Consider the following 138,060-nt stretch of genomic DNA (forward strand, 5'->3'; position numbering starts at 1 on the left):
AAGGATATTGGTCCCATTCAAGTAACTTTAACTCATTGGGAAGATATTTAAGTTCTTTAGAAACGAGTACATTACGAACGATAAGAAATTTGAGATTTTCCACCTTTTTGAAAGCTTTAGCTTGTAATTGCACTGTTATTGGATTAGGCGAATGCCACAATATACCTTGAATTTTGTCTGACCCCTGATTGGATAAAGAATTAAGTGAAACATATAATACAATCGAATTTGACAAAACTATAATAATCTTGAAATTTTAAGCAAAAATAATACTATTAAACTTATATTTTCTATAATGTTAAAAAGAAAAAAAATCAAAACAAGAAAACTTATAACTTTTATCAGATGAAAAAAGAAGTCAAAATCTAAAGAAAAAGAAGTTATACCTTACTTCCGGATAGTACTTTAAGAACATCCTCATAACACCATAACCTGCTACGTTTGTTGAGGATTTTTGGTGATTCTTGCCGAACAATTTCCCTACCCATTTGTTGTACCAAGTCATGCATCCCCAATATGCCATTATGACCAATAGTTACGAGACATTTATTAACAAGGTTTGGAATACCAACTGTTGAATATAAATCGCAAGCATCTAATAGATTTACAACATTATCCTTGTTCCATCCCTTGAAGAAACATGCAATATCGAGGAAAATATCCTTTTCCGTATCTTCCAATCCACCATAACTTACTTTAAGTATATTATGAATATCTCCTTTAGGAATTTTTCCATATTGCTATATTGCACTTTTCCATTCAGATGTTGTTTTTCCATACAAATCAGAACCTATTATTGTTAAAGCTAATGGCAGGCCTTTGGCATATTGGAGGACTTGGTTTGCAAGTTCAAAATAATCTTCCTCAAGTTTATTTCCTTGAAAGGCATATCGAGTAAAAAGTTCAAGAGCTTCTTGTTTGTCCAATTCCTTCACCTCATAAATTGTACAATCTTTTCCAAGAGTAGATAGGACGTGTGCATCTCTTGTTGTTATAAGGACTCTACTTCTTGAAACAAAACAATCAAAATTTCCAAACAAATTTTCAATTTGATTTGATTTATCCACATCATCAAGAATTAAAAGAACCCTTTTACTTTGAAGCCTTTCCCTTATCATATTGGTTCCATGGGCTACACTCTCCACCTCCAAATGTTTGCCCCTTGAGATACTAGAAAGGAGTTTCTTTTGTAGTTTGATTATGCCATCATTTGTTCCAGACTGTTCTCTAACACTCTCTAGAAAACAACTTCCTTCAAAATGCTCAGCAATTCCGTTATAAACAGCTTTTGCAATAGTTGTCTTACCTATTCCCCCAAGACCAAGAATCCCTACCATCCGAACATCATTTACCTTAATATCTAAAAGCGATTCTATGGCCATGGCTCGGGAATTTACTCCAACAGGGTATTTAGCAACAAATAACTGTTTGCCACTTAATTTGGTATACATATGTCCCATAATATGTTCGATGAATTTATGTTCAGGGTTGCTGCCAATCACAAAACATATGAGACATTAAATGAGTTGGACTAGTTGAAATTATGAATAAGAAAATATAAGAATCAAGATGTCTAGTTTTATGCATTAAAACCTACACTTGACACATTATCAATTAAATTAAAGGATATAATTCAAGGATTTGAGAAGCATCATTAATATTAGTTATTTTGGGGGAAAAAGATTGTGGATTACCATACTTGACCAAAATAATCAAAAGAAATTGGAATTATAAAAATAAATAAAAAATAAAAAATTAGCGGGAGAAACTATAACATTTATAAGTCTTTGAAACGTACATATATTGTGTGTTTCTTTGCCAAACTAAAACGACATTCTTTATTTTATTCAAAACTATGATTTTGATTCATTCTTTTTTTTTTTTCAAGTAAGAAATTCTTTTAGGCTTTTGGCAAGCAGCTACACGGAAATTTCACCTAAGGTGAGGTAACAATCCTATTGAAAACTCATTTATAATACTTTGAACGAAATGATTAAGAAAATTAGATAAATGTTTTTGAAAGGATTGTGTCAATGAGCCTTGATTCAAACAACACTTCCTCTTCTCACAAGTATGGGTGAGAGATGAGGTCACGAGATTAAAGCTCATCGAATGCATTTGCAACTTACCAAGAGGGGGAGAAAAATTCTCAAATATGTTCGCCTAACTGCCTTAGTAATTGAAGAGATAATCATAATAGATTTTTTCTTTTCATATTTGGCATTTGTAGTTATTTAAGAAAACCATTGGAGGTCTAAAAGTCAGAAAAGCACGTAACATTAGTTATTAGATACATACCCATTCTCATAATGCCATCCAGATAAACTAGCCGCTTCATTTAGAGCTGCCCTCCACCTTTGCACCTTCTCTATGTTATTCTTGAATTTGTTTTCTTGTTCAGCTAGTGCAGCTTCAAAATTACCTTCTTGCTTTCGTACTTCAGATGGATTCACTTTGTAAAAAATAGGTAGAACCAATTGTCCATTTTGCTTGCAGTTTAGAATCTCGACAAGTTCATCTAAGCACCAAGACGAAAATGCGTAGTTTTGAGAGAATATAATAATTGAAATCCTTGACGATTTAATAGCTTTGAGAAGTTCCTCTGAAATTTGTTCTCCTCTTTGGAGGTTATCATCAATGAAGGTCTTGAAACCGTTGTCACACAAAGCACTATATAAATAGCCAGTAAAACCATTGCGAGTATCTTCACCTCTAAAGCTCAAGAAGACATCGTGGTCCGATCGGTGAGTGGAAGAAGAAAAGGAGCCTCCTTGATGGATTGGGAGAGCCATTAGAGTCGACAAGTAGAAGATTGCGAAGATGAAAGATGTGACGAAATGAGAATTACAAGAGATGAGGAGTATAAAGCTCCAAGTTTTTGGACAGAGCGAAACTTGATTGGAAATGAAGATAAAAGAAACAAACAACAAACCCAGCAAACCAGATCAAAGAAACAAATAACAAACCCGAAATATAAAACCAAACAGACTAGATCCAAGCCAAGAGATTGGTAGCACTGGAGTGTGAACTAGGTAAGGGATGAGTGAAGAGAGAAAGGGGACAGAGTGGCTGAGAAGAGAAGAGAGTGTCTGCAAAGAGGAGAGAGGAAAAACGTTTGTGGGGATAGCGGTAGAACAAGAAAGAGATGCTATGGTTTATAGATGTTTAAATTTAAACACAAAACGCGTAGTTTTGATAAAGGAGCTTTAAAAACAAATGATAAAAAGCTGATAAAAAGATCTGAACATGGGACAGGAATTTGGAAAACACGCGCGTTACCCACTAAGGCAACAATAATAATATATATCCGTCGGTTTCAGTTGGAAAATTCTAGTGCCACAATTTTGTGCACAATTCTACCACGTGGCGAGTTGTGGTAGGTGGAGGAGTGATGGTGGGTCACCCCTTCATCAACTACAACTCACCACGTGGCAGAGTTGTGCACAAAGTTATGAACAGAATTATGACACCAGAAGTACTCGTTTCAGTTGATTCAGTATTATTTTCACTAAAATTGAGGCCGAACTGATCAATTTCAGTTTTTTTAAAAATTTAAACTAAACCCAAAAAAAAAAACTAAAAATTTGAACTCGGTTCGGGCAGTTTTGATCAGCCAATTCAGTTTATCGGTTTTCTTTACAGCCCTAGACTTGGGAAGTCCCACTTCCCCGAAAATTCCCTGGTACAAACAAACTCTTTCACTTTTTTAAAAGTGAATACAATAAAAAAAAAATAAAGTATGTGTTTGATAAAATTTATTTTTACCAATTTATTTTATTATTTAATTTATTTTTATTATTATTTATGGACTTCACAATATTTTTTTATATTATTTATTTATAATAATTTTAACAAAATAAACGATTTTTTTTTTTGCAACGCGCATTTGACTAGGTTCCGTTTGGATACAGCTGAAAACTGAAAACTAAAAACTGAAAAACACTGTAGCGAAATAATTTTTAAATGTGTGAATAGTATCGTGTGACCCATTTTTAATGAAAAAGTTGCTGAAAAGTGAAATTTGTGGGTCCGTGAACAGTACACGATGTGCTGTGATTGGTAAAAAAATTGAAAAACACTGTTCATGTATACGATGTACATGTACACGATGTACATGAACAGTAGCCGTAACACCCAAAACGCCCCAAAACGCGTGAAAAAAAAAAAAAAAAAAAAAAAAACGCAAATGCAGGATTGGGTAGAAAACGCCCAATCCAAACGCACTCTTAGGGTCCGTTTGGATACAGCTGAAAACTGAAAACTGAAAAACACTGTAGCGAAATAATTTTTAAATGTGTGAATAGTATCGTGAGACCCATTTTAATGAAAAAGTTGTTGAAAAGTGAAATTTGTGGGTCCGTGAACAGTACACGATGTGCTGTGATTGGTCCAAAAAATTTTGAAAAGTCAAAGTTTGCGGCTACTGTTCATTGAACAGTAGCCGCAACACCCAAAACGCAAAAAAAAAAAAAAAAAAAAAAAAAAAAAAGCAAAATGGAAAAACGCAAACGCATGATTGGGCAGAAAACGCCCAATCCAAACGCACTCTAAGTCTTCACTCGTAAGCTCGCTTGTCTTTACTAACACATGCATTCGCTCCAACCAGCAAATTAGAAAGGAAAAGTAAAAAACAGTAGAAATGAAACTTGTTGGAAGGTGCTTTACTTACAAATACCATCCCATGCATATTTATTTACAAAAGTGCCATTTAATTTTTCCTTGTATCGCCTATCGGTCTAGCGTGGACCGTGGAGTACAGTATATAAGGACATATGCATGATGTGTGCAATTAACCTTAACCAATTCTTCTTTAAAAAAAAAAAATTTTGACCCCAACCACCAACCAATTCACTTCATCAGATTTTTTGTTTATTCTATTATCAATTTAAATTTTAGCTCAATAGTAATAAGTAATACTTTTTTTATTATATATATATATATATATATATTGTGTTTCTTTGCCAAACTGAAATGCATTCTATATTTCACTCACAACTTTAATTTTGATTCATTCTCTTTTTTTTCTTTTTCTTTTTCCTAGTAAGAAATTGTTTTAGGCTTTTGGCAAGTAGTTGCATGGAAACTTCACCTTAGGTGGGGGTAACAAGCCTATTGAAAACCCATTTATAATACTTTGAACAAAATGATTATAAAAAAATAAATAAATAAATAAATAACTACTTTTGAAAAGATCATGTCAATAAGCCTTGATTTAAACAGCACTTCCTCTTCTCACAAGTGTGGGTGAAAGGTGAGATCATAGGATTAAAGCTCATCGGATGTGTTTGCAACTTACTAATAGAGAGAGAAAAACTAAAAAAATATATTAGACAAACTCTTAGTTGGCGTGATTAAATTCTTCTATTTCTACTAACCTAATTGCCTTAGTAATTGAAGAGATGATCATAATAAATTTTTTATATTTTCATATTTGGCATGTTATGATCGTAATAACAAAACCATTAGAAGTCTAAAAGTAGTAAAAGCGCATAACATTAGTTATTAGATACTCGTCTTTGCAATGTCATCTAGACAAAAGAATCACTATTAGTATAATCAATGGCAGAGTCAAGATTTCAATTTAGGGGGGGCAAGATTAAAAAAAAAAGCCTAAAATAATTAATCGATATTAATAATAAAATTATAAACAAAAATAATTTTCATACAAAATATTTTAAACTTTAAATAATTTTAAAATAAATAATCAATTGTAAAATATTCTTGACAATCAATCATCAAAGTAAGAGATTAATCAAAAGACATCAAGTTTAGGCATTTAATTTGATTCCTCAAAATAAATTGAGAAAATAAATTTCAACTTTTCTTTCTATATTCTTCTAATTATTTAAAATTTGGATTGTTGATAAAACTCTATGAAAATGCAAGAAATGAGGGATAAATAAATAATGGATGCTTTATTGCTTTAGTACCATACATGATATTATTATTATTATTATTATTATTATTATTATTATTATTATTATTTTGTGTAAAGTTTGAGTTCCATATGGTTAAACTGAAATGGAAGGTAAGAAATTTGGATAAGTAAAAAGAAAAAAAAGAAAAAGGAAGAGTTTGGTGGCATTTATATTGTGACAAGCTCATTGTCCGATGGCATTTGTATTGCGTAAACAAGTTTGGTGGCATTTATATTGTGTCGAGCTCATTGTTTGGTGGCATCTATGTTGTACAGACAAGTTTAGTGGCATTTATATTGTGTCAGACTCAAATTATTGAATACTTCATTAATATCATAAATGTGTGTTCTCTCACACATGAATTATAGATCTCATCATAAATTTAATTAGTGAGACTCATACTTATTTGAGAGGAGAGAGTATGTATTTATGGTACTTCAGGTATATTCAATAATTATCTCATTGTTTAAAGTGGAAAGAGTTATTTGAGTAATACTACAAAATTTCATAATATTTTTAGGAAAATGTTAACGAGTGTCGTACGACATTGGTTAAAAATCTAATTAAGTAAAATTTTTATGGAAAAAGAATAAAAATCAATTAATATTTTGACAGTTTTTTTTATTTCTCATAAAAATGATGTCAAAACTTTTCTAAAATGAATTTTTAACCAATGTCGTACGGCACTCGTTAACATAACCCATATTTTTATAATAAATTAAAATATCAGTACATCATTAGTCAAAATAAAAATAAGATATATCTATTTTGAGAACCATCCTAAATAAAAATATGAATGTTGTAAAAATATTGTGAAAATTTGTTGTGTTTTTAAACTTTCTCAAATAGAATTGTTTATTTTATTTATTTCATGTTAGGGGTATGGTTTGCTTGGTAAAAAAATATGAAGGACTTTTTTGAGAGAAGTCAGGGGCAGGTGCCCCCGTCGCCCTACCACCTTGTGAATCAAATGTGAACCATTGAATTGATTTCAATGTGGTCAATGCAAAATTGCGCGTTATTGGTGATCCAACACTTTGAATGGAACAAACCTAACAAACACAACTTAATAGAACAAACCCAACAACCACATATCATTCTACATATTGACATGAGAGTTCCGTGAGATTGGCCTTGGTCTGTCATGGAACAATGATAGGGCCTAGATTATAGTGCAATATTACTTAAAATACTTTTTAACCTTTTAAATTATTGTGTTGATCATCATTAGAATTATTGGACGCTAAATCAAATATGCAACTGTAGTTTAGTTCTAGTGTACTCATATTTTGCTTCAGGATTCATTTCAACCAGCGGGGACCTATAATTTCAAGTTAGGGACCAAAGTATAAGAAAAAAAAGACCAAATAGGTACCATATAATATTAACAAACTATCAACCAAAATAAATACATAAAATTATTGTTTCTTAATATATTAAGATGCAATTATCTACCAATAATGACAAAAAAATACAAAATAGTATTATTCATTAACTATTGCAAAAAAAAAAATATTTTCACAAACCAAAAATCATTTTTGCTACTTTAATATGACATTTGAAGTGTCTCATTCAATAGTATTTTTAGTACTTCTTGTTATAAATACTAAATATTTAACATTTAAAACACTAATGCAATGCTAGTACTTTAATACTGAGAGCCTCCTGATTTCAACGGAAAAATATACCTATAATCAGGGACGGACCTACACTAGGGCAGAAGGGGGCCATTGCCCCTCCCCCACCATTAAAATTAAAAAAAAAAAGTAGTATAAAAAAAATCAAGAATTTCCCTTAAATATATATATATATATATTATATATATATATATAAATATATATTTGTCTCTCCTCCTCTAAAATGTTTAGATATTGACTTACAAGAAAATAAATAAATAAATAAAAATTTATGCCCCTTTAACTACAAAAATAAAATAAAAAAATAAATATGGACTAAATAAAAATCGTGCACAAAATAAGAAATTTATTTTGTATGTTATACTTTGTTGATATATTTTATAATATGAAATGTTTAAGAAATACTTATTTTATATGTAATATTTTGTTGAATATGAAATAGATGTTGATTTTTATTTTTATAAAAAAAAAAAATTTTGGTTTTAAACTTCCCTGATTCCGTCCCAACCTGTAATGGATATATCCTTAGTGAGACCCACCGACAGTGAGACACAGATAACATATACTCGTTGCAGGATTTTAACTTCTTGATCTCAACATTGGAAAAGAAGGCCTTGAAAGTAGGGAAGTCCCACTTCCACTAAAGATTCCATGGTGCAAACTTTCGAACAGGCAGGCTCTTTCATTTTTCAAAAAGTGAATGACAAAGCAATGAATAATCTGACTTTTCTGACAACACGCAATTGACTAAATCTACAGTCTTCACTTGTAAACTTATTGCCTTTTCTCACATATGCATTCGCTCCAATCAACAAATCTATAAAAAAAAACCATACACTCTGGGAAAGGAAAAGTAAAAAGTAGAAATGAAACTTAAGATTCCATGGTGCAAACTTTCGAACAGACAGGCTCTTTCATTTTTCAAAAAGTGAATGACAAAGCAATGAATAATCTTACTTTTCTGACAACGCGCAATTGACTAAATCTTCAGTCTTCACTTGTAAACTTATTGCCTTTTCTCACATATGCATTCGCTCCAATCAACAAATCTATAAAAAAAAAAACCATACACTCTCGGAAAGGAAAAGTAAAAAGTAGAAATGAAACTTGTTGGAAGAAGCTTTACTTTCAGTTTAGCAAAAAAAAAAAAAGAGGCTTTACTTTCAAATACCATCCCATGCATATTTATTTACAAAAGTGCCATTTAATTTTTCTTTGTATCATCAATCGGTGTAGAATGTGGACTGTGGAGTGCAATATGTAAGGACAATGCATGATGTGTGCAATTAACCTTAACCAATTCTTCTTAAAAAAAAAAAAAATTAACCATAACCACCAATCAATTCACTTCATTAGATTCTCATAAAAACAAAAATTCACTTCATTAGATTTTTTGTTTATTCTATTATCAATTTAAATTTTAGCTCAAGAACTACTTTTATCATATATATTTATATAAATGTATATTGCGATAACCCTGAAACGATAAACCGGTATCTACTGGTACAAAAATTTTCTATTTTTGTGACCAAAACTAATAGCAACAAGCAACGAACACACTTTTTGTCACAATATCATGGTACAAATAGATTTTTTTTTTAAAATTAATTAAATGAGAATTTCCTACCTTGTAATTTAATTCGGATTCGAATGAGTCTGCTCGATCACAAATTCTATCACCCAAGATAAAACTTATGTAACTAACATTTTGAATGAATCATCACGATTTCTAGTTTTGTCACACATGTATGATTTCAAAAATGTAAGTTCTAGAAGAAAAGAAAAAAAATGTAATCCAACCCAAAAATAACTAATCTACAAAGCAAGCATCATAGATTCTACGTTTATCATCATCATCATCATGAGAAATCATAGCAATCCAAAAGATTATACAAGAAATCATTTGCATATTGAGTGCTATTTCACAAAGATTGTTTGGAAGAAGGTGTTCAAAAAAGTATGTTGGCTTTGGTAGTGATGTTTGAAGCTATGATGATAAGCGTAATTGGAAAATTAACAAACTACAGGTAGGGATTTTAAAACTACATTGTTGAGATTGTTTGGGTAGCTACCAACCCACCACATTTAGTTACTTAAAATTCCAAAACTTCACAATGGGAAATTTAATAGTGAAATTGATTTTTCATAGGCAATGATGATATATACACACACACACTTTCATAGCTTGGAGAGAGAATTGAATATCAAGAAGAGTTAATTGAACTAAAACATATGTGGGTGCTACAAGTATTGATCTCACATACTGTGAATTGTGAAAGGAATGTCTCATGAGATCGTATCAGCAAATACCCTCCCCTGGGTAAATGAGTCTATATATTAATTGTTGTATATGTGTTTAATGTATTTAGTCATTAATGATACATCTATATGACCTAATTTTTTGTATTCTTAAAAATTTATTAAGGGTTTTTTTTTTTTTTTTTTTTTTTTTTTTTTAAATCAAGCTAAAATAAGGAATATCTTTTGTAAGGACTAAAATTGGATTGGACCCAATATAGGATTGGGTTTTAGCCCAACGAGCCCAAACAATGAATTTGTAGAGCGTGGGTGAAAGAACTAGTTCTATTCAATAAGGGAGGCAATAACAGTTGTTGATTTATGGGAATCAAACACAAGTAAAGTGAGAAAATTTGTCCTCGGCACAGTCCGAGAAGCAATGTTATAATATCAAGTTGATGATCAAGATTACAAGAGTTCAAATGATTATTACAAAGATTTCTTTATTTTTCGATCCCTTTTCTTTAGGCCACTTTTCCATGTTATATACTATAATTTTGGTATCATCCCTACCATACATGTGTAGGTTAAGTTCTAGAAACTCCTTCTTGTTCAACACCTCCCAAAACCTTCAACTAGTAGCTGTAAGGCTGCTTCACCACTATTCAGGTATCACCTCCACATTAATACGGCCGGAGAGTTAGCTGGGGTGCATTTAATGTGGAGGTAGCAGTTTTATAGATATTTGTGGCCTCCCTCTATTCCTCCCTTATCCAATATTTGACTTCTAACTATGATACAACTTTAAAGGATGTTCAGGATGATATGACATTCCTATTGACCTCGGATCTCCGTTTCCGAAATGACTTTTCTCCTCGGACATATTTTGGACTATCATAGACAATCCTTATTTCTTCTTCTTATACCATTCTCATAATAACCTTATTCGGCCATCCTTGGATTAGTTAATATCCTCGGATTGGGCCATAGGCCCAATTCGTATATCCTCGATCCCCACATCTTTGTATGAGCTTATATTCATGTGGCAATTGGTTTGGAAAATATTTGTAGTTTTTGACAATCCTCACATATATTTCAATATTGTCATATTTGGTTATTGAATATATGATTGCTTCCTATCTTATGTCTATGCTTGATGTCCATTTGCAAATGTGTCAGTTATAAAATACTTACTTTGAAATCTGTTGGTGTGTCAATACCATTAGTTATACTTTCTGTTTAATTTTCACTTTACTGATTGTATTAATATTATCAAAATATGTACAAGACATGTGCTGAATGTTGCCATGTTTCCAAGATGCTAGTAATTTGCAATAGTAAGGGATGTAATTGAACTTGAATTGTACTCATCAAATCTTTGTAAGATGGGTGCCTTTGTAAGATTTTATATATATATATATATATATATATAATGCACAGATGGATGCCTTTGTAAGATTTTATATATATAATGCAAAGATTTTATACTATATATAGCCTGGATACCAAGGCTACAGAGAGGCCGTGTATTGGTAGAATCTGAGCATCTAGCAGCCACACTAAATCAAGCAGAGCACAAGGGACAATGCAACTACCCTGGAAAACATAAGGATCCAGACGGCCATGCTCCACCATGTATACTTTAGAGTTTAGAGTGGCTCCTCGACCAACAAATCAAGGAAGTCCAAAGCTGGCGAGAGAGGGGACCCAAATCTACCCTCGCATCGTATGGCCCTAATTCCATCTCTTTGCTAAGTACCAAAAAGAAAAAAAAAAAAATATATATATATATATATATATATCTCACATTATTCCTCGCATTTATATCTTTCTTACAAATAATTAAAGATAAATAATTTGATACATAAATCAAGTTAAATTTTCTAAAATAATTGTTAAATATTTTTGAAGTATGTTCGAGAATTTACATTTGGTGAACTAAAAAATTTAACATTTAACACTCCAAAATATTACTTTATCCACTTTAATACACCATTTAACATTTAACAATACACCTTACATCCTCTATTTTAGCATACCACACCACCATCAGGAGCATAGAAATAATCTAATGGGTTTTTTTCTACATAAGCGTATCATCCATGGGCCTCTCGTACGACATCCATGAGAACCACATGTCAACCCTGCATACACATCCATGGGAACCCCGCACATCCGTGTCCATGGATACCTTGCGCCACACCATTTTGATACCACTTGTTGAGGAAATAAACACTTTATCGAGTTTCTTTGAATAATTAATATAATATATAGAGACATACTTTGACCCCAAAAGGTCTAAGTCCAATGGATATGTGTTCAATTATGTTATATTAATCACTTATTTTTCTCATTATTATTTAATATGAGATTTCTCTTATATGTGTACACCCAACATACTTTATTCACAACTTTGGTTTTGATTAATTCTCTTCTTTTTTTTTCTTTTTTCTTTTTCAGTAAGAAATTGTTTTAGACTTTAAGCAAGTAGTTGCATGGAAACTTCACCTTAGGTAAGGTAACAAGTCTATTGAAAACCCATTTATAATACTTTGAACGAAATGATTAAGAAAATTAGAAAAATGTTTTTGAAAGGTGAGATGTGAGGTCATGGGATAAAAGCTCATCAGAAGTGTTATTGTGTTTGCAGCTTAAATGTAGGGAAGTGAAGTCCCACTTCCACGAAGATTCCATGGTACAAACCTTCAAACAGACCAGCTCTTTCATTTTTTTTATTTTATTATTATTATTATTATTATTTTATGAAGTGGGAATGACAAAACAATGAATATTCTTACTTTTTTGACAACGCGCAATTGACTACTTCAGTCTTCGCTCCAATCAACATGAAGATAAAGATGAAGTTTCAAAGAATTCGGAAAGGAATGGTAGAAAGTGGAAACAGAGACAAGGAGTCAAGTCGGAGGGTTGGCTTTTCAATTTTTAAGCTGAAATGAAACTTCTTGGAAGGTGTCTTACTTACAAATACCATTGCATGCATATTTATTCACAGAAGTGCCATTTTTTTTTTTATTGAATACAATATATGAGGACAAATAATGCATGATGTGTGTAATTAACCATAACCAATTCTTCTAAAAAAATTAACTTCATTAGAATTCTTGTTTATTCCATTATCAATTTAAATTTTAACTCAATAATAATATGTAATAATATATTTTTATTATATATATTTATATAAATGTATATTGTAGTAATCCTAAAATGGTATATCAGTATTGAAATATTCCATTGTAGTGACCAAAACTAACATTAACAAGCAGTGAACAAACTTTTTGTCACACTATCATGGTATGAATATAATTTTTTTTTTAATAATAATTTGGATTTGAATGAATTTGCACAATCACAAGTTTTGTCACACACAACAAAACTTATGTTATTAATGGTTTGAATGAGTCAACACAATCACTAGTTTTGTCATACACATACGATTTCAAAAATTCTAGTTTTAGAAAAAAAAACAATTATGTAATTCAACCCAAAAATGACTTAGAGTATGATGAAGGATATTGGATTTAGATTGCCAAAAGCCTTAAAATTCAGTTAGAGCATGTAGTATATAAACTAACGAATATAGATGAAGTGACACGAAGTAAAATTGTTTTAAAAAGTTAAGAGAGGAAAAAATAAACATTTTAAAGTTTAGTAAAATTGAACTTTTTAGTAAACTTTAGAGATGAAAACAATTTTTTAGTAATTTTTTATTCTGAATATCTAAAAGAAACAAATCATTTATGTAACTAATATTCAAAGCAAGCATTAGATTCTAAGTTTATCATCATCATGATAAGAAATCATAGCAATCCAAAATATTATACAAGCAATCATTTGTATATTGAGTGCTATTTCACAAAGAGAGTTTGGGAGAAGGTGTTCAAAAAAAAATATGTTGGCTTAGTAAAGATGTTTGAAGGTGCGATGATAAACTTTCCTGGGCAATTAACAAACTACAAGTAGGGATTTTAAAAGGCCAAAATGGCCAAATGGCCATAAAATCCTAAACATATAGTTAGTAGTTCTAGTTACCAAACTATATTATTTATTAGCATCTCGAGTCTAAGAGACTCGATTTTGGTCTATAAATCGAGTCTCAAAGACTCGATTTCCATGGTTTGATGTGGCATTTTTTTCCTACTTGGAAATCGAGTCTCTAAGACTCGATTTATAAACCAAAAAAATTTAAAAAAATTTCAACTCTCAAGTCTCTCGTACAAGCCAAAATACACAAATTTTTTTTTAAGAAATCCAGAAACACAACAATCAGATCAAAAGAGAAAGAATCAGATCAGATGAGAGAGGCGAACTGCCTAGAACATATCAGAGAAGAATCCAGAGAAAAAAAAAAAAAAAAACCAAAAACAGAAAGAGAGAAGAACCCAGAACATAAGAACTTGGATCGGTCGGCCTGGGTCGCGCGCGCCGTGCGCGGCCTGGCCTGGGTTGTGCACGGCGCGCTCGGCCTGGCCTAGGTCGCACACGGCTCGCACGCCTAGCCGTGCGTGACCCAGGCCAGGCAGCGCGGTCCGTCGTACGGCCTGGGTTCTTCTCCATCTGTTTCTGGTTTTTTTTTTTTTTTTTCTTCTTCTTTGGGTTCTTCTGGGTTTGGGTTGTTCTGGGTGCTGCTTTGACTTTTATAAGGTTTACAAATCGAGTCTTAAAGACTCGATTTTCATGTGACCACGTGGAAAAATATGCCACGTTGGAAATGATTAGTCCATGAAAATCGAGTCCCTGAGACTCGATTTATAGGCCAAAATCGAGTCTTTTAGACTCGAGATGCTAGTAAATAATATAGATTGGTAACTAGAACTATTAACTATATACTTAGGAGTTTATGGCCATTTGGCCATTTTGGCCAATTTTAAAACTACACTGTTGAGATTCTTTGGGTAGCTACTAACCTACCACATTTAGTTACATGAAATAAAATATAAAAAATAGTGAAGAATGCATTCATGGTCTGCCATTTCGTAAATTTACAACAAAAAATAATACTGTCATAACTTTACCTTTTTTTTATCTATACTTTTATATTGGAGGGACTCTCCTTTTTAGTGTTACCTTTGAGCCAAAGATAAAGGTAATTGAGGCACTTATGAAAAATAAAAATAAAATAAAGGAAATTGAGGCATCACCTTTAGATGGCATTAAACCCATATTTTTATACTTTTCCTCACTCATCTTAACCACAATGTTCTAATTTAATTGGCCATCTAATTGGAAGTAGTTAATTTTTACTTTATTGATTTTTTTTTTTTTTTGAGAGAGAGAGTTTCAACCTATGGCGTCCGCTTTTGATGATAACTTTGTATTATTAGACCAAGACACCAATTAGTTTTTGGTGTAGGTGGGGATTGAATCCCAAATCTCTTATACAAGAGTCCGAGATTTTACCAATTAAGATAACTGGAACCCACTACTTTATTGATTGATTGTATTAATATTATCAAAATATGTACAAGATATATGTGCTTCTCGTATGTCCAGGCATCTCTTGAAGTCACTTGTAGAAACATTAGTTACTAAATATTAGAATCCAAAGATGGATGCCTTTGCAAGATTATATATACTATTTTTTTTTTTAGATTATATATACTATTACGTAGTGGGAACTAATTACTTTTGGAACTTCCATAGAATTCTTATTAAAATTTTCTGATTGTTATATTTAATTAGTCGCAGACCCACATAATACTTGGAAATAAATAATTATTTTATAATTGTAATACAATGTATAATTTTTTTCTCTAAAATTTGTTGAAGATAATTTTTTCTCCCTAAAAATTAAACAATTTATATTCGGTTCAATTAGGCCTACTTCGGTCCCATTTGATCCAATTTGGTCCACTCGTTCAATTTTGGTCCTCTTCAGTCAATTTTGGACTAATTGGGCCTCAATTTATTCTTTTCATATGTTGCATTTTTAAGTTTAGCTCAAAAATTCATTTTTTTTCTTCTTAATTTTTGGGTAGAAAAGTATGAAATTTTATTATATTTGGGCTAAACTCTTTAATTTTGAGTGAAACAATACAAATAAAATAGACATTAGAAATTAAAATATGAGCCCTAAAAATGTAATAAAAATAATAAATATTCAAAAGTCCTATTTGGTCCATTCTGTCCTCTTCGATCCACTTTGGTTATATTTAGTCCGTTTGGGTCCAATTTGGTCCATTCCATCCACATTGGTCATATTTTGTCCACTTTAGTCCTATTTAGTCCACATTGGTCCTATTCAGTCCATTCTATACACTTCGGTATTATTCAATCGGCATTGGTCCTATTCGGCCCAACTTGGTCCTATTTATTCCTATTCGGTCCATTATGTCGACTTTGGTCCTAATCTGTCTATTCATTCTTATTCAGTCCACTTTGGTCCCCTTAAATCCTTTTCGGTCCACATTGGTACACTCAGTCCTATTAGGTCTACTTTGGTTTTATCTAGTCCATTCTGGTCCACCTTATTCTCATTCGATCTGATTTTGTTCTATTTGGTCCAATTGGGTCCATTTGCATCCACTTTAGTCCAATCAGATCACTTCGGTCCATTTTAGTCTACTTTGATCTATTTTTGTGCGCTTAAATATACGGAAAAGACATATTTAAGTTGAGATCACGTATTCCAAATCATTAACTACCATTGAGGTTTGAACTAATGCCAAGCAGCTACACAACTTCTCAAAAGTCAAAACTAACCGTCCCTAAACACAACTGAGTCCCTAAACGGCGTTAGTAAAGGTAGTTTTTCACTTATTCTGTCACTGTTTCTTCTATCTGGTCTCTCTTTCCCTCTATCTCAGACACCTTCTTCTCTCTCAAACCAACACCGTGACCAAAACTCAGACGGCAAGACCCACAACATCGCAGGTCCACAACCATAGATGCTCTGATTCACAACATAACTCATAGTTCAAACTCCAATCGCACCCAAAAAAATCCACCACAACCCATAAATCCACTTGTGAAGACCACAACCACCGCCTCACCACTATCGTTACAAAGCCCACCACCACAAAACCAAATCCATAAATAGGAACACAACCACCGCAGTCCCACGGTCACAGCCACCCAAATCAAACCAATCCAAAACCCATGGCCAAACCAAACCAATTCCAACCACCCAAACAACTAAACCCATGCACCATCACCGATGAACCCAAATCCGTCATCATTGACTCCATGAGATGGCCCCACCACAAGATCGGTGTCATCGTCCCTTAAAGAATGCTTGCCCAAATCAGAGAAGTATCCAAAAAACAAAAAAGAGAGATCGGGTTTGAATTCATACCCACAAACAACGATTCACATACACAAAAATATACAACACCCAAACAGCTCAAGGATCACAAATCCTACCCCAAAAACATCAGAAAATTCAACAAAACCCACCTCTTCTCAAACCCAAACTCAAACCCATCATTAGAGAGACTCACAAACAGAAAACCACCACCACAAATTCAAAAAAAAAAAAAAAAACCCACACAGAAAATACCAAATTTACCAAATCTACCCCAAGCCAAACCTCAAATACAGTAGCGGGAAACTCAGATTAACCGTTGATCGGTGGCTGTAGGTCTCGATGATGATGTTTCGGTGGTCATAGTGGTGATTTGAGAGAGAAGAGAGGTTTGAGATAAGAGTGAGAAGAGAGAAGTGAGGTTTAAGTCAGAGAGGAGAAAAGAGACGGGAGAGTTAAAAAAAAAAAAAAAGTAAGAGCATCCACATCCACTAAAAATCATGCAATATAGAAAAAGACACTGCATTTACTCATTTTGCCTCAAAAATGCTCTACATCAATACTTTTAAAAATGTGTAAAAATGTGTATATCTCTCTACATGAGCTATAGTAATCGTGTAAATATACACGGTTACTATAGCTCGTCCATTTATTATTTTATTAATTTCCCGTTTGCTCCTTTTTTTTCTCTTTCTTCTCCGTGCTCAACAAACTCAGTAACTTCTCCTCTCCTCATCTTCTTCTTTTTCCTCAGATGCACACAAACACACCCACACACAAACACATCCACACAGAAAAATCAACACAGAGATACACTTGCTAAAAAAAAAAAAAAACACAAATACATAAACACACCCATACATAAACAAACCCACATGGACAAACAACAAAGAGACAGATCGATGCTTGACTGGAACGACTAGAGCTCGTGGGTCTTGCTTGATTGGAGCTTGTGGGTATGGGTCTTGCTTGATCGGTGCTTGTGGATCGGAGTTAGGGAGATTGATGCTTGATTGGGTCTTGCTTGATCGGAGCTGTGGATCGGTGTTTGTGACCGAGATAGTGTGGATTAGACCGAGAGGGAGAGTTGATATGTGTTCAGAAATGGGTATAGAGATGGGTAGAGATATGGGTATAGAAAGAGAACAACAAATCAGAAAAAATGGGTAGAGAGAGAGAGAGAGAGAGAGCGCACGTTTGTAAATGGGTAGTTGAGAGAAATAATAAAAAAAATTGAGAAAATTGATTATTTAAATAAAAGAGGTGATAGAATAGATAAATTTATGTAGGTGTTTTGTAAAAATGAATGTGTAAAATAGAAAAAGTAGGTTTTTAGTGTAAAAATGGATGTGTAAAATGCACTAACTGATGCGGTTGCTCTAACGTCCATTACTTTGTTTAGGGACTAAATTGTGTTTGAGGACCATATTGGTTATTTTTAGAAAGTGTTGGACCTGCTTAGTATTACTCTAAACCTCAAGGGTAATTTTTGAAATTTACCCTTATATATATATATATATATAATCTTAAACTTGTAATATCTAAAATCTTTAAGCATATCATTTATTGTTACTACACTTTTGTTGAGTTACATTAACATAGCATTTTAATTAATTTCGGTTCAGTTAAATTTAATTGAAAGTTTTTCTAAACATGAAGGTTATGAATATATAAATTTAATTTTTAGGACAGTTACTCACTTGTTTTAAAGTCCTATTTTAAATGAATTGCATGAAATTGATTATACCTTCAAGCAATATATATATATATATATATGTGTGTGTGTATGATTTTTATTTAAATAAATTATTCAAAATTTTCATTCTTTTAATAGAGATATTATTATGATAATCAAAATTTTATTCTCTAATTATATGATGTTTTGGTTATCAAATTGAATATGTATAGCTTATTCTTTAAATTTTATTGTAGATAATAATTTCCATCACTCTATTTTTATAAATATATAATTTTATCATTGTTGATTGATAGGTCAAGAATGTATTGACCCCTTGTGATGAATTAACAAATTAATTAGCCAAGTGAATTAATTAAGTTAATTAACATGCAATATGCGTGGTAGCACAAACAAATCACCAACTAAGTTAATATGCAGCAGAAAATAAAGTTGGCATAGTGATTTGTTTACGAATGAGGAAAACCTCTAAGGCAAAAACCCCACCGGGTGATTTTAAGGTCACCACTCCTGAGATCCACTATTATCACAACAAGCGGTTACAAGTAAAGGAATCTCAGTACTTTATACCAATCTACAATTGAACCCTTACCCCACTATCCAATTGGATTTGTTCTGTAGTGATAATATCTCATTTTCAATGCACGACTCCCAGTACGTGACTAACCAATCGATGCATGAATTCAAGTACGTGACTAACCACCAACTTGAGAAAGATATTGGCTGCAAAGTTTTTCAGTTCATCAGTTCATCAACAGGATGAAAATCACGAAGCTCATTGGTTACAAAACCTTATAGCGTACAAACGCAGCAACTTGTTGAAGAGAAATATGAACTAAGGCAAATATTCCCCGATCACAATATGCTTGTGAAAAACCTTTGCATCAAGTTGCATTTACTTGCATCAACTGTGACGGCCCTTAAAATTATCCTTATATATGTTTAGGGTTGTGAGAAAAGAAAGCCTAAACATGTATACACGGATTGGAGTGAAATCAGATCTAAAAAATTGATTTTCTTAAATCTCGATAGATAGGTATCTATCAAGCAGCTGTCGAGCATCGGGCAAAAGCTGTCTTTTAAACCTCGATAGATGCTATCTGTCGAGCTAGTTGTCAAGTTTTAAAATATAGCACTTCTTTACTTGTTTCTTGGACAGACTTGCATGACTTTAACACTTGAACTTAAACTCTTGTTCTTAGAAGCATTAAACACATCCTAGATCTACCCAATTACAAGTAGAGTGCATTTTGTCAAAGGATTAGCCAATTCTACATTGACATATGTTCCTAACATGATTCACATATGTCCTAACATTGATGTTTTGATTTTTTTTTTTATTTAATCTTCCAACTATTGTTATTATGCATTATATTTTCCTAGTTTCTTTTGGTACAATTAAAATTTTTAACTTTCAAAATTATTATTCAAATTCTCATTCTCTTAAGGAGATTATTATGATAACCAAACTTATCATATAATTACTGATAGGCCACAAACTGAACAACCCTTTGTGATAGAAATTAATTAATTAATTAGCCAAGTTATTAATTAATTAATTTATCATGCAAACGTGTGGTAGCACAAACAAATCACCAATAAACTAATTATGCAGTGGAAAATAAATAACACGGTGATTTGTTTACGAATGGGGAAAATCTAACGGCAAAAACCCCATCGGGTGATTTTCAGGTCACCACTCCCGAAACTCCACTATTATCACAACAAGCGGTTACAAGTAAAGGAATCCCAAGTACCTTACCAACCTACAATTGAACCTTTACTCCAATACCCAATTGGACTTGTTCTGTAATGACAGTTTCCCTTTCGATGCACGACTCCCAAGTACGTGACTAACCAATTGAGCAGATTCCAGTACGCGACTTCAATCACCAACTAAGAAGGTTGTTGGTTGCAAAGTTCTTCAGTTCATCCACACGATGAAGATCAAGAAGATGCTTGGTCACAAAACCCTACGGTGCACATACACAACAACTTCTTCAATTGAAAGAGATGAACTAGGGCAAGAACTTCGTCTCCGGTCACAATTTGCTTGAATAGAGTTTGCTCAAAGTTTGTGCAACTTGTGAACTGTTTGATGGTCCTTAAACTAAACATTTTTTTATGTCTAGGGTTAGGAGAAAAGAAAAACCAAAGACAAATTCACGGATCCCAAGAAAATCATATTGGAATTATGAGAATCTTAAACCTCGACAAATAAAAGGTGTTGAGAAGGTGTCAAGCACACCGAATGTAGAACAGCTTCCTTAAACTCGATAGATGCAGCTGTCGAGTTTTAATGATTTTGCACAATAAACTTGTTTTCTTGGACAGACTTGAAGGTTTCAATACTTGATCTTGAAACATGGTTTCTTGAAGTATTTAAACACATCCTAAATCTATCTAAATACAAGTAAAAAGCGTTTTGTCAAAGGATAAGCCAATTACATAAAATCATGACATATGTTCTTAATGTGAAACACATATGTCCTAACAATTACAATTGATATAACTCAAATAATTGGTACTACTCTCAACTTAATATTGTTTTTTCTCATTCTTAGGTAGGTACACTGAATTGGACCGAAGTTATCCGAAATAGACCAAATGGACCGAATAGACCGTATTGACTGAATTGGACGGAATGGACCAAATTGGATTGAATTGTACGTAATGGACCAAATTGGCTTGAAGAGGACTGACTTGATCGAAGTAGAGCGAAATGAACAAAATAGACCGATGTAAACCAACTGGACCAAATTGGACTGAATTGACAGAAGTAGATCAAATAGGCCTAATTGAATTGAAGCGGATTGAAATAGACTAAAATGGACCGAATTTTGATTTGTAATTAATATAGCCAAGATTGTGTTTTGATATAAACTCAAATTCTTACTTTCAAAATAATTAAGTATTAAATCAAACAAAAATAAAACTGAAACTGAGAGAGAGAGAGAGAGAGAGTAACCACTTTTTAAAGAGAGAATAGTAAGAAATTTATAGAAAATTATATGAGAAGAAAAAAGTAAAAATATAGTTATACACACCAAATTATCTAAGTCATGTTATATTATGTAATAATAACAATATATTATTATATACTATTTTTATAATGCAATAGTATAATATCTATGAAATCAAAGAGAAGAAAAAATATAACAACTTAAAAACATAACTTAATTATATCAACCCAAAGTAGAGTTTCAAATAATGCAAAAAAATCATCAACTAAAGAAGAGATGCAAGAAAAATAAAATATTCCACCAAAAAATGAAAAACAAAATTTTGAGAGAGAGAAAGAGAAAGAAAACAACCTTTTGTGTGTGGGAAAATATGTATAAAATGAGAGAGAGAATTGTAAATTTATAGTAAGAGGAGAGAATAAGAAAAGCAAAAAATAAAGGAAGATAAAAAGATAGAGGAAAAATGATAATAAGGTATATAGTAGTGGGAAGATGAAAAAATAAAAGTGAGGGGAAAAGTTAAGTTGAAAAATTAATAAGGAAAAAAGTTAAAAATAAGAGAGAGAATGTTGGACATGGGTGGATGATGTGGCTCTATAGGAGGCTAGTAACAATAAATGTTATGTTTCAACTTTTAAATATCTATGTATATAATAATAGGTGAAACTGAGAGATACTCAAATTAGAATTCCAAATTAGAGTTCCAATTTTGTGCCATGTGTCATAAATTATTTACTCTTAAAGAGTTTTATTTCTTAATTTTAGAATCAAATGTGGGGCCACATAATAAATATTTATTCAAGTGAGTTATTAAGTACAAAAAACCAAAAAGTCTAGAATAAATAAATCGTAACAAAAAAAAGTGCTTCACAATAATAAATAAATAAATAAACATGGACAATTTACATTTTATACCTAATAATGTCCTTACAAATTTTTTTAAAGTGTTAACAAAATATAAAAATGACTATTAATAGTATTTAAATTATATATATATATATGTATATATAAGAATTATGTTATGCATCTTATTGTATATTTTTAAGTGTATCCATGCTTATGCAAGGGGTTACAAGCTAGTGTATATAGATAAAAACTACTTAGTAGGCTATTCGGGATCCAAATAGCTGGGAAGAGCGGAAGTTGGATCTCCTAGAGACTGCTCACATTTTATTTGGTGAGTTATGTATCTTTTTATACTAATTGTATACTAAGCATGCTACAATGACAGCTCTGAGAATATTTTCTAGGGGGTCATTCAAAATCATGTTGAAGTGGTTGATAATGACCTCTAATAATATTTCTCATTTCATCTTGATTGTTAAGATGATAAAATGAGGTATTTTCTCGTAACTCATGATTCGTAGGAAGATTTTTCAAGTCAACACGAGTCCTCTTAAAAGATGAATTTTAGATAGGAGATGAATCTTGTGCTCTATAGGGGTGACAAAATTGGACACGACCCACAAACCCAACTTGACACTAAATTTACATGTTATGGGTTTAGGCTTAATGAGTTCGTGTCATATTTGGGTTGACATGACAGATCCATTTGATAAATAGGTTGGGTTAGTGTTTAACCTATGAAACATGTTTGACCCATTTAATTAAATGAAATTTTACCAATATACCCTTCAAACCCTAGGTATATAAACTTATTTGTTGTTGTGGTTTATTTTCTTTTACATATTGTGATTAATTTTTTGTGATATTGAGATATGCTTTAGTTTTGAATGATTATTTGAGATGCAGTTACTCATTAGTTTTGAAATTTATATTTAAAATATTTATTTGTTTGTTTTTCATAATTTTTTCTTCTTCATTTTGATAAAATCTGATAAACAGGTTGACACGACTGCCCCGTTTAATAAATAGGTCGTGTTAGGGTTGAGGAATCTTAACCAGTTTAATAAACATGTCGGGTTAGTGTTGACTCATATAGTCAAATACACATGAGTTGACACGACACGAATCCGACACACGAACACGAATTGCCATCCCTAGTGCTCAATATGGTTGGCTGGGCGCCATAAATTCAGTGGAAGGGAAGATGTTGTTCATCCCCATTTTTGTTTGTTTGTTTGTTTTTTTTTTGTTTTTTTTTTTTTTAATTTTTATTATTTTTTTTTCCTATTAAATTATCCTCTAAACACCATTGTAAACTTTGATAAAGTTGATATCTTCAACTAGAACTTGGATGGGTTGGCTATCTTTCCAGAAAACATAAAGCTAAGTTTGTCATTTTTTAGTCTTTGTCTATGATTGGTGTTAACTATAGAGCAATGTGCCATACCCTAGACTATTTGGAAGAACACACAAAATTACATTTGTGGAAACACTTCCATACCTCCATCAAGCCCTTCATACGGTTTTAGTCCGAACGAACTCCAAGGGCAAAAACTCTTTAAGGAACTAGGACCCAACCCCAACAAGAGTACTCTATACTACAACATTACTTTCATTTAGGGAATACATATTACATGGTAAATCCTAATATACTTGTTGGAAGTAGTCGTCTAAGACTTCTTACCTATTAAACAAAGATGTAGTAGTCTAAGATGAACAATCTAGGATGGCTGCCTTCATAATGAAAAATCGTGCAGGCCAATTGATCACAAAGGGATGCTTCGATCTCCTAGTACGTTTAGAGGAAGGACACTTCACCCCTCCTCTCTACTGACAAGAAGAGAAATATTGTACATAGCCTGGAGACAGGGCTACAGAGAAGCCTTGTATTGGTAGAATATGAGCATTTAGCAGCCACATTAAACTCAATCAAACAGAGCACAAGGGATCATGCAACTACCCTGGAAGAGATAAGGATCCAGATGGCCATGCTCCACCATGTATACTTTAGAGTGGCTCCTTGACCAACAATCAAGGAAGTCCAAAGCTGGCGAGAGAGGGGACCCAAATCTACACTCACATCATATGGCCCTAATTCTATCTCTTTGCTAAGTACCAAAAAGAAAAAGAAAAAGAAAAATTATATATATATATATATATATAGAGAGAGAGAGAGAGAGAGAGAGAGAGAGAGAGAGAGAGAGAGAGAGAGAGAGAGAGGTTCAAGTTACACCTGGTGTAACTCTTTAGAGTTACACATTTTTTAAACCATTGGATTTAAGTAGATCCAACGGTTAAAAAAAGACTCTAATTATTACCCACATTTATTACCTTATAAACCTATCTCTAAACCCAAAAAAAGTTTGACTTCTGACCCTCTCTCTCATTTACATTTCTCTCTCTCTTTCTCCTCCACCACCTCCAACAACCCATCATATTTCTCTCCAGATTTTTGCAAGAGCCGTTGACATTTTAAGGTCGGAAGTAGGATCTATATATAGATAAGCCATTTTCCCCAAATATTAAGTTTACATGTTTCATATTATAAGCACCCGAGAAGGAAAGTTAGGGGGCCGAATCCAATACTTTTCATCCTGTGTTGTATTGCACACCTGGCAAACTTCGACATTAGAAATAAAAACAAAAACAAGGAAATCTATTGATTTAAGATAGCGTCTGTGTTGTCCTCATGAATTAATTTATCAACAAACAATGCACGGGGGCTTCAATTTTAATTCACCCAGTTGAATCCTACAGAGGTATTTTTTATACTTTGATGAGTCCACATGCACTGTTAATAAGTGGGAAAATACAGGTCGCTATTTGATACAACTTTAGAAACGAAAGTGGATCAAATTTGGAGAGAAATATGATGGGCTATTGGAGAGAGAGAGAGAGAGAGAGAGAGAGAGAGATGTAAATGAGAGAGAGAGTCATAAGTCAAACTCTTTTTAGGTTTAGGGATAGATTTAGATGGTAATAAATTAGATTCTAATCAAAATATTTGTAATAATTATAGTCATTTTTTAACCGTTGGATCTACTTAAATCCAATGGTTTAAAAAAGGTGTAACTCTAAAGAGTTACACCAGGTGTAACTTGAACCTCTCATATATATATATATATATATATATCTTGCATTATTCCTCACATTTATGTCTTTCTTACATATAATTAAAGATAAATGATTTGATACATAAATCAAATTAAATTTTCTAAAATAATTGTTAAATATTTTTGAATTATGTTTAAGAATTCACATCTGGTGAAATAAAAAATTTAACATTTAATACTTTAAAAAGTTACTTTATCTACTTTAATACATCACGTAAAAATACACCTTACTTCTCATTCTCTATTTTAGCATATAAAGCATTAAAATAATAGAAATAAACAAAATTTTAAAACCAACCACAACAACCATTGCCATTGCCACCACCACCACCACCCACACCCACATCCCCCAACCACCACAATCTATACAAAGTCACAACCTACCACATCCAAAACATAATGGCCATCCAAAACCACTACCACCACCACCACATCCACCATCACCATGACTGCCACCCAAAATCAAATCACAAACCTCTCAAACCCACATTACAACCACTAATCCAACCTAGCTACAACTACCAACCACCATGCAACCTAGCAAAACATAGAGGTCTCACTCACACAAACTTATATTGGTGGCAATAGCAAAAAGGAAAAATCTCCTAAACAAACATCAACCCAACGAGTGACGATCAACACCACACCCAAAATCACAATAACCAACATCAACCCAAATTGAATCAAACTTAAGGTAGGAGAGGAATCTAATCTAAAGGAGAAATCTAAGATGACCTTGGTGGTTCACAGTGGAGAGAAGGTGGTGAGAGGAGGAATGAAGAGAAAGGGGTGAGATAGAGAGATGGAGTATATAGGAGAGAGAAGAGACTGGGAGAGAGAAATAGAGAAGCACAATAGAGAGAAAGAAAGGAATTAAATAATAGCAACACATATCATTGTAGCATGTTGCTTGTTTTCTTTAGCTTTAGCACCTTTGATGTAGCATAATTTTTGGTGTCTAGGGTACCAAAATAATTATTTCAAACTTTTATTTTTAATAGCTTATTAGGACATCATACCTTGAAAATCAAAATAATTTATTTCCTTCAAATATTTAAGTGATTCCTATCAAGGGATATAAATAGAAAGCTCTCATTATAGTTGTTCCAAAAGTGTGAATTTAAATTGACATCATTAAAACCAATTAAAGAGTTTAATTTGTCATTGTGAGAGTTGCCTAAAGTTTAACTAGGGTTGTAAACGAGCCAAACTTTGTTGAGTAGTGAATGTTCAAACTCAGTTCGACAACAAAATTAGAATGTTCAAGCTTGGCTTGATCATGAATGAAGCTTACAAATAAAGTTCAAAAGATTATTGAACATTAAAAATCAAGCCTACAAATAATTTTCATGAGATTTGCATATGGGTTTAATAAACAAACCTAAAACGTTGGTTCTAGTTAGCTCAACTGGTAAAATCGTTGATGGTTGAATAAGAGATTTAGGGTTTAATTCTCGCCTATATCAAAAACCGATTGGTGTCTTGGTCTGATGATAAAGACCTAACATCAAGAGTATACGCTATAGACTAAAACTTTCTTAAAAAAAAAAAAATTAAACAAACCTAAAACTAAAACTTAAGCTTGACTTATTTATAAATAAGTAAATATGAATGAACTTTTTATCAAACTAAGTTTAAAATGTTCATAAATAATTTGATTCATTTACTACCCTATATTCAACTCATTGGTTTCACCCATTGATTTGGTCAAAAGCAAGTTGTCATTTATAGATGCATTGCCTATATCCTCCTCCTCCTCTTCAGAGTCAACCTAACTATTTGGTTGACATTATTGTGGTCGTGGGTTTTCACGCAGCATGTCAATTCAAACACCGCTCCTTACCTAAATTAAGGGTTTTTATTTATTTATTTATTTTATTTTAATTTTTAATTTTTTTTTTATATTATTTTTTAAAAATTGCATTTGGCAACGGTACACAACCAAGAAATTTCTAGAACTCTATAAAAAAAAAAAAGAAATTTTTTTTAAGAACTACATGGAGAGGACGTAGAGTATAGGCCCTTACTGTAAATACATATTTTTAATTTTTAAATAATATTAAAATTATTTTTACAACTTTCAAAAAAAAAAAAAAATTATTTTTACACACTTTTTTACTTAAATTAATTTTCCAAAAAATTAAAAACGATTGTTTAAACTTTAAACACACGCAGCGGAGGCTAGAATTCCAACACTCCCAACAAGTCTTCTTCATCTCCACCGCAGCTTTCTCGTTAAGTTCCGGATCACACGCATCCCATTACGTCATTGAGTCGGCATACTACGTCTTCTATATAAATCACCTCTACTTCCCTTATTCCCTCACACAAATTTCTTTCTCCTTTTCTTTTACTCATATCCATCCAAAGATGCAGATCTTCGTGAAAACCCTAACTGGAAAAACCATCACCCTGGAGGTGGAGAGCTCCGACACCATAGACAACGTTAAGGCCAAGATCCAGGACAAGGAAGGCATTCCCCCGGACCAGCAGCGGCTCATCTTCGCCGGTAAACAATTGGAGGACGGTCGTACCCTCGCCGATTACAACATCCAGAAAGAGTCAACGCTCCACCTCGTGTTGAGGCTCCGTGGAGGCATGCAGATCTTCGTCAAAACCCTAACGGGAAAGACGATCACCTTGGAGGTAGAGAGCTCCGATACCATCGATAATGTCAAGGCCAAGATCCAAGACAAGGAAGGGATCCCTCCGGACCAGCAGAGGCTCATCTTCGCCGGAAAACAGTTAGAGGACGGCCGCACCCTCGCCGATTATAATATTCAGAAGGAATCGACTCTGCATCTGGTGTTGAGGCTCCGTGGAGGTATGCAGATATTCGTCAAGACTCTGACTGGGAAGACGATTACTCTGGAGGTGGAGAGTTCTGATACGATCGATAATGTGAAGGCGAAGATTCAGGATAAGGAGGGAATCCCTCCGGATCAGCAGAGGCTGATCTTTGCTGGTAAGCAATTGGAGGATGGGAGGACTCTCGCTGATTATAACATTCAAAAGGAATCCACTCTTCATCTTGTTCTTCGTCTTCGCGGTGGCCAGTAAAAGATTTTCTCTGAAAGAAAGAAGGTTTTATGTGTTTGTGGTGTGGTTTCCTTAATAAATGTAGTTGTTTAAAGTTTTTTTTAAGAACTCTGTTGTGGTTTAATCAATGTATTTATATATATCTAATTTGAATAATAGTACCTTGGTTAGTTTAAATTTCTGTGTTTTTATCACTACTCGATGCCTTAAGTCGATATGATTCATTGGTATGTTCGAGGAATGGACCTTGAAATTTTGGTCCTCAAATAGCTAGATTTAATGCCTCCTATGAAAGGCTATACCGGGAGGCATATTGAGATTTTGATTTGGATGTTTAGAGGTATTTACTGCCATGAGTGTTGTTGAAAAGATTAGCAGCCTCTCATCACAATTCACCACTTTGTTATTTGTTGCTAGTGTTGTATATGGTCTTTCTCATTTATGGTTGTTCCAGTAATGCATTTATAAGCAAAGCATTTTAGTTAGATATTCTAGTTCTGTGCCATGGGTATGTTTATATATTGTGTTTTATTTGCCGTGATATCTATCTATCTATATATATTGGTTTTTGAGATAATTCAGTAGTTGGGGGAGGGGGGGTTTTAACCTAGACGTCTTGGAATTGCTTGTTGAGCTACAAGCCTTAGCTCTTGACCGTTTGTGGTGGTGCTTGATATCATGTACTCCATATGATTCCTGTTCTAATCCTGTGCTTCCCTAGCTTTGTATGGGGTGTGATTGTTGTTACTTTTGTTAGTTAGCAAAGCCATTTTTATATAGTTATATTTAGTTTTTTCTAGATTCTGTTGGGTTGAATATGAATTGGCTGCCGAATGGGCGGTACATATAATAATAGCATGCTACATGGTACTGATCAATTTTTCACTAGCGTTAAAAATTGTTGTTGAGGGAAATTGTGAGTGCTGCAATTAAGTGACAGACTCTGTGAATCGCTTTCATCCCTAATACCTTGTGCTGTGTTAGTTAAAACTGAGGTTTTTGTGAAATAAATTCAAAATAGCTTCCTGTTAGTAGCTACAGCCTAGAGCTGAAATGTTGCTGGTATTTTTAGCATTGTTCTGGATTTAGAGCTCTGAAATAACTGTATTGAAATTCAAGCTATTCTGTTGCTTTTCTGTCAACTTTCTGCCTTGTGGAAACCTGAGGTTGCTGATTATGAATTATGATTGCCAGTTATGTAGTGTTGGCTCTGTTCAAATTCAATTGTCAGAATGGATAAAACTAGTAGTTCAGGTTAGGTTATTTGGGTCCTAGTAGAAGTTGTTTTTAAGTATGCTTCCGTTAGCTCTTTCATGAATCTACTCTGTTTTAACTAGTTATTCTGTTTCTGAGTAGAAGCATGTTTAAATATCTTTATGTTTGGTTCAAGATCTTTTATTTGATAAAATTTGTACTGGTGCTTTTAATGTCAAGAATACAATTATATGATATTTCTTTTCTATCAAGCATTTTGTCTTTCTTCCCCTTTTAAAGGGTTAAGCCACTTAAATTGCAATCTCTATGAGCTATTGCTCTCCTGACAGCCACATACTACTTGTGAGACTGTTGGTGAGAGTGATTGATTGGTTTAGAATGTGTTGATTTAGTCTGTACATACGTATTTGGACTCTTATTCTCATTGGGGATGAGTATGTCTTATGATACAAGAGATGCGTTTGGATAAGCTATTGCAAAACAGTGTTTTGGGATTAAAATTAGCATTTGTAAAAAAGTTATGAGTTGCTGTTGCAAAACGGAGTTTTGGGTTTCAAAAACACCATTTTAAGCCCTCAAAATGCCAAACAAAACGGACCTAAGATGGTTGTATTAAACAGAGACTTTGTTGATGAATAGCAAGTACCCATAATTAAGTATTGAAATTGAAAATGTTTCTAATCTTCCAAATCCAGTAGCTTTCTTCTAGAGATTGTTGAATTAATTTGGTCATTGTACATGTTTAGGTGGCTTGAAACTTCTACTGGTTAGGGAAAAATAATTGCTTTGGTAGTAGAGTGGTGCTTGATGCTTACATTGTTAATTAAGTGACTTCCTAGTGCTAGAGGAGAATGTCCTGATCTTTATGATTCTCATTGGCTGTCCATTGTTATTCCTATAGTGACTTATAAAATGTCCTTTTTTTTTTTTCTTTTTTTCTTTAGTATGTAATGAATTTGGCTTGTCCTAATTCCAAAATTTCCTTTGTTATATTCATTTGGGACCTTGGATTTATGGCACTTCCTATTAGTATATCTTTTTTCTTCTAGCTGTTGGAAGTCTACATTCAGCGACAGCTACTTTTATGTATGCACGCCCTTATGTGTAGTGTGTACCCTCCTTTGGATAAAGTTTAGTTCCAAACTAGTTTGAAGCTATCACAACTTTTATATATATACACCCTTTTGTGTAGGGTGTACCCCTCCATTAGATAAAGTTTAGCCCCAAACTGGTTTGGAGCTATCTCCTCCCACCTAGGTAGCGTCGATGACAAATTATAAGACAATCTATAAACAAGTCACATGACTCATTAAAAAAGTCATGTGATTAAAACTATATATGGGTGCTCTACAAGGATGGCTGGACCCCATGAATTGAGTGTAAGGGATGAAAATGGTCATCCTTTTTTTTTTTCCTCTACTGAAACTATAAATACCATTGTGAACTTTGATGATGCTGATATCTTCAACTAGAAATCTTTCCAAAAAACATAAAGTTGAGATTGTCATTTTTCAGTCTATGATTGGTGTACATAAATGAACAAAGTTACAAAGATACAGAGTGGCGCCACACCTACAGAATGGCTGCTAGGCAGGCTGGTGACTGTCTTCTGGCTCCTCTTTATTTTTTTTCACTTATCTGTAATCTTTTAATCTAGCTATTGTCAAATGAGAATTCTATTGAGTGAACGTCAAATTCGTGCTGAACACGGAATAAATGACGAGATGCAGGAGAATGTGTGGAGCTTGGCACATGAGCACCGCGCTCTTCATGTCCATGGTTTCTCTGGTTCTTAGGCAATGATGCTTGATCATGGTCGTGCGAGGATGAATGGGGGCCGTTCATATCCCTACCTTCATTATTGAAATTGGACATCCTCTGCGTTTTATGAATGCTGTCTATTTCACCTTGATAGTGATGAAGGAGATGGACAGGAGACATGGAATGCATTGGGGTTTCTGGCGTACTGGTTGAATGTTGATTCTGTTTTATGTTTTTCTTTGCTTTGTGGTGCCACTTTCTTAGTGCATTTGCCACTCTTTCGTTGAGGATTGTTGGTTTCATGGTCGAACCCATCTGCCATGGATCATTTAGATTTCTTTATGCCAATGAATAAATAGATTGACAATCAACATGGAATAATACTTGGTAGATTAATTATTGAATTTTATTTCCTCTGCATATTTAGGGCAACAAGTCTTACCTGTGTCCCCAAAGCATATAGAGGAAGTCACATAGCTGCATAGTATCTGTATGAGGTCCCTGCTCAAATGGCAAATATCACTGGCATCATTAAATTCAAATTTCATTTGTTAAGGGAAATGTCAGTATGAAACTCACCCCATAGATATCCGGATGATCACATCTTCCAACTTCTCATGAAAGCAAGATTTTAACCCAAATTGATGCTGATTGCATAGGAAATAATAAAAATCAATTTTGGAATTTTGTTAGGAAAACCAGTCAATTTTTTAAAACTAGATTTAGTAGTTGGATGGTTTACCCAAGTCCACACAAAGAAGGCCAGTTGAAAGGCATTCTGCAAGAACAAAAGAATGATCAGGAATGGATGAAAATATAAAGTGGATAAATGGCGTAAAATACAATATATGATAGTAGTGCCAGTACCTCTCTCTTGAATTCTCAAACCCATCTTGGTTATAATGACTTGTAGCTTTGTCCCAACCAGTAAAATTATCTACAGAAGCACCATATCAGCAATTAGATGCGTTTGCGGGACTGTCTAACAAAGTAAATATGTGAAATGGACTAAGATGATGCTTACAATCAGTGGAAGGAAGGGCAGCCACAGATAAGAAAACCAACCTGTAAATTTTAATAAATAAATAAAGGAACAAGAAGAAGAAGATGACCAATGAAAACTCAAACCCAAGTCACACAACCTTTGAACCTATTCAATTCTAGTTGAGTTTCACTAATTCAATAGAGTTGCCTAATACCTACACTCACTATTCTACCCAATCGAGTGCAACCAAGATCAAGGTCTTTGCCATTGAGCCTCTCTTGCAATCCCACTTGCGTCCAATTGTAAGGCTATTTTCCATCTATGCCTTCTTGTCTAAGAACTGAATCAAGATAATGATAAACCAATGTCATTTCACAAAGGCCTTGATATAATAGCTAGATTCTAAAAGGTGAAGAAAATCAATCCAGACATAGATTTAAGAAATTCACAACACTCAAGCCAATCTACTTTAACTCAAATTACACTTTTTTCTCCCACAAGATGGGCTGAGGACCCACTATGTGCATGTATAACTTACTAAGAAAAATAAATTATATCATTTAAATATAATAAAGGAAATGTTTGAATGTCACATGGATTCATAACCATATAGTGTTTTACAATGCACACACAAAGCAAGAACCAAATCACTTATGAATGAAAAGAGAAAAAAGCTCATCAATTAGAAACATAAATTGGTGCTATTGCTTTAAAAAAATTTGAAGAGATGCACACAAGACCCTCCTAGTTCATTGAAATTCCAATTTGGCGATTTCTGAAAATTATACCAACCCGCACTTCAGTTTCCATATATTTGAAAAATCAATCAATTGATCCATATTTTCTAGTGACATATACATGAAAACCCGAAAACTGACTGACCTCATACTACAAGTGATCCAAACATCTTTTGCTCCAAATACCCATTAAATCACTGGGTACCACCAATCATCACTTTAGTTGCTGCAAGATGAATTCGCCATAATGTAGCTCCAAATTAAGACTTTCAAGATTACCTCCACATAATATTTCTGGAACTCTTGGCGGTTAATTGGGTTATACATAGATTTTCGTGCAAAGGATCAACACTAGATAAATGACCCATATTAATTGCATTTGAAAAGACAAGCTAGTAAATATAAAGCTCTCATTATTGTTGTTCCAAAAGTGCAAAATTTAAATTGGCATCATTAAAATTAATTAAGGAGTTTAATTTGTCACTGTTAAAGTTGCCCAAAAGTTTAATTAGGGTTATAAACGAGCCGAACTTTGTCGAGTAGTGAATGTTCAAGTTCAGCTCAACAACAAAATTAGAATATTCAAGCTGGGCTTGAGCTTGAATCAAGCCTACAAATAATGTTCAAGTCTGAGCTCATTATAAAGTATAAAACCTTAAACTTGGCTTGGCTTGGCTTGGCTTGATTCATTAGTTAAGCCAAACTTGAGCTCAATATTATGCTTTTGAGCTTGAGATCCAATACAAATATATTATCAAGCACATAACAAGCTTATTGTCCAACCTATTTGGTTTGGATTAGTGGTCTCAACTCTTAATTTCCAATTAATTAAATTCTTAGAAAGATATGAGTTTATTTGTCAAAACTTGTATCAATCTTATTACCAAACTCATAAATAAGTTTAGACTCAACTTATTTTGTATCGAACCCTAATGTTTATGAGCATGTTCATGAATAATTTTTTTTTACTTAAGTTTGACTTGTTCCTTAAACAAACCTAAAACTAAAACTTAAGTTGGATTTGTTTATAAATAAATAAATAATTATGAACGAGATTTTTATCAAATCAAATTCGAGTTATTTATGAATAGTTTAGTACATTTACAGCCTTAAGATCAACCCACCGGGCAACTTGGTGAAATTTCAATCATTTTCACCCATTGATTTGGTCAAAAGCAAGTTGTCATCAATATATCGCATTAGCCTATGTGGCACGTCTTCCGTTAGAAATTGCATTTGGCAACGGCACACAACCAAGAAATTTCTAGAACTTTATAAAAAAAAAAAAAAAAAAAATTCCAGAACTTGAACTACTTGGAGATAATTTCCCAGAAAGGCTAGAATACCCTCCCAACAACTTCGCCGGACCCTCCAGACCAGCAGAGACTCATCTTCGCCGGAAAGCAGTTAGAGGACGGCCGCACCCTTGCCGATTACAACATTCAGAAGGAGTCTACCCGCCACCTGGTGCTGAGGCTCCGTGGAGGAAGACTCTGACAGGGAAGACTATTAAAAAACGCTATTGTGGTTTCATCAATGTATTTTATATATCTAATTTAAATAATATTTCCTTGGTTTGTTCAAATTTCTGTGTTTTTTCTGTTGTCATGTGATATACTTTGATGCCTTAGTTCAATATGGTTCATTGGTATGTTCGATGAATGGACCTTGAAGTTGGTCCTCAGACAGCTAGATTTAATGCCTCCTATGAAAGATTATACCGGGAGGCATATTAGGATTTTGATTTGGATGTTTAGAGCTATTTACTGCCATGAGTGTTGTTGAAAAGATTAGCAGCCTCTCGTCACAATTCACCACTGATTAATGTTTATGGTTGTTCCTGTAATGCTGTTATGCCAACATGTTTATAAGCAAAGCATTTTAGTTAGATGTTCTACTTCTGTGCTGATGTGGTATTGGGTATGGTTATATACTGTGTTTTATTTGCTGCGGTATCTATATCTAGATGTCTTTCTTGGAAACATCAGGAATTGCAAGTTGAGCTACAAGCCTTAGCTCTTGGCCGTTTGTGGTGGCGTTTTGATATCATGTTCTCCATATGATTCCTGTTCTAATCCTGTGCTATGGAGGCCTGATAAATCAAAGGATATGATGGCAACTTTCCTAGCTTCATATATGGGGTGTGATTGTTGTTACTTTCATTAGTTAGCAAAGCCATTTTTATATAGTTATATTTAGTTTTTCTACATTCTGTTGGGTTGAATATGAATGGGCTGCCGGATGGGCAGTACATATAATAATATGCTACATGGTACTGATCAAATTTTCATTAGTGTTAAAAATTGTTGTTGAAGGAAATTGTGAGTGCTACAATTAAGTTACAGACTCTATGTGAATCACTTTCATCCCTATTACCATTCGCTGTGTGTTAGTTAAAACTGAGGTTTTTGTGAAATAAATTCAAAATAGCTTCCTGTTAGTAGCTTCGGATGAAATGTTGCTGGTATTTTTTGCATTTTTATGGATAAATAAGCTTTGATTCAAGGCTCTGAAATAACTGTATTGAAATTCAAGCTATTCTGTTGCTTTTCTGTCAGCTTTCTGCCTTGTGGAAACCTGAGGTTGCTGATTATGAATTATGATTGCCAGTCATGTAGTGTTGGCCCTGTTCAAATTCAATTGTCAGAATGGATAAAACTAGTAGTTCGGGTTAGGTTATTTGGGTCCTAGTAGAAGTTGTTTTTAAGTATGCTTCCGTTAGCTCTTTCATGAATCTACTCTGCTTTAACTAGTTATTCTGTTTCTGAGTAGAAGCATGTTTAAATATCTTTATGTTTGGTTCAAGATCTTTTATCTGATAAAATTTGTACTTGGTGCTTTTAATGTTAAGAATACAATTATATGACATTTCTTTTCTATCTAGCATTTTGTCTTCCTTTCCCATTCAAAGTGTTAAGCTGCTTAAATTGCAATTTCTTTGAGCTATTTCTCTCCTGACAGCCACATACAATTTGTGAGACTGTTGGGGAGTGTGATTGATTGGTTTGCAGCGTGTTGATTTAGTATGTACATATGTATTTGGACACTTTATTCTCATTAGGGATGAGTGTCTTGTGAAACAAGATGGTCCTGTAAATTGAAAATGAATAGCAAGTCCGTTGAAATCAAAAATGTTTTACAATCTTCCAAATTCAGTAGCTTTCGATATATATTGTTCTAGAGAATTATTGAATTAATTTGGTCAATGTACATGGTTGGGTGGCTGGAAACTTAGTAATGGTCTAGGAAGAATAATTGTTTTGGTAGTAGAGTGGTGCTTGATGCTTACATTGTTAAATAAGTGACTTCCTAGTGCTAGAGGAGAATGTCCTGATCTTTATGATTCTCATTGACTGTCTATTATTATTCCTACAGTGACTTATAAAATGTCCTCATTTTTTTTTTTTTTTTTTTTTTTTTTTTTTTTTTTTTTTTTTTTTTTTTTTTTGTATGTAATGAATTTGGTTTATCCTAATTCCAAAATTTCCTCTGCTATATTCATTGGTACCTTGGATTTTAGGCACTTCTTATGTAGCGTTGGCTCTGTTCAAATTCAATTGTCAGAATGGATAAAACTAGTAGTTCGGGTTAGGTTATTTGGGTCCTAGTAGAAGTTGTTTTTAAGTATGCTTCCGTTAGCTCTTTCATGAATCTACTCTGCTTTAACTAGTTATTCTGTTTCTGAGTAGAAGCATGTTTAAATGTCTTTATGTTTGGTTCAAGATCTTTTATTTGATAAAATTTGTACTAGGTGCTTTTAATTTCAAGAATACAATTATATGATATTTCTTTTCTATCAAGCATTTTGTCTTTCTTCCCTTTTCAAAGTGTTAAGCCACTTAAATTGCAATCTCTATGAGCTATTGCTCTCCTGACAGCCACATACTACTTGTGAGACTGTTGGTGAGAGTGATTGATTGGTTTAGAGTGTGTTGACTTTGTATGTACATATGTATTTGGACTCTTATTCTCATTAGGGATGAGTATGTCTTATGAAACAAGAGGTGCGTATGGATAAGCTATTGCAAAACAGTGTTTTGGGTTTAAAATGAACATTTGTAAAAAAGTTATGAGGAGTTGCTGACTTGCTGCTGCAAAATGGAGTTTTAGGTTTTAAAAACACCATTTTAAGCCCTCAAAATGCCAAACAAAATGGACCTAAGATGGTTGTATTAAACAGAGACTTTATTGATGAATAGTGAGTACCCATAATTAAGTGTTGAAATTGAAAATTTTTCTAATCTTCCAAATCCAGTAGCTTTCTTCTAGAGATTGTTGAATTAATTTGGTCATTGTACATGTTTGGGTGGCTTGAAACTTGTACTGGTTAGGGAAAAATAATTGCTTTGGTAGTAGAGTGGTGCTTGATGCTTACATTGTTAAATAAGTGACTTCCTAGTGCTAGAGGAGAATGACCTGATCTTTATGATTCTCATTGACTGTCTATTGTTATTCCTATAGTGACTTATAAAATGTCCTCTTTTTTTTCTTTTGTATGTAATGAATTTGGCTTGTCCTAATTCCAAAATTTGCTTTGTTATATTCCACACCAGCTACTTTTATGTATGCACGCCCTTATGTGTAGTGTGTACTGTCCATTGGATAAAGTTTAGCTCCAAGCTAGTTTGGAGCTATTACTGCTTTTATGTATATACACCCTTATGTGTAGTGTGTACCCCTCCATTGGATAAAATTTAGCTCCAAACTAGTTTGGAGTTATCTTCTCCCAACTACGTAGCGTCGATGGAAAATTATAATACCATCTATAAACAAGTCATGTGACTCATTAAAAAAGTCATGTGATTAAAACTACATATGGGTGCTCTACAAGGATGGCTGGGCCCCATGAATTGAGTGGAAGGGATGAAGATGGTCATCCTTTTTTTTACCTCTACTGAAACTATAAATACCATTGTGAACTTTGATGATGCTGATATCTTCAACTAGAAATCTTTCCAGAAAACATAAAGTTGAGATTGTCATTTTTCAGTCCATGATTGGTGTACATAAATGAACAAAGTTACAAAGATACAGAGTGGCGCCACACCAACAGAATGGCTGCTAGGCAGGCTGGTGACTGTCTCCTCATTCCAAAGTCTCATCGGACCTCTCTCTCTACATTATCCTTTTCCTCTTTATTTTTATAGGATTTTTTTTTCACTTATCGGTAATCTTTTAATCTAGCCATTGTCAAATGAGAATTCTATTGAGTGAACACGAAATGAATGACGAGATGCAGGAGAATGTGTGGAGCACGGCACATGAGCACTGCTCTCTTCTTGTCCATGGTTTCTCTGGTTCTTAGGCAATGATGCTTGATCATGGTGGTGAGAGGATGAATGGGCGCCATTCATATCCCTACCTTCATTATTGAAATTGGACATCCTTTGCGTTTTATGAATGCTGTCTATTTCACCTTGATAGTGATGAAGGAGATGGACAGGAGACATGGAATGCATTGGGGTTTCTGGCGTACTGGTTGAATGTTGATTCTGTTTTATGTTTTTCTTTGCTTTGTGGTGCCACTTTCGTAGTGCATTTGCCACTCTTTCGTTGAAGATTGTTGGCTTCATGGTCGAACCCATCTGCCATGGATCATTTAGATTTCTTTATGCCAATGAATAAAAAGATTGACAATCAACATGGAATAATACTTGGTAGATTAATTATTGAATTTTATTTCCTCTGCATATTTAGGGCAACAAGTCTTACCTGTGTCACCAAAGCATATAGAGGAAGTCACATAGCTGCATAGTATCTGTATGAGGACCCTGCTCAAATGGCAAATATCACTGGCATCATTAAATTCAAATTTCATTCGTTAAGGGAAATGTCAGTATGAAACTCACCCCATAGATATCCGGATGGTCACATCTTCCAACTTCTCACGAAAGCAAGATTTTAACCCAAATTGATGCTGATTGCATAGGAAATAATAAAAATCAATTTTGGAATTTTGTTAGGAAAACCAGTCAATTTTTTAAAACTAGATTTAGTAGTTGGATGGTTTACCCAAGTCCACACAAAGAAGGCCAGTTGAAAGGCATTCTGCAAGAACAAAAGAATGATCAGGAATGGATGAAAATATAAAGTGGATTAATGGCGTAAAACACAATATATGATAGTAGTGCCAGTACCTCTCTCTTGAATTCTCAAACCCATCTTGGTTATAATGACTTGTGGCTTTGTCCCAACCAGTAAAATTGTCTACAGAAGCACCATATCAGCAATTAGATGCGTTTGCGGGACTGTCTAACAAAGTAAATATGTGAAATGGACTAAGATGATGCTTACAATCAGTGGAAGGAAGGGCAGCCACAGATAAGAAAACCAACCTGTAAATTTTAATAAATAAATAAAGGAACAAGAAGAAGAAGATGACCAATGAAAACTCAAACCCAAGTCACACAACCTTTGAACCTATTCAATTCTAGTTGAGTTTAACTAATTCAATAGAGTTGCTTACTACCTACGCTACACTCACTATTCTACCCAATCGAGTGCAACCAAGATCAAGGTCTTTGCCATTGAGCCTCTCTTGCAATCCCACTTGCGTCCAATTGTAAGGCTATTTTCCATCCACGCCTTCTTGTCTGAAAACTGAATCAAGATAATGATAAACCAATGTCATTTCACAAAGGCCTTGATATTATAGCTAGATTCTAAAAGGTGAAGAAAATCAATCCAGATATAGATTTAAGAAATTCACAACACTCAAGCCAATCTACTTTAACTCAAATTACACTTTTTCCTCCCACAAGATGGGCTGAGGATCCACTATGTGCATGTATAACTTACTAAGAAAAATAAATTATATCATTTAAATATAATAAAGGAAATGTTTGAATGTCACATGGATTCATAACCATATAGTGTTTTACAATGCACACACAAAGCAAGAACCAAATCACTTATGAATGAAAAGAGAAAAAGCTCATCAATTAGAAACATAAATTGGTGCTATTTCTTTAAAAAAATTTGAAGAGATGCACACAAGACCTCCTAGTTCATTGAAATTCCAGTTTGGCGATTTCTGCAAATTATACCAACCCACACTTCAGTTTCCATATATTTGAAAAATCAATCAATTGATCCATATTTTCTAGTGACATGTACATGAAAACCGAAAACTTACTCACCTCATACTACAAGTGATCCAAACATCTTTTGCTCCAAATACCCATTAAATCACTAGATACCACCAATCATCACTTTAGTTGCTGCAAGATAAATTCGCCATAATGCAGCTCCAAATTAAGACTTTCAAGATTACCTCCACATAATATTTCTGGAACTTCTGGCAGTTAATTGGGTTATACATAGATTTACATGCAAAGGATCAACACTAGATAAATGACCCATATTAATAGCATTTGAAAAGACAAGCTAGTAAAGATAATATGGAAGATGATGAAAACATGGGTAATTAGTAAGGTTCAGTTACACCATCCACATCATCTAAAGAAACTTTACAAAAAATTTGAGAGCTATCTAGATGCAATGAATTACACAATAACCCGAAATCTCAATTATAAAGCACGTGTTGCTAACAACTTCTATTGCACAATCAAATGCAAATTTCTAGGGTGTGCTTTTGGTTTTCTTTTAAAGCGATCACAAATGCATATGTACTAGGTAGCCTTAAGCACCATATCTCAACTGTAAGAACATCTGATTTAAACAATGCCTAGGAATTTGGCAACCCCTCATCTGGGGATTCATTGAGCATTCTATACAGCCAAAAGAATACTAGAGTGTACAAAGCTTTTCACTGCAGCCCCACCCCCCATCCCCCCTAAATAGTAATTAGAACAAGATTATTCAAGAAAATATATATTTTTTCTCAAAACCAGACAAATAGTTTTAAACATGTCTTTTAATGAATTGGTTTAGAAGCATACTTACTAATTTTTTTTTAAAGAAGACACATATAAGGATCAATTAAGCAAGATATGTAATAGATATTTCACTCATCCAATAATATCACTCAATTGATGAAAGACTTTGGATATATTTTAATTCTACAAAAGACCAGGTATACCTTTGTTAATCTCTGGACTAATTTTCACAGCCATCTCAAAACTATCATTGTTCCTTGGCAGCTAGACTTGTTCGAGCTTTTCCAGAACCGTGCAATAAATAATCTAAAGACCAAAGTTGCATTAAAAAGAGAAATGTAGAGTGTTGATAATAAAAAGAAGATATTGTTAGCGTGTGTCAAATAGATAAACTTTGACATAGCACAGGGTTTTACTAATTGTACTTCCATTTTTTATTTTCAATTTTCTCTTAGATCTTTCTATCTTTTAGATTACTTTGACATAATATAAACTTTTTTTCATAAAAAATTATATATAAACAACTACACGGTTCATGACATCACATTGAATGATGGGGGCAAATACAGACCCATTCAACCAATGCACTTAGATAATCTCAAGAAACTGCCCTCTTTTCCCCTAAATACTAACGCAAGAAACTGCCCCCGTCACATGAGTTTCCAATTATCAAATATCTAATGGAGCTGAACCATTATCTTTTCATCTTCATACATGCCTTATATAATACATAGAATTGTATGAAGCATACAACAATTATTTCATTAATCAAATTCTCCATAGGTTTTATAGCATCATATAGACATATCATGAAAAGAGAGAGAGATCCACACCTCTAATAAATGATCATGTGCCATACTTCCCAGAAAACAGCTGAAAAGTACATTAGGTGGTTTAAATGTAGTGTCCACTTCCCATGTGTTTGCTGCATCCCTACAAATAGAAGAGAGGTAAGCACTATGACTTGGGACTTTAGAAGCTAGCATTAATAGTTATTCCTTCATGCACTACTTTGTTTATGTGTATTAAAAAAGCCCAAAGAGTGTTGGCAAAGATGACAGTGAAGTGATTGCACTGGTCTTGTCACTGATACACTCTTTCCAGCCAAGATGAAACTCAATTTGACTTGACTTTGGCTCTAGGACCTAAGTTCTAATGGTGAGTGGTGACGTGAACTACATTGCACGAGCTAAGTCATAGGCAATATCATCTTCCATAGGGCAGCCCACATCTGAGAACTATATCACTGAATTGTGCTTCTTCCATCTAAGTATTCATTATGGAGAAGCCAATAGGCTCTCTTGATCATAAAGAGACATGACTGATCATGGGGCCAAATCAGTTTCCCCGTACTTCCGAATCAGTTATAATTATGTATTCCAATGGCAACATGACTTAGAACTACTTTGAGAATTTTTTTTGAGCTTTAGAGAATGGTTTATCAGATGTGAACAAAGGAACCTAAAAGATAGAAAGATCATTTTTATGCAGGAAAATGAACTTAAGGGATGAAGAAATTTTATCAACAAGTACAGTTATGATCCCAACAATGATGAATTAGTGGTCTGTCCATCCTCATTAATTCAAACATTCCTAACTAACAAAAAAGTAACAAGTAAATAAAAACATGTGATTTTATATTATGTTTCTAAAAATAACTCCTTAACCAATCCTATATAAATAATATTTTTCCACAAATCCCAACCAAAGGTTTTTGATAGCATATATTAAATGATCAATCACGAAGCTGAGGGGTGAAGGAATACTCTAGTAGTTCCAACACCTCTTAAGATGTCTAGTACTGGGGTTCCAATCCCCTCCCCAATTTACCTAGGAAAAAAAACCTTAAATATTGTGATCAAGAAACATGTTCTAATGCAAATTAAAGCAAATAAAATAAACTAAATAAATGAATAAGTCAATCTAAGACTCCTTATCCTAATTAAACACTCCTTATTGGTTTTGTTGCCTGAGTAGTCTTATGAACAAACTCCGTAATCCCAATTCTTCTCAACTGCAAATACCTTCCTTTGGCAGGCGGCAGCCCATTCCAAATTTGTAGATTTTAGAACCTTTAACATTATTGTTTAGCTGTTTGTATAGTCTTAGGACAACTTTATGCCAAACTCTTTTCAAGTGCAAATCACTTAGTATTAAACAAATCCAAAATCTCAACACACACCTGTTTGTTTTTTTATCAACAAAACTAACCAAAAATCGTCATTTTGATTAACAATCAACTAATTATCTTAATATGTGATCCAAAATTTTGTTTAATTTTTAGAATATTAAAAGCAAGGTGCACTTTCAAAAATGCCTTTCCAAAAATATTTAAATGAATTACCTACCCTTTTAACTGTAGAGAGTACCTCTTGATTACCTTGACATAGGATCTAGTCCTTTAATGACTGCTCCATATTCGTAGACAAAAAGACCCAAATAAAGATTTGAAACAATTAATTTGTATAAAAACTATTTAAATCACTAAATCATAAGTGAAAGCAAAAAAAAAAAAAAAACTACATGCCATAGTAGAGGAGTCTACTCTTTACCTCCCACCTGAGCTCTTGAACCTAAATCTCTGCATAAAAAAAAAAAAAAAAAAAAAAAAAAAAAAAAAAAAAAAAAAAAAGAAAAAGAAAAAGAAAAAGATTATGTATTTTTTAAAGCAATTGAATGAAAGGGGAAATTGATTTAAAATATTTTCAAAGAAGACAAGAGAGTTCAATACCACTGAACTATTATGGAAAGGTTGCAGTTTAAATCGTTGACCTTGTACCATCCTCCCATCCAAGAATCTTCACCAAAACATCGATCTCTAAAATAGGAGATCCACAAAACAAAATTTCCATGGTCTTACCTCAGAGGTTTTGAATTCTTGCAAACACTTCAAACCTAAAAAGTAAAAATAAACAACAGAGATTAACCTTTAGACTAATAGGACCTTTCAACATTTTACCACACTAACCATTACATGATTTAGCTTGGCTGGATAGATCTAAAGTATTTTCATATCTGAGGGTTGAACCTGAAAAACCTATTTCTGTTTTACCTTAAATTTAATATCTTTACAATAAGCAAAAGAAAATATACAAATTGACCCCCAATTTGGGGAAAAAAATGATAGGATTGCATAGCGCATATATTGCATATTCTTACGTTTTCCATCCAAATCTAGATGTCCTCAATAGTTAAACCACATTAAAGAAAAAAAATAGTTTCGTTGGAACATTAATTTTTGGCTGCAGTTCAGGATTGAATTCACACTTTCTTTATAGTTTGTTCTTTGTTTGGCCATGTAGAAAATAAGCGAAAATGGTCAAGGTTCTCAAGTAATTATTATTATTTTTTTATGAACAAATGAATTTATTAAAGAAACAAACCATACAAACAGGAAACACCAGTCTCTAAAATCTGTAACACCTAACCACAAAAACAGAGCAAGCAAGAAACTAAATAAAAGCTGTAACTAAACTTTAAGAAAGAAAGAAAAAAAAGAATCAAACTAAAACCCTCAATTATGGTAAACTCAATCAAGGCCTTGATGGCTTAATACCTCCTCAGTCTTGACATTGCAGCAAGAATACATAAACATTTCTTTCAAGCCAAACATAATAAACCACTGCAGACCTAGCAATTTTTCTTATGGTATTTTTAGAACTTTGGGCCTTCAACTTATTTTTAACCCCAAAGAACTACTCGGTACCAACTATATGCCTAGGGTTATATTAGACACTATGACTTAATAGCAACCATAGCCTCTTTGAGAAAGGAAGGATACTCAAGGATCCTGAGTCCATAGTTTAGTGCAAAGTTGATTTTTATTTCTCTTGGTAATATGTATGCATTCTTGTACAGTTGTCACTTTACCTCTGAATAAAATAATGAAAAATCTAAGTAATACTATATAGTGAATCAACAAAAGAAAAGAAACATCTATGAAAATTAACAATATCAAAATTTAAAACCCACAAGAAAAGCAAAAGTAATTAAACAAAATTATTTTTTAGAAATTAACAATTGGCTTGATGAATTGCATAGGTCAGAAACATCTAAGCAAATAGGTTCAATATCTTGAAAAGGCATTTCATCGAACAGCTTGTGTGCTTGGCTTAAATTTCAATTTCAAATAATTAGAAAGCATACTCATTATTTAATTAAATTGAAGTTCAGAAAATCTTGTAAGAAGAAATTATGTACTAGAAGCAGACAAATTAAACGAATAAAAGAAAAATATTATAATAAATGAAAATTAAATTGCAAGGTGGAAATGAATCTTGAACCTACCAATTACTTTAACAGCAACTACAATTGCATAACACCGCACATTTTTGTTGTGATGGTCACTCCACAGGCATAAAATTCTTGTGGGCTGTGAGAGTGCAAGGGCTGGGTTTAAATCTTCAGGAGTGAGTTTCACACACACATACACACATATATATATATATATATATATCTTGTATTAAAAAAAAACTGCATTAAAATAAAATAAATTAAATACTTATTTTATAACTAATAAATACAAAGCCTAGTAGCTTGATTTTCCTATAAATACTTGAGCAAAAATCCTATGAAAGATACAGGCAGCCAAAGATGTGAATGCAATAATGCAACTATAGCAGGCATACCTTGGCATCGAGGTTGCTTTCAGGTGGAAGCATAATTCTTTGAAGTTTGATCAAGATGTTCTTGTCTTCTTTGATGGTGGAAATAGATTGAAGTCAGAATCATTGTTGTCAAAGGCATGGGCCACTGAAGAGGAACCTAGATCAAACCCATCACTGAATCCCAAATCTTGCCGACCCAAGCCTAATTCAGACCTATTTGTGGTATTCACTGGAAGCACTGGCAAAGAATGGTGGATGGTGGTGTCTTCAAAAACCGAAGGAGCCAATGTTGAATTATATCCAATGCTTGCAAATGGATTGACAAATGATGATGAATCCGAAGTGTGCAAATCATTATATTCAATGCTTGCAAATGGATTGACAAATGATGATGAATCCAAATCGAGCACATCACCTGGAAATGTTGATTCAAAGTTTGGTTCGATCAAATGCCCCGAAACCCCTCCATTGTTGAAAACCCCATGGTCTAAATTTGAACCATAAGAAGTGGAGAAAAAAGCTGACAGAGGTGGTAGCTCAGTGTTATCACAAATCCGGGCAATTGAAGAAGAACCCAAATCATCCAACCCAGAAGTAAATCCCAAACTAAAGCTACTAGGAAGTATTTGAAGTTTTTTCCAATCGTTGAGATAGCACCTTTCAAGCTTATGAAGAGATCCAAAGGCCTTATGAACCTCAATTAAATTTTCACAACCACGAATGTCCAATTTCTCTAAGTTTGGGGCACCCAAGTCAGGTAATTTTTCAAGACTTACACAACCGTATGGATTAATTTCTTCAAGAGATTCCAACCTAAAGCTGCTAGGAAGTATTTGAAGTTTTTTGCAATTGCAGAGATACCACCTTTCGAGCTTATGAAGGGATCCAAAGGCCTCATGAACCTCAATTAAATTTTCACAACCACGAATGTCCAATTTCTCCAAGTTTGGGGCACCCAAGTCAGGTAATTTTTCAAGACTTACACAACCGTATAGATTAATTTCTTCAAGAGAGTTCAAGCTAAAGCTGCTAGGAAGTATTTGAAGTTTTTTACAATTGCAGAGATACCACCTTTCGAGCTTATGAAGAGATCCAAAGGCCTCATGAACCTCAATTAAATTTTCACAACCACGAATGTCCAATTTCTCTAAGTTTGGGGCACCCAAGTCAGGTAATTTTTCAAGACTTACACAGCCATATAGATTAATTTCTTCAAGAGATTTCAACCTAAAGCTGCTAGGAAGTATTTGAAGTTTTTTGCAGTTGCAGAGATACCACCTTTCGAGCTTATGAAGAGATCCAAAGGCCTCATGAACCTCAATTAAATTTTCACAACCACGAATGTCCAATATCTCTAAGTTTGGGGCACCCAAGTCAGGTAATTTTTCAAGACTTACACAGCCGTATAGATTAATTTCTTCAAGAGATTTCAACCTAAAGTTGCTAGGAAGTATTTGAAGTTTTTTGCAATTGCAGAGATACCACCTTTCGAGCTTATGAAGAGATCCAAAGGCCTCATGAACCTCAATTAAATTTTCACAACCACGAATGTCCAATATCTCTAAGTTTGGGGCACCCAAGTCAGGTAATTTTTCAAGACTTACACAGCCGTATAGATTAATTTCTTCAAGAGATTCCAACCTAAAGCTGCTAGGAAGTATTTGAAGTTTTTTGCAATTGCAGAGATACCATCTTTCGAGCTTATGAAGAGATCCAAAGGCCTCATGAACCTCAATTAAATTTTCACAACCACGAATGTCCAATATCTCTAAGTTTGGGGCACATAAGTCAGGTAATTTTTCAAGACTTACACAACCGTTTAGATTAATTTCTTTAAGAGATTTCAACCTAAAGTTGCTAGGAAGTATTTGAAGTTTTTTGCAATTGTAGAGATACCACCTTTCGAGCTTATGTAGAGATCCAAAGGCCTCATGAACCTCAATTAAATTTTCACAACCACGAATGTCCAATATCTCTAAGTTTGGGGCACCCAAGTCAGGTAATATTCTAATGGATAAACACTTTTCCAAATCAATACTTTTCAAATTTTTGAAAAGGAACCCCTACAAGGGAAAAAAAAAATTGTTCTTCAAAAAAATTTTAGAAATAACATTTAAAGAAATCAAAATTCATCAATACTAATACTCATACCTGCTTGAAAAGCTTCTCCAATCTAATGCAACTATGCGGCATCTTGAGTACAACAAGTTCTTGAGGACAAAAATTGGATGGCAAGGAAAAATGATATTGGTCCCATTCAAGTAACTTTAATCCATTGGGGAGATATTTAAGTTCTTTGAAAATGAGTACATTACTAACCATAAGAAATTTGAGATTTTCCATCTTTCTGAAAGCTTTAGTATGTAGTTGCATTGTTATTGGATTAGGCGAATGCAACTTTATACCTCGAATTTCGTCTGAACCCTAATTGGATAAAAAATTAAATGAAACATATAATACTATAGAATTTTCCAAAACTATAATAATCTTGAAATTTTTAGAAAAAATGATATTGTTAAATTCATATTTTCTATAATGTTAAAAGGAAAAAATATTAAAGGAAAAAAAAATTTATTACTTCTGTATGATGAAAACCTAAGAAAAAGAAGTTATACCTTACTTTTGGTTAGTACTTCAAGAGCATCCTCATATTGCCATAACCTGCTCCTCTTTTTAAGGATTTTTGGTGATTCTTGTCGAACAATTTCCCTACCCATTTGTTGTACCAAGTCATGCATCCACAATATGTGACCGAAATCAATAGTTATGAGACATTTATTAACAAGGTTTGGAATACCAGATTTTGGATATAAATTGCAAGCATCTAATATATTTACAACATTATCCTTATTCCTTCCTTTGAAGAAACATGCAATATCGAGGAAAATATCCTTTTCCGTTGGTCTCAATCCATCATAACTTACTTTAAGTATTTCATGAATATCTCTTTCAGGAATTTTTCTATATTGATCAATTGCATTTTCCCATTCAGATTTTGTTCTTCCACACAAATCAGAACCTATTATTGTAAGAGCTAATGGTAGGCCATCGGCATATTGTATGACTTGGTTTGCAAGTTCAAAATAATCTTCCTCAAGTTTAAATCTTCGGAAGGCATGTTGATTAAAGAGTTCAAGAGCTTCATGTTCGTCCAATTTCTTCACCTTGTAAGTTGTATAAACTTTAAGAGTAGCTAGCAAGTGTGCATCTCTTGTTGTTATAAGGACTCTACTTCCTGAAAAAATCCAATCAAATTTTCCAAACAAATTTTCAATTTGTTTTGATTTATCCACGTCATCAAGAATTAGAAGAACCCTTTTACTTTGAAGCCTTTCCCTTATCATATTGGCTCCATGGGCTACACTCTCCACCTTCAAATGTTTGCCCCTTAAAATATTAAAAAGGAGACTCTCTTGTAGTTGCATTATGCCATTATTTGTTCCAGAATTCTCTCTAACATTCTCTAGAAAGCAACTTCCTTCAAAATACTCAGCAATTTTATTATAAACATCTTTTGCAATAGTTGTCTTACCTATTCCCCCAAGACCAAGAATCCCTACCAACCGAACATCATTTATTTTAATATCCAAAAGTGATTCTATGGCCTTGGTATGAGAGTTTACTCCAACAGGGTATTTAGCCACAAATAGTTGTCTTCCACTTAATTTGGTATACGATATATATTCAATAATTTGTTCGATGAATTTATATTCAGGGTTGCTGCCAATCACAAATCGTATGAGACATTAAATGAGTTGGACTAGTTGATATTCTAAATATGAAAATATAAGAATTAAGATGTCTAGTTTTGTGCATTAAAACCAACACTTGACACATTATCAATTAAATTAAAGGATATATGATAATAGCTTAATTTTACATATTTATATCATTATTAGAAAGCATTATCATACTTATTTTAAGTTAATTCATGTATTTTATAGTTGGTTTTGGAATAATGCTAAATAATCAATTTTGTGCTTAATTGAATTTTAATGCGTGAATTTGTCTTTTGTAGGATAATGAAATTAAATAAGTGGATTTGTGCAAAGAAGAAAGCTAATGGACTTTACTTTTATAAGGGCCATGATGAAGTCAAAGAAGGCCAACCCTATTAAATTCAAGTCCAATTGGAGCAAGGAATCAAAGAAAATTTGCACCAAATCCAAGTCCAATTCGGATTAGGATTCCAGCCTGCGCACCAGTTAGTATTTGGAGCATAACTATCGGCTCAGATGTCCAATCAAGATGATTCAAGTTGGGATGGAAACCAAACTTAAATTACTACAACTTTTTAGTTTACCAAAAGTCCGAATTCGGAAGTTAAATGGGCCAAAAACATCGGTTAAGTGAAGCATAAAAACCTGGGATTTTCTCCAAACGGGAATTCAACTTGTAATATGATTCCTTGACCTATTTAAAGGCTCTTTAGGGCAAAATTCAGAGGAGAGCTGCCGTAGAACATAATTTAGGTTTTCTTAAAGTTTCTTTAGAGTTTTTAGTGTTTTATTTGTATTATGGCTTGCTAGAAGCCTTGCTAAGGCAAGGGGTGAAACCCAACCGTTTATTGGTATGTTCTTAACAATTATTTATTGGTTTTAATGCTTATATTTTTGATTGATTTACTCATCTAGAAAAGTGTTTAGTTCTGTATAATGCTTTAATTTATCGTAGACTCCAGGCACGTTAAATGCTTAGCATTCCCTACGAACTAATTCACTAGTTTTGTTTTGCCTAAAATCAATCAATTTCATGAAACTACCTTAGAAAATTAATTCTTGAGTTCTTATTGTTAAATCATCCAACCAAGATCAACCTTCGTATGAATTTTAGTTGAGTTGTAAAATAAATATTGTTAAGACTATCAATAAATGTGTTGTGTGTGGATCCTTAAACCCTAGTGCCTTAATATATTGTTATTTTTTCTCAATTTAAATTACCTTTACTAAACCATCAAAAATCTCTTCAATTAAAATTTATTATTTTAGTTTTATTCTCTTGTGGTTTGCTAATCAATTCCCTTTTCCTTGTGGATTCGACCTCGGACTTATCGAGTTATTACTTCACAACAATCCTGCACTTGGGAGCATTATTTAAGTTGTAACAATATAATTCAAGGATTTGAGAAGCATCATTAATATTAGTTTTTTTGGGGAAGGAAAGACTATGGATTACCATACTTGACCAAAATAATCAAAAGAATTTGGAATTATAAAAAAAAATTGGCGGGAGAAACTATAAGATTAACAACTGTAGAGAACTTAAAGATAGTCCCCGAGGAGGGGTTCTCAGATCTCTTCACCAACAACTCCACACAATAAAGATATAATTAAATAGGGGGAACAAACACTCTACAATGGGAAACACAAACAGTGGATCTCTTTGACCATTAAAATACTCTCTTTCCTATTACAAATGCTCATATGACCTTGGGAAGTTTTTTCTTTTGTTCCTGTGGTATTACACTGAATGTTCCTCTCTTTCTCTTTTTCTAAGATAGGTCTTTCTTTCTTTTTTCTGGATCCCCCTCTCCTTTTGGCCTCTTTCCTTTATATAGCTTCAATCCTTGTTCTCATCCTTACAGCTATTCTGCTTCTACCAAGAGTAGCAGGGATATTTTTCCCCTACTTTATCGGGTTCCTCACCTTCTTATCTTGGGGTTCTGACGGCCTGGGGGTTACATGTACTGTTCAAGTTGTCTTATGCGCCATTAATGCGGCAGAAGTTAGGTAAGAACCCCTTCATTAATGCGGAGGTAAAGATCTTCCTCCTTCTTGCACCTTCTACGAGTTTCTCGTGGTTACTAGTAGTATCTTCCAAAGGTCACACATTGATCATCCATGCTTCAAGACTCGGCTAATGCTAATAATTTCCCTTTCCCGCGGTAATAGGCTAACCGTGGTACTCCACCTTATCCTACAAACTTATGGTGTTCCAACTTTCACCCCTTTCATGGATTATCACTCTTTGAGCATTCCTCTCAACAGAGAGGCTAGGCCCAACTACTTTCCCTTGGCCCAGTGACTCTTTGCGCCCTAGGCCCGAGTAATGACTGTTTCACTCCCCACAATAGCCTCCCACGATCTTCGGGTCATCACTACTAACGTGAGGATTGTGATTCAAGGAAATCGTGGCAATCATTACCTGGCATTAATAAATAGTGGTGGCGTCAGACATTAAATGCCGCAGACATACCCGAGATTCTAGCCCTACGATCTTCTGCGTGTGTCTTTGAATGGACAGTTAGATGGGTCTATTAGAAAATGGAAAAAAGGGCTGGAAAGGAAGGGTCTCTTCTATCCCTTCCACTCCCCCATTTTTCCTATATAAGGGAGACCTTAGACCCACTCTCTGGTTCCTTTTACGTTTTTTCTTTCCTCAAACATTACAAGTTTTCTATCCCTCTCATCTCTTCACTGCTTTCTTTTCCGATGACCTTCAAGCAATTACTAGCAACTTTCCTTTTATCTGCCTTTCTATCATCTTTTAAGTTTGTCTTCTCCCTCTCTCTTTAGATTTAATCTTTGCCATCTCTTTCTTCTTAATTCTTGCTTTGCCTACTATGGGGAAGTTCAAATCGATGGTTGATACCCTTGAGAGACTAGCTCAATTTACTAGGAAGTACAACTTCCCTGATGATGTAGAAGTGAGTTATTGCCCGAAAGCTGAGGCAATACTCTAAAGAGGGGAGGATAGAGTAGTAATTCCCCTCGTTGCTATAGTAAAGGGAGGAGTTAGGATCCCTATGAGTGACCTCCTTACTAACTTTCTTCGTCATTTTAAAGTCTGCCCCAACCAATGTACCCCTAACATCTTTAGGATCATTAATAGCGTAGACACCCTTAACAAAAGGCTCGGACTGAACCTTACCAAGCATGATATCAATTATATGTATATTTTTCAAGATGGTAAAACCTCGGGGTATTACTTTAAGATCCGGCACGGGGAAGTGAGGCTCATCTCTGGTCTTCTGGATTCTGATAGAGAAACAGAGGGAGACTATTTGATCGTCTCGGGGAATTGGTACCCCAGTGGGATCCATTGCCCCACTAAGGTGGGTAATGCAGGTGGGTAGATTTTGTAGGACTCATTTTTTCTCTACTAACTCGTTGTTTTCTAATTTATTTCATTCTCGAGCTATTGTTAACATTCGTTATGATAAACCTTTGTTTATTTCTTTTTCAGAGGACCAGGCATTCAAGAAGAAAAGGCAACTAATCAACTCCACGGATTTGAATAGATTACTGAGATCTCCAATCTATCCTTATCCTGACGGTCAACTCCATGCAGCTTATTTGATCCTTGGGTACTCTCCTGTGTACCGTAGCTTTCAAGCCGCGAGGAAGGCTATCACAATCAAGCATCCACTGCTTCCATACATTGACGTTTGCTGTAAGGGGTATATACTATCTCCCTCGGAAAGTGCTCGTCGAGAAGAGGGGCGATACCACAGTAAATCTCCTCCTCTTTTTACCCCTGAGGATCTAGGAGTTACCCTTGCCATCCCTACTCCATCTGACCGCCCTAGGAGACAAAGAAGGAAGAAAACAAACCGCGACACAACGAACGACCTTTCTCCACCCCGTGAGGAACTCAACATTCCAGCAGCTATCCCTTTGGACGATCCCTCCTCCGAGATGACACTTCAAAGAAGTCGGGTCACCCTTGCCTAGGTTTTGGCTAGGCCTGTTAGGCCTCAAGGCCAAATAACCTCTCTACTCCTTTTCCAGCTCCATCGATTACCGCGATAACCACTATCCCAACCCGTGAAACTAGGGCTGGGCGTAAGCGACCAAGGGTATCAAGTTCCGCGTAGCCCTCAACAATTCTTGACTCAGGGAACTCTCCTCCAAACTTGGGTGACACCCATGTTGATGTTATGGATGCCTCAGCCTATATAAAGTCATTTATGGTGGACGGGGAGGCTCTTCCTGCTACGGACAAAGTAAGGCCCTGGAGGGATGGCCATGGAGGAAAAGTTGCTGAATGTGTAGGGAAGGCTCTCTTACTTCTCGATGACATGAAGCATTGGGAAAAATGGGACGATGATACCTTGTTGCTAAACATGAAGAAGGAAGCCATCATGGTAATCAACAATCTCATTGCCTTTCTTATTTTTCTTTAAAGAATTTTGCAAATTCAATTAATCTTTTCTTCACAACTTTTGGCAGGGCTATCAATGCTCCACGGTCATTGTGGAGAGGTTTCTAGCTGTCAAGGCTAAGGCTGAAGAGCTATATACTAACAACGAGGATCTTTTGAAGAAGATTTCAGATGTGATGAACAAAGTTTCTAAATTTGAAAAGTTTCGAGCTGAGGCTAAGGAGAACACCAAGGCCATTACTGAAAGGAAGCTTTGGAGAAAGAGCTTGAGGAAATGAAGAAAGAACTTACGGAAAAAGAGGCCGAGCTGAAAGGTTATGTGGCAATTGATGAGGCCAGGATTCAAGAGTCCTATGACCAAGGCTAGCTCAACTGCATTTCCTCTATGAAGCCCGAAGTGCAGCAAAACCTTCAAGTCTACTACTCCAAAAGGTGGTTTACTGCGCTTGATAAGATGCAAGTGGAACCTTCTTCATCCCTTAGGCAAGAAAGCAGCATCCCAATCCTTGAAGAACTCATCATCATTCCAAACCCTGAGATCCAGGCGATCATCAATGACGTATCTCCCGTCCGCGAAGCTGAAGGGACTGATCCTACCGCGGGGTCAGTAGGAGATGTGATCAATCTTGCAACTGTGTCTACCACCGAGGAACCGCCTCATGCTTAAGCTTTTTTCTTTTGGATTTTTTGTTTTTGTTTTTTGAACACTTGTCTATCTTGCCTGGTTTTTGGGGGCCACAACTTGGTGTTATTATTACTTTTTTTGTTAGGTACCTTGGACTTCTATCTGCTAAGTATATCTCTAAGTTTGTTTGTTATTTATTCTATGCTTCCTATTCATGCTTTTTAAAACTATTTTAGATGTTTAACAAATTTTTTTTTATCAATAAGTTATCCTACATAAGTTACATCATTTGCTCTTCAAGGTTTAATTTAACAACCCAATTATTATGTCTTAGAAATATTAAGATAAGTAAAAGCTGAACTTGTTTCTTACCGAGGTGTTGGCATAGGTCATTCACTACAGAATTTTGATTTTTCTTCCTTAAAGTGACTTTGGAATCAGACTAAGACAAGCAACTCAGTTTAAAAATTTACTCAAAGTAAAGACAAGGTTTAGTACCCCGGGGTTTCTTTATGTGAAGTTTTAATTTTGTTCCCGGATAGTGACCCTGGAGTCAGATTGAAGCAAGGAACTCAGTTTAAAACTTACCTGAAGCAAAGACAAGGTCTAGTACCTCGGGTTTTATTTATGTGAAGTTTTAATTTTGTTCCCGGATAGTGACCCTAGAGTCAAACTGAAGCAAGGAACTCAATTTAAAACTTACCCGAAGCAAAGACAAGGTCTAGTACCTCAGGGTTTATTTCCCTTTTTCGTTTTGGGCATTTCCATCTAAGCCTTCATGGGGTTTTCCACTGTTTATAAAACTAAAACACTAAGGAAGATAAACAGTGCATATCTCTTATATAATACTCAAAAGTACTTCTTTAAGTTAAATACATTCCATGGACTTACCATAGGCCTCTCATCCAGATCCTCTAACCGATAAGCACATATTCCAGTAATAGATGTTACCCTAGAGGGACCCTCCCAAGTTGGACCAAGCTTTCCTATAGCAGGATCTCGGGTATTCCCCACGACCTTTCTCAATATCAAATCCCTCGAAATAAACTCTCTACTCTTGACACCCTTATTATACCCTCGCTAATCATAGTTTGCCAACTTTATCACAGTGTTGTCACGGTTTTCATCTATCAAGTCTAGATGCTTGTAGAGCAGTTGGTCATTTTTTCCGACTTGAAACAACTCGGTGGGCAACCCTGTCTCTACGGGTATCATGGCTTCTGCACCATAAGTCATTGAGAAAGGTGTTTTTCTAGTTGAGCATCGTGGAGTAGTTTGGTATGCTCATAATATGCTCGAGAGCTCCTCCACCCACTGTCCTTTCGAATCGTTAAGTCTCCTTCTCAAGCCATTCACGATAGACTTATTTGTGGCTTCAGCTTGACCATTGCCTTGGGGATAAGATGGAGTTAAGTACCTATTAGTAATCCCTAATTCCGAGCAGTACCTCCAAAACGCCTTGCTATCGAATTGCAAACCATTATCTGATATGAGAACTTTCGGCACACCAAATCGTGTCTCAATGTTCTTCCATACAAATTTTTAACATCTGTATCTTGAATGTTTGCAAAGGGCTCTGCTTCTACCCATTTTGTGAAATAGTCTATTCCCACCAAGAGCCATTTCCTATTACTCGTGGCCCTAGGAAAAGGTCCCATTATATCCAGCCCCCGCTACGCAAAAGGCCATGGGCTGGATATGGGATTGAGGATTCCCCTGAGTTGATGGATGCTAGGAGTGAATCTCTGGCACTAGTCACACTTTTTAGAAAATTCCAGCGCTTGCTTTTGCATGCTTCGCCACCAATATCCTTGGGTAAGGGCTCGGTGTGCTAATGACTAGCCTCCCATGTGACTTCCACATATTCCTTCATGTAACTCTTCCAAAAGTACTTCAACTGCTTCAGGATGTACACACAGTAGATAGGGTCCCGAATATGACCTCTTATATAGCCTTCCATCTTCGGAGACCCAGTACTGTGAAGACCTACACCTGATTCGGTTAGATTCTTTCTTATCCTTAGGCAAAGTACCACTCCGGTGATAGGCCACTATGGGATCCATCCAGCTAGGGGACGGATGTATACTTAGGACTACAACATTGCTAGGGTGAGTTAGATTAGAAAAAGGTAACAGTTCAACGGACACAATCCTTGAAAGTGGATTAGCCACTGTAGAAGCTAGAGTGGCTAGTGAATCAACATGACTATTGCTTCCCCTAGAGATATGTGATATCTCTAACTGCTTGAACTGCCACTTCATTACTCCGACCTCCTTTAGGTAGCTTATCATTCTCTGGTCTTTAGCCTCAAATTCTCCTACGACTTTACTTACCACCAACCACGAATCACAATATAGTTGTACCTTCTCTGCCCCAATTTGTTTCGATATTTTGAGACCCGCAAGGAGAGCTTCATACTCAGCCTCATTATTGGACGTGAGGAAACCTAGCTAGGGGGAAACCTAGCCGGAATGACTTCTCAACTCTAAGTCCTTCTGGAGAAACAAGTATGATCCCAACCCCTTCTCCTCGACAATTCGATGCTCCATCAACATACACTTGCCATACATTTTCCCAAGGTGCCATTGTCTTGCCTTCACCTATCCTTAAAACTTCGGGCTGTTTGGGTGTAAATTTTGCGATGAAATCTGCCAAGACTTGCCCCTTAATAGCGGTTTGGGGTTTATATTGTATATCAAAGGCTCCTAAAGAAACCCCCCACTTGGCTATCCTCTACTTCCACAAGAGTCTTACTGATATAAAAGATTGGTTTTTGAACTCTTTGATCCACCCTTAGCAAAACAGCACTTACCGCGTGATCAGTCACAGCTAGATACATATACAGTGTTTCTCTAGGAATTGGCCTTGATAGAATGGGAGCTCGGGACAGGTATAGTTTCAGCTCCTCAAATGCTTGCTGGCATTCATCCGTCCACTGAAAGCCTTTCCATTTCTTCAATAATTGGAAAAAAGGGGGACATCAATCCGTAAACCTAGAGATGAACCAATTGAAAGTTGCGGTCATCCTTGTAAGTTGTTGGACCTCCTTAGGACTCCGAGATGATCTTAAACTTTGCAGGGCTACAATTTGGTCTGGATTGACTTCTATACCCTGATGTGTCATCAGGTAGCCTAGAAACTTTCCCGAGCTAACCCCAAAGGCACATTTGGAGGCATTCAACTTTAAATGGTGCTTTCGTAGTGTCTGGAACGTTTTTGCAAGATCTATGAGGTGATCCTCTGTAGCCTTGTTCTTTACTACCATATCATTGATGTATGCTTCCATATTTCTCCCCAATTGCTCCTTGAACATCCTGGCTACTATCCTTTGATAAGTAAGGGTACGTTTGGTACACTGAATGGAGATTACGACATGAATTGTAATCTTTATTACTAGGAATAAAATGTGTTGTAATGTAATAACTAAACCTATTCATGAGTTTGGTTGTGAGTTATAATATTAGAATGAAACTTAACATTTATTTTAGGAAATTTCTTACTCATACAATTATATCTCCTTAAAAATTGTTATTTTTAAATTTAAGAGAGATATGTGTTATTTTTTATGATTTTTTATTTTTATAATTGTTAGATGTATTTGGAAAATTGTTTTATTTGGAAATGTATTAAGTTTTAAAATTATTGCATTTACCAAGGAATAGCTAATACAACCTTTTAAAGAAGAATAGTTATTCCTTATTTTGAAGAATAACTATTCATAAGGAATGATTATTCATTGTAATAAAAACATAACCAAACTAAAGAATAACTAAACCATAGGAATAACTATTACATTACAACGTCTATTACAATCTACCAAACATGCCCTAAATCTTGCATTTTTCAACCTAAACAGCATGACCTTATAGTGAAAATTACCAATGGGGGTAATAAAAGAAGTCTTCTCTTGGTCCCCGGTGGCTAGCGCTATTTGGTGGTATCCTTGGAAAGTATTAAGGAAACTCATCCTAGGGTGCCCAAAAGTTGCATCAATAAGTTGGTCTATCTTTGGCACTAGAAAAGGATCTTTAGGACATGCCTTATTTAGGTCCGTGAAGTCGACACACACTCTCCACTTCCCGTTCCTTTTCTTCACAACTACTGTATTAGCTAGCCATTTAGGATAGTAAACCTCCTTGATTGCACCAGCTTCCTTAAGTTTATCCACTTCTTCCCTCATTGCTTTAATATGTATATTTGAGGACCTACGAGGCTTTTGCTTTTTTGGTACACAATTAGGATTGACATTAAGTCGATGATAGATAAAATCCGGACCCACCCTAGGTGCCTCATATGGGCTCCATGCAAACACATTTAAATTGCTTATTAAAACAAGACTAATTCTACTTTTTCTAACATAGGAAGTTTAGCTCTTACCTGGAAATATTTATCCCCGAGGTCAATGTGCACCTTTTCCAACTACTCACAAGCATCTTCGGGTAGGGACTGTAACTGCTACAAAAGATTTATTACCCCAAGCTTGGCCTTTGCTTATGCCCTACAACAGCTATCTGGCATTTTCGAGCCATAGATTGATCCTCACGTATCTCTACAATGCCGCGCTCAGATGGAAATTTCATCTTCTAGTGCAATGAAGGAGGTACCACGCCCATAGAATGGATCCATAGGCGTCTGACGATTGCCGTGTAGGGTGAGTATGAATGCACTACTATAAAATGAACCATTTCTCTTCTTCCTTCCACCTCCACGGGTAGGGTCACATGCCTGGCTGGCACAACGATGCTCCCATCGAAGGCCACCAGGGGACTATCATACTTAGTCAAATCCTCGGGAGAAAGCCCCAACCCTTCATAAATATCTGGGTACATTATTTCTGCCCTACTCCCCTGATCTATCATCACTCTTTTAACATCAAACCTCCAATCTGCAATGTCACTACCAAGGCATCCTCATGGGAATGAACAATATCCTTCAAGTCTTTTCCCGTAAAGTCAATGCTTTCGGCTTCCCAACGTCTCCTCTTTGGCATAGGTTCTTCTAATTCTAAGTCAGAAGTTGAGCTCAACGTCAATACTCTAGGTGGACTTTCACAGTCTCCGCCTGCTTTCTTGCTGCATGTATTACCCCTATAAGTCCCTAAGTTGGTGTTGTTGTTCTTGAGGTGGATCCACCTTTTTGATCTTATAGGCGTGAATCCTCCCCAATAAGAATTCCCCCAAGTACCCTGCCTTCGCAATTTGACACAAGTGTTCCTTTAAGGTTCAGTAATCTTTAGTTGTATGCCCACAGTCCCTATGATATGAACAATAAAGGCTCTAGTTCCGTCTGGTTATGTCCCCACTCATCTTGTTCGGCCAATGAAAATATGGCTCATTCTTTATCTTTTCCACAATGAGCTAACCATTTCCATCAATTGCTTCTGGGCCTGAGGGAAGAAATCCCTCCGAGGTTGAGAGGTCTAATCTATCTTACTTTCCTTCTTTTCTCCCATGGGCACCTTTGCCTTAGCCTTATCTTGCAACTAGTCATCCTCTAGTCTCTTATATTCTTCTACCTGCTCCATCAGTTTGTTCATATCCGTAATTGGTTTTAAGGCAATGAAGCCCTCAAATCAGAATCAATGGGAAGGCCCACCTTAAAGGTACTTGTAGCAATTCCCCCGTTATCTCCCCTGATCTCATTATCCAATTCCCAATACCGATCCGAATAAGCTTTAAGGGTCTCTCCCTCCTTCATTGCTAACGAGAGAAGTGAGGCGAATGGCTTTGGGGTCCGGCTACACGTGACAAACCTGGCCACAAATGCTTTGATAAGCTCATCATAACTTTGGATAGCCCCTTTCTCTATCCCATCAAACCATCTCATAGCTATCGGGCCCAAGCTAGAAGAAAAAACTTTACACATCAGGGCCTCATTCTTAGAGTATATGGCCATACTTTGATTGTAATGACTAACATGCTCCACGGGGTCTATTTTGCCATCATAAATTGTGAAAGTTGGCTTGGTAAATCTCTTCAGTAAATCTATTTTTTCTATTTCTTCCAAGAACGGAGACTGAGATATTTGGCGCAGAGCCTTGGTCATGGCATCTTCACCAGAAGCATTTAGAGTTGAAAAGACTTAAGAGTGAGGAACTGGGCCTTTCAACTTCCTCCCCTCCTGCTCATCCCTCCTAGTCTTGTGAGGAGGTGGAGAAATTGTTCTATCTCTGGGAGGAGTCTTCTTTCATTCCTCATGAGAATGGGGTGATCTCCTATCCCTCTTTCTATTTCCATCACCCCTTCGGCGCTCACCTCCTCGGGAATGACTAGGTGTTGGACTTGGCCCCCTCTGATGATGCAACTCCTCATCTTTACGGCAGAGCAACTCTTTATCCTTCTCCACATTTCTTTGCAATAAAGCCACTTGCTCCCTCAACCTCTCCACCTCCATGTCCCTATTAGCATAGGACGGCCCTTCTATATTGGTAGCGGATCCCTCACGCTGTGGGGGTGGACTAGGTTGTCGCTGAGTCCCCCTGTGCACTTTGGACCTCAGGCGTCTATCTACATGAACAGATTCTTCTGATATACTAGGCTACTCCAGGTGTACGGGACCACTTCGTGACCGGTTAGCCATGATCTCAGACAGCCCAACTCTTGAGTCTTCTGCTTAGTAGAGTTATTCCTACAGACAACGCCAATTGTAAAGACCTTAAAGATAGTCCCTGAGGAGGGGTTCTCAGATCTCTTCACCAACAACTCCACACAATAAAGATATAATTAAATAGGGGGAACAAACACTCTACAATGGGAAACGCAAACATTGGATCTCTTTGACCATTAAAATACTCTCTTTCCTATTACAAATGCTCATATGACCTTGGGAAGCTTTTTCTTTTGTTCCCGTGGCATTACACTGAATGTTCCTCTCTTTCTCTTTTTCTAAGATAGGTCTTTCTTTCTTTTTTCTGGATCCCCCTCTCCTTTTAGCCTCTTTCCCTTTTATAGCTTCAATCCTTGTTCTCATTCTTACAACTATTCTACTTCTACCAAGAGTTTCAGGGATATTTTTCCCCTACTTTATCGGGTTCCTCACCTTATGCGCGCAATTAATGCGGCAAAAGTTAGGTAAGAACCCACTTCTCATAATGTGATGGTAAAGATCTTCCTCCTTCTTGCACCTTCTAGGAGTTTCCCGTAGTTACTAGACTCTTCCAAAGGTCACACATTGATCATCCGTGCTTCAAGACTTGGCTAATGCCAATAATTTCCCTTTCTCGCGGTAATGGGCTAACCGTGGTACTCCACCTTATCCTAAACACTTATGGTGATCCAACTTTCACCCCTTTCATAGATTATTACTCTTTGAGCAAACCTCTCAGTAGAGAGGCTAGGCCCAACTACTTTCCTGTGGCCCAGTGACTCTTTGGGCCCTAGGCCCCCCGAGTAGAGATTGTTTCACTCCCCACAACAAGTCTTTGAAATGTATATATACGGCATTCTTTATTTTATTCAAAACTATGATTTTGATTCATTCTCTTTTTTTTTTTTTTTTTTTCCTAGTAAGAAATTATTTTAGGCTTTTGGCAAGTAGTTACATGGAAATTTTAGCTAAGGTGAGGTAACAAGCCTGTTGAAAACCCATTTATAATATTTTGAACGAAATGATTAAGAAAATTAGAGAAATTTTTTTGAAAGGATTATGTCGATGAGCCTTGATTCAAACAACACAAGGGGGAGAAAAACTCACAAATATGTTAGCTTAACTACCTTAATAATTGAAGAGATAATCATAATAGATTTTTTCTTTTCATATTTGGCATTTGTAGTTGTTTAAGAAAACCATTAAAGGTCTAAAAGTCAAAAAAGCACGTAACATTAGTTATTAGATACGTACCCATTCTCATAATGCCATCCAGATAAACTAGCCGCTTCATCTAGCGCTGCCCTCCACCTCTGCACCTTCTCTATGTTGTTCTTGAATTTGTTTTCTTGTTTAGCTAGTGCTACTTTAAAATTACCTTCTTGCTTACGTACTTCAGATGGATCTACTTTGTAAAAAACAGGTATAACCCATTGTCCATTTAGCTTGCAATTAAGAATCTCGACAAGTTCTTCCAAACACCAAGTCGAAAATGCATAATTTTGAGAGAATATGATGATTGAAATCCTTGACGATCTAATAGTTTTGAGAAGTTCTCCTGAAATTTCTTCTCCTCTTTGGAGATCATTATCAATGAAGGTCTTGATTCCTTTGTTGCACAAACTATGATATAAATGGCCAGTAAAACCATTGCGGGTATCTTCACCTCTAAAGCTTAAGAAGACATCGTAGTTCCACCGGCGAGTAGAAGAAGAAAAAGAGAATCCTTGATTGATCGGGAAAGCCATCAGAATCTATAAACAGAAGATTGAGAAGAAGAAAGATGTGACGAAATGAGAATTACAAGAGATGAGGGGTAAAGCTCTAAGTTTTTTGACTGCGCGATATTTGAATGGAAATGAAGGCCTTGAAAGTAGGGAAGTCCCACTTCCCCGAATATTCCTCAAAATGAAGGCCTTTCGAACAGACAGGCTCTTTCATTTTTCAAAAAGTGAATGACAGAGCAATGAATAATCTGACTTTTTTGACAACGTGCAATTGACTTAGTCTTCAATGTTCAAGGTATATGTATATTGTGTTTCTTTGCCAAACTGAAACGACATTCTATATTTTATTCACAACTTTGATATTGATTCTTCTTTTTTTTTTTTTTTTTTTTTTTTTTTTTTTTAAGAAAGAAATTGTTTTAGGCTTTTGGCAAGTAGTTGCTTGGAAATTTCACCTTAGGTGAGGTAACAAGCCTATTGAAAACCCATTTATAATACTTTGAACCCCATTTATAGTACTTTGAACGAAATGATTAAGAAAATTAGAGAAATGTTTTTGAAAGGATTATGGTGTGGAGCCATGATTCAAACAACTCTTCCTCCTCTCACAAGTGTGGGTGAAATGTGAGGTGATGGGATCAAAGCTCATCAAATGTGTTATTGTGTTTGCAACTTAAAAGTAGGGAAGTATTCCACGAAGATTCCATGGTATAAACCTTCGAACAGACCGGCCCTTTCATTTTTTAAGAAGTGGGAATGACAAAACAATGAATATTCTGACTTTTTTGACAACACGCAATTTGACAAAGTCTTCAAGTGTGGGTGAAATGTGAGGTGATGGGATCAAAGCTCATCAAATGTGTTATTGTGTTTGCAACTTAAAAGTAGGGAAGTATTCCACGAAGATTCCATGGTATAAACCTTCGAACAGACCGGCCCTTTCATTTTTTAAGAAGTGGGAATGACAAAACAATGAATATTCTGACTTTTTTGACAACACGCAATTTGACAAAGTCTTCAAGTGTGGGTGAAATGTGAGGTGATGGGATCAAAGCTCATCAAATGTGTTATTGTGTTTGCAACTCAAAAGTAGGGTAGTCTACCACAAAGATTTCATGGTATAAACCTTCGAACAGACCGGCTCTTTCATTTTTTAAGCAGTGGGAATGACAAAACAATGAATATTCTGACTTTTTTGACAACACGCAATTTGACAAAGTCTTCAATGTTCACTCGTAAACTCATTGTCTTTTACTCACACATCCATCCGCTCCAATCAACAGATTAAACACTAAAAAAAAGAAAACATACCACTATACCATACAAACAAAAGAAGACGAAGATGTGTCAAAGAATTGGGAAATAAAGACAAGGAGTCGGTAGGCTTTTCATTTTTTAAGTTGAAATGAAACTTCTTGGAAGGTGTCTTACTTACAAATACCATTGCATGAATATTTATTTACAGAAGTGCCATTTTTTTTAGAGTACAATACGTGAGGACAAATGCATGATATGTGCAATTAACCATAACCAATTCTTCTAAAAAAATTAGCTTCATTAGAATTTTTGTTTATTCCATTATCAATTTAAATTTTAACTCAATAATGTGATAATATATTTTTATTATACATATTTATATAAATATATATTGTAGTAATCCTAAAATAGTAGACCGGTATCAAAATATTCTATTGCAGTGACCAAAACTAATATCAACAAGCAGTGAACAAACTTTTTGTCACACTATCATGGTACGAATATAATTTTTTTTTTTTTAAAAAAAAAAAATTTGGATTTGAATAAGTCTGCATGATCACAGGTTTTGTCACACACGACAAAAATTATGTTATTAATGGTTTGAATGAGTCAACACAATCACTAGTTTTGTCATACACGTACGATTTCAAAAATTCAAGTCTTAGAAAAAAAAAACAATTATGTAATCCAACCCAAAAATGACGTAGAGTATGATGATGGATATTGGATTTAGATTGCCAAAAGCCTTGAAACTTAGCTAGACCATGTAGTATATAAACTAACAGAGATAGACAAAGTGACATGAAGTAAAATTGTTTATAAAAGTTAAGGGGGGAAAAATAAACATTTTAAAGTTTACTAAAATTGAACTTTTAGTAAACTTTAGAGATGAAAACAATTTTGTAGTCTATTTTTAATTTTTGGATATCTAAGTGAAACAAACCATTTATGTAACTAATCTACTAAGCAGGCATTAGATTCTAAGTTTATCATCATCATGATAAGAAATCAAAGCAATCCAAAATATTATACAAGAAATCATTTGTATATTGAGTGCTATTTCACAAAGAGAGTTTGGAAGAAGATGTTCAAAAAAAATATGTTGGCTTAGTAGAGATGTTTGAAACTATGATGATAAACCTAACTGGACAATTAACAAACTACAGGTAGGGATTTTAAAACTACACTGTTGAGATTGTTTGGGTAGCTACCAACCCACCACATTTAGTAACATTTAAAAAAAAAAAAAAAAAAAGCTTCTTGTCACAGACTAATCTCACCTACAGGGTGCTTGCTGAGCAGGGACGGAACCATGTACAAGCTGAGGGGGGCTGTGCCCCCCCCCCCCCCCCCAATTTTTTTTTAAATATTAAATAGTAGGTGTGCGTACCCAAAATATGATTATTGGGCTCAACCTTTACTTGGGCTCACAATCTATTTGTATTGTGGGCTTTTGGTTTCCTACTATGGGTGGTCCTATGCTCGGAGATCCAAATACACTCCTGTTTCCTCAAATCCCTCTCTTTACCTCACAGAGTTGCTCCCTTTCTCTCTTGGCGTGATCGCACTTTTTTCTCAGTGTTCTCTCCCCAATTTTTCCCCCACCTTCCTCATTCTCTTCTCCTATTTATAAGCTAAGATAAGTGGAGGTGTTATGATTACTCCCCCTTACTAGTGCGAATGGGGGTCCAATTCCATCATCTCAAAGTGGATGTTCCGTCGGAGAGGTGGTAATGGCATTGGAACTAATTCTCACCTCCAAAAGCCGGCTCGGCAGCGATATTTCCGAAGGCACTACCAGGCAACCGAGTACAGGGTGTCTCCGAGCAATGACACCTCCAACTAGGTTAGAGACGCTCGGGATGGGCCTGCTTTGGGTATCCAGGACGACGCAGTCTTATCTCAGTTCTTGGGCCTAAATTGGGCCTTGAGGCGTTTGGATCAAGGCTAAAGGTCCAGAATGGGGACAAGGTCATATAATGTATTGCGAGGCTTGGGCCCAAGGCCTATGGGGCCTGGGGCCCATCCCCATACAAGCCTGGGGGGGCTTGGGCCCATCCCCGTACAACAGATACCAAGCATGAATTAATAGGTATATATTTAAGATTTTAGAAAATAAGCCCAAGAAAAATTATATTTGCCCCCCTCGACTTCAAATCCTAGTTCCGTCCTTGTTGCCGAGGCAAGCAGATCTATTCACCCATTAGCAGCCTCTTTTCTTGTATAATGAAGAATGCATTCATGGTAAATTTACATAAAGTTAAAGGTATACCTTTTTTTATTGGAGGGACTCTCATTTTTAGTGTTACCTTTGAGCTAAAGATAAAGTTAATTGAGGCACTTCTGAAGAATAAAAATAAAATAAAGGAAATTGAGGCATCACCTTTAGATGGCATTAAACCCATATTTTTATACTTTTCCTCACTCATCTTAACCACAATGTTCTAATTTAGTTGGCCATCTAATTGGAGTAGTTAAAGTGAATCCATTACACACTGAGTGGTTGTCCACTCAGTCATATTTTAGATAAATTCTCTAGCCATATCACACCCTAGGAACCCCAAAGCTTGACCAAGCCTAGTCTCTGCCATCTTAATAGAATACTTTTCGTTTTGAATTTCTCCCTTAAGTTTAACATTCTTTATGCAAGAAACTCAAAATGCTACAACTCATTTATCAGTAGAACTTCTTATGTTATTGAATGTATGATTGCTTCCTACCTTATGTTTGATGCCTGATGTCCATTTGTAATGTGTCAGTTATAAATTAATTACTTTGATATCTGTTGGTGTGTATAAATACCATTAGTTTCACTTTCTGTTTAATTTTTACTTTACTGATTGATTGTATTAATATTATCAAAATATGCACAAGATATGTGCTTCTCGTATGTCCAGGTATTTATTGAAGTCACTTGTAGAAACATTAGTTACTAAGCATTAGAATCCAAAGATGGATGCCTTTGCAAGATTATATATACTATTACGTAGTGGGAACTAATTACTTTTGGAACTTCCATAGAATTCTTATTAAAATTTTCTGATTGTTATATTTAATTAGTCGCAGACCCACACAATATGTGGAAATAAATAATTTTTTTATAATTGTAATATAATGTATACTTTTTTCTCTAAAATTTGTTGAAGTTAATTTTTTCTCCCTAAAAATTAAACAATTTATATTCGGTTCAATTAGGTCTACTTCGGTCTCATTTGATCCAATTTGGTCCACTTGTTCAATTTTGGTTCTCTTTGGTCCATTTTGGACTAATTGGGCCTTAATTGATTCTTTTCATATGTTGCATTTTTAAGTTTAGCTCAAAATTTATTTTTTTCTTCTTAATTTTTGGGTAGAAAAGTATGAAATTTTATTATATTTGGGCTAAACTCTTTAATTTTGAGTAAAACAATACAAATAAAATAGAAATTAGAAATATGACTCCTAAAAATGCAATAAAAATAATAAATATTCAAAAGTCCTATTTGGTCCATCTTGTCCTCTTCGGTCCACTCTGGTTTAATCTGGTCCATTTGGGTCCAATTTGGTCCATTCCATCCACATTGGTCCTACTCTGTTCACTTCAGACCTATTCAGTCCATTTTATCCACTTCGGTACTATTCAATTGGCATTGGTCCTGTTCGGCCCAACTTGGTCCTATTCTGTCCTATTTGTTCCTATTTGGTCCATTATGTCCACTTTGGTTCTAATCTGTCTATTCGTTCTTATTTAGTCCATTTCGGTCCCCTCAAATTCTTTTCAGTCCATATTGGTACACTTAATCCTATTCGGTCTACTTTGGTTTTATTCGGTCCATTCTGGTCCACCTTGTTCTCATTTGATCCGATTCTATTCTATTTGGTCCAATTCAGTCCAATCGGACCACTTTGATCCATTTTGGTCTACTTTGGTCCATTTTTGTGCACTTAAATATAGGGAAAAGACATGTTTAGGTTGAGATCCCCTATTCTAAATCCAAATTTATTAATATATATCTCTCTCTCTCTCTCTCTCTCTCTCTCTCTCTCTCAAACTCATAATATCTAAAATCTTAAGCATATCATTTATTGTTGCTACATTTTTATTGAGTTATATTAACATAGCATTTCAATTCATTTCGGTTCAATTAAATTTAATTGAAAGTCTTTCTAAACATGAAAGCTATGAATATACAAATTTAATTTTTAGGGCAGTTACTCACTTGTTTTAAAGTCATTATTTTTAAATGAATTGCATGAGATTGATTATACATTCGAGCAAAAAAAAAAAAAAAAATATATATATATATATATATATATATATTTTTTATTTAAATAAATTATTTAAAATTTTCATTCTCTTAATAGAGATTGTGGGGTTATTTCCCGCCATTAGCAGTTTGTCCGCTTTGGGGAGCCAAGCCCGCATGGTTTTGTTCTCGGCCCCGAGTGTGGTGTTTGGGATTTTTGTGGTGCTTTGATCCTGTGACACCCTAGTCCCACATCGGTTGGAGATGCGCCTCACTGATGGTTTATAAGCCCTTGGAGCAACCATGAGTGTACCATTACCACACATGTGTAGTAGTGGTACACTCATGGTTGCTCCAAGGGCTTATAAACCATGAGTGGGGCGCATCTCCAACCGATGTGGGACTAGGGTGTCACAGGGTCAAAGCACTCCAAAAATCCCAAACACCACACTCGGGGCCGAGAACAAAACCGTGCGGGCTTGGCTCCCCAAAGCAGACAAACTGCTAATGGCGGGAAATAACCCCACAAAGATTATTATGATAATCAATATTTTATTCTATAATTATATGATGTTTTGGTTATCATACTGAATATGTATAGTTTATTCTCTAAATTTTATTGTAGATAATTTTTTCTCGCTAAAAATAATCAATTTCAACAAATAATTTTGATCACTCTATTTTTACAAATATATAATTTTATCATTGTTGATGTTTTGATTTTTTTTTTTAATCTTCTAACTATTGTTATTATGCATTATATTTTCCTAATTTCTTTTGGTACAATTAAAATTTTTAACTTTCAAAATTATTATTCAAATTCTCATTCTTTTAAGGAGATTGTTATGATAACCAAAACTTATCATATAATTACAATTGATATTACTCAAATAATTGGTACTACTCTCAACCTAAGCTTGTTTTTTCCCATTCTTAAGTAGGTACACTGAATTGGACCGAAGTGATCCGAAATAGACCAAATGGATAGAATAGACCTAAGTGGACCAAATAGACCGTATTGACTGAATTGGACGGAATGGACCAAATTGGACTTAATTGTACATAATGGACCAAATTGGCCCGAAGAGGACTGACTTTATCGAAGTAGAGCAAATGAACAAATTAAATAGACCGAAGTGAACCAAGTGGATCAAATTGGACTGAATTGACCATAGTAGATTGAATGGACCTAATTGAATTGAAGTGGATCGAAATAGACTAAAGTGGACCGAATTTTGATTTGTAATTAGAATAGCCAAGATTGTGTTTTGATATAAATTCAAATTCTTACTTCCAAAATAATTAAGTACTAAATCAAACAAATATAAAATTGAAACTAAGAGAGAGAGAGAGAGAGAGAGAGAAAGAGAGAGAGAGAGAGAGAGAGAGAGAGTACTTGTAATGGGGAACTAAAAAAAAATACAACACCAAAACATATGAACCTAAAATAAAGTTTAAGAAATCAATGATTCATCAATATAAAGTAGAGTTGCGAGAAAAAATAAAAAATTAAAAGGGAGAGAGAGAGAGAGAGAGAGAGAGTACTTGTAATGGGGAACTAAAAAAAAAATACAACACCAAAACATATGAACCTAAAATAAAGTTTAAGAAATCAATGATTCATCAATATAAAGTAGAGTTGCGAGAAAAAATAAAAAATTGAGAGAGAGAGAGAGAGAGAGAGAGAGAGAGAGAGAATAACCACTTTTTAAAGAGAGAATATGAGAGAGAATTGTAAGAAATTTATAGAAAATAATATGAGAAGAAAAAAGTAAAAAGTAAAAATATAGTTATACACACCAAATTATTCAAGTCATGTTATATTATGTAATAAAATAAAAAAATATTATTATATACTATCTTTATAATGCAATAGTATAACATCTATGAAATAAAAGAGAAGAAAAAATAATGACATAAAAACATAACTTAATTATATCAACCCAAAGTAGAGTTTCAAATAATGCAAAAAATCATCAACAAAAGTAGAGATGCAAGAAAAATAAAACATTCCATCAAAAAATGAAAAACAAAATTTTGAGAGAGAGAAAGAGAAAGAAAACAACCTTTTGTGTGTGGGAAAATATGTATAAAATGAGAGAGAGAATTGTAAATTTATAGTAAGAGGAGGGAATAAGAAAAGCCAAAAATAAAGGAAAATAAAAAGATAGAGGAAAAGTGATATTAAGGTATATAGTAATGGGAAGATGAAAATGTAAAAGTGAGGGGAAAAGTTGGTGAAAGTAAAATAATAAGTTGAAAAATTAATAAGAAAAAAAAGTTAAAAATAAGAGAGAGAATGTCGGACATGGGTGGATGATATGGCTCAATAGGAGTATAGTAACAATAAATGTTACGTTTCAGCTTTTAGAAATGTATATAGATATAAATTACTTAGTAGGTTATTTGGTATCCAAATAGCTGGGAAAAACAGAAGTTGGAACTCCTAGAGACTGCTCGCATTTTATTTGGTGAGTTATGTATCTTTTTATGCTGATTGTATACTAAGCATGCTGCAATGACAGTTCTTGGAATATTTTCTAGGGGGTCATTCAAATTCATGTTGAAGAGGTTGATAATGACCTCTAATAATATTTCTCATTTCATCTTGATCGTTAACAAGTTATAGGCTGAGGCTTAATGGGTTCATGTCATATTCAGGTTGACACGATGAACCTGTTTGATAAACTGGTTGGGTTAGTGTTCAACCTATGAAACTAGTTTAACCCATTTAATTAAATGAAGTTTTACCAATATACCCTTCAAACCCTAGGTATATAAACTTAATAGTTGTTGTAATTTATTTTCTTTTACATATTGTGATTGATTATTTGTGATATTGAGATATGCTTTAGTTTTGAATGATTATTTGAGATGCAGTTACTCATTAGTTTTGAATTTTATATTTAAAATATTTATTTTTTTGTTTTTTTATAAAAAATTTTCTTCATTTTGATAAAATTTGATAAACAGGTTGACACGACTAACCTGTTTAATAAACAGGTCATGTTAGGATTGAGGAATCTTGACTCGTTTAATAAACATGTCGAGTTAGTGTTGACTCATATAATCGGATACACATGAGTTGACATGATACGAACCCGACACACGAACACGAATTGCCACTCCTAGTGCTCTATATGGTTGGCTGGGCGCCATGAATTCAGTGGAAGGGTAGATGTTGTTCATCCCCATTTTTTTTTTCTATGAAATTATCCTCTAGACACCATTGTGAACTTTGATAAAGCTGATATCTTCAACAAGAACTTGGATGGCTAGGCTATATCTTTCCAGAAAACATAAAGACGAGTTTGTCATTTTTTAGTCTTTGTCTATGATTAGTGTTAACTATTGAGCAATGTGCCATACCCTAGACTATTTGGAAGAACACACAAAATTACATTTGAGGAAAAGCTTCCATACCTCCGTCAAGCCCTTCATACGGTTTTAGTCCAAACTAGCTCCAAGGACAAAAACTCTTTAAGGAACTAGGACCCAACCCCAACAAGAGTACACTATACTACAACATTACTTTCATTTAGGGAATACATATTACATGGTAAATCCTAATACTTGTTGGAAGTAGCCGTCTAAGACTTATTAACTATTGAACAAAGACGTAGGAGTCTAAGATGAACAATCTGGCCGGGATGGCTGCCTTCATAATGAAAAATCGTGCAGGCCAATTGATCACAAAAGGATGCTTCGATCTCCTAGTACGTTCAGAGGAAGGACACTTCACACCTCCTCTCTACTGACAATAAGAGAAATATTATACATATCCTGGAGACGGGGCTACAGAGAAGCCTTGTATTGGTAGAATCTGAGCATTTAGCAGCCACACTAAACTCAAATCAAATAAAGCACAAGGGATCATGCAACTACCCTGGAAGACATAAGGATCCAGATAGCCATGCTCCACCACGTATACTTTAAAGTGGCTCCTCAACCAATAATCAAGGAAGTCCAAAGCCGGCGAGAGAGGGGACCCAATTGGGCCTAGTTCTCTCTTTGCTAAGTACCAAAAAGAAAAAGAAAAATTATATATATATATATATATATTTATATATATATCTGATGATGCCAAAATCGTCAGTTGGATCCCTCGTTCAATCCGGAACATTAGATGACCTTATAGAACCTGCAAGATAAAGGAGAGATAGATCGAAAAGACCATCGGGTTGTGCCCGGTGGGGGAGCCTCCGATGCTTAAATTAGTACCAACCCATATATTTCATATATAGATAGTGTTTTGTAGTAGTTTTTTGACGTACCTTAGCAAATGGACAGATTGTCCCTTTTATAGATGACTTAGGTAGCTGTTGGACATAAATGAGGATGATTATTACTCTAATTGTAACGTTCTTTGTCTTGATGAGAGGGTTTAAGGCCTTTGATGATCGGTATTGAATATGTTGGGCGGTTACTCATAAATCTTTGATGGCCTACTAATGACGCAATGACCATCCATTAAGATGGACAACCTTAATAGTTTTTATGGACTCATCAATATCTATCTTGCATTATTCGTCACATTTATGTCTTTCTTAAATATAATTAAAGATAAATGATTTGATACATAAATCAAATTAAATTTTCTAAAATAATTGTTAAATATTTTTGAATTATGTTCAAGAATTCACATCACTCTAAAAAGTTACTTTATCTACTTTAATACATCATGAAAAAATACACCCTACTTCTCATTCTCTATTTTAGCATATAAAACATTAAAATAATATAAATAAACAAAATTTTAAAACCAACCACACCACCATCATGACCATATCAACAACCACAACAACCACCACCACCGCCACCACCACCACCACCACCCACACCCACATCCCCCAACCACCACAATCCATACAAAGTCACAACCTACCACACCCAAAACATAATGGCCATCCAAAACTACTGCCACCGCCACCACCACCACCATGACCGCCACCCAAAATCAAATCACAAACCTCCCAAACCCACATTGCAACCACTAATCCAACCTAGCTACAACTACTAACCACCATGCAACCCAGCAAAACATAGAGGTCTCACTCAGACAAACTTATATTAGTGGCAATAGCAGAAAGGAAAAATCTCTTGAACACACATCAACCCAATGAGTGACGATCACCACCACACCCAAAATCACAATAACCAACATCAACCCAAATCGAATCAAACTTAAGGTAGGAGAGGAATTTAATGTGGTGGAGAGATGGGTTTGCTAATCTAAAGTAGAAATCTAAGATGACCTTGGTGGTTCGCAGTGGAGTGGAGGTGGTGAGAGGAGGAATAAAGAGAAAAGGGTGAGATAGAGAGATGGAGTATACAGGAGAGAGAAGAGACTGGGAGAGAGAAAGAGAGAAGCACAACAGAGAGAAAGAAAGGAATCTATATATATATGTATAATAATAGGTAAAACTAAGAGAAAATCCAATTAAATTTCAAATTGGAATTCAATTAGGGTCTAATTTTGCACCATGTGTCCCATCTAATCTAAGTTTTTAAATTTTTGTGCTAAGTGAATTAATTCAATGTAAAAATTGGATTTCAATTACAGTTTAATTTTGCGACATGTGTCCCATCTAATCTAAGTTTTTTAATTTTTGTACTAAATGAGTTAATTTAGTGTAAAACACGAAGAGTCTAATATAAGTAAACCATAAAAAACACAATCTTTGAATGATTATATGTTTATGAGTCTTTTTTTTTTTTTTTTTGGTAGAACTAAAAACAATTCAAGTTTATAAGTCATATATATATATATTAATAAGTAGAACTGAGAGAAAATCCAATTAGATTTTAAATTGGAATTCAATTAGAGTCTAATTTTGCGCCACGTGTCCCATCTAATCAAAATTTTTAAAGTTTTGAACCAAGTTAGTTAGTTTAGTGTAAAAATTGGATTTCAATTAGAGTTTAATTTTACGGCATGTGTTCTACCTAATCGAAGTTTTTTAATTTTTGTGCCAAATGAGTTAATTTAGAGTAGAAAATGACGAGTCTAATATAAATAAATCATAAAAAAACATAATCATATATCTAACACTATATATAAAATTAGAGGAAGAGAGAGTTTGAATGATTTTATATTTATGAGTCTTTTTTTATAACTAAAAACAATTCATTTGGCACAAAAATATATATGTGTATATATATATATATATATATATATATATTAATAGGTAAAACTTAGAGAAAATCTAATTAGATTCTACAATTGAAGTCCAATTTTGCGCCATGTGTCCTAAATTATTTATTTTTAGAGAGAGTTTTATTTCTTAATTTTGGAATCAAATGTGAGACCATATCATAAATATCCATTCAAATGAGTTATTGCGTACAAAAACCTAAGAGTCTATAATTAATGAACATAAAAATATTTAAAACATTGACAATTTACATTTTCTATCTAATAATATTCTTACAAGACCTTTTAAAGAGTTAAAAAAAATAAAAAAATGCCTATCAATAATATTTTAATTATATATGTAAGATTATTATACTAAGCGTCTTAATGTGTATCTTTTAAGTATATCCATACATATGCATGGGGTTATAAGCTAGTTAAATAATAGTAACAAAGATCATTGTAGCATGTCACTTGTTTTCTTAAATTTTAGCACCTTTGATGTAGCATAATTTTTGGTGTTTGGGGTACCAAAATAATTATTTCAAATTTTTATTTTTAATAGCTTATTAGGACATCATACCTTGAAAATCAAAATAATTTATTTCCTTCAAATATTTAAGTGATTCCTAACAGGAGATATAAATAGAAAGCTCTCATTATAGTTGTTCCAAAAGTGTGAAATTTAAATTGACATCATTAAAATTAATTAAAGAGTTTAATTTGTCATTGTGAGAGTTGCCTAAAGTTTAACTAGGGTTGTAAAGGAGCCAAACTTTGTCAAGTAGTGAATGTTCAAGCTCAGCTCGACAACAAAATTAGAATGTTCAAGCTTGGCTTGAGCATAAATTAAGCCTACAAATAAAGTTCAAAAAATTATTGAACATTAAAAATCAAGCCTACAAATAATTTTCACAAGATTTGCATCTAGGTTTAATAAAAAAACCTAAAACGTGGGTTCTAGTTAGCTCAACTGGTAAAGTCTCTAATGGTTGAATAAGAGATCTAGGGTTCAATCCTCGTCTACACCAAAAACTGATTGGTGTCTTGGTCTAATGATAAATAGCTATCATTAGGAATGAACTTCATAGGTTAAAACTCTCTTAAAAAAAAATTAAGCAAACCCAAAATAAAAATTTAAGCTTGACTTATTTATAAATAAGTAAATATGAATGAACTTTTTATCAAGCCAAGTTTAAACTGTTTATAAATGGTTTGGTTCATTTGTTACCCTAAATTCAATCCACTTGGGTGACTTGGTGAAAATTTTAATTGGTTTCACCCATAGTTTTAAAAATCAGACCGGACCGATCGGTTTGACCGATTCATTCGGGAACCGAGAGCCAGTCCGGTCTTGTTAAAACCCCCAAAACCAATCAAAAATCAGGTAAAAATCGGGGTTGAACCGAAAATTAAAAAAAAAAAAAACAGTTTAATGCCCGGTTCGATTTTTAAAACCATGGTTTCACCCATTGATTTGGTCAAAAGCAAGCTGTCATTTATAGATGTATTAGCCTATATCCCCCGTTAGATGTCCTCTTAAGAGTCAACCTAACTATTTGGTCGACAATACTCGTGGTCGTGGGTTTTTAGGCAGGCAGCAAGTCAATTTAAACACCGCAACTTACCTAAATTAAGGGTTTTTTTTTTTTTTTTATTAATTATTAATTTTTTAAATTGCATTTGGCAACGGTACACAACCAAGAAATTTCTAGAACTTTATCAAAAAATTGAAAAAAAAAAAAAAAAAAAATTCTAGAACTACTTGGAGAGAACGAACAGTATAATTTCCTAGAAATGCTAGAAGCCTAGAATACCAACCCTCCCAACAACTCTTCTTCAAATCCACCGCTGCTTTGTCGTAAGTTCCGGATCCGGATCACACGCATCCAATTACGTCATTGAGTCGGCAGACTACGTCTTCTATATAAATCACCTCTACTTCCCCTACTCCCTCATACAAACATCTCTCGAATATCATCGTCTCCCTAATAATTCTCTCTCACAATCTTTCTCTTTTTCTTTTACTCACATCCATCCAAAGATGCAGATCTTCGTGAAAACCCTAACCGGAAAAACCATCACCCTGGAGGTGGAGAGCTCCGACACCATAGACAACGTCAAGGCCAAGATCCAGGACAAGGAAGGCATTCCCCCGGACCAGCAGAGGCTCATCTTCGCCGGTAAACAATTGGAGGACGGTCGTACCCTCGCCGACTACAACATCCAGAAAGAGTCAACGCTCCACCTCGTGTTGAGGCTCCGTGGAGGCATGCAGATCTTCGTCAAAACCCTAACGGGGAAGACGATCACGTTGGAGGTAGAGAGCTCCGATACCATCGATAATGTCAAGGCGAAGATCCAAGACAAGGAAGGGATCCCTCCGGACCAGCAGAGGCTCATCTTCGCCGGAAAACAGTTAGAGGACGGTCGGACCCTCGCTGATTATAATATTCAGAAGGAATCGACTCTGCATTTGGTGTTGAGGCTCCGTGGAGGTATGCAGATATTCGTCAAGACTCTGACTGGGAAGACGATTACTCTAGAGGTGGAGAGCTCCGATACGATTGACAATGTGAAGGCGAAGATTCAAGATAAGGAGGGAATCCCTCCGGATCAGCAGAGGCTGATCTTTGCTGGTAAGCAATTGGAGGATGGGAGGACTCTTGCTGATTATAACATTCAAAAGGAGTCCACTCTTCACCTTGTTCTTCGTCTTCGCGGTGGCCAGTAAAAGACTTTCTCTGAAAGAAGAAGGTTTAATGTGTTTGAATTGTGGCTTTCTTAATAAGTGTAGTTGTTGAAAGTTATTTTAAGAACTCTGTTGTGGTTCATCAATGTATCTATAATATCTAATTTAAATAATAGTACCTTTGTTTGTTCAAATTTCTGTGTTTTCTATGCCTTAATTCAATATGATTAATAGATATGCTCGATGAATAGAATGGACCTTCAAATTGGTCCTCAAATAGCTAGGTGAAATGCCTCCCTAGGCATATTAGAATTATGATTTGGTTGATTAGAGCTTTTAACTGCCAAGAATGTTGTTGAAAAGATTAGCAGCCTCTCATCACAGATTCACAATCACCACTGTGTTATCTGTTGCTAAATGTCGAGATTGTTCCTGTAATGCATTTATAAGTGAAGTGAAGCATTTTAGTTAGATGTTCTAGTTCTGTGCTGATGTGGTATTGGGTATGATTATATATTGTGTTTTATTTGCTGTATTCTTGGGGGAAGGGGGGGTTTTAACCTGGACATCTTCCTGGGAAACATGAAGTAAGGTTCCTGTTCTAGTTCTGTGCTGATAAATCAAATGATATGATAGTAAACTTATGGGGCGTCAGATGATTGTTGTTACTTTCACTAGTTAGAAAAACCATTTTTATATAGTTATATCTAGCTTTCTAGATTCTGTCGGGTTGAATATGAATTGGCTGCCGGATGGGCAGTACATATAATAGTATGCTACATGGTAATGACCGAATTTTCGTTAGTGTTAGAAATTGTTGTTGAGGGTAATTGTGAGTGCTACAATTAAGTTACAGACTCAATGTTAATCGCATTCACTCCTGGTACCATGTGATGTGTGTTAGTTAAAACAGAGAAGTTATTGCGAAATATACTCAAAATAGCTTCCTGTTAGTAGCTACAGCTGAAATGTTGCTGATATTTTTTATCGTTGGTCTGGATAAATAATGTTTGATTCAAAGCTCTGAGATAACTGTATTGAAATTCATGCTATTCTATCACTTCTCTGTCAGCTTTCTGCCTTGTGGAAACCAGAGGTTTCTGCTTATGATTGCCGGTTATGTAGTGTTGGTGAGTGTGATTGATTGGTTTGCAGTGTGTTGATTTAGTATGTACATATGTATTTGGATTTTTATTCTCATTAGGGGATGATTGTGTCTTATGAAACAAGACAGTCGTATAAAACAGAACAAAACATGAAAATTTTGTAGATGAATATCAAGTACCCATAATTAAGTGTTGAAATTGAAAATGTTTTCCATTCTTCCAAATCCAGTAGCTTTCGATATTATGTTGTTCTAGAGAACTGTTGAATTCATTTGGTCAGGGAAGAATAATTGCTTTGGTAGTAGAGTGGTGCTTGATGCTTACATTATTAAATAAGTGACTTCCTAGTGCTAGAGGAGAATGTCCTGATCTTTATGATTCTCTATTGTTATTCTTTTTTTGATAAGTGATTCTCTATTGTTATTCCTACAATGACTTATAAAATGTCCTCTTTCTTTTTATTTATTTATTTTTTTTTTTTTTATGTAATGAATTTGGCATGACATGATTCCAAAATTTCCTCTGTTATATTCATTTCATTCGGTACCTTGGATTTTGGCACTTCTTATTTAGTATTTTTTCCCCCCTCTAGCTGTTGGAAGTCTGCATTCGGCAGTTTATGTATGTACACTCTTATGTTTACCCCTCCCTCGGGTAAAGTTTAGCTCCAAACAGGGATGGAGCTATCTCCTCCCCACCTACATGGTGATTTATAATACTATCTATGTGTATAGTTAAACAAGTCTCATCACTTATTAAAAAAGTTATGTGATCAAAACTACACGAGTGGTTTCTTCAATCACCACTCTGAGTTTGAGCAAGATAGCTCCAAACTAGTTTGGAGCTAATTCTTTCCTTTGTTCTAAGGGGTGGCTGAGCGCCATGAATTGAGTGGAAGGGAAGAAGATGGTCTTCCTTTTTATTATTCCTCTCCTGAAACTATCCTCTAAACACCATTGTGAACTTTGATGGAGCTGATATCTTCAAATATAAATCTTTCCAGAAAGTTTTATCATTTTTTAGTCTATGATTGGTGTTGCATAAATGAACAAAGATACAGAGTGTTGCCACACCTACAGAATGGCTGCTAGGCAGGCTGGTGACTGTCTTCTGGTTCTAAAGTCTCTTCAGACCTCTAGATCTCTATCTCTACATTACCTTTTTTCCTCTTTCTTTTTATATAATTTTTTTTTTTCACTTATCTGTAATTTTTTAATCTAGCTATTGTCAAATGAGAAATCTATTGAGTGAACGTCACTTTCATGCTGAACATGAAATGAATGATGAGATGAAGGTGAATGTATGGGGCTTGGCTCATGAGAACTGCTCTTTTCTTGTCCATGGTTTCTCTGGTTCTTGGGCAATGATATCTGATCATGGTGGTGAGAGGATGAATGGGGGCCATTCATATCCCAACCTTCATTATTGAAATTTGACATCCTTTGCGTTTTATGAATGCTGTCATGTTCACCTTGGTAGTGATGAAGAAGATGGACAGGAGACATGGAATGCATTGGGGTGTCTGGCGTACTGGTTGAATGTTGATTCTGTTTTATGTTTTTCTTTGCTTTGTGGTGCCACGTTCGTAGTGCATTTACCACTCTTTCGTTGAAGATTGTTGGCTTCATGTTCGAACCCATCTGTCAGTTGTCATGAATCATTTAGATTTCTTTATGCCAATGAATAAAAAGATTGACAATCAACATGGAATAATACTTGGTTGATGAATTATTGAATTATTTATTTCCTCTGCATATTTAGGGCAGCTAGTCTTACCTGTGTTACCAAAGCATATAGAGGAAGAGTCACATAGCTGCATAGAATCTGTATGAGGACCCTGCTCAAATGGCAACAATCACCAGCATCATTAAATTCAAGTTTCATTCGTTTAGGGAATTGTCAGTATGAAACTCACCCCATAGATATCCTGATGATCACCTCTTCCAACTTCTCATGGAAGCAAGATTTTAAGCCAAATTGATGCTGGTTACATTGGAAATAATAAAAATCAATTTTGGGATTTTGTTAGGAAAACCAGTCAATTTTTTAAAACTAGAGTTAGTAGCTGGATGGTTTACCCAAGTCCACACAAAGAAGGCCAGTTGAAAGGCATTCTGCAATAACAAAAGAATGATCAGGAATGGATGAAAATATAAAGTGGATTAATGGCATACAATACAATATTTGATAGTAGTACCTGAAAGAGAACAAAGTGGATTAGATAAATAATGAGGCAAGGGCGATTGAACCAAAAAAGGTCATCACCAGGCTGAACTAGTGGAGTTCCTTTAACGACCCCTCCCCTCTCTTGAATTCTCAAACCCATCATGGTTATAATGACTCGTAGCTTTGTCCCAACCAGTAAAATTATCTACAGAAGCACCATATCAGCAATTAGATGCGTTTGCTGGAGTGTCTAACAAAGTGAATATGTGAAATGTGCCAAGATGATGCTTACAAACAGTGGAAGGAAGGGCAGCCACAGATAAGAATACCAACCTGTAAATTAAAAAAAAAAAAAAGAAAAAAAAAAGAAAAAAAGATGACTAACTTTTATTTTTGGGGGTTAAAACGAGTAGGGGGATTTGAACTTATGTTATCTACATAGGGGAGTTCAGGTAGTGTCACTAAACTCTTGGCTAAGTTCTATGACTAATATAACATGATATCTTGTTCATTTGTTTTGTATCCTTCAAAGGGTAAAAGATTTTGGACTCCATAAGTTTACATTTTACTAGTACACATTTTGTTTCTACACTATAATGTAAGTTTACATTGCTAGTATAGTGTAAACTAAGAACTTTCCAAAGATTTTTATTAGGAAACTTCTCCATTCAAATTACTAGCTCCTGTGAACGAGAATGTTGCACTCACCATGCTCTTGCCCTCCCCCAAAAAATAATCGAAAGTAGAAAAAGAAAGGAAGGCTTACCATGGGTATTAAATAGTAGAAACAATACGGCAAAAAACCAAATTGCTGGGCTGCAAGTGTGAAAAAGAATGTCAATTGTCCTAATTAGTGATAGTTCTTTCACAATGCACACAAATATCAAATGCTGCATTTTATCCTCTATAAAAACATAAGTAGAATTGAATCTGTACATGATCCAGCATAACATTTGTCAATTATTTGGATGGCTCAACAGCTAAGAGCACGCACCTTATACCAACAACGACTTTGAAATCCTCTTCAAGTGATCTCTTGATGTATCTCTGGAAATTAAACTTTGTTTGACTCTCAGGTGCTAGATGTGCCTGAAGAAATCAATTATCAAATGAATCAGGAGCTCTTGGCAACAACAAAAAATGGCATTGTAGACTACAAGTATAGGAGGCTAGCTTACAACAATAAAACCATGGCGCAGGGTCAAGTAATCAACTTTGGGGACTGATCTAAAAAACTGTCGGAAGAAACAAACCTGCAAATTTGGAAAATGCAAATTGTATGTATTTATTTATTTTTTTTTCTAGCTTTTAAAAAGTAATATGTAGACAAGCCTTTTTGAGTTTTTGGTGCTCACGGTCCATAGGAGGACTGATGATCGGCTCCAAGAGCTTAAGTGCCGCCGCCCAAACGATGTGTCCCTGGCAAACCTAAATCTTTCTGGGTCTGCATCACAGACCTCACTTTTTTTAATCACACATGCAGTATCATAAGACGTTCGTGTAAAAGCTTGATACTAAAGCTTGAGCTTTAATATCATTGTATTGCTAATTATCTATGAATCTTTTGTTAGAAGTTCATATTTTGGGACAATCTCTTATGATCTCATCTAACATTAGAGGAACGCTGAATAATTTATAACTCGGGATAAGGATACATATAGTATGTTTGCAACTTTGTAAGCAATGTTAAGGAAACAATTTTTTCATACTTGTTAGAGGTGTTAAATTGTAATTGAAACATTATTTTCACATGAAAAATATTATAATTTCTATTTATTTTTATATCACAAGACCTATTATATGTTGCTCTCATGGTACGTAGGTGAAACCTACCATTGGAGAAATGGTAGTCAGCTGTCCTGGTTTCCATTTCCCATGCCTTCCACTTTCTCATCTGCATAAGGCAAAAAAGTTCAGCAAAATGTTGCATTGATGAGAGAACGATTCAGATTGATTATTGATACCTTTGCTTTGCCTAAAGCCATAGTGATTATACAGTAAAGTACGTGGAAAACCGCAAGCACAAAGATGAAGATATGGAGTTGGTGGATGCCTTTCGTTGAGACAAAAGAAACTTTACCCTGCACATATTCACCCAAAATGTTTATATTATAAATGATGTGGCTGATTAGTATGCTTAGTCCCACATTTAGACGATAATGACAAAATTAGTTATTAATATTTATTATCGAGTCTGAATTTATTAACTACATTGGATTAAAATGGTGTCCTAGGCCTGACATATTGTATTGACAACTTACAAAGAAATATGAGAATAAATAAACTACATAAAATGTTTAGAGTAAAATTGTTTCTTTGACATAATATTGTATTAGCAACTTACCAAGATAAATGAGAATAAACTACATTAAATTTTTGGACTAAAAAGGGTGTCTTAGCGGCGGCTCTAGGATTTTTTTCTAGGGGAGTCATTAATGTCTTAAGCTAGGATTTTTTTGTGGAGAGTAAAAAATAAAACGATTAATTATATATATATATATATATATATATAAAGTTTTCATATAACATGCAACATAATATTCTAATAGTATACCATGCAACTATACTATACAATAGTTTAAAAAAAAATTATTAATAGTTTAAAAATCGGTACGTAAAACAACAACAATTAAACGTATAAATAAATATAATTAAATAAATAATCATAAAATTTGTCAAATTAATAATAATTCATTATAGTCGTATGCAATACCAATTAAATAAAAATATATGATAAAGAAGAATAGTAACACATACAAGGGTAGGTATGGGAGTAAACGTGAAACTAAGAAAAAAAAATAGTAACTGATATAAGATTTTGCTTTTGATGTGTATGGATTTTTAACCACACAAGTGGTCATTCTTTTGAAATTGGAGCAAGTACTAAAAGATTTTTTGGACTCAAAAAACTATAGAATACTTATCAAATTACTTGTAGACAGAAAGAAAACATAAAACTGAGAAAGAGAGAATGAGAAAAAAATCATATATTTAAATAAAGAATAGTTGATGTAAGGATTCAATTTGTGACGGCCCCAAAATAGTATTGGGTCCGCACGCTTAGGGCCCAAACAATATAATTTGTAGAGCGTGGGTTTGAAAGGTTAGACCTTAGTCACCGGACGATGGATAGTCGAGGTATTCATACAGAAATAAACTATGCATGCTCGAGAGGTTTTTCTCCTTGGTTCGGCCTGGGAGGCTCTGGTTCTTAGCCTTTTTTCCCAGCCACTTCTTCGGATTGCTTGCTTCTCCTTTTATATTGGCCTGTATCCCTTATCCTATGTTTACGTGTAAGTTCAACTTTTCAGGATTGATACTTGTCCCATCAGCCCATACCCAAAGTGGTTGGGGGTGGTTGTAAAAGCTGAAGAGTATGGTTCGGTCAGGTGCAGAGTATTCAATGGCAGTAATGACAACTTTTCCTTCGTCCTTTGTCGCCATATTGTCTAAGGGTCCTTTGTCTATCAATGCAGATATTTTAGGTTTCTCCCAAAACTGTTTTTATACCGTTCTTACCCTTTCTCTCAGGAGGACCTCAGGAATGCCGAGGACAGAGTCATCCTCGGCTACATCTCAAGATTATTTGGACTTTTATTATATGTCCTCGGCTATATCCCATCTCGACTCGGGCCTTGGGCCTTAATACAAAATGGACCGGGGTCATAAATTCTCCGACCCCACAGTTGATATAGTGTAATTTTTTGCCGATGAAGAAGAAAAGTGCAAGAAAAAATAGTTTCATTTTACCATCAAAGGTAAAGTAAGCTAAAGTCCGGAGAGAAAATTTATTTATTAATGTCAAATGAGCAATTTTAATAATAGTGCTATTGATACAACATTTATGCAATCAAATCTAGGTGTCAAGTTATTAAAGGTATGTAAAAAAGTGACATCAATTATGGGTTCAAATAAAAAGCCAATTACAACTTGCCACTAACCTTTATTGTAAAAATATTATGGAAATAGCACTAAAATAATCATATTTCAAGTTTATTTCAATTGAGTTTAAACAAAATTTAGAGTCGGAATGTTCAAAATTTTATTTTAGGAGTCAACACAAAAAAACAAAAAAAAATTTATATATATTTTTTTTTTGTCTAGGCCAGGGGGTTCATTTGAACCCCTGGGCTGGCTGTAGAGCCGCCTCTGGTGTCTTTGATATATTGTATTAGTAACTTACAAAGAAATATGAGAATATATCAAACCATGAATAACGGTGAGCCCCATGAAAGAGGGAAGAAAAAAAGGTACAAATATAACTATATCCACACGTACAAATTTCAAATTAAATATTACGGAGGCAAAATATTTCATACAAAATATTTCAAGTTTATTTCAATTGGGTTTAAATAAAATTTTGAACATTCAAATTTAGAGTCTGAATGTTCAAAATTTTATTTTAGGAGTAAAAAAAAATTAAAAAAATTAAAATTTTATATAAATTTTTTCTTTTTTGGCCAGGTCAGGGGTTCATTTGAACTCCCTAGGCTGGCTGTAGAGCCACCCTTGGTGTCTTTGATATATTGAATTAGTAACTTATAAAGAAATATGAGAATATATCAAACCATGAAGAATGGTGTTCCCATGAAAGAGGAGGAAAAAAAAGGTATAACTATATCAACTCGTACAAATTTCAGATTAAATATTACAGGAGGCAAAATATTTCATGCAAAAAGAATACTATTGAGGAAAATAATTCAACATGCCTTGTCTGCGCATTTGTCATATCCTGCAGCGGCTAAAACACGTCGAGTATTACCACCGCCGCCAAAGTCTGAAATTGTTAGAAGCCTCCGGTGGCCATTCTCTTCGTCCTTGTTTAGTTTTTTCTCTTGATTTTTATTACAGGGATGCCATGTTGCCCCAACAGCCTTTGTTATGCATATACTCGAAATAGGTCCTTGTCCTACTGTTAGGAGCAAGGATATGAACCCCAATAGCATAAGCTCTGAGAAAGAGTAAAAGAGATCCTTGAGTTAAATAATAGCTGACTCAAACTACAAATATTATGTTCTAAATTATTTGTTTGATAACTAGAGATCTAGCAAACCTGATTTTATCTTTTCAAGAGCTTCATAAAGAGCACTTTTATGTCTCTTTGTTAACCACTGCAGGGTGCAAAATGCACATCATCATTCATTACCAACCCAACTAATTACACTTACAAAGAAAAACCATATATAATTGTGTAAGTACTGCTAGAGAGACTTCTAATATAGCCTTTACCTTTCCTATTAAGTGAATGACATGTTCAATGATGATAGAAACTACAACCAGCACAAAACACACTACTGCTACTGCCCAAGTTGGCGTTTGTTCCAAGGATTTTCCTCCCTCTGCTCCTGCCATCTACAACTTCTATATTTCTTTTTTCTTTTGGCCTATAAGAAGTTACCGTAAAAGAAATTTAGGGAGCAAAAGAATTGGCCTATTTTACAGATTCAACGAGTTGGTTGAGCAAGAAATTGTGAAATACATGTAGCAAGAGAGGAAGCTATAGCTAGGTGACCACTGAAGCTTGCATTCCAATAGAGAGGTGAAGGCTAATATATAGGAAAGACTAGGTGGGGGCAGTTGGGAGACCTTGACTTTGGACGTTAGTTACGGGAATGGAAAGGAGACTGGGATTGAGACATGGAAATATTAATGGGATGCTCCTCTTTTATATAATTTTTATTTATTTTTTTAAAAATTTATAGTGTATTGGAGAAGGAGAGATTATTATTATTTTGATAATTTGATAATTGAGAATTTAAATTTCGGATATTTTCATTAAAAAACATTAAAAAGTACCAACTAATATTGAAGTGTTGAACTACAATTTATTGGGCTCTTGACAAAGAATGAGACATTTGAATCTTCTTGGTCTTCACCCTAATTAATTGTAGTATTAAAATAAATGATTTTTTTTTCTTTTTGAATTTAAGATAAAGGAAATTGATGTTATATCAATCACAACTAATGATCTCAACAAAATAAAAATGATGTCTTTCAATATATTTTAATTTACAATATTTGTTTGCTAGTCTCACACCACATTGGAATTTGTAATATTTTTTAGTTATATAAGTCCTATTCCTTTTTTTTTTTTTTTTTCCTTTTCCTTTTTTTTGGGGGGCTTAAATAAGCCTTGTTCTATTTGCTTGATAAGTTTGTGTGGTTATTTTATAAGATATATATATACACGCAGTTTTGGGTCATTTTTAGCACTGTATTTTGTAGTGCTGTTTGACAAAAAATTATCACTACATCACATCTCAATTATGTAGTCATAGTGCGGTGCAACTCAGTTCAGCGTAGTGTACAAAGTGCGGTTTAATTGGTTTTGAGTTGGTATTATTTTCAAAATTTTATGGCCAATTACTGGTTTATTATTTAGTAACCATGATAGTAAGTTTAAAAAATAATAATAATAAGTGTAACAAAAATTGTAACATAAATATATACAAGACAAAAAAAAAAAAAAAATCATAACAGATTAATAGTAAACTAAAAGTACCACAAGTATATATATAAAAACATAAAAAATAAAAATCAATGATGGTAAATTATATACAATTATACCTAAAAGTGAGAGGGTATCGGGAGAGAAGAGTGAAAGTGTGAGATGGAGAAGTAAATGAGGTTTTGAACTTTTGATTTTGTATATAACTAAAACAAAGTCGTTTTTAACGTGAAACTGGAACACGTTAACGTTGGTCTGTCTACTTATTTCATATAATATTAAATTATTAATATACATTTAATATATATATATATATATTTATATGGGTATGGTGTGGTGTGGTTCATTGTCACTTGTGGTTACTCAATTTTGTGGGCTATTTTGGTTGGTTTGGGTGTAGTTGTATTGTTTGAGTGGTATGGTGAACACACTTACATCGTAATCAACTTTTTTTTATCGTTGGATATTACTTTTTTTTTTATTCTCAACATACCTACCGAATTTCCTATTATTCATATGTTATTTAATATTTAATTCATAAACTCATGTTTTAAATATTATTTTAAAATTAAAAAGACCTAAAATTTAAAAAATTTATGATAAGAAAGTTATTATTTATAATTATCTTGATATTTTGTAAGTATGAATATAAAAAGTTCACTATTTATTTTTTTTAAATACTCATTTAATTAAAATTATGAAATAATTTAACACCAATAATAGACGGCATCAGTGTGCAGGAAATAAGTTCTGGGAACTATTCGACGACACCAATAACCTCCTACCTAAAGGATGGCGTGCTGCTTGACGACAAGGAAGCTGCAAGGAAGTTGAAGGTTCAAGTAGCACGCTTTGTTTTGATTAAAGACGTTCTATACAAAAGGGGTTTCTCCCGACCATATCTGAGGTGTCTCATCCCCGAAGAAGTAGACTATGTCATGCAAGAAATCCAAGAAGGAATCTACGGGAACCATTCTGGGTTACGATCATTAGTGCACAAACTCATCAAGGCAGGATACTATTGGCCTACCATGCAGAAGGATGCCATTGCTTACGTCAAAACATGTGACAAATGCCAAAGGTTTGCCAACCTCATCTGGTAGCCGTCAGAAGAGCTCACTCCAATGACGGCACCATGGCCTTTCGCGTAATGGGGATTGGACCTCATGGGTCCATTCCAAACGGCAATTCGACAGTTGGAATTTTTGGTGGTCGGTATAGACTACTTTATAGAAAATAATATGAGAAGAAAAAAGTAAAAATAAAAATATAGTTATAAACACCAAATTATCCAAGTCATGTTATATTATGTAATAAAATAACAATATGTTATTATATACTATCTTTATAATGCAATAGTATAACATCTATGAAATCAAAGAGAAGAAAAATATAACAACTTAAAAACATAACTTAATTATATCAACCCAAAGTAGAGTTTCAAATAATGCAAAAAATCATCAACCAAAGTAGAGATGCAGGAAAAATAAAATATTCCACCAAAAAATGAATAACAAAATTTTGAGAGAGAGAAAGAGAAAGAAAACAACCTTTTGTGTGTGGGAAAATATGCATAAAATGAGAAAGGGAATTGTAAATTTATAGTAAGAGGAGGGAATAAGAAAAGCCAAAAAAAAGGAAAGATAAAAAGATAGAGGAAAAGTGATATTAAGGTATATAGTAATGGGAAGATGAAAAGGTTAAAGAGAGGGGTAAAGTTGAAGAAAGTATAATAATAAGTTGAAAAATTAATAAGAAAAAAAAGTTAAAAATAAGAGAGAGAATGTTGGACATATGTTGATGATGTGGCTCAATAGGAGTGTGTGAGGGTGCTTTTTTCTTAGCACACAGGCTCATGTAGAAACAAGGATCCTGGGCCCTTTACTTGTTGTTTTGGTGGACTAAGCTTGGTTCACTGCAACTAAATGGGATTAATTACAAACTAAGTTGTGCGCAAGTCACATAAAACTCCTTAAGACAAAAATGCGATTCCTCCTAAGTAATAAAAAATATCATTATAAGTGTTTTAGTGTCATAAAATGACCATTTACTCTTACAAAATAAGTAAAATAAATATTCATAATATTCACAATGAGAAAGAGATTGAAATAGAATATTTAGGGCTTATCTTTTATTGTATAAACATTTAAAAGAGTTCCTTCACTTGGTACCCCGAGTGTACTGTCATGAGATCCCGGACGTACTGTTGTGGGATCCCGGAGTGTACTAGGCTTGTAAGAACCAAGAATGCTGATTCTTTGAACTATATGATCTTTCTCCATGCTTATTATGCAATGGAGTTTTGTCATTTCCCTTACCTCTGTAAGTCCTACATAAGAACACACTATACAATATACATATCTTCAAATAATTATTAGTTTCTTAGATTAGGATATACATTTTAATACATATACATATATGTAAATGAATTTCATGAGAATGATTCAGCCATAAGGATTTTGGCCCCAATTCTCACAGACTTAGTGCTTTTTGCACAAGACTTGGGGGATTTGAAACTCAAGTCCAAGTGGCTTTGCTTGGGCATTGCCTTCCAAGATAGTTAGGTGAGACAGATTTTTGTGGGAGAGAGTGATATCTGAAGTGTGCATGTTTTGGCATGTGTTTCTTTGGAAGCTAAGTATGTCCAAGGCCCAAGTTGAAGTGAGGACCTCGGTAAAAAGACTCAGCTTTTGGTTGAGTAAAAGGAAAACTACGAAGTAAGAAAATATGTATTGAACAGCAAGAAAGCAACAAAGGAAAACAATGTTATAAAGAAACACACGAAATAACTATTAAGGATCCTCCAATCACTATGAAATATTTCATTATTTTTCTTAATTGTAGATTACAATGTGTTCACTAAGACGTGTTACAAGGTCCAAATAAGCTCAAAAATTACAGACTTAGATGGCTATCTAAGCCTCTAAGACTTGCAAAGTTTGAATCCCATTGAATCCAAATTTATATTCTACAATGGGTTCTGGGATACTGGGCGCTATTTTTCTACTTTCTTTGAGTTTTTGACAGAATTTTCTCTACGATTCTTATTCTGATTCCCTATTACTAAATCCCCTTTTCAATGTTGGTTGCCGTCTCTTTTTATAGTGTCATTCTAGGATTCGGATACCACTGATTCTCCCCCCTTGGCTCCCTGGGTACCAGAGCCCTTGTTATGTCAGCCACTTTAATAGCTGGTTCTTTCCCTGTTTCTGATAGTTTTCATCTTTTAGTGTTGTTTCTCTAAAAGTTACTTGTTGGGCGTCTAAAAGTCCATTCCTGGGCGTCCTCGGGTAGCTAACTTTCAATCTCTCTTCTTTCAAGGCTTCTTACTTTTTAGACTCAGCTTTTAGTTGTCTTTTCTTGCTGTCATTTTTCCCAAACGAGCCGAATCCATTTCTGCTGGGTTGAAGGTTTTCCCAGCCACTTCCCCTTATAGTTCTTCATTCTGGGTTCCCCGAGGTACCAGTCTTTTGTTCATGAATTGTCACTCTCCAAGCTTTCTGGTTCTTTGCTGCACCACTGGGTGCTTGAGAAGGACATATCTATTCTTCGTTTCTTGTATTTCGTGGTGTCCCTTTTGAGTTATCTCAATCCCACTTTAGCTGTGCTGTACGTTTCGAGGATCCGGAGCCTCTAGCAGCCTCTGGGTATCCCAGCCCAGTTCTTTCACTGGATTTTGCTGTATTTTTAATGGCCTTTTTGTTGGAAATTTGAACATACATAGGGCCTTGATGTTGATTCTTCTTACTGCATATCCTCTGGCCTGACCGAGATCCTTGCTGCATGTCCTCTGGTCTTACCCGAAATCCTTGTTGCATGTCCTCTAATCAAGATCCTCTTCTTTTTTCTTTATTATTTCTTTCTTTTTTCTTCTTTTTGGGACTTTGGGCCTTCATGGTCCTTCTTAACTTCATGAATTGGGTCTCCTTTTATTAAGACCTATGGTCTTTTCTTACTTTTCATGGAATGGGCTTTCTTGTGAAATTTTGGCCCTCAACAGAGTGTAGCAATAATAAATGTTACACTTTAACTTTTAGATATGTATATAGATATAAATTACTTAGTAGGTTATTCAGGATCCAAATAGCAGGGAAAAACAGAAGTTGGAACTTCTAGAGATTGCTCGCATTTTATTTGGTGAGTTATATATCTTTTTATGCTAATTGTATACTAAGCATGGTGTAATGGTAGCTCTCAGAATATTTTCTACGGGGTTATTCAAATTCATGTTAAAGAGGTTGACAATGACCTCTAATAAAATTTCTTATTTCATCTTGATCATTAAGATGATAAAATGAGATATTTTCTTGTAACTCATGATCCGTGGGAAGATTTTTCAAGTCAACACGAGTTCTCTTAGAAAATAAATTTTAGATAGGACATGAATCTAGGGTCCTCATATAGATACTAGGGGTGCAAAATTGGACACGACCCGCAAACCCGACACAAAATTAACAAGTTATGGGTTGAGACTTAATGGGTTTGTGTCATATTTGGGTTAACACGACGGACTTGTTTGATAAATGGGTTGGGTTAGTGTTTAACCTATGAAACTCGTTTGACTCATTTAATTAAATGAAATTTACCAACATACCTTTCAAACCCTAGGTATATAAACTTATTAGTTGTTGTGGTTTATTTTCTTTGACATATTGTGATTGATTATTTGTGATATTGAGATATGCTTTAATTTTGAATGATTATTTGTGATGCAGTTATTCATTAGTTTTGAATTTTGTATTTAAAATATTTATATATATCTTGCATTATTCCTCACATTTATGTCTTTCTTACATATAATTAAAGATCAACAATTTGATTCATAAATCAAATTAAATTTTCTAAAATAATTGTTAAATATTTTTGAATTATGTCCAAGAATTAACATTTGATGAAGTAAAAACTTCAACATTTAACGCTCTAAAAATTTACTTTATCTAAAACTACTTGGAGAGAACGTAGTGTATAATTTCCTAGAAACGATAGAATACCCTCCCAACAACTCTTCTTCATCTCCACCGCCGCTTTCTCGTAAGTTTCGGATCACACGCGTCCCATTACGTCATTTGAGTCGGCATACTGCGTCTTCATCAAGTGAAGTGAAAGCATTTTAGTTAGATCTTCTAGTTCTGTGCTGATGTGGTATTGGGTATGGTTATATATTGTGTTTTATTTGCTGTATTCTTGGGGGAGGGGGGGTTAACCTGGATATCTTCCTGGGAAACATCAATTGGCTACAAGCTTATTTGTGATATCATGTATGTCGTAAGGTTCCTGTTCTAGTTCTGTGCTGATAAATCAAATGATACGATAGCAAACTTATGGGGCGTCAGATGATTGCTGTTACTTTCATTAGTTAGAAAAACCATTTTTATATAGTTATATCTAGTTTTTCTAGATTCTGTTGTGTTGAATATGAATTGGCTGCCGGATGGGCGGTACATATAATAGTATGCTACATGGTACTGACCAAATTTTCGTTAGTGTTAGAAATTGCTGTTGAGGGAAATTGTGAGTGCTACAATTAAGTTACGGACTCCATGTTAATCGCTTTCATCCCTAGTTCCATGTGATGTGTGTTAGTTAAAACAGAGAAGTTATTGTGAAATATACTCAAAATAGCTTCCTGTTAGTAGCTACAGCTGAAATGTTGATGATATTTTTATCATTGGTCTGGATAAATAATGTTTGATTCAAAGCTCTGAGATAACTGGGTTGAAATTCATGCTATTCTATTACTTTCTCTGTCAGCTTTCTGCCTTGTGGGAACCAGAGGTTTCTGCTTATGATTGCTGGTTATTAGTGCTGGTTCTGTTCAAATTCAATTGTCAGAATGGATAAAATTAGTAGTTCGGATTAGGCTAGTTGGTTCCTATATGGTGATTTATAAAACTAGTATGCTTTCCTTAGTTCTTTTGTGAATCTGTTCTGCTTTAACTAGTTATTCTGATTCTGAACAGAAACATGTTTAATTATCTGTGTTTGGTTCAAGATCTTTTATTTGATGAAATTTATACTTGGTGCTTTTAATGTCAAGAATACAACTATATGATATTTCTTATCTATATAGCATTTGTCTCCCTTCCCTATTCAAAGTGTTAAGCCACTTAAATTGCCATTTCTTTGAGCTATTGCTCTTCTGACAGCCACATGCTACTTGTGAGACTGTTGGTGAGTGTGACTGATTAGTTTGGAGTGTGTTGATTTAGTATGTACATATGTATTTGGACTCTTATTCTCATTAGGGGATGATTGTGTCTTATGAAACAAGACGGTCGTATAAAAAAGAGCAAAACATGAAAATTTTGTAGATGAATATCAAGTACCCATAATAAATGTTGAAATTGAAAATGTTTTCCAATCTTCCAAATCCAGTAGCTTTCGATATTATATTGATCTAGAGAATTGTTGAAATCATTTGGTCAGGGAAGAATGATTCCTTTGGTAGTAGAGTGGTGCTTGATGCTTACTTTGTTAAATAAGTGACTTCCTAGTGCTAGAGGAGAATGTCCTGATCTTTATGATTCTCTATTGTTATTCCTACAATGACTTATAAAATGTCCTCGTTTTTTTTTTTTTTTTGGTATGTAATGAATTTGGCTTGTCTTGATTCCAAAATTTCCTCTGTTATATTCATTTGGTACCTTGGATTTTTGGCACTTCTTATTTATATAATTATTTTTTCCTCTAGCTGTGGGAAGTCTGCATTCGGCAGTTACTTTTATGTATGTACACTCTTATGTTAACCCCTCCCTCGGGTAAAGTTTAGCTCCAAACTGGATTTGAGCTATCTCTTCCCCACCTACATGGTGATTTATAAGACTATTTATGTTTATATTTAAACAAGTCTCGTAACTTATTAAAAAAGTCATGTGATCAAAACTACACATGAGTGGTTTTTTCAATCGTCTCCAAACTAGTTTGGAGCTAATTCTTTCCTTTGCTCTAAGGGTTGGCTGGGCGCCATGAATTGAGTGGAAGGGAAGAAGATGGTCTTCCTTTTTATTATTCCTCTCCTGAAACTATCCTCTAAACACCATTGTGAACTTTGATGGTGCTGATATCTTCAAATAGAAATCTTTCCAGAAAGCATAAAGCTGAGTTTTTATCATTTTTTAGTCTATGATTGGTGTTACATAAATGAACAAAGATACAGAGTGTTGCCACACCTACAGAATGGCTGCTAGGCAGGCTGGTGACTGTCTTCTGGTTCTAAAGTCTCTTCAGACCTCTAGATCTCTATCTCTACATTACCTTTTTTCCTCTTTATTTTTATATAATTTTTTTTTCACTTATCTGTAATTTTTTAATCTAGCTATTGTCAAATGAGAAATCTATTGAGTGAACGTCACTTTCATGCTGAACACGAAATGAATGACTAGATAAAGGCAAATGTGTGGAGCTCGGCTCATGAGAAATGCTCTCTTCTTGTCCATGGTTTCTCTGGTTCTTGGGCAATGATATCTGATCATGGTGGTGAGAGGATGAATGGGGGCCATTCATATCCCAACCTTCATTATTGAAATTGGACATCCTTTGCGTTTTATGAATGCTGTCTAGTTCACCTTGGTAGTGATGAAGAAGATGGACAGGAGACATGGAATGCATTGGGGTTTCTGGCGTACTGGTTGAATGTTGATTCTGTTTTATGTTTTTCTTTGCTTTGTGGTGCCACTTTCGGAGTGCATTTGCCACTCTTTCGTTGAAGATTGTTGGCTTCATGTTCGAACCCATCTGTCAATTGTCATGAATCATTTAGATTTCTTTATGCCAATGAATAAAAAGATTGACAATCAACATGGAATAATACTTGGTTGATGAATTATTGAATTATTTATTTCCTCTGCATATTTAGGGTAGCAAATCTTACCTGTGTTACCAAAGCATATAGAGGAAGAGTCACATAGCTGCATAGAATCTGTATGAGGACCCTGCTCAAATGGCAACAATCACCAGCATCATTAAATTCTAGTTTCATTCGTTTAGGGAATGTCAATGTGAAACTCACCCCATAGATATTCTGATGATCACATCTTCCAACTTCTCATGGAAGCAAGATTCTAAGCCAAATTGATGCTGGTTACATAGGAAATAATAAAAATCAATTTTGGGATTTTTTTAGGAAAACCAGTCAATTTTTTTAAAACTAGAGTTAGTAGCTGGATGGTTTACCCAAGTCCACACAAAGAAGGCCAGTTGAAAGGCATTCTGCAAGAGCAAAAGAATGATCAAGAATGGATGAAATTATAAAGTGGATTAATGGCATACAATAAAATATTTGATAGTAGTACCTGAAAGAGAACAAAGTGGATAAGATAAATAATGAGGCGAGGGCGATTGAACCAGAAAAGGTCATCACCAGGCTGAACTAGTGGAGTTCCTTTAACCACCCCTCCTCTCTCTTGAATTCTCAAACCCATCTTGGTTATAATGACTTGTAGCTTTGTCCCAATCATTAAAATTATCTAGAGAAGCACCATATCAGCAATTAGATGCGTTTGCTGGAGTGTCCAACAAAGTGAATATGTGAAATGGGCTAAGATGATGCTTACAATCAGTGGAAGGAAGGGCAGCCACAGATAAGAAAACCAACCTGTAAATTTTAATAAATAAATAAAGTAAGAAGAAGAAGAAGATGACCAAGTTTTTTTTTTTTTTTGGATTAAAACGAGTAGGGGGATTTGAATTCATGCTATCTACATTGGGGAGATTATATCTTCTATGACTAATATGACATGATATCTTGTTTGTTTGTTTGTATCCTTCAAAGGGTAAAAGATTTTGGACTTTTATATGTTTACATTGTATTAGCAATGTAAGCTTACATGGTACACATTTTGTTTACATTGTTAGTACAATGTAAACTAGGAATTTTCCAAAGATTTTTATTAGGAAACTTCTCCATTCAAATTACTAGCTACTGTGAACGAGAATGTTGCACTCACCATTCTCTTGCCCTCCCCCCAAAAAAAAAGAGTAGAAAGAAGAAAAAGAAAAGAAAGGCTTACCATGGGTATTAAATAGTAGAAACAATACGGCAAAAAACCAAATTGTTGGGCTGCAAGTGTGAAAAAGAATATCAATTGTCCTAAATAGTGAGAGTTCTTTCATAATGACACAAAAATCAAATGCTGCAATCTAGCCTCTATAAAAATATAAGTAGAATTCAGTCTATACTTGATCCTACAAAACATTTGTCAATTATTTGGATGGCTCAACAACTAAGAGCACGCACCTTATACCAACAACGACTTTGAAATCCTCTTCAAGTGACCTCTTGATGTATATCTGGAAATTAAACTTTGTTTGACTCTCAGGTGCTAGATGTGCCTGAAGAAATCAATTATCAAATGAATCAGAAAAGCTCTTGGCAACAACAAAAAATGGCATTGTAGACTACAAGTATAGGAGGCTAGCTTACAACGATAAAACCATGGCGCAGGGTCAAGTAATCAACTTTGGGGACTGATCTAAAAAACTGTCGGAAGAAACAAACCTGCAAATTTGGAACATGCAAATTGTGTATATATATATATATATATATATTTTTTTTTTTTTCTTTCCTGGCTTTTAAAAAGTAAATATGTAGACAAGCCTTTTTGAGTTTTTGGTGCTCACTGTCCATAAGAGGACTGATGATCGGCTCCAAAAGCTTAAGTGCCGCCGCCCAAACGATGTGTCCCTGGCAAACCTAAATCTTTCTGGGTCTGCATCACAAACCTCACTTTTTTTAGTCACACATGCAGTATCATAAGACGTTCGTGTAAAAGCTTGATACTAAAGCTTGAGCTTTAATTTTGTGACGAACGGTTATCTAACTTAGTATCATTGTATTGCTAATTATCTATGAAATCTTTTGTTAGAAGTTCATATTTTGGGACAATCTCTTATGATCTCATCTAACATTAGAGGAACTGAGGAACGCTGAATAATTTATAACTAGGGATAAAGGTACATATAATATGTTTGCAACTTTGTAAGCAATGTTAAGGAAACAATTTTTTCATACTTGTTAGAGGTGTTAAATTGTAATTGAAACATTATTTTCACATGAAAAATATTATAATTTCTATCTATTTTTATATCACAAGACCTATTATATGTTGCTCTCATGGTACGTAGGTGAAACCTACCATTGGAGAAATGGTAGTCAGCTGTCCTTGTTTCCATTTCCCATGCCTTCCACTTTCTCATCTGCAGAAGGCAAAAAGTTCAGCAAAATGTTGCATTGATGGGAGAGCGATTCAGATTGATTATTGATACCTTTGCTTTGCCTAAAGCCAAAGTGATTATACAGTAAAGTACGTGGAAAACCGCAAGCACAAAGATGAAGATATGGAGTTGATGGATGCCTTTCGCTGAGACAAAAGAAACTTTACCCTGCACATATTCACCCAAAATGTTTATATTATAAATGCTGTGGTTGATTAGTATGCTTAGTCCCACATTTAGACGATAATAACAAAAATTAGTGATTAATATTTATTATTGAGTCTAAATTTATTAACCACATTGGATTAAAAATAAAATGGTGTCCTGACATATTGTATTAGCAACTTACAAAGAAATATGAGAATAAATAAACTACATAAAACTTTTGGAGTAAAATGGTGTTTTTGTCATATTGTATTAGCAACTTAATTACAAAGATAAATGAGAATAAACTACATTAAATTTTTGGATTAAAAAGGGTGTCTTTGATATATTGTATTAGCGACTTACAAAGAAATATGAGAATATATCAAACCATGAAGAATGGTGACCCGCATGAAAGGGGGATGAAAAAAAGGTACAAGTATAACTATATGGACTCGTACAAATTTCAGATTAAATATTACGGAGGCAAAATATTTCATGCAAAAATAATACTATGAGGAGGAAAATAATTCAACATGCCTTGTCTACGCATTTGTCATATCCTGCAGCGGCTAAAACACGTCGAGTATTACCACCGCCGCCAAAGTCTGAAATTGTTAGAAGCCTCCGGTGGCCATTCTCTTCGTCCTTGTTTAGTTTTTTCTCTTGATTTTTATTACAGGGATGCCATGTTGCCCCAACAGCCTTTGTTATGCATATACTCGAAATGGGTCCTTGTCCAACTGTTAGGAGCAAGGATATGAACCCCAATAGCATAAGCTCTGAGAAAGAGATCCTTGAGTTAAATATATAATAGCTGACTCAAACTACAAATAATTATGTTCTAAATTATATGTTTGATAATTAGAGATCTAGCAAACCTGATTTTATCTTTTCAAGAGCTTCGTAAAGAGCACTTTTATGTCTCTTTGTTAACCACTGCAGGGTGCAAAAGGCACATCATCATTCATTACCAACCCAACTAATTACACTTACAAAGAAAAACCATAAATAATTGTATAAGCACTAGCTAGAGAGACTTCTAATATAGCGTTTACCTTTCCTATTAAGTGAATGACATGTTCAATGATGATAGAAACTACAACCAGCACAAAACACACTACTGCTACTGCCCAAGTTGGCGTTTGCTCCAAGGATTGTCCTCCCTCTGCTCCTGCCATCTACAATTTCTATATTTCTTTTTTCTTTTGGCCTATAATAAGTTACCGTAAAAGAAATTTAGGGAGCAAAAGAATTGGCCTTTTTACCGATTCAACGAGTTGGTTGAGCAAGAAATAGTGAAATACATGTGGCAAGAGAGGAAGCTATGGCCAGTTGACCACTGAAGCTTGCATTCCAATGGAGAGGTGAAGACTAATATATAGGAAAGAGTCCAAGGTGGAGCAGTCGGGAGACCTTGACTTTGGACGTTAGCTACGGGAATGGGAAGGAGACTGGGATTGAGACATGGAAATAATATTAACGGGATGCTCCTCTTTTATATAGGTTTTATTTATTTTTTAAAAATTTATACTGTATTGGAGAAGGAGAGGTTATTATTTTTTGATAATTTGATAAATGAGAATTTGAATTTCAGATATTTCCATTAAAAAAATCAAAAAGTACTTACCAATTAAAGTGTTGAACTACAATCTACTAGGCTCTTGACAAAGAATGAGAAATTTGAATCTTAGTCTTCACCCTACTTAATTGTAGTATTAAAATATATGATTTTTTTTTTCTTTTTGAATTTAAGATAAATGAAATTGATATTATATCAATCACAACTAATGATCTCAACAAAACAAAAATGATGTCTTTCAGTATATTTTATTTTACAATATTTGTTTACTAGTCTCACACCACATTGGAATTTGTAATATTTTTTAATTATAAGTCCTATTCCTTTTTCTTTCCTTTTTTTTTTTTTTTTTTTTATTTTCTTTTTGGGCATAAATAAGCCTTATTCCATTTGCTTGATAAGTTCGTGTGGTTATTTATGATATAAATACATAGTTTTGGGTCATTTTTAGTACTGTATTTTACAATGCGGTTTAATAAAAAATCATCAGCACATCGCATCTCAATTATGCAGTCACATTTGTAGTGTGGTGCAATTCAATTCAGTTTAGTATATAAAGTGCGATTTGGTTGGGTTTGGGTTGGTATATTTTTCAAAACTTTATGGCCAATTACTAGTTTATTATTAATAACCATAACAATAAGTTTAAAAAATAATAATAATATGTGTAACAAAAAAAAAAAAAAATATATATATATATATATATACAAGACAAAAAGAAAATTCATAACAGATTGACAGTAAACTAAAAGTTCCACAAGTATATACAAAAATAATAATAATAATAATAATAATAATAATAATAATCAATGACAGTAAATCATACACAATTATACACCTGAAAGTGAGAGGATATTGGGAGAGAAGAGTGAAAGTGTGAGACGGAGAAGTAAATGAGATTTGAACTTTTGATTTTGTATTTAACTAAAACGAAGTCGTTTTTAACGTGAAACTAGAACACATTAATTAACACTAGTTTGACTACTTACTTCATATAATATTAAATTATTAATATACATTTAATATATATATATATATATTTATATGGGTACGGTACGGTGCGGTGCAGTTCACTGCCACTTGCGGTGTGGTGTGATTACTCCATTTTGCGGGCTATTTTGGTTGGTTTTAGTGGAGTCATATTGTTTGAGTGGTATGGTGAACACACTTATAGTACCTATCGTAATCAACTTTTTTTATGGTTCGATTACATTTTTTTTATTCTCAACATACCTATTGTAGGGTCATATTTTTCAGGCCAAGCCCAAAATGAATGGGACTTCAGACTTGTGAGCCCGGTACAATGAATTTGTAGAGAATGGGCCAAAAAGCTAGGTTTTAGCGTATGAACAACGGTCATTATGGTACTCTTTACGATCAGGTTGAGGTGGACTGGATTCATCAGAGAGGATCGGTCCTTGCCACGGTCTGGGGAGCTTTTTCTTTTCAATGCCTCTGGTGTGTTGGGGGGTCTCCACCCTGCCCTTTCTGTCTCACTTTACTCCATTTTTATAGTAGTTTCATTCCTCCTGAATGAGGCCCCTAGGGTAGGTACTTGTCCCATCAGCCCTTCCTTCCAGTTGTTGGGAGTGGTTGTAAGGACAGAAAGGTATGACTGTGTCAGGCACAAGACACCGAATGTGATAATGGCAGTCTTTCCTTTCAACACTTTCATTGTCCTTTTCTGCTTTAGTACTTTTCCTGCTCTGTGAGATGATATGGAGTGTCACTACCAATAGCAGATTACCTCCTCCATCCTCGGCTACATTGTGCCGAGGAGGACTCTCCCCGCGGTCGAGGAGAGATTTTTCCCTTGGGCTGGGCCTTTGGCCCAATGTAGTCATTGACATAGGCCTACTGGTCTTTTACCCCACACACCTATCAAATTTCATATTATTCATATGTTATTTAATATTTAATTCATAAACTCATGTTTTAAATATTATTTTAAAATTAAAAAGGCTTAAAATTTAAACATTTTACGATAAGAAAGTTATTACCTCTAATTATCTTGATATTTTGTAAGTATGAAAATAACAAGATCACTATCGATTTTTTAAAATACTCATTTAATTAAAATTATGAAATAATTTAACATTGAAAAGACGATATATATGATATGGTGTTAATTTTATGAAATGGATCACAAGTGCGTTAATTTTTCATTTGTATGCATGAACAAATTATGGTATGGCATTCCCATCAAAAAACAATTATGGTATGGTACTATCCCATCAATATGATATGATATGGTGCCAACTATTTTTTTTGAGGCATGGTGTCAACTATTTTTATATAGATCGATATATAAGTGGTTAGATTGCTTATTATCCAAATTGTTCAAATATATCTACCATTCTATATATAAATCATAATACTGAACAACTTTCATATTTTTTTCTTTGTTGTGCATATATAGAAAAGACTTTTTTTTTAATAAGCAAAAAAAAAAAAAATTGATCCCATCATAATTTATGCCTTCCATATGTATGTCTTATTCAATTAGTCTACATGTGAATAATTTTGAAACATATTTAATCTTGCTTTGCATAACTCCAAAGTGGAGAAGCCAAATTAACAAATGATTGAATTGCATTCTTTCTACCAAAAAAAGAATTGTATTCCGATCAACTAAGTTGTACTTGGCCTTTAATAAACTATGATCATTTTATTCTAGATGAATACCATATCATATAAAACTACTAATTAGTCTTCATGTGTGTGTATATATATATATATATATAACTTTTACTAAATAATGTTGACCGGGTAGGGATGTAATGAAATAAACAAAAAAAAAAAAAAAAAAACTAGTATTTTATTTCATTCGTAGAAACTCTCCAAATTACTTTTCTCTATTAGTCAAAATTTGATGGTGGACTCAATCATGGACAATACAAGTAAATAAGGAAAAGTTGGAAATTGTAAAAAATGAAAAGTGAAAGAGAAGTTGCAAGCCAATTTACAAAAACCAAACGTTCTTCTAGGGAAATAGGACGTGATTTTGGGGAACAAGACCTCCCAACACAACAGATTGACATTTGACCTTGTAATTTAAGACTGTCTCAACTCTAAATTTAATAAAAGTACTTACCAATAGCGTATTCATTACTACTAATAAATTCCATTCAGCAAAAAAAAAAAAAAAAAATAGTACTAATATATTCCACCATGTGATGAATGGTTTTTCCTCGTAGCTACGACTTAAAATTTATTTTTATTAATTGTGTAAAAACTAAAAATACAATTATATCTTAAAAATAATGATTTTTTTTTATAAAACTTGTACAGGTTCCTTTTTAAATGAATTTAAATTGAACCAAACGATTAGTCCTCAAAGAGCTTGGTATCAAAGACAAACCTTACATCATCATGTGTACGTGCCTTCAATTCAAACATGTCATAGGTTCATAAATTAGTTTAGTACTCACATCTCTTGAATGTGTCTTGACTCTTGAGTTAGTTGGCCAAGGAAGCAATCAAAACAATAGGGTTTTTTTTTTTTTTTTTTTTTTTTTTTTTTTTTTTTTTTTCCTTTTAAAGATTGGATGGATTTGGGGTGTTAATTCAATAAAGATTATCTTTAACATTAGGCAAAGATGTAATGGGTTTCCTTGATGCAGGGGTGGAGCTAAGTAATGTATTTTTGGGTGGGGGGGGGGGGTGGGGGGGGGTGTTGTCATGGCCCCTCCAAATTTTTTTAAATCCTCTTTAATTGTGGGTAAAACTAGGTCTCAGTCCCTTTAACTTAAGAGCTGGCCCCTAAAAAATAAAAAGCTCGGCCCCCCTCCTACACGTAGCCATAAGAATTCTCTTCTCACACCCCAAATCCCCACTTTTCAGCCATAAAGATTCATTTATTTTGTTTTTGTTTTTTTTTTTTTTTTTTTGTTTTTTTTTTTTCATCCTCTATTAAAGGCACAGTCACAGGCAAATCCCTTCTTTATTTATTTAAGAGACTTATTTATTTAAGAGACTAAGACCATATCCTCCTGATATGCACGTCCATGTCCTTGTCCTTTACTATAGTTTTACACTTTACACTTTTTAGTCATTCAATTTTCCTAATATGATAAAGTCATAAAACTGAGGTGTAGTACATTATATTTCCCAAGTAATTAAACTCTGTATTGAATTTAATTTTTCTTTTAAAAATGATAATATTACTTGTATTTTATTTGTCATGGTAAACATGTGTTTGAATTTGATTGAAAAACATAATGTATTACACTTTAGATACTACACTTAAGTTTTGCGATTTCCCAAAACTATTATAATATCCCCTTGCACTTTATAGCTATCCAAAAGACTCTACTCATCACCATCACTGGGTGCTCTCTCTTCAATTTTTCTTCATTAATTCTTCCTTATTATGCTCTCACATGATCACATTTTCATTAGCTCTTTCCTCTTCCTTAACAGAGTTTCCTTATTTAAAGCTAAGAAAATATTGATAGATACCAAATTCTTCTTCTTCTTCATTGCTATTTTAGTTTAATTTCTATTTATTTATCTTATGATCTTCTTTTATAGTTCAATTTCTATTTAGTTGAGAAATACATAAGTGATTTTGAATTTATTTTTTACCATAGTAATCTAATTTAGTGATTTTATTATATTTGATTGCTACAAATGTTATAGACATAATTGTTCAAAAGAATAAGAGAAACTCAAGGGGGAGAGGGGGGGGGGGTGAGGGGAATGATTTAAAATGCTCAATTGGCCAATTAGCTTATTAGTATTTTGAGTGCTAATATATGAAGGAATTACACTGAAAAAATAATTCTAGAGCAGTAATCTTATTATGATTGTTTGGATTTAATGTTTGTTTTTCTAAACTAATGCGCCAAGACATGTATGTATGTATGTATGTATGTATGTATGAATGTCATATTTTGAATTTTTCTTAAATTGCAAATTAATATGATTGTTTTATCTTGGCCCTCCAAACAAATATTCCTAACTATGCCCTTGTCCTTTTCTCTTTTTTTTTTTGAGAAAAAATAACCATCTCTTTATTAAGAAAGGCCATCTAAATCAGCCTGCAATACAAAATGAACGTCTAGTGAAACATCTTCCATCCAGACTAATAATTAAGGATTTAAAATTGCTCGTCTAGCCAGAGAGTGAGCAACTGAATTACAATGTCTTCTCTTGATGTATACATGAAAATTATTTTTAGTATATATATTAGGACATCTAGTTTAAGACCATCTTGATAGCTGATTTAGACATTAAACTTCTCAATTACTATTAAGTACAAGTTAAAAGGATGCAAAGATGATCAAACTAAGGGCTATACTGATCTATATCGAAGAGAGACAATAAATGGCAATTAGATTTAGGACTTTAAAGATCTAATGGATTAACAACTAAAAACTTGCTATGAAACTAATGAAATTATATAAACATTAAAAGGTAAGGATTACAAGAAGACTATTTACATGCTTTAACACGTTAAAAAGATCCTAAAATTAGAAAGCAATTACAATAACAAGAGAAAAGTTTCTATTGAGTAGTTTGTGATGAGGAAATTGTGTCTTATTTTGAGAAATAAGCCTCTATTTATATTTGAGGTCTTTGATGGTTATTGATAGTTTTTTCTCTCCATGTGGCATTTTTTTTCTTGCACTTCAATGATTGTCCTTAATTCTATGCTTTGTTCAAAACTTAAAAACTATCATTACTCCCTTTGTTAAGAATAAAGTAGAATACAAAAAATAGTACAAAAATTTGTATTCTATAAAATGAGGGTTTTATTTATTTATTTTTAGAATCAATTAGATAACGCAAGATTGTGATTTCCTCACTAGCACCGAAAATGGTCTCATGATCAGAATACTCAAATTTAATGTTTTAATTGACAATCATACCGTTTTATTGTGTTCCAGTATTTTTTTGTTATATTAAATCATTATATCATTACTAAAAATATATACAACAAATGCTGATTCGATCTGTCCATGGGTTTATAAAAGGCAGGGAAGTGGTCCAATTTGTAAGAAAATAAATCGTTTGACCCTCCAACTCCCATCAGAACATATGGTTTTTGTCACATTTAATTTGTGAATAGTCACTTTCTCAAAAAAAAAAAAAAAAAAAAAATTGTCAATAGTCATAGTGACGTCATAGTATAATGCAAGTCACACTAACACACATATTTAGCGAAACAACACATGATGCTAAAATTTAAAATTTTAAAGAGGAAAAAAAAAAAAAAAAAGTCCTACAGTCCTACTCACATTACTTTGTGCCAGGACTTCAAAAAGAAGCCCTTGTATTGGGATGGATTTTTTCCATGGGGAGCCCAGTTGAACTGGGTTTCAAGCCTGGGCCCAATAAAACTCATATTTAAGTTTCAACATAAGAATTGTGAAGCCCACTGGGGCACTCTAATAGAAGCAGTGGCCTAATTAGTTTGAGGCTTTGACATAAAATTATTGGAAAAAAGAGATATGGGGGCATTCCGAGAATTGAACTCGGGACCTCTCGCACCCTAAGCGAGAATCATACCACTAGACCAAATGCCCTCGTTGTGAACAATTCTATTATTATTTTAATATATATTTAAACATATAAATAAAGCAATTTTAAATTTTTAACACTCACACTTGGGTGCGGAATTGAGGATCGTATTCCTAGGAATTTAAGGTAGGCCATTTGGCTGTAGCAAAACGTAATTTTCTACAATTGTAATTTTCGAATGATTAATTCTATATTTACAACATTTTTCATAGCAAAAATGCTATACTAATATCAATTTCACAATATATTAAATTAATTAACAGTGGGTAATGGACAAAAAGTTGTGAATCCATATAAAAAATAGTGGATAAAAATTATTTACTACTTATAATCCACAATTTTAACAAGCAATAAAATTGAGTGTGTCCTAAACTTATTATTTTCAATTATAAAATTGAAAAATTGCTATTGATCCTCAAAAGGGCCATCATTCATGTTACTTTTTTTTTTTTAAGAAAATCATTCATGTTACTTTATTGTGTGACTTTAAAAACTTATAAACTAAACAATTTGTGAAAAAGTTTGTAATTATAGACTTATTGAATGTAATTACTAGTTATCCTTCTTTTTTTTTTTTTGACCAAGGACAATCTCTTATTTGCCAATAAATACCAATTCAAGAATCCTCACAGGACATAAAGTTTTGCACTAGATATGTGCAAGACACAATATCCCAAATAATTGTCGAAGGGCCATTTTGGATGAAGGGGGAGAGGGGGGGAATACATAGGATGGAGGGGAAGATAGGGAGTCAAATTTAACTTTAAAAGTCACTTTTGCTACCCTTTTTTCACATCTACCTATATCATACACTGTATATTTAATTATTTTTTCTCTCTCCAGTTCTCTCACAACTCCCCCTCTTCTTCACCAAATCATAACTCGTTGCAACCTAAAACTCCTTTGCAACCTCAAGAACCACATCAACTACGCTGACTTGATTAGGCCCTCGTTTGAGACAATCTCACTCCAAATTAATCTAAGTCTTTGGAGAGAGAGAGAGAGTATAAAAAAATCATAGAAAATGTTTTTGCTAAGTTACAAAATAGGCCAAATCTAGTTTTTAAAAAATCATAGAAAATGTTTTTGCTACCAGGAGCAAAGCCAGTAATTTTTGTTTGGGGGGGGCCGAGGTAAAACTATCCTATTGATTTGTGATTCAAGAAAAATGCAAACCATAACATACTATATACATACATACATGTCTTCATGCATTAGTTTAAAAAAAAAAAAAAAACTTAAATCCAAAGTATAAGTCATAACTCATATATAATACTGTAAGATTATTATATAAATTTTTTTTATTAGTGTTGTGGGGGCCAGCTAATCAGGAAGTACTGTTAAGGCAGTATTAACTAGGCCTATGGCCCGATCCGAGGACGTTAAACCATCCGAAGAGGTCCAGATAAGATTATAAGGAGAACGGAGTGAAGAGAGGAGTAGAGATAACATGAGATAAGTCCAACGAGCGTCCGAGGATAAAAGCCATCTCGGCAACAAGTGTCCGAGGTCAGCACGAGTGCCATATCATCATGGACTTACTTCGAAGTTACCTCATCACTAAGAGTTAGATATCAGACAAGGGATAAGAAAGAAGAAGGACAACAAATATCTTCAAAAAGCTACTACCTCCGCATTAACTGACTCTCAATCAACTCTCTGGTCGCATTAATGTGGAAGTGATGCCTGAACAGTGATCAAGCAGCCTTACAACTATTAGTTGATGGTTCTGGGAAGTACTGAATAGGACAGGAAGGAGTTCTTCGAATCTAACTTACACGTGTGTGGTAGTGGCGACACAAAGACTAGGATATATAACATGGAAAGATGTACTAAAAGGAAAGGATCTGAAAAAATAGAGGATGATCTAAGAACAGGACTGTGACTTTGGTATCACTTTATCATTCAACAAGACAACATAATACATACTCCTTGAGTTATTCCGAGGACAGATTTTCTAATCTTACTTGTGTCTAATGGTCTTAAATTACCAAATTTAATCGTTTTTCTTCTGGAATAGATCTAGTTCTTTCGTCCACGCTCTACAAATCTATTGTTTGGGCCGCTTGGGTTTGAGCCCAATTCTGTTTTAGGTCCAATCCAATTTCAGTCCTTACAAGTGTTATTTTTATTAACACTCAAAAATATTAACAAGCTAAACACCTAATTGAACATCTAAAGGTCATTTTTTATCTTTATTTTTTCTTATTTTTATGAAAAACTATAAGTCCATAACATTCATAGAAATTAAATATCAGTACATAACAAAACTAGACTATATTTACAATTACAAGAAATGATATTCATAGAAATTAAATATAATAAAATCACTATAAGAAACCATAAAATAAATAGAATTTATATTCAACCAAATTAGACAATTATAGTCAAAAATAAATTCAAAATCAGTTTCATAGCTCTCAGTAGAAATTGAACTAAAAACGAAAATAATAAAATAAATAAAAATTATATTGAAATAGCTCAAAAGAAATGAAGAAGAAGAATAACTTTGTAACATAAAATGCATTGTGGAAGAAAGGACTGGGATGAGAATTGAGAATGGGAAAGGAAAAAAAAAAAAAAAATTTAATGACTTTTATTGGTTTGCATTGTACTTGCAATGTAAACTTATATTGTAAACATATAATAAAATGTAGTAAATATAGTATATATTTGTAAAAAATATACAATATATAGTAGAACTATAAAGTAACACATGGGAGGGAAGACTTTGGCCAAAAAAAAAACTTTCTTGAGAGTTGTTTATCTTATAAATGCTATTACACACTTTTTTATTTACAAGAATACATCTTTTGTTTTTAGGTGAAAAGTTGAGATTCTTTAGGGCAAATTTGGCTAAAGGGGTGGGGGGGAATCTTTGGTCTTGGAGGAGCGACTTTTAAATAAAATAAAGTGATTGTACTTTTCACCTACTATTATTATAAGGTTTTTAAATTTTTCTTTGTTTGTGAAGGGGGGGGGGGGGGGGGGGGGGAGAGGAATAGCCCCTTTACCTATAACGTAGCTCCACCCCTGCTTACTAGTTACTACTATAGATTATTGGTGTTTTTGCTAGCAGTTAGCCCAATGCGCAACAAAATTTATCTACGTTGCAAGATAAAGTTTAAGTAAAACATCTTTTTGTCGAACCTAATGCTAGTGCTCTTATTGGTTTTATTGTGTTTATTGTTAAATAGTAGTACCATTCAAGTTGGGTTTGAGGAATGACTTAACTAATTTGTTACCTTTTTAATTTTTATCATTTTAATATGAAATGATCATTCTTAAGATTCAAAACATACATTTTTTGTCCAGAACCTTGTAATTTAAGTAGTACATTTAGTGTTTCCAATAAAAAACATTTTATGATTTAAATATCTTATCTCTCAATTATCCAAAAAAGGGGAAAAAAAAATCATTTTCGTTTATCAGTTTAGGTGGTATTTAACTATTTATGGCTTTTAATAAGAATGAGTGTGGATTCAAGTATTTGCCCGCGTATCCCATCTTTACTTTGAGAGAGAGAGAGAGAGAGAGATGGTACTCTAATTTATTTTCTAGGTTGCGGTCAAATTTTTTTAATGTGAACTTGTGAAGTATGAATAGGTAAATGTAATAAGTCAATGGCCTACCATTGAATTACATGCCACTTTTTTAACATTAATTCACTTGCACGGATTAAAGAATTTCTCCAATCACTTATGAAAATATGGTTCAGATTTCTCCTTAATTTCTATATGTTCCAGCTGAAGCATGAAATCATACTGTAGTTGTTTTCCATTTTTGACCGGAATATGTCGTATGTGCCATGTGGTAAGCATGCATGTACGCCGTACAAGTAATACCAGTACCATATAATATGTTTAATTAATGTACGGGACTTGATTACTTTACAAGAATTGAGAAATATCATGTTCAAAATGCTTACATAACGCATGACCCATCTGATTTTTTTATTCTTTATTTTTAAAGATTTTTTTTTTTTTTTTTTATGAGATATTTTTAAAGAATTAAGTGCAAAAAGAGGCTTGTGGTGTGCATTATTAAACAAACACATCTATTCAGCTAAAAAAAAAAATCAAACAAACACACCCCATTTGTTCTAAAATTAACCAGCTATTCATTTTTATATTTAAAAAGAATTATTATTAACAAAACCTTTCAAACAAAAGTGCCCACAGCAAGCATCCAAAATGCTTTCAGGGGCTTCATGCATGCTTATTAGTTATAACAACAGAAATGCCTTTTTTTCCTAACAACAATATGGGTGGTAGAATTATACGTTATCATAATTTTTACCACAACTTTTATATATATATATATATATATATATATGGGGACGGAACCAAGATTCATACTTAGGGGGCCAAAGTTTAAAACCAAAAAAAAAAATTATGAAAATAAAAACTAACATCTATTTCATATCAACAAAATGCTATCTACACAAATAAGTATTTCTTAAACATTTCATATTATAAAACACAATCAACAAAGTATAACATACAAAATAAGTGTTTCTTATTTTATGTGCGATTTTTGTTTAGTCCATATTTATTTATTTTTATTGTTGGTTTGAAGTTAAAGGGGCATGAATTTTATTTATTTATTATTTTCTTTTAGGTTAATATCTAAATATTTAGAGGAGAGACAAATATATATATATATAAAGGCAAATCTTAATTTTTTTTATACTAGTTTTTTTTTTTAATTGAGGGGGGGGGGGGGGGAATGGCCCCCCTCTTGCATAGTATAGGTCTGTCCCTGTATATATATTTTAAATTAGGATTTATGTTATTTATGCATTAGTCAACCATTAGTATTTAGTGAAAAGTAATCCAATTACTATTTGACATAAATACAAGTTATGATAAAGTGTCTCAAAATTTCATGATAAAGTGTGTCTCAAAATTTTTTCAAAATTAACCTTTGCAAATAGCGAAATTGACATTTTTTTTATACTTATGTTATTTTTAATTACTATAGAATACAATATGTGTTATGTATGAATCAATTAACATGCATGTGTTTTGACCCACTCTTTAGAACTATCACATTCAAAAGGTGAGAGGCCAAAAGTCTTGTAACTAAATTGACACATTCTCATGCATAAAGTGCTTAGGGGTCTAGAGGGGAAAATGTTTGAATTGTGGAGTTAGCAGTATGTTGTAATTATCTCTAAAAAAGAAAAAGAAAAAAAGGGTGAGGGTCATTTAGCGTAAAGTCACTACCTAATCTGTTTTCCATGCGCATATGTGTGAGCTCTATGTCCATAGGTTTTCTAAATTATTTTATTTGTTGATGCTTGGATTACTTTGTATACCCACCAAAAGCTTTGCAAACCCTCTTCGATTGCTTTCTTGAATAAATTTCTCCTTCATACCCAAAATAAAAAAAGCTTTAACACATAAACCCATTTCCCTCGTTCCATGTCACAATTTACTATACAAATTTTGTCTATTGGTAATTTGATACCATAAAAAGCTAAAGGTACGTACTTCAAACATGTGTAAAAACTAAAAATGAGAAAGAAAGGGAGCTTGAACTCTAATTACTTTTTTTTTTTTTTGAGAGAGTTTCAATCTATGACGTCCGCTCCTGATTATAGCTCATTATTATCAGACCAAAACATTAATCAGTTTTTGGTATAGGCGGGAATTGAACCTCAAATCTCTTATACAACCATCAGAGACTTTATCAGTTGAGCTAATTAGAACCTACAATCTCTAATTACTTATTCAAACACGTGTAAAAACTAAAAAAGAGAAAGGAAGGGAACTCTATTACTTAAACAAAACAGCCTATACTAAGCTGGACGTGGTCCAGCTTTGTATTAATACACTATTCCATCAAAATAGCCTATATGGACTTCTAACTTCTAAGAAGAACAAAAAAGTCAGTTGACGTTGTTGCAATATAGACTCCATTTCTGGGAGTCTAAAACTGGTTTTATTCAACACGTCACACGTCATTCCGTGAATGATAATTAAGCTTTGATTTAAGAATATCTACATGAGAAAAAAAAAGGTCAAGAACAATGAATATGAAAATCACACATCAAAATAGACAGTCAAATGCCACGTCACAACCTGTCATATATATCCACGTGGCAATCGTCATATATACGGAGAGCTCAAACTCTTAAAATTTTTTTGACTCCCAATCAAACGGTTGACCGACCTTATATTAAATTTGATTTGAATAATACATTAATTAATACAAACTATAATTCAATAACATGTTTGTCATCGCTTGAATAACATTTTAATCAAATGGGTTATTTGAGTGTGAAAGCAGAGAAAATTGTGAACATAAGAGGAAGCCAAAATCAACATTTCGTTATATATGCGGCATGCCTATAAGAACAAGTCTTGGCTCCTCAGCTCTCACCATCTCAGGTCTCAACCAACACACTTATGGTTTATTCAACTGAAGAAAAATCATTCCTCTAACAAGGCAATCACAAGAAAGTCATGGCGGGCGGAGGCTCGTCCGGTGCCTCTCTCGAATACACTCCGACATGGGCACTTGCCACAGTTTGCTTCTTCTTCATCTTCATCTCTATTATCCTAGAATACATCATCCATCTCCTTTCCCACGTAAGTATATATATTATGTATTAAGATCCTTTTTTTTGCTCCACTATTTTGGGTGTGTGTGTATGTACGTATATGTTATAAACTTGAAGCTAATGTCAAAAAATTAATGGTGCACGTATAGTGGCTAAAGAGGCGTAGGAAAACCGCGTTGAACGATGCATTGGAGAAGCTTAAATCAGGTGCAATCAAAATAAATATACATATTTTGTATAATTTTATGTTGTTTATAGTATACTTGTATATATGTGTGTTACTTTATAAGAATTTTATAAGGTTTTAACTTTTAATTGATCTTTTTGTGTGGGATTGATTTGTACAGAGTTGATGCTTCTGGGGTTTATGTCCCTCTTATTGGCAGTAACTCAAGAACGAATTTCTAAAATATGTGTACCTAGCGGCGCTGGGAACATCATGCTCCCATGTCGTAAACAGACTAATTCCGAACCTGAAAACCTAGTAGCAATCAAGCACTTCACAAAAGTAATGATCTGGAATTTGTCATCGATGAATGATTTGTGGGGACCTTATAAAAGGCTGGAAGAAGAAGAAGAAGAAGATAATGATGTTCCTCCCAGTCCACCTGAAGCTGCTGCAACTGATTCTTGTCCAAACGTATGTTTCTTAATTGAGTACTGCTACAGACACAATAATTTTCACAGTTACAAAGAAAGGAAAAGAAAAAAAAAAGCACCATATGTCTGTTTACTGTTTTAACAATTAGAATGGGATTTAATTTGCAGGGAAAGGTTGCCCTAATGTCACAAGATGGGATTCATCAACTTCACATATTCATTTTCGTGTTAGCAGCTATGCAAATCGTGTATACCATTCTCACTCTGGCTTTGGGTAGGGCCAAGGTAAAAAGCTTGCTTAACCTTTATTTTTCCTTAGTCAACTTAATTTATGGTTATTTTTCCCGTTAATTTCCCATGTTCAAATCGCTGTCCATTTGAAAAAAAAAAAAAAAAAAACCTTGTTATATATGGTATAAGTGCCCGTTTGTTTGCACTTTTCAAATGTAAAAAGTGATTTTTGAAACCAAATATATAATATATGCCTTTGGTAAACCAAATAAAACCTATTTTTTGGAAAATGCTACTTTTTGAAATGTGAACCAACTTCATTTTAACACACCACAGCTCTTCAGAAATTTTGCAAAAGCTAACATTCATTCATAAATATTATTGTTGAGAGGTTGTCTTCAATTACCAAATTGGCCGAACATTTTATTGAAAACCCAATTTTTCCCTTTGATAAATCAAGGTCTATAGCTCAAAAAACTCTATTACCGTTGAGAGGCTGTCTTCTCTTCTCTATTTTTTATTTTATTAACGTCTTACATATATATCTAATCTCAAAAAACTCTCTTGTTTTGCTTCACATTGGCTGGTAAAAAAAAGAGCTCAAACACAAGGGACTCAAAGCTCAAAAGACACTCGCATATACACAAAACACAAAAGTCTCAAAACACATTGAAACTCACACACACAACAATGGAGTGTACTTGGCTTGAGAGCATACCTTCTAGCAAGAAAAAGCCAATAGAAGAGCTTGTTCAAGGCCGTGATATTGCAAATCAGCTATGTTCTTTGCTTAATAAGTCAGCTGGAGACAACAACAACAAGAAGACAGACCCAGCTGACGATCTTGTTCTGAAAATCTTGAAGTCCTTTACTAATATGTGGTGGAGTGTGTGGGGCTTTGTGTGGAGGAAAGTAAGAGAAAAGAAAAATAAGAAGATGAGGAAGAAGTGAACGAGTGGATGAGAAAAAAGTTTAAAAGAGTTTTTGGGTTTGGGTAAAGCAACGTGGAAGAAAATATAAGGAGTAGGAACAAAGATTATTTCATAACTTCTTTTTCACAGCTGTGATGTTAATAAAATTTTATTTTACAAAGATTAATTTTAAATTAGTATTATGAAAATATTGTGATATTTTATTATATCTCTAAATTTTTTAAATTAGTATTATTTTTCTTTAGAAAAAAAAATGATACTATTGATAGAATATTTTTATAATAATTTCATAATAAAGTTTACATAGTAAGTTATTATTAGTTCTCATTTAGATCTACTAGTGACAATTTTTTTTTCCTACCATTAACAAGTCATATAGACTTTGTTGTGAAATTTTTGTGAAAATATTGTGTCTATAACTTGCATTAAGAGAAGTAATTAAAACAAAGAATTATCTTTATATATACATTGTCACTTTTATAAATGCTAGCCAAATACTCAGTTTTTTCAAAAAGCACTTTTTTACAGTTTTTATCAAATACTCAGCTTTTTCAAGAAATTTAGTTTCATACCGCACTTTTTGAAAACTCCACTTTTTCAAAAAAAAAAAAATACTGTTTCAAAAAGTTGAACTAACCTCACCTAACTATAACTGTGCTTATTCCGCTTTCATACTCATACCACCTAGAAATAGCAAATATACAAAATAAGGAAAAGCTTTCTTAATAACAATTGAAACTCAACGTTGTATGGCTGACTGACTGTGTCTTCCTCTATGTGTTTTAATAGATGAGACGCTGGGAAGCATGGGAGAAAGAAACTCAAACAACAGAGTACCAAGTTGCCAATGGTATGTTTAAAATTCATTCTCATGAATCATGATTCACTGTGTCTTTTATTAGGTAATGGACTAACAGTCTAACACGACAATATAAACACAAAGAAAAAAAGGAAAGTGAAAGAGGCACACAGCCACATATAATTTTAATTGAGTTTGGTGACATTTCGTTTTCGTTGTTATATGCCAACTCCATTCCTCCCCACCACCAATTTGTGGCCCCTGCACCCATGAGTGGCAACCATGGCAAGCGTAATAAGCAATCCATATATGGTCAGGTCTACAGAATTCAATTCCTAAGAAGAACTAAACCATTTAGTACGAAAGAGCTAGCATATTCATGAGAAGTAAAAAAACCCATCATTTTTCGATCGATGACTCAAAAATAACCCATCAATTTTTAGCTCTAGAAATTACCCAAAAAAGAGTTCCTTTTGGTGTGATCAATTTTTGTCCTTTGGTGGGTGAAGAAAGACTCTACAGTCTACATAATTCAAGTCTTGAATTTCGTATTTCCAACTTCTAAGTTGAGCTTTAGACCTACACTAATCTAATTGGCCACAATAATCTCTAGTAGTAGTTTACAAGACTTGACCTAGAGTATGTGCCTGTATTCATTATGGCAATAACCTTTGACTGCGAATCTGCGACTGATTCATAACAGACACTATTGGGTTGGAGAAATGTGAATATTTTTTTCCCAACCCACATAGATGTGAAGGTCGTTGAAGAAATGTGAAGATTTTTTTCCCAACCCACCTAGATGAACCAAGGCCCAATCAAACATCTTGGGTTTGTTTTTGTGAATTAATGGATTGAGTTGGGTCTTAAAATTTTTTGGAACTTAGGTTGACTTGGGTTTGGTTTGCAAAATTTTCAATCAAAGTGATCCAACTCAGCACATGATACTAATATTATATATATACATGATTTATTTATAGCTACGCTACTCAGACCACCGTGACAACTTTAAATCCTAATCATAGTTTTGTTTTTCTTTTTCACATCTCAACTAACATTCACTCTCTTGTGAGTTCCAATTAACTCAACTGGTAAAATTTCTAATAGTTGAATAAGAGATTTGAGATTTAATTCCCGTCTATCCTAAAAATTGATTGGTATCTTAGTTTGATAATAAAGAACTGCTCCCTTCATCCCACTTTTTTTGTCCTCTATTCCATTTTGGGATATTCCAAAATATTGTCCTGTTTCTAAAAATAAATTTTATTAGTTTACTAATGTTTCTATTATACCCCTAAGCCTCATTAAGAATAACTCCTTTTAAAAAAAGTTGATAAATTTATTTAAGTGTAATTTTGTAAACTTATACATTTTTATAAGACAGACAAGACAATAAATGATGTTCCCTTAAAATGTTTGACTTTTCAAATAGGACAAACAAAGTGGGACGGAGGCAGTATTATTAAGAATTGACGCTATAGATTAAAACTCTAAAAAAAAAAAAAAAACCACTCCCTTCACACATCCCCTCCCATTGCTCATGTTTTACCCCCTAGCTAAAACCTTCCTTTGGTTAGGAATGGCAAAAATTCTCTGACCTTTGACCCGTTCCATCCTATCTTTAATTTTGTAAATATATGCTTGTATTTAATATATATTTACGTTGTGTTTGTAAGTAATATTTAATCTTTTTTATATGGATTATTTATATTTTATTTTTTTGTATATACTATTACACTCTCCTAAAAAAAACTTATTTCTCTCCCTTTTAGCACTTTCACTACTATCCATTCATTTATCCCTCATCTCTTTCTAACGAATGTCAAAAACACCTTATTAGAGATGGTTAAATACCATCAACCCGCCTACCCTTGACTTGCCTCACTTCTTTTCTTGCCTGCGTTGGCTTTCCCCACCCTAAAAGGGGAACAGGGCACTTTTGATTTAATCCTACCATGTTGCCATCCCTACCTCTAGTGTCACCCTTTAGCTCTCTCTCTTTGCCATGGGGTCACTCTCTCATCAATTATGATCTTTAATCTCACAGTCACACTCTATCTTGTCCACATCTCAACATGTTGCCTTTAAAGTTCAAACTAGCCTTCTACAAAGCTTAGAAGCCCAATTTGTTATATTAGACCAAACAAAAAGGCCCCAACCTAATGATCTAACCTAACTTAATTTGATTATTGTGAGTTAGGTTTGGTTGGGTTGGTTCAATAACTGAAATAGATTGTGTTGAGTTGGGTTAGAGATTTCATAACTTGAAGATGTCAAATAGGGTTGAAACTTGAAAATATCCTAAACCTTAATCAATTCCATTCACAGCCTTTAGTGGCAAAGGGGAGAGGGAAGAGGAAGGATGCCATTGAACTGTAAGCCCTTTGGCAAGAAAAGTTAAGATTACATTATACATTTGTTGTCAATTCGTAATTCACCAATACAGTGTCAACAAAGAAAAATGGTCTAATCTATGGATGCAAAAGATATAATTTTAAATTAGATAATTACTGTATTTGTAAATTAATATGAATTTTTTACTTAATATTAAGATGGACTTTCAACCTTTCTTAATATATATTACTCAATACTACTTAATAATATAATGTAAATTTTTAGTTTTGTACGTTCTAACACTTTGCATCAATCTTACAATCCAAATGGAAATTAAATAATGATAATAGTTCCGTTAAGATCCCAATGGTATATGTGATATTACTTATTATCTTCACATCACGTGACGTAGGGTTGATAAGTCTATACCAAAAAATGAGAAACACCGTTTTTCATTCAGCAAAAAAAATAAAAAATAAAAAATTTTAAATGCTAAATTCTCTACCTATTAATGAAATCATGACTATATACCTGAACCTGATTACTCCACATCATATAAGTCGTGATCAATAATATTTTCAATGATGATCAGATCCTAATCGATTCAGATTTACAAGGCAAACAACATTTGGAAGACGGCACCTGACTACTTGTACAGAAACATCATTTCAGCTATGGATTGTGAGTTGCCTCTCTATATCTCCAAGTAATCGATTTATATTTCAGCTTTAATGCCTTAACGCTTTGGGTTGTGAAATGGGGCAGAAATGTTTCTTCAGACAGTTCATTCATTCAGTAGCAAAGGTTGATTATCTCACTTTGAGACATGGTTTCATCTCGGTAATAAGCTTTCAAGTTCCAACTTTTTCTTAATTTTATGAATAATTACACACACAAAAATAAAAATAATATAGGACCAAAGTGCTTCTGCTACTTAAACAAGGTGTATATTGTTCAAAAAAAATTTCAGGCTCACTTATCAAGCAGGCTTGACAACTTCAATTTCAAAAACTATATACAGCGATCCTTGGACGAAGATTTCAAAGTCGTGGTCGGCATCAGGTTGTTGATTTTCTAAATATTATTGTTCACAAAACAACTAAATTTTATGGAACAAAAATAGTACATTACACCGTTGATATATATTGATTATGAAATTGTTTAATTTCGCTCCACTAACATGTTCTTTTTGTCTTAACAGCCCTCTAATGTGGTTTCTGGTTGTTCTCTTGCTGCTCCTGGATGTGTACAGTAAATATTGTTCCCTTTTGTTTCTTTTTTCTCTGAAAGTCAATCTAATTTATCAATTACTAAAAATAAATTTTCATTAAAATTTGTTTGGACTCAACCAGGTTGGAATGTATTTCTCTGGGTATCCTATATTCCTCTCTTGGTAAGCATTTTGCAACATAGTAACCACCTTGTGTTGCATCATTAATTTCCATCTGATTCTTAGTTTCCTTCCCATTACAATTGCTTTTGTAGATTGTACTCATTCTAGGAACCAAACTTGAAGTCATTGTTGCAAGAATGGCTCTTCAAACCAAAGATCAGAACAATGTAATTATAGGAACCCCTCTTGTGAGACCAAATGATCGCCACTTCTGGTTTGGGCACCCAGGATTTGTCTTGACTCTTATACATTATACTCTATTTGTGGTAATTCCTCCTCCTCCTCCTCATGAAAGCAAAGTAATAATATAAGAAGAGTTAAGATATTATAGATACTAACTTTTCTGGACCTTCTCAGAATGCATTTGAGCTCGCCTTCTTCATTTGGGTTACAGTAAGTTTTCTTTCTTATTCTTTTCCATTTTCCACACCATATAGTTTTGAACTTTGAAGGTCTAGTGTTGGAAATTTTTGTGTGGCAATGTCAGATGTCTAATATATTTTTCTTTTGGTTTCAATCCTATTTTCCTTCTTTCTCAGATACAGTTTGGTTTCAATTCTTGTTACCATGAGCGCACTGCGTTCATTATCATCAGGATTGTGCTAGCGTAAGAACAGCCTACCACTTATTTAGTAACCTGTGATTTACATTTTGGTAACTTCATAGCAAGTAATGTCAAGAACAACTTTTTTCATTACTTGAATCAAAACAACATCACTTTCACTTGAGCGAATTACTGACATTAATTTTATTATGTAACAACCATATCATGGGTTTATTGGTAATTTAGTTAGAAGACAAGAACATGTTAGAACCCTTTGTTCTATCATCCTGATTCCAACTTATGATTGATTCACGAAAAGCCTTATAGTTCAACTGACACCTCTTTTTGTTTCTAATAAAAATGTCTAAGAGTTCAAATCCTCATACCCAACTATCGAATTATAAAACAAACCTATTAGTGATTCTAATTTCCTTTTATTCTTCAGGGTGATAGTTCAAGTAATTTGCAGCTACATTACTCTTCCTCTCTATGCACTTGTTACACAGGTAACCATTTTAAAAATAGTTCCGATGCTGGTATTTATGTAGCACACTTTCTTGACATCTAGCACATATATAACAAATTGCAAGTGTTTGTTCACAGATGGGATCTAACTTCAAGAGTAAAGTACTAGAAGAGCAAATGGCCAATATTATAAGGCAATGGCACGCTGACGTAAGGGAGAGAAGGAGGAAGCAACAACTATTCTTGCAATCTCCTCGCACTTCTTTGTCTGCAGAATGGAGTCCCAGAAGGGTTAGTGCCACTGAATTTTCTTCTTTCCTAAGACCCACATCTGTACCAAGCGACAGCATTAGGAAAAGGGAAATCCTAGAAGAAGAAGAAATAATGAGAGAAGAGGCAGCTAGCTCATCTACACGTCCATCCCGGCCTGTCACTTTAGAACTCTCGACCGTGAGAAGAGAGTAGATTATTGATGACTGGGAGATCAGCTTTTGTGTGTGTGTGTGTGTGTGTATGTGTGTGAGAGAGAGAGAGAGAGAGAGCAGTGTTTTGTAAATTATAATTCACCATACATGCAACTATGTTTTATGTGCCTTTACCGTGATTATATGAAAAATGGGTAGAATAAAGGAATGGAATAATCAAATGAAAATCATTGTGAAAGATGCAACGAGTTGTTTCTCTTTGTCAGCCTCACAAAGGAGAAACCGTAGTTCTCAAAAGGAGACAGATCTTTGGCGAAACTTCTCTGCAGAAAATGAGCTATTCGTGGAAGCTCTCAGACTTCTTTCCATAAGCATAAGGGTATGTCGCGTTGAATTGAGGGAGGACACAATCTCAGTGGTCGGCTTGGAAGATGATGTACATGAAATGGTCTCACGGCTAATTATAACCACCGAAACTGAGCCTTTTTCCACACTTACCATTGTGGGGATGGAAGGCATAGGTAAGACAAATCTCGCAAGGGTGGTTTATAACCATAAAGCTATTCAGAAACATTTTCCTTTCAGATATTGGGTGGCTCTACCTGATATGGTGGACTATAATAAGGATGTACTCCTAAAAAGATTAGGAAAAAATGTCCTGCTGAATCATAGGAATGGGAAAGAAAAAGAGTACTCATTCAAGGAGGTGAAAGATTTCTTGAAGTGCAAAAGGTAACTTCTAGTTCTAGACAAAGTCTCTACCAAGGAAATTTGGGATACTCTAAAAGAAGCATTCCAGGATTGTGAAAATGGAAGTAGAATTTTGCAAGCAAGTTTAGACGATCTTGTGCGATTTGTGTGGGTAAAAGCTCATTTTGGATTTCTTCCCATCTTGAATTACACGTCATTGTGATGAATAAATCTGGCTTCCCAAACTTTTGAACCAATGACATTGCATCTTGAAATCGTTGGATCATAGCGCGTGGACTTCCCAAAATGATGAAAGTAGAATGGTTCTATGTCCAACATTTCCTAAATATAAAATAAAAAAGTTGGGCCATTAATAAATATTAATACCAATTTGCCGTTAATAAAGTAATGTAAATTTCAAGTGTAAAGTTTATATTACCAGTATCACTCTTTCCTTCATGGAAAGCATCTTGTAGGCCTTGGTACAGATCTACCCTAATTGAATCTAAATTGTGCTCAAACCACCTAAGCTTGTGTGTTTCAATTTTTACATAATTATCAACAACATACTGTTTGAAAGGCATCCTCCATACTAAATCATTGATAGAGCACCGTCGCGAATCTTGGACATTAGTAGAAATAGATGTAGGTTCAGCTATATTATAGTGTAAGTGGCATTTTGAAGTTTAAAAAAAAAAATTAAAAATAATAAAACTGTTAACTGAAAGATGTATGCATAATAATCACGACATGACACTTTATTTCTATTAGCATCGCGTGTGTTGATATCTCATCCATATGTTTCAAATGGGAAAAGTATTGGGTATTGCAATGGATCATAATATCCTGCTGTATCTTGAACATTGATCAAATTACCACCAAACGTTTGAACCAAAATTTCTCTGCCACTTAAATGACCAGCTTCTTCTCCTCCTACAATAATAGCTACCACTTGGGAAGCACTGGGAAGGCAATATTGAGGTTGGTTTAGAGGTTTTTCTTTAATGAGGAGTTTACATTGATGTAAATTTGGACTTCGAGATAGTTAACAAAATTTCTCCACAAATGGGTTATGCATGTCTAAGATCCTTTGAATAAGTCACACAATATCTTCGTGAGCTTCTACAGATTGAGGCATTCTACGTTGTATTTCAAGATCGGTGTCGTAGATATACAATTGTAGATGCTACACACTTAAAGGTGTATGTGGTAAAAGACTACCAATTCTATGATAGATGGCATCTTGGGCACGAAATGTATATATTCCTCGACTATTCAAGGCACGCTTTCATCCACGTGCACATCCATTGAGGTAAATGCAAACATGTTGTTGTAAAACCATATATATTGCCTGAAATGTCTGACTCATGGTGTTTGCTCACAAATGAGCTCCCTAAATTCAGGACAAATTGGTATGTTGGGTAAGGATATTTTTCCATCCTTACAACACATCGAGGATGTCTCTTGATGGAATAAACAGGTATTACAAAAGCAACATGTCTTTGGCTGTGGTAGTTGGTACCTAATGGTCTCTATACCTTCTTTAAAATCCTTTGCACAATTGTATCTGCCTCACATACAATTTATTACATGTGCAGTACCATCAAATGTGTTGACAACACCTAATTTTTATTTTGAGGAAAAAATTAGTGATAAAGAGTGTTATGATAGTTGTGAAAGAAAATATTAAAATTGTACCAAATATTATGTTGTGAAATAAGCAAAATATTAATAACGTTTTGAATATGCAGCTTGTTAACAAATAATAAAATTGATAATGATAAACATGTAAATTGAAATTAAAATGGTAACATTAAGTAACAAACCTTGTTCTCTATAGCCATTCCCGTGATTTTGATCATTTATATTTTCAACTTCTTCAATTCTTTCTACACCTATAATGTAATTATAGAAAATGGTCAATTGTTGTAATTATATATAAAAAATAATGATGAAAGTTTTATAGAAGGATCTAAACATGAAATTGAAGATAAAAATTGTGACATTAAGTAATGAACCTTGTTCTTTATAAGCATTCCCTTGGTTTTGCTCAACTATATTTTCAACTCCTTCAATTCTTTTTGTAACTACAATATATTTATATAAAATGTTCAATTGGTGTAATCTATATATTACTAAAAGCTGAAGCCTAGCGTTTAATTCTACTGCTCTCACGTTCTGTCACATCAGCTGTCACATCATTCTTTTTTTCTTTTCTTTTTTAAAATATAATTTCTCCTACAATTTTAAAATGGTTTTTACAATTTTCAGCTCTATAAATGTAGCCCACTACTTATTTATTTACTTCCACTATCACCCAATAATTAATCTAGATAATTAATCCAGTTCACCTCTTATTTATTTAGTTCACTATCAAGCCCAACTCAAAACCTTCTCTTATTTATTTAGTTCACTATCAAGCCCAACACAAAACCCTAAAGTTCAAAACCTTTTGAGTCCAACTTTAGGGTTTTGTGTTAGCCTTTTTAGCTTAAAGGAAAAAAAAAAAAAAAAAAAAAAAAAAAAAAAAAAAAAAAACCTACAGGTTGAAAGGCTTCAACGTTTTTTTTTTTTTTTTTTTTTTTTTTTTTTTTTCAATTTTCTTATAATTTTTTTTTAACATTTTTTTTTAATATTTACACTTCTCCAACCTTTCTCTCCCCCTTACTATTTCATCTCCCCACTACTTCTTCAATCTTTCTCCCTTCCTTACCTTTTCATATCTCCACTACCCTCTACATTAATATCATTTCTCCTCTTTCCCTTCATCTTCCTTTATTTTTGTCTCTTCTTATTTACACCCTCTTACTATAAATTTGTCACTATCTCTTTTATTCTATGCATAGTTTTCCCTCACAAAAAAAAAGGTTTCCTCTCTCTCTCTCTCTCTCTCTAAATTTTTTGGTGGATTTTTTTAATTTTTCTTGTATCTCTACTTTAGGTTGATAATTTTTTATATTCTTTAAAACTCTATTTTGGGGTAATGCGATTTAGTTTTGTTTTTTAAATTGTTGTTTTTTTTTTTATTTATTTTTTATTCTCTTTGATTGTTAAATGTTATCCTATTGCATTCTAAAGAATTAAATATAGCATATAAAAATATAATATTATTCTATTACATAGCATGATTTGAATAATTTGGTATTTATTCTGTTACATAACATAATTTTTTATAGTGCTTAATTTAGATGTTAAACTATGAGATTTCACTAATTTTTGTTTACTTTCTAATCCTTTGTGGTGGACAAAGTACTCTTAATAGTTGTATTAGAAGTACTCTATAATGCCATTTATTTAAAGAAAAGTAAAGGTTAGCCAAACGAAAATAATCAGATAGGTAACAAATTTTAACTTTTGCAATTTTATTTTTATTATTATTATTTTATAACAGTGCATGCATAAAAATTTAATTCTTAGATTTTGCTAATAATTGTTTATTTGATAATATGTTTTGGGCGGCCGAATTATAATTTCTACAAAGAAAATAACTTTAATAGATTACCAAAAACAAAATTTTATCCTAATATTGGTTCAATTAATCATTGTTAAGTTTTATTAATTTTTTTTAGTTTACATTTTTTGGTGTTTTGGATTGTTCCTATATTATATTTATGATTGTTCCTATAATAAATAAAAATATAATTCTGAAATACATTACTTATTATTAGATTAGTTTAAATTGTAAAAAAAAAAAAATTAATAATACCACCATAAAAATAATTATCACGCGCAACGCGCGGATTTGTAACTAATTATATATAAAAATAATGGTTAATGCTTTATAAATATATGTAGGGGCACAATTTTAACGGCTCAATCCTTGTTGGTCAAGTCTTGGTCCAAAAGGTCCCACACAATGAATTTTTGTAAAGTATGGGCTAAAGAACTTGGTTTCAGTTAGCTTAAACGGTTTGTTGCATGGGTTAAGGAAATACAGAAAGAAGAACGAAAAAGATGGACGCGAAGAGAGATCCCTATTAAATGATTAAGCTCGAAACTTCATTCATAGGCATATATTAATACAGTAAAATATTTCTTCTGAGTTCCTCCTTTCCCCCTTTTTTCCGTCCCCCACTCTTGGGGGACTTTTACATATTATATAGGCCATTTCCTATCATCTGGGCCTTACACTTGTTGATCATCCAAACCCCTACTTAAGCACCTGTCCCATCAGACACCCTTATCAGTTCTTTGTGAGCTGCAGTGGCCAAGAGAACACTGTTCAAAGGTCTTCTCTTTATTAATGCGGCCAGGAGAGTAGTTGTGGTGCATTTAATGTGGTGGTGGCAGCCTTTACTGAGGTATTTTGGGTTTCCTTTCTTTTTACGTATTTGGAGGGTGGACTACAGTAGCTGGGATGCACCTTTGATCCGGATTTTGCAATGTCCGAGGAGGAATTACTCCTCGGACATGTTCTCTTTGCCCCGATGGGCCTGAATAAGGATTCTAGGCCACGATGTCTCCTCGGATGGACTGGTCCTCGGACGGGCCCAAAGCCCAGCCAACCTATTATTCTGGGCCGGTCCCCACAATAGCCCCTCAAAACTCCGGTTTTTTATCTTCTGAAGGGAAAAGCGGGGTTTTGACATTACAAATGATGGAATTAATGAGATCTTGGTTCGCGCGTGTGGGCAATCACTTTTGACGCGCTACAATTTACGAGGCGCGGCCATTTACTCCAGGTAGCTTTATGTCTCCTTTATCCAACGACGAGGCGTAGATCTGACGGCCATCATTTTTCCTTGAATTTTTGAGCGGGAGTGATTTTCTCTTTCTCCCTCTTGCTATATAAAGTGCTAGAGAGGCTCATCTTTTCTTTTTTATCTGCATATTAGAAGTCCAGAGAACTCCAGTGCCCAGAAATCTACGAACACTTCCGTTCTTCAAATTTCCATAACTGTTTCTGCGAAGCGTCCTTCCTAGAAGAGATTTTCAAGCATCTTACTGGTCGTTTGTGAAGATACTCGTAAGTTCCGTTCGTTTCGTTGCTTCAAATTTCTCCTCGGATTTCACTTTTCTCCTCAATTTTTATTTTTGTCCCTCCAGTTCAACTTAGATGGGTAGATTCAAAGACCTAGTAGACACTCCGGCTACCATGGAGGCCTTTAGGGCAAAATACCACATCCCATAGGGGGTGGTTCTGCAGTACTGTCCCCTAGAAGGAGTATTGACAGATAGAGACGTGGGTGAAGTGGTCATTCCTATGATTGCCATTATAGAAGGAGGAATGACACTTCCCATGCGTAGGATTACCCGGGACTACTTGTTCCACCATAGGTTGACACCGCATCAGTGCGCTCCAAACATGTTCAGGGTATTAGGCTGCATAGATGTCTTGATCGAGCAGATGGGTCTAGGCCTGACCTAGTATGATGTGGTTCACCTGTACGAGTGCCACTACGTCGAGAAAGGAGGGTATTACCTTAAATCTTAGTCCGAGGTGGTTAGGCTAATCTCCTGCCTCCCCATATCCAATAAGACTATGAAGGATGACTTCCTCATTACTTCAGGAAAGTGGAGCGATAGTTTTCATTGTCCAACTCTGGCAGGAATTCCAGGTGCGGCGCCTTTAGGGCCAATCCTTTAGGGCGGGGGCTTAGCTCTTCGGATTCACTCTCTTTTTTGCTTAAGAGTCATAAATTTTATAGTTTAACTCTAATTTCCTTCTCAGTTGTATTGCAGATAGAGCTCTGGTTGCTCCCAAGCTGAGCCATGTGAATGTTCAGGCCTTGAACTATCTTCTAAGTTCAGAAATCTACGTTACCGAGAATGGGCAGCTACGCGCGACTCATTTGGTTTTGGGCTACCGACCACTAACCCGCTCTTTCCAAGCCATTGGCCACGCTATAAAAGCTGGTAGTCCAAGGTTGGCTAGGATTGACATATCCAAGCCCAAGTTTTTGGCCCAACAAGATCTTAAGCCAGTCGTGTTACCTGGTGTGAGAGTGCTTTTTTTCTTTAGCACACAGGCCCAAGGATCCTGGGCCAAATAGTTGTATTTTGGTGGACTAGGCTTGATTCACCACAGCTAAATGGGGGCTGATTACGAACCAAGTTGTGCGCAAGTCACATAAATCTCCTCAAGGCAAAAATGTGATTCCTCCGTATAAACATTTTAAAGAATTCCTTCACTTAGTACCCCGGGCGTAATGTCGTGGGATCCCGGGACGTACTGTCGTGGGATCTCGGGGCGTATGAGGCCTGTAAGAACCCAGAATCTCTGGTTCTCTGCACTATACAATCTTTCTCCATGCTTGTTATGCAATGGAGTTTTGTCCTTTCCTTTTACCTCTATAGGTCCTACACAAGAACAACTATACAATGCACATATCTTCAAATAATTGTTAGTTTCTTAGATTAGGATATATATATATATATATATATATATTAATACATGTACATATATGTAAGTGAATTTCATGAGAATGATTCAGCCACGAGGATCCTGGCTCCAATTCTCACAGACTTAGTGCTTTTGCACAAGACTTGTGGGATTTGGAACTCAAGTCTGAGTGGCTTTGCTTGGGCAAAGACTCAGCTTTACAAGCAAGAATATATGTATTGAGCAGCAAGAAGCAGTAAAGGAAGATAATATAATAAAGAAATATGCAAAGTAATTGTTAGAAATTCTCAAATCAATATGAGATATTTCATTATTTTTCTTGATTGTGGATTACAAATGTGCTCACTAAGACGTGATACAAGGTTCAAATAAGCTCAAAAATTACAGACTTTGATGGCTATTCAAGCCTCTAAGATTTGCAAAGTTTGAATCCTTTTGAATCCAAGTATGTGCTATAGTGGCTGTTTCTGGGATACCGGGAGACAAATAGTGGCTGTTTCTAGGATACCGGGAGACATTCCTCTATTTTTCTTAAATTTTACAGAGTTTTAATGACTCTGTTATGATATTCTTCCTACTGAAAATCCCCCCCTCCTTCAACATAGGTTTTCTCTTCCTTTAATTTATAGTGTGTTTTCTAGGGCTTGAGAAGGACATCTCTGTTCTTCATTTCTTGTATTTCGTGGTACCTTTCTTGAGTTGTCTCAATCTCACAGTAGCTATGCTGCATTACCTGAGGATCCCGGGCCTCTGGCAGCCTCTGGGTATCCCGGGCCTCTGGCAGCCTCTGGGCCTCTGGCAGCTAGAATCTTTTATTGTTGGGTTGAAAGTTCCCCTCCAGTTGCTTCTACTTATGATTTTCTTGTGGTACAATTCCTTTGTTCATGAATGTTTGCTTTATACTTTTTGATTCTTTGCTGCACCACTGGGTACTTGAGAAGGACATCTCTGTTCTTCATTTCTTGTATTTCGTGGTACCTTTCTTGAGTTGTCTCAATCCCACAGTAGCTATGCTGCATTACCTGAGGATCCCGGGCCTTTGGCAACCTCTGGGTATCCCGGGCCTCTGGCAGCCTCTAGGTATCCCAACCCAGTTCTTTCACTGAATTTTGCTGGACTTTTTAATGACCTTTTTACTAGAAATCTGAACATAAATAGGGCCTTAATGTTGATTCTTCTTACTGCTTGAATTGGGTCTTCTTTACTTTTCATGGAATGGGTTTTCTTGTGAAATTTTAGCCTTCAACACCTGGCGTTCGGAATCCTCCACCAGCCGTGCAATTGCCTCCGCTAGACAACCTTGAAGTTGCTGCGCCAGTTGAAGGAGAGACCAAATCATCTCGTCTTTCTCTTGAGGAGGAGATAGACGAGTTCTATTTTGAAGAGGAGGTTCATAAAACCCCTTTGATTGAGCTTTTAGACCTTGAAGGAGAGTAGGATCGAAACTCCGTGGTCGGTGCTCCAATTATTATAGCCTGCTCGGACGACTCTTCAGACGAGAAGGTAGACAATATGGCCAGCAAAGGAAAAACCTTACAATAATTGATGGCCTCCCAAGGAAAAGGCCAATCTTCAAAGGTTCCAGCTCAGTCGTAGACCCAAGTCCTTCCTCCAGTTGCTCCTCAGGTTCCTTCTGACCTCGGCCTCAAGCTTAACCCGGACTTAAAGAAGAAAAGGTCGGTTAACACCCCTGAGGAAGGCGAGGTGGTCCCCCGCTCGGTCAAGCAGCAAAAAACCACTCGAGGGTAGAGGAGTAAAAGGGCTTCTTCCGTAGAAAGCCAGGAGGAAGAGAACCGGGTCGAAGTGCACGTTACTCCACGCACTTGGAGTCTGAAGCTGGAGTTAGACGGGGTCGCTATCCCCTATACTGCCTTGGTCCGAGAATACAACAGGGGTCGAGTAGGATACATAGCTGAGGCCCTAGAGCAACCAGTGCTCCTTCCTTGGGACATGGAGGCCTACAGGCGATTCTTCCAGCCCGAGCTCTTTCTGTCCCTCAAAAGGGACCTTGCAATGGTAAGTGACTCTTCTATCCTTCTATTAAATCATTAGACCTTGTAGCATTCTAAGACATTGTCTTCTTGTTTTGTGGGCAGATCACTCAACAGGTGTTTGTGGCCGAGGAATATTGCCGTGACAACCGCAAATTAGCTAAAGCTGAAGCTCAGTCTCGTGTTGAGGTTGAGAAATCTGTAGGGTCCCTCAAGCAAGAGAACCTTGAACTTGCAGAGAAGTTCAAAGAGTCGGAGAAAGCCCGCAAGAACGCCTTGGCCGGGCTAAAGAACGCTGAAACCCAAGCGGAGGACCAGCACCAGAAATTGTACGTGACCGAGACTAGCCTTGCCACTGAAAAGCAAATAGTGCTGGATCTCAAGGCTGCGCTACAAAAAGCTGAGGAGGAGGTCCGGCGGGCTAAAGAAGAGGCTCAGCTAATTCGGGAGGCTGCGGAGGCTGAAAAGAAAGTTGTTTATCAGCTTAGGGCTAAAGAAACTGAAGCCAGTCTCTCCGAGGAAATTCTGGAAGTGTGCAGGGATTATTGCAGCATCTCATGGGCTCACGCCCTTGATGCTGTAGGGATCCCTACAGATTTGGCGCTGAGGTTGCCCGCGAAGGTATACTTCCCGCCGGAGATCCGAGAGGTTCCTGACGGCGCCCCTGAAGCTTCTGAGCAGGCCATGGCCATTCCTGACGCCATCCCTCTGCTTGATAAAGCCAAGGATCCTACCAAGGAATCCATTTCCGAGGTTCCTGCTCCTCAGCCAGAGCAGAAAGAGAATCCTCCTGCTGAGGCTTAGCTTCTAGGTTTTTAATTCCTGTACTTTTTTTCTTTTCTTTTTTTTTGGAACAAGAGTTGTCTTATTTTTGTTCTTTTGTAAAGACCTCTCTTTGTATTGACCTCTGCTTATTAATATAGAATGTTCTCTCTTTTTTTATTCTTTTCTGATGTTTACTAACACTGTTCCTCTATTTAACGTTTGCAACAATATAAACAAATATAAACGAATAAGGAAAAGGAATTTCGTGCGGCAAATTCAAATGATGGTTGTAATTATACTAAACTACGCACGTACCTTGAAATTGCACAAAAGTTCTAAATTATTAATTTCCCCCTAGTCTGTAGTCCGAGGAGCCATGCAGGACTTAGGTTCTGTTTAGAACTTGGATAGACGCCATAAGTTATAATTTCCCCTAAGTCTGTGGTCCGAGGAGCCATGCAGGACTTAGATTTTGTTTAAAACTTGGATAGATGCCATAAGTTATTAATTTCCCCTAAGTCTGTAGTCCGAGGAGCCATGCAGGACTTAGGTTTTGTTTAAAACCTAGATAGATGCCATAAGTTATTAATTTCCCCTAAGTCTGTGGTCCGAGGAGCCATGCAGGACTTAGGTTCTGTTTAAAACTTGGATAGATGCCATAAGTTATTAATTTCCTCTAAGTCTGTGGTCCGAGGAGCCATGCAGGACTTAGGTTCTGTTTAAAACTTGGATAGATGCTATAAGTTATTAATTTCCCCTAAGTCTGTGGTCCGAGGAACCATGCAGGACTTAGGTTCTGTTTAAAACTTTGATAAATGGAAATGGACCAATGGGTATGCAATGATCATGGAACAAAACATAGGCAGAGCTGTTTTCATTAATAATAATATCTTCTTAGATTATTTACATTCTACAGGCGAGGTACAGTTTTTTCATCTAAGTCTTCTAGGTAATAAGCACCTATTCCTGCCACAGATGTGATGCGATACGATCCCTTCCAGTTGAGTCCCAACTTGCCCCAGGAAGAGTTCTTAGTGCTGCCGAGAATCTTCCTCATTACGAGGTCGCCTGGAATTAAAGGTTGCAGCTTTACATTAGCATCATATCCCCGCTTTAGCTTCTGATGATAATAGGCCATATGGATTATCGCTTTTTCCCTTTTTTCCTCGGCTAGGTCTAGACTTCTCCCCAGTAACTCGTCATTTTTTTCTAGGGTAAAAGTGTTAGACCTCAATGTGGGGAAGCTGTTCTCGATTGGGAGTACAGCTTCGGCCCCATAAGTCATTGAAAAGGGAGTTTCGCCCGTTGACCGTCGCGACGTCGTCCGATAGGTCCATAAAACATGCGGGAGCTCTTCTACCCATCTCCCCTTTGCATCATCCAATCTCTTTTTCAGACTACTTACTATGAATTTGTTCACGGCCTCGGCTTGCCCATTTCCCTGGGGGTAGGCAGGAGTGGAATATCAGTTGGTGATGCCAAACTCGTTACAGTATTCCCTGAAGTTCTTACTATCAAATTGAAGACCGTTGTCCGAGATAAGGGTGTGAGGAGTTCCGAAGCGCGTAATAATGTTTTTCCAAATGAATTTCTTGGCATCCACGTCCCTGATATTGGCCAAATGTTCAGCCTCTGCCCACTTGGTGAAATAGTCGGTGCCGACTATTATGTATCGCTTATTCCCTGCTGCTTTAGGGAAAGGACCGACAATATCAAGACCCCATTGAGCAAACGACCAAGGGCTGGAGAGGGGGTTAAGGATTCCTCCAGGTTGGTGGATGTTTGGGGCGAATCTCTGGCATTGATCACATTTCTTCGTATATTCTTGGGCCTCTCTCTGCATATTCAGCCACCAATATCCCTGGGTGAGTGCCCTGTGCACTAGCGATCTTCCTCCTGTGTGACTCCCACAAATTCCCTCATGTAGCTCTTCAAGCAGGGACTCGGATCCTTCTAGGTGTATACACAACAAGTAAGGCCCAGAATAGGAACGCCAGTATAGCTTGTGGTCTTCCGACAACCAAAACCGAGGAGTATTCCTTCGTATCTTCTCGGCTTCCAGTTTTCCCTCTGGTAATGTATCGTCTTTGAGGAAGTTCATTATAGGATCCATCCAGCTGGGACTCTTTCTAACCTGATGGACCTGAGCTGGGTCTCTTCTAATTGAACTCACTTGGACTAGATCCTCGACAAGGATCATTCGCGGCAGATCATGCATCGAGGACGTGGCAAGAGTGGCCAGCGAATCTACATGTGTGTTCCCACTTCTGAAAATGTGTGTCAAATTGAAGTATTCAAAGTCCGACTGCAGGCATTTGACTCGTCTGAGATACTCTTGCATTCTAGCATCTCTAGCTTCTAACTCACCCATCACTTGGCCAACGACCAATTTGGAGTCCGAGAACGCTTCCATTGCCCTTCCGCCCAATTTTTGAACCATCATCATCCCTTGAAGTAAGGCTTCGTACTCGGCCTCGTTGTTCGTAGCCGAGAACCCAAGTCTTAGCGATTTCCCAATGGCAATACCTTCGGGCGATATTAAAACTAGCCCAATTCCAAATCCTCTTTGGTTGGCCGCGCCATCCACGTAGACTTTCCAACGCAAGGTCTCTCGTGCTGAGATTGTGCCAACCGATTTTCCATCCATGTCTTCCTTCTCGGTTATTGTTTCTACAGAGGGTTCAGCGAATTCCGCGACCAAGTTCACGAGGATTTGACCCTTGACAGAGGACCTAGGCATGTATTTAATGTCAAAGGCACTTAACAACGCACTCCACATGGCGATCCTTCCGATGTAATCAACGCCTCGGAGCACTGATCGAAGGGGAAGCTGGGTTAAAACAATTACCGTATGTGCTTGAAAGTAACGAGGGAGCTTCCGTGTGGCATGCACTACCGCCAGAATTGCTTCCTCCAAGGGTAAGTGTCGCACTTCGGCCTCATGTAATGACTTACTTACGTAGTACACTGGTCGCTGTACTCCATTGTCGTCCCATATCAGTACCAGGCTTACAGCATGAGGGGCTACGGCTATGTATGCAAACAGTACCTCATCTGCCTCAGGGCTAGACATGATGGGTGGTCGCGATAAGTATTCCTTAAGTTGCTGGAAGGCCCAAACACAATCCTCCGACCACTCAAACCCTTTCCACTTATTTATCAAGAGGTAGAAAGGTTAACATCGGTTTGTAGATCATGATATGAACCGGTTCAATGCTGCGATCATACCAGTGAGCTTCTGCACTTCTTTTGGATTCGAAGGAGCCTGTAGGCTGTTAATCGCTTTGATTTGAACTGGGATTACTTCTATTCCCCTGTGTGTTACCATATAGCCTAGGAATTTCCCAGATCCGACCCCAAATGAACACTTGGAAGCATTGAGTTGCAACTTCTGCTCCCTTAAGATATCAAAGATGATCTTCAGGTCTTTCACGTGCTCAAACACTATTTTACTTTTTACGACCATATCGTCTATGTAGACTTCAATAACTTTGTCCAGTTGTGGTTCAAATATTCTGGTCATCATCTTTTGGTAAGTTGACCCTGCGTTCTTCAGTCCGAAGGGCATTACCTTGTAGTGATAGTTCCCGACGGGTGTCATGAACGCCGTCTTCTCCTGATCCTTTAGTGCAAGGGGTATCTGATGATAGCCTTGGAAGACGTCCAGAAAGCTCATTCGAGGGTAGCCTACAGTTGCATCCACCAGTCGGTCAATTCGAGGTAAGGGGAATGGGTCTTTCGGGCATGCCTTATTCAAGTCTGTGAAGTCCACGCAGACTCGCCACTTCCCCGTTTTCTTTCTCACCACCACCGTATTTGCCAGCCATTCAGAATAAAAAACTTCTTTAATAGCTCCTGCCTTTTTCAGCTTCATCACTTCGTCTTTAACAACACTGGCATGTTCCTTCGAAGGGCGTCGGGGTGGCTGTTTCTTTGGAATAGAAGATATATTAACATTCAAGTAGTGACAAATGAGACTAGGGTCAACCCCTGGGGCATCGTAAGCGTCCCATGCAAAAATGTCAACATTTTTCCTTAGAAATCCGACCAGTTTCTATTTTTCTTGAGGTGGTAACTCTGAGCCGACCTGGAAAAATCTCTCGGGATCATTTTCGATGTTAAACTTTTCCAAATTTTCACACCTTATCTCCTCAACTAGCCCACTGCTTTGCTCTACCTAGGTGGTTGATTGCTATAAGTTCTCAGAAGCCGAGGTCTCAGCATTGGATTGGCGCGAGATGGCAGCCACCATACACTGCCTAGCCATGGCTTGATCTCCGCGAACCTCTTCCACTCGGCCTCCGGAGGGGTACTTTACCTTTTGATGAAGTGTAGAACACACAGCATCCAGAGCATGGATCCATGGCCTAGCTACTATTGCTATGTAAGGCGAGTAGGCATTGACCACGATAAAATTCACCTCCACCACCTCTGACCCAGTATGTATGGGTAGTCTGATCTACCCTTTTGACATAACATTCTTCCCTTCGAAGCTGATAAGGGGAGAGTCATAAGCCGTCAAATCCTTTGGCCTCAAGTTCAGCCCCTTGTATAAATCAGGGTACATTACCTCTACCCCGTTACCCGGGTCTACCAGCACCCTTCTCACATTGAAACCTCCGATTCTCAGCATAACCACTAAGGCATCGTCGTGAGGTTGGATAGTTCCCCTCTTATCCTCGTCCGAGAATCCTAATATTAACGAGCTTCCCTTTTTAGACCTTTTAAATTCTCTTTCCCTGTCCTCGGTAGAGAGCTGAGCCACAGACAACACCTTAGAAGGAAATGACCCGGTTCTTCCTAGAGCGGCGAGGATGACATGGATCGTTCCTATGAGGGGTCTTAAGGATACATCTTTTCGAGGCTCTTGCATTGTCTAGCCCGGATGACCGCTCGAGGGGTGTAAAAGGTGATGTAACTTTCCTTCTCGCACCAACTGATCTAGGTGATTCCATAGATTCCTGCAATCCTCAGTGGTATGTCCATAGTCCTGATGATAGTGGCAATACAGGTTTTGGTTACGTTTTGAAGGGTCTCCAGCCATTTTTCCCAGCCATCTAAAGAAGGGTTCGTTCCTCACTTTCTCCAACAATTGTTGTACTGGCTCTCTGAACACGGCATTCACCGTTTGCATGTTACTTTGTCCAGCCTGTCTCGAAAAATCTCTCCTCAGCTGGTTATGGTTATATCGTTCCGACCTGAAATCATTTGCTTTAGGGGGAATGATCTTCTCCTTTCCCTTTCCTTGTAGCTAATCTTCTTTCACCCTTTTGTACTTGTCAATTCTATCCATCAACTGATGAACGTTGCCAACTGGTTTACCAGTGAAAGATTTCCTTAAGCCATGCTCGATGGGAAGACCGCTTTTGAATGTACTGATAGCGACATCATCATGGTTCTCATCCAACTCGTTATACATCTCCCAATATCTATCTGAATACATCTTCAGAGTCTCTCCCTCGTGCATGGATAAGGACAACAACGAACTTAGGGGTCGAGGGACTCTGCTATTTGTAATAAAGTAAGAGCAGAAAGCCTGAGTGAGCTGCTTATATGAGCCTATGGAATTTGTCTTCAGGCTGTTGAACCATCTCATCGCCATTGGTCCCAAGCTGGATGGGAAGACTTTACACATTAGGGCTTCATTTTATGAGTAGATAGCCATTTTTTGGTTAAACTGACTCACGTGCTCCACCGGGTCTACTTGGCCGTTGTAGATGGCGAACGTTAGTTGATTAAAGCGTCGAGGCAACTTAGCCCCTTCAATTCTGTATATGAAGGGTGATCTTGAAATCTAATCTAGTGCCCTATTCATAGCATCGTTTCTCAAACCCTTGCTAGATGGGCTCTCATACTTTCGTACAGGGTGAGACTCCTTCTTGCAAGAAAAGGTTTCACTTGGGGGTGTTCTCAACCTCCGTCGATAACTCGTGTCCTCCTCGTTAGAGGACGCATCTGAGCTGGAGGGAGATCGCTTTCGCTGCGCACGTCGCAACTTTCTCTTCAGGTCATCTATCTCTCGCTGCATGGCCTGATGACTGTTTCGCCTTTGGGATATGTGACTACCTATTTGGGTATAGCTTTGGCTCGTCTGGGTAGTATGTACACTTCCCTCACGATTCCTTCTGCTGCCTGGGTTGGCAAGATTACTTTGCCGCTGGAACTCAATGGGTTCTGTCTGTTGAAGGTTAGCCTGGTGAGGATTCTCCTGGTGTGGACCTAGTTCTGCCATGCTCAATCGTTGTGCTTACTGATATTTTAGTTCTTCCCACAGACAACGCCAATTGTAGGGGCACAATTTTAATGGCCCAATCCTTGTTGGTCAAGTCTTGGTCCAAAAGGTCCCACACAATGAATTTTTGTAGAGTATGGGCTAAAGAACTTGTTTTCAGTTAGCTTAAACGGTTTGTTGCATGGGTTAAGGAAATACAGAAAGAAGAACGAAAAAGATGGACGCGAAGAGAGATCCCTCTTAAATGATCAGGCTCGAAACTTCATTCATAGGCATATATTAATACAGTAAAAATTTTCTTCTAAGTTCCTCCTCTCCCCCTTTTTTCTGTCCCCCACTCTTGGGGGACTTTTACATATTATATAGGTCATTTCCTATCATCTGGGCCTTACACTTGTTGATCATCCAAATCCCTACTTGAACACATGTCCTATCAGACACCCTTATCAGTTCTTTGTGAGTTGCAGTGGCCAAGGGAGCACTGTTCAGGGGTCTTCTCTTCATTAATGCAGCCAGGAAAGTAGTTGTGGTGCATTTAATGTGGTGGTGGCAACCTTTGCTGAGATATTTTGGGTTTCCTTTCTTTTTACGTATTTGGAGGGTGGACTACAGTAGCTGGGACGCACCTTTGATCCGGATTTTGCAATGTCCGAGGAGGAATTACTCCTCGGACATGTTCTATTTGCCCCAGTGGGCCTGAATAAGGATTCTGGGCCACGATGTCTCCTCGGACGGACTGGTCCTCGGACGGGCCCAGGGCACAACCAACCTATTATTCTGGGTCGGTCCCCACAATATATTATATAAAACTTACCAGTATTAACATTATAAGTTATATGACTTGGTCCAACCTCCAAGTCATTGGCCATTATAGTTGGATAGGTTGGAGGGAGACCTAAATTTAATATTATAAACATTGACTTAGTATCTTCGTATAAATTGACATACAATTAACATGCCAGAAACTATAAATTTTCTCAAAATAATAAGATTCAAAGCAATGACGAATTTTTAAAGATACAAAACTATAATCTCACCACTGACTTCTTGCATAGCCCTATGCTCAACTGGCATATTGCATGCCAAGTTATGGATATGTGTAAGCTGACGACTTCGTCCAGCCTCTTGATTAGGTGGTTTTAGTGATGGGTTTGTTGATGTTGAATTAGAATGTACAACATCTTCATTTAAATTTGTTGGGCCTCCCACTAAAATGTGATCACCACCCAAAGTTTGTTGTCTTTGTCTTGAGTAATTAGCACGACATCTTGCCAATCGAATATTTTTGCTTTCATTGTCTTCTTGTTGTCTTCTCAAGCGAGCATAATATCTCCATCGTTCTCGATGACGTTCTATGTCATCGGTATTCACCATCGCTGTATTTTGCGAACTCATTTCTACATAAAATTAAATTAAATTTATAGTGGTCGTTGCACATACATACACAGTAATCAATAGATTTTTCCTTGTCACAAATAGGGTGTATTAAAACCTCAATAAAGTGAACTAATTTTGAACAAATTAATCACATGTAAGAATTGTAATAATATGTGTAATTGTGATAAATTTTTAGTAAAATAGGAGAAATAAGTTACACTTCTTAAAATTATTAAATTATTATTTTAGGTAGAAGTTTTGAGAATATATTTAAATTTAGGTTATGATTTGTTAGATCAATATGACGAAAATATAATTTAGAAAATGTTTACTTTATTTCACAAAATCATTTATAGTTAAAATTAGATTAAATTTGCCGTACTCATTTCATACACTTTAAAACAAAACCATGCCATTTTGGTTAATTTGGATGAGAAAATAATGTGTCTGTTTGTAACTTTGTGTGTCTATGTGTAAGTGTAAGAGAGAGAGAAGTGGCTTAGTGAGTTTAGAAGTTGAGAGTTGTGGAGGTGATGAGGAAGATGAAAGTCTTTAAGGGTATTTAAAGGATTTGAATAATCTTGCAGTATTACAATAAGAAAAATGCAAACCACAGCATACTATATACATACATACGTGCCTTCATGCACTAGTTTTTTTTAAAAAAATCTTAAATCCAAAGTATAAGTCATAACTCATATATAATACTGCAAGATTATTATATCAAAATTTTGTATTGGTGTTCTTTTTATTGACACTCAAAAATATTAACAAGCTAAACACTCAATTGAACATCTAAAGGTCATTTTTTATCTTTATTTTTTCTTATTTTTATGAAAAAACTATAAGTCCATAACATTCATAGAAATTAAATATCAGTACATAACAAAACTAGACTATATTTACAATTACAAGAAACGATATTCATAGAAATTAAATATAATAAAATCACTATAAGAAACCATAAAATAAATAGAATTTATATT

At 34.9% G+C, this 138,060-nt stretch overlaps 6 protein-coding genes, 2 long non-coding RNA genes and 1 other non-coding gene across 56 annotated transcripts in view; 4 read left to right on the forward strand and 5 right to left on the reverse strand.

Annotated features, from left to right (window-relative positions):
* The window catches only part of LOC115952317 (TMV resistance protein N-like), an 11,722-nt gene extending 8,585 nt beyond the window's left edge, over nucleotides 1–3,137 (reverse strand). For 32 of the 34 annotated variants that reach the window (XM_031069479.1, XM_031069476.1, XM_031069472.1 and 29 more), the window contains exons 1-2: nucleotides 387–737; nucleotides 1–184 (exon numbers count right to left, since the gene is read on the reverse strand). The exon at nucleotides 1–184 is cut by the window's left edge and continues 89 nt beyond it. Coding sequence is in view for 2 of the 34 variants with exons in the window: in XM_031069481.1 (XP_030925341.1) it covers nucleotides 741–1,491; nucleotides 2,299–2,792 (1,245 nt within the window). In the remaining 32 variants the exon portion in view is untranslated. Of the gene's footprint in view, nucleotides 185–386; nucleotides 1,492–2,298 lie in introns of those variants that run through there. The other 2 variants (XM_031069481.1, XM_031069480.1) reach the window with 1 other exon arrangement.
* Nucleotides 3,138–27,841: 24,704 nt separating this feature from the next.
* On the forward strand, nucleotides 27,842–28,905 carry LOC115952321 (polyubiquitin 11). The gene has a single exon (XM_031069483.1). The coding sequence runs from the start codon at nucleotides 28,043–28,045 to the stop codon at nucleotides 28,730–28,732; it is 690 nt and encodes a 229-aa protein (XP_030925343.1). The 5' UTR covers nucleotides 27,842–28,042; the 3' UTR covers nucleotides 28,733–28,905.
* Nucleotides 28,906–38,217: 9,312 nt separating this feature from the next.
* LOC115952314 (MLO-like protein 12) lies at nucleotides 38,218–85,976 on the reverse strand. Of its 5 annotated transcripts, none has more exons than XM_031069425.1 (15): nucleotides 85,704–85,976; nucleotides 85,528–85,585; nucleotides 85,184–85,425; nucleotides 82,439–82,555; nucleotides 82,308–82,368; nucleotides 81,830–81,918; nucleotides 81,653–81,727; nucleotides 81,469–81,563; nucleotides 81,241–81,290; nucleotides 80,767–80,807; nucleotides 80,506–80,679; nucleotides 80,387–80,422; nucleotides 80,224–80,291; nucleotides 80,085–80,145; nucleotides 38,218–38,994 (listed from the first exon to the last, which is right to left on the reverse strand). In XM_031069425.1, exons 1-15 carry the CDS (start codon nucleotides 85,824–85,826, stop codon nucleotides 38,590–38,592), a joined length of 1,695 nt encoding a protein of 564 aa, XP_030925285.1. In that variant the 5' UTR covers nucleotides 85,827–85,976; the 3' UTR covers nucleotides 38,218–38,589. The 5 variants fall into 5 exon arrangements, with proteins under 5 accessions (XP_030925285.1, XP_030925287.1, XP_030925284.1 ...); XM_031069424.1 differs by lacking the exon at nucleotides 38,218–38,994 and adding an exon at nucleotides 79,305–79,948; XM_031069427.1 differs by lacking the exon at nucleotides 80,224–80,291 and having other exon boundaries at nucleotides 38,722–38,994.
* Nucleotides 39,122–45,968, reverse strand: LOC115952324. 8 transcript variants are annotated; one of them, XR_004083381.1, is made up of 14 exons: nucleotides 45,876–45,968; nucleotides 45,535–45,619; nucleotides 43,979–44,142; nucleotides 43,800–43,828; nucleotides 43,596–43,655; nucleotides 42,081–42,180; nucleotides 41,451–41,553; nucleotides 40,549–40,706; nucleotides 39,879–40,009; nucleotides 39,704–39,744; nucleotides 39,547–39,616; nucleotides 39,422–39,457; nucleotides 39,259–39,326; nucleotides 39,122–39,180 (listed from the first exon to the last, which is right to left on the reverse strand). It is a non-coding gene; the product is annotated as an uncharacterized LOC115952324 (long non-coding RNA). The 8 variants fall into 8 exon arrangements; XR_004083384.1 differs by adding an exon at nucleotides 40,409–40,442 and having other exon boundaries at nucleotides 39,128–39,326; XR_004083387.1 differs by having other exon boundaries at nucleotides 39,128–39,326; nucleotides 40,549–40,629.
* Nucleotides 46,531–47,605, forward strand: LOC115952326. Of its 3 annotated transcripts, none has more exons than XR_004083390.1 (4): nucleotides 46,531–46,611; nucleotides 46,710–47,232; nucleotides 47,331–47,439; nucleotides 47,538–47,605. It is a non-coding gene; the product is annotated as an uncharacterized LOC115952326 (long non-coding RNA). The 3 variants fall into 3 exon arrangements; XR_004083389.1 differs by lacking the exon at nucleotides 47,538–47,605 and having other exon boundaries at nucleotides 46,710–46,818; nucleotides 46,917–47,232; nucleotides 47,331–47,499; XR_004083388.1 differs by lacking the exon at nucleotides 47,538–47,605 and having other exon boundaries at nucleotides 47,331–47,499.
* On the forward strand, nucleotides 76,323–77,396 carry LOC115952322 (polyubiquitin 11). Its single transcript, XM_031069484.1, has one exon. It carries the CDS (start codon nucleotides 76,555–76,557, stop codon nucleotides 77,242–77,244), a length of 690 nt encoding a protein of 229 aa, XP_030925344.1. The 5' UTR covers nucleotides 76,323–76,554; the 3' UTR covers nucleotides 77,245–77,396.
* Nucleotides 85,977–93,488: 7,512 nt separating the features above from the next.
* On the reverse strand, nucleotides 93,489–98,538 carry LOC115952323 (MLO-like protein 6). Its single transcript, XM_031069485.1, has 15 exons — nucleotides 98,337–98,538; nucleotides 98,160–98,217; nucleotides 97,819–98,060; nucleotides 97,186–97,302; nucleotides 97,056–97,116; nucleotides 96,541–96,629; nucleotides 96,344–96,418; nucleotides 96,158–96,252; nucleotides 95,931–95,980; nucleotides 95,475–95,515; nucleotides 95,214–95,387; nucleotides 95,095–95,130; nucleotides 94,931–94,998; nucleotides 94,793–94,853; nucleotides 93,489–94,656 (listed from the first exon to the last, which is right to left on the reverse strand). Exons 1-15 carry the CDS (start codon nucleotides 98,457–98,459, stop codon nucleotides 94,234–94,236), a joined length of 1,713 nt encoding a protein of 570 aa, XP_030925345.1. The 5' UTR covers nucleotides 98,460–98,538; the 3' UTR covers nucleotides 93,489–94,233.
* Nucleotides 98,539–105,318: 6,780 nt separating this feature from the next.
* Nucleotides 105,319–105,390, reverse strand: TRNAP-AGG. The gene has a single exon. It is a non-coding gene; the product is annotated as a tRNA-Pro (tRNA).
* Nucleotides 105,391–111,461: 6,071 nt separating this feature from the next.
* Nucleotides 111,462–119,914, forward strand: LOC115952665 (MLO-like protein 3). 2 transcript variants are annotated; one of them, XM_031069856.1, is made up of 15 exons: nucleotides 111,462–111,918; nucleotides 112,103–112,160; nucleotides 112,301–112,593; nucleotides 112,722–112,838; nucleotides 114,506–114,566; nucleotides 117,442–117,530; nucleotides 117,615–117,689; nucleotides 117,820–117,911; nucleotides 118,051–118,100; nucleotides 118,202–118,242; nucleotides 118,335–118,508; nucleotides 118,600–118,635; nucleotides 118,782–118,849; nucleotides 119,232–119,292; nucleotides 119,390–119,914. In XM_031069856.1, exons 1-15 carry the CDS (start codon nucleotides 111,856–111,858, stop codon nucleotides 119,714–119,716), a joined length of 1,605 nt encoding a protein of 534 aa, XP_030925716.1. In that variant the 5' UTR covers nucleotides 111,462–111,855; the 3' UTR covers nucleotides 119,717–119,914. The 2 variants fall into 2 exon arrangements, with proteins under 2 accessions (XP_030925716.1, XP_030925715.1); XM_031069855.1 differs by having other exon boundaries at nucleotides 111,465–111,981.
* The last annotated feature ends 18,146 nt before the right edge of the window (nucleotides 119,915–138,060 follow it).

This window comes from Quercus lobata, chromosome 7, assembly GCF_001633185.2.
Source record: "Quercus lobata isolate SW786 chromosome 7, ValleyOak3.0 Primary Assembly, whole genome shotgun sequence".
NCBI classification, from domain to species: domain Eukaryota; kingdom Viridiplantae; phylum Streptophyta; class Magnoliopsida; order Fagales; family Fagaceae; genus Quercus; species Quercus lobata.

Bases quoted from the DNA above. Each gene is read 5' to 3' on its own strand.
- LOC115952322 (XM_031069484.1), top strand. From the start codon at position 76,555: ATGCAGATCTTCGTGAAAACCCTAACCGGAAAAACCATCACCCTGGAG.
- LOC115952314 (XM_031069424.1), bottom strand. From the start codon at position 85,826: ATGGCAGGAGCAGAGGGAGGAAAATCCTTGGAACAAACGCCAACTTGG. The intron at 80,146-80,223 runs GTGAGTTTCATA...CCATTTGAGCAG, and splicing joins ATCATCAGGATATCTATGGG to GGTCCTCATACAGATTCTAT. The intron at 79,949-80,084 runs GTAAGACTAGCT...GACAACTGACAG, and splicing joins TATATGCTTTGGTAACACAG to ATGGGTTCGAACATGAAGCC.
- LOC115952323 (XM_031069485.1), bottom strand. From the start codon at position 98,459: ATGGCAGGAGCAGAGGGAGGACAATCCTTGGAGCAAACGCCAACTTGG. The intron at 98,218-98,336 runs GTAAACGCTATA...TGCACCCTGCAG, and splicing joins TCATTCACTTAATAGGAAAG to TGGTTAACAAAGAGACATAA. The intron at 95,388-95,474 runs GTAAGCATCATC...GTGCTTCTCTAG, and splicing joins TGCCCTTCCTTCCACTGATT to ATAATTTTAATGATTGGGAC.
- LOC115952321 (XM_031069483.1), top strand. From the start codon at position 28,043: ATGCAGATCTTCGTGAAAACCCTAACTGGAAAAACCATCACCCTGGAG.
- LOC115952665 (XM_031069855.1), top strand. From the start codon at position 111,856: ATGGCGGGCGGAGGCTCGTCCGGTGCCTCTCTCGAATACACTCCGACA. The intron at 111,982-112,102 runs GTAAGTATATAT...GTGCACGTATAG, and splicing joins TCATCCATCTCCTTTCCCAC to TGGCTAAAGAGGCGTAGGAA. The intron at 117,690-117,819 runs GTAATAAGCTTT...AAAAAATTTCAG, and splicing joins TGAGACATGGTTTCATCTCG to GCTCACTTATCAAGCAGGCT.